This window comes from Podarcis melisellensis (genome assembly GCF_964234715.1).
Source record: "Podarcis melisellensis genome assembly, chromosome: 4".
In the NCBI taxonomy this organism is placed as follows: domain Eukaryota; kingdom Metazoa; phylum Chordata; class Lepidosauria; order Squamata; family Lacertidae; genus Podarcis; species Podarcis melisellensis.
In genome coordinates, this window is record NC_138531.1 from 48,807,491 (window position 1) to 48,912,383 (window position 104,893).

At 41.0% G+C, this 104,893-nt stretch overlaps 4 protein-coding genes across 7 annotated transcripts; 1 reads left to right on the forward strand and 3 right to left on the reverse strand.

Annotated features, from left to right (window-relative positions):
* Window positions 1-1,280: 1,280 nt before the first annotated feature.
* Window positions 1,281-21,296, forward strand: ICOSLG (inducible T cell costimulator ligand). 3 transcript variants are annotated; one of them, XM_081908070.1, is made up of 9 exons: window positions 1,281-1,650; window positions 4,931-4,968; window positions 5,921-6,280; window positions 6,998-7,264; window positions 8,012-8,173; window positions 10,809-12,186; window positions 14,662-14,824; window positions 18,504-18,586; window positions 21,156-21,296. In XM_081908070.1, exons 1-6 carry the CDS (start codon window positions 1,637-1,639, stop codon window positions 10,850-10,852), a joined length of 885 nt encoding a protein of 294 aa, XP_081764196.1. In that variant the 5' UTR covers window positions 1,281-1,636; the 3' UTR covers window positions 10,853-12,186; window positions 14,662-14,824; window positions 18,504-18,586; window positions 21,156-21,296. The 3 variants fall into 3 exon arrangements, with proteins under 3 accessions (XP_081764196.1, XP_081764194.1, XP_081764195.1); XM_081908068.1 differs by lacking the exons at window positions 1,281-1,650; window positions 4,931-4,968 and having other exon boundaries at window positions 5,827-6,280; XM_081908069.1 differs by lacking the exons at window positions 1,281-1,650; window positions 4,931-4,968; window positions 14,662-14,824; window positions 18,504-18,586; window positions 21,156-21,296 and having other exon boundaries at window positions 5,827-6,280; window positions 10,809-13,173.
* Window positions 20,127-29,794, reverse strand: GATD3 (glutamine amidotransferase class 1 domain containing 3; the record flags this gene model as incomplete). 2 transcript variants are annotated; one of them, XM_081908072.1, is made up of 7 exons in its annotated part: window positions 29,593-29,780; window positions 28,399-28,451; window positions 28,055-28,168; window positions 27,546-27,665; window positions 25,398-25,490; window positions 24,091-24,241; window positions 20,127-21,525 (listed from the first exon to the last, which is right to left on the reverse strand). In XM_081908072.1, exons 1-7 carry the CDS (start codon window positions 29,704-29,706, stop codon window positions 21,400-21,402), a joined length of 771 nt encoding a protein of 256 aa, XP_081764198.1. In that variant the 5' UTR covers window positions 29,707-29,780. The 2 variants fall into 2 exon arrangements, with proteins under 2 accessions (XP_081764198.1, XP_081764197.1); XM_081908071.1 differs by lacking the exons at window positions 20,127-21,525; window positions 24,091-24,241 and adding an exon at window positions 24,495-24,726 and having other exon boundaries at window positions 29,593-29,794.
* A 2,119-nt stretch (window positions 29,795-31,913) lies between these two features.
* PWP2 (PWP2 small subunit processome component) lies at window positions 31,914-50,479 on the reverse strand. The gene is made up of 21 exons (XM_081908065.1): window positions 50,320-50,479; window positions 49,243-49,355; window positions 48,725-48,819; window positions 48,372-48,471; window positions 47,829-47,972; window positions 46,558-46,693; window positions 44,477-44,706; window positions 43,616-43,759; window positions 43,295-43,365; window positions 42,066-42,202; window positions 41,406-41,554; window positions 40,862-41,009; window positions 39,904-40,054; window positions 38,772-38,952; window positions 37,449-37,596; window positions 36,936-37,044; window positions 35,619-35,684; window positions 34,494-34,712; window positions 33,861-34,011; window positions 33,321-33,395; window positions 31,914-32,356 (listed from the first exon to the last, which is right to left on the reverse strand). The coding sequence occupies exons 1-21, from the start codon at window positions 50,335-50,337 to the stop codon at window positions 32,209-32,211; spliced, it is 2,733 nt and encodes a 910-aa protein (XP_081764191.1). The 5' UTR covers window positions 50,338-50,479; the 3' UTR covers window positions 31,914-32,208.
* A 2,578-nt stretch (window positions 50,480-53,057) lies between these two features.
* Window positions 53,058-102,488, reverse strand: TRAPPC10 (trafficking protein particle complex subunit 10). The gene is made up of 23 exons (XM_081909239.1): window positions 102,205-102,488; window positions 81,769-81,850; window positions 81,073-81,208; window positions 80,523-80,719; window positions 77,345-77,540; window positions 76,805-76,916; window positions 76,311-76,558; window positions 75,706-75,852; window positions 74,686-74,791; window positions 73,771-73,847; window positions 72,985-73,076; window positions 70,822-70,962; window positions 69,181-69,293; window positions 67,033-67,547; window positions 64,128-64,269; window positions 62,109-62,267; window positions 60,730-60,956; window positions 60,120-60,220; window positions 59,417-59,543; window positions 58,210-58,380; window positions 57,271-57,448; window positions 56,730-56,924; window positions 53,058-55,682 (listed from the first exon to the last, which is right to left on the reverse strand). Exons 1-23 carry the CDS (start codon window positions 102,347-102,349, stop codon window positions 55,444-55,446), a joined length of 3,846 nt encoding a protein of 1,281 aa, XP_081765365.1. The 5' UTR covers window positions 102,350-102,488; the 3' UTR covers window positions 53,058-55,443.
* Between the last annotated feature and the right edge of the window lie 2,405 nt (window positions 102,489-104,893).

The window sequence follows — 104,893 nt, forward strand, 5'->3', positions numbered from 1 at the left end:
TTTTGGGAAACTGGTTGTTGACATAGATCGAGGGAAATGTCTGGTGTGTGCTTGTGAAAAATGTTTGCAGTTTTGATTAAAAAGGCATTGTTGTGGCCAGTGTTAACCAATGGGAATTCATAAGGGTGTTGTGTACACATGCTCTATATGAACCTGCTGCAAGGGAAGATTCAGTAGAGGTTTAACTGAACCCAGCGACTGAGTTGTAGTTTTTCAGTTGGATGGAATGCCAACATCAGCAACTCCCTGCTCAGTGAGCAAAGGTGGCCAAGAGTTGGGGGAAGGCAGAGAATGAAAATTAGAATCGGTATCGTTGGCAGCCACCATCTTCCCCACTGAAGACATTTTTGCTAGTTTTTCAATATATATATGATGTGTACTCAGCATGGTGTTGAGTGTTGGACTATGTCCTGAGAGGTCAGGGTTCAAATTTCCACAGGACCAGCCACTGCCTGCTAGTCTCAACCTTTACCTCACAGCGTTGCATACCCTTCAACATTTCTCCGATGAAAATAGGGACGTTCTAAGGAAAAGCAGGACATTCCAGGATCAAATCTGAAACCAGGGCAGCTTCTATAAATCTGGGACTGTCCCTGGAAAATAGGGACACTTAGAGGGTCTGGCTTTGTTGTGATGATGGGGAAAGGGTCATATACAGTGGAACCTTGGTTCTCGAACAGCTTAGTTGACGAACAAATTGGTTCCTGAACACCGAAAACCTGGAAGTGTTCTGTTTCTGGAAGCTCCTGCAGCCAATTGGAAGCCACGCCTTGGTTTTTGAACACTTTCAGGAGTTGAACGGATTAAGTTCGAGAACTAAGGTTCCACTGTACACCACCTTGAGCTCCTGGGAAGAAACGTGGGGTACAAATGTCATAATAAATAAAACAGTAATATTTTACTACTCTCTCTCTTTTGAACGCATTTTGTTTTCACCCAACGATGATTATTCGCATTTATTGAAAGGCTGGATACAAATCCCTCACAATGCAACCCTGCATGTAAAGTAAAAGGTACGTCTACTGATAGCTGGGTCTGTAGAGAATGAGACTCTTTAATATCAGCTTGGTTGCGTTCAAGCCCCACGTTGGGCAAGAAGATTCCTCCTGCTTCCTTCCTTCCCACTCTTCAATTCTGCTGTCCCGGGTGTCCCACTGAATATACGGAACTGGCTCCATTCATGCAGATGGGAGCGAAGGGACCGAGGCCTCGAGGCTGAGCCAATGGCGCGCCCACAGTATAGGAAGGCGCGGCGTCACGGCACGTCACGCGCCGCCTGAGCGCCTATTTCAAGCGGGCGAGAGGGACGGAGGCGCCTCCTCCTGGGTGCCAGGCCTCGGGAATCCCCGCTTTCTTCCCTTCCTTTCCCTCCGCGGGAGGGAGAAGCCTCGGCGCGAGCTTTGCGGCCGGGAGTTTCCTCAAGGAAGCGGCTGCTCCGGAGAGCCACTGTGCCGCGCCCCTCGGGAGGCGTAGGCGGCCAGCCGCAGCGCGCCACCGCCGGCTCTCCATTTGCGGCTGCAAGGCGTCTCCGCGGGGGAATTTCGGGGGGTCCGGAGATGGCGGCGCGAGGGGCGCCCCGCCGGCGGGTTTAGTTGCCCTCGCGCACTTTGCAGCTGAGGCCGCCGCCGCCGACACGATGGTGCCGAAAAGGTGAGTGGAGTCTCTAAGCAAAGTCTCGCACTTTGCACGCTCCTTCCTGGAGCTTCTCTCTCAGCTAGTTGTTGCTTTGCTTGCAGGCCAGGTGGAATAAATTTGCTTGCATACGATATTTAAACGCCGAGGCGATTTCCTACACATGGGTGTTGCGCTATTCTGTATGCGGATCGTTGCTGCTGCTATTGTTATTATTAAAATGTTGCTTGCATTGATATGCTTTTAACAGCAATCAGGCACCTTTGCTGAAACTTAAGTATTACTAAATTGAATGGAAACAACCCTACTGCAAGCTGGGGTGATCCAGGCTTTATTGATTAAATTGTTTTCGCCTAGGGTAGCAAACGCATCAAGAGTAATGCAACCAAAAGTAAAGGCATGTTAACATTACTTTCTGAATATTTTATTGAATGGCTGCTAGTCAGGACAGGGAAATTAAGCTGATACGCTAGTAGACAGAACTGATTTTTGACTACTTTGTAAGCCAGGCTTTTTTTTGAGAGAGAGACGGGTCCTGCTCAACTATCAGCTTAAACAACTGAAAAACATAACACATGGCTCATCTTTATTGATACTATGGCATTTTTGTAATATAGTTACAGTTAGCTTGTTGGGATTCTTCTTTGTAAGTTTTGAAAGGTGACAAATAGAAACGTCACAATTGAATTTGTGACTCAAAACACTCTGGCAGTGTTAGCCCAGTGCTGTGGAAGTGGTCAGTGAAACTAACCACAACACAAGCAAACCTGAATACCAAGAGAATGAGACAGGAATAAATAGAACATGAATTGAGTAAACAAACACTTTGAAACAAATTCTGAATGCTTTTATTTCTCAGTGGTTGGAAACCAGCTGTTCCTGACCATTGTGAAAGAGCAGGTATACTTCCTGATTCAGAACCAGTGCTTCAAATAAATATAATGCAATCGTGTTAGAAACAATTGAATAATCTTGATTATCTTGGCAAAATAAGTGCTTAGGGTGGTGCTTTCTTGGCTAAATCTGCTTAACATATGCTTCTGGAACACATTAATTTTGCAACAGCATTGTCCCAGCATCACAATGCTGAAACAAATGTTTAGGATCACACACTAACAATAATCTATACAGTGGTACCTCGGGTTACATACGCTTCAGGTTACATATGCTTCAGGTTACAGACTCCGCTAACCCAGAAATAGTACCTCGGGTTAAGAACTTTGCTTCAGGATGAGAACAGAAATCATGCTCCAGTGGCGCAGCAGCAGCAGGAGGCCCCATTAGCTAAAGCGGTGCTTCAGGTTAAGAACAGTTTCAGGTTAAGTACAGACCTCCGGAACGAATTAAGTACTTAATCCGAGGTACCACTGTACTTCATTGTAGCTATGGCAGGGATGTTTCTGATGCTGATTGACTTGAGTTGGTGTAAATTGGTTGACTGCAGCTCCCCATATGACTAATTGTCTGTCAGGGATTGAGGTGTGTAACCACCAGGGAAAGGCACCCTGGATAGTTAGTTATTTTATTTTAAAAAAATAAATCTGTACAACTATTTCATAAAATATATCAAAGTGGTAATTTTTTTTTAAAAAAAAGATAAACATGAGACATCAATTAACCATTGTGGAAAGGTGTATTCTTAATTGCCTGCATAGAAAAGTTTCCATCAGGCATTTAAAAGTTGAAACAGAAGTCAGTTACTGAATCTCTATTGGCAGAGTCTTCCACAATGCAGGGATATAAGGACTATTGCCTCATTTGTAATGAAAAAGACGGAGCTATTTTGATAGTAGGCTTATTTTGAATGAAGTTTAGCAGGCACATCTATTAATACTGAAGAATCTGTGCATGCACACAAAAGCTCATATCAATAACAAACTTAGTTGGTCTCTAGTCTAAGGTGCTACTGGAAGGATTTTTTTAATTTTGTTTCAACTACGGCAGACCAACACAGCTACCAACCTGTAGCTAGATCTATTAATACTGCTATGTATATAGGTCTGTGTCACATGTAAAAAAACGAGGTTCCAGCATTCATATATTAAAAGTGCCATGGGCAGCAAGGAATAGAGGTGATGCTGCTCCATACCAGTGAGTAAAATCACACAAAAAGCATTGGTTCTAAAATGGATTAATTCCCCCCCCCCGAACCTTCAAGTCATAGGCGGAGCTAGCTGCTCCAGCACCCAGAGCGGCATACATGTTGTGCACCCAGGGGGCGACATGTTGTGCACCCAGGGCATCCAAGGCGGGGGGGGGGGTGTGCCGCGGCGAGCATCTCAGGGGGTGAGCCGCCCATGGCGGGCTGCTTCCTGGGGGGGGAGGAAGCTGCACTGCTTTGCCAACAGCCTTCCTCCCTTCCCTCTTCCTTTTGACAGCTCAGGGGAGGCTTCCCTCCCCCCAGGAAGAAGCCCAGGAGTGGGGGGGGGGCAACGGCGCAGCATCCGCCCATGACTCCCAAGCCTCCCCCAAGCTGTCAAAAACAAAGGGGGGAAAGGGGAAGGCCATCGGCAAGGCAGTGCAGCTCCGCCCCTTTCCCCGACGGCTTGGGGTAGGCTTGGGGGTTGCAGGCAGGCGGCATGCCGTTTGTCACCCCCCTCCCCCCCCAGTAATTACACCCGGGGTGGACCACCCCCTTCCTCTGCCCCTGCTTCAAGGACAGCAAATTAATAAATATAAATACAGTCACAAAAGCACAAACACACATGAGAGTTGGTGTAATGATTCAAAACATAGTCTGGACTGAAGTGAAACCATAGTCTGAACTGAAGAGAGCCACAATCTCCTGGCTTCAGGCCTTTCCCATAAGCAACACAGAGATAAAAATATTGACCTGCCTTCTTAGAATCATATAGTTGGAAGGGAAGTCAAAATGCTGTCTAGTTCAACCCCCAGGCACTACAGCAAATGTGCCAAAAATATATATATATAAAATACAAAGGAGTCTTTCACCATCTAAGCAGCCTGTTCCCAACAACTCATACCAACAGGGAATCCTTGTTGATGTTCAGTTAGCATTCCCTTTCTTGTAACTTGAACCTTTTGGTTCTGGTCCTATCCTTTGGAGCAACATAAAACAAATTTCCATTACAGTTATTGGGTTGTTGTGTACAAAAAGAAGAAATTCTGAAATAATATGGGAATACACGTGAGGACTGCAGAGAAAAATTCTGAAGTTGCTATTATACAATCTTTGTATCAATATTTGTTGTTTAGTTGTGTCTTACAAATTCTGAATAATATGTATTTAGTAGTTTATAAAATTCTTGCGTCATAATCTGTTTTTATTTTGTTTCAGCTTTGGATTTATGATGTTCCTTTGGGTTCAGACAGCTGGTAAGTTATGAATGTATTGTTTGCTATGCTCAAATATAAAGCAAACCTTTAAATATGCTGATAATGCGGATGATCAGTCCTGTCTTTTCCCTAAAGTTCAGGATGGACTGCAGAAATGCAAAGCCACTTTAAAATATACAGATGACTAAATTAACATTTCAGGTAATAATCATACTCTTAATACAATTCCCATAATGCTTTCTCTTACCCAGGAGAGCTGCCATGCTAGAATCTCCTGTTGATGTTTCCCCCTCAGATAGGTTCTGTGTTTTAGTATGTGCACTGCTGGAAGATAATCAACATACGCATTGCCACATTTGCATGTTAGGAAGAGCTGTATCTGTTCAATGCCTTGTGGCATGGAAGATGTGGCCATGGACTCTTGGAGAAGAGTCTGAGAAGACCCTGAGACTCAATTAAGTTTCACTTGGACTCAGTTGCTGTGACATAGGTAGAAGGTAATCAAGAAGAAATCAGTAATAATAAAGAGGAGTAGATGCCATGAGGGCGTTCCCCATTAGGCCGAGGTCACCTTTCCATTAGAGTGAATTCATCAAGTGAACTCAGACTAGTGAATTACCGTATTTTTCGTTCTATAAGACACACCAGACCATAAGATGCACCTAGTTTTTGGAGGAGGAAAAAAAACCAAAAAATAATATTCTGAATTTGAGAAGCCAGAACAGCAAGAGGTATCACTGCGCAGTGAAAGCAGCAATCCCTCTTGCTGTTCTGGCTTCTGGGATAGCTGCGCAGCCTGCATTCGCTCCATAAGATGCACACACATTTTCCCTTACTTTTTAGGAGGGAAAAAGTGAGTCTTACAGAGCAAAAAAATACGATAAGTTATTCTCTTCAGTGGGAATGAAAAGAAATGTGGCCCCAGTAAAACTGGATTTTATGGAGACATTTGTAAAAAGCATACGTTTAATTTCCCATTTTGTCTTTATAGCTAACATATCAGTCACTGGCATAATAGGAAGTACTGTTGAACTGAGATGCGATGAGTTAAATGGCACGTTCATCTTAAATAACTTTCGAGTAACATGGCGAAAAGAAGGGGAAATAAAGTGCTTTGTAGAAACCTATTATTCTGATGAAGATCTTACTTCATACCGCGAGAAAAACCAGTGTGCAGACTTCAGAGACAGGACTCGGTTTACTGAGGAACCGAAGGAGGGCAAGTTTACTCTGCAACTGTTAAGGATCAGTCCTAAAGATGAGTTCACATATACCTGTGTGGTACTGAAGAAGAATGAAGAAGGAAAATTTGAAGTACATAGAGAAGTAAAAACAAACCTCAAAGTGGCAGGTAAAGCAAATGTTTATAAACCATCAGTGATAAATTCCTGTTCTTTTGCCAAACTTTGTCTATGTCAGAGAATGGCATAGAAGAAAGGCGTGTTCAAGTGTGTTTCTGAGTTAACATGGGGCACGGAGGACCAATGGTGTTTTAAACAAGAAAATGTGCTTGGCACACCAGGGGCAATCCCGTCCATTGCCACGTCCTTTTTCTCCCATTCTGCATGACTCCCTGAGCAAGGGTTGTAGGAAACTGCCTTGGTCCATCCAACTCAGTGTTGCCTACACTGGCTGGCAGCAGCTCTCCAGGGTTTCAAATAGGAATCTCTCACAACCCTACCTTGGAGATGCCTAGGACCTTCTATATGTTGCAAAGCAGATGCTCTACCATGGAAGTAGGGCCTTTCCCCTAGCACTGCCCTGTCAGCACCCCTCCTGTTCATGGAGAGCTTTTCGCAGAGGAGAGCTGAAGGTGTGTAGACCGAAACCTCATTCACCCCAACAGCCCATGAGGTCACAGTCTATACTACAACGCTACTTCCAATATTTCTGGTTCAACAGTAAGGCATCAACCTGGCAGTACAAGTTACTTGTGTGTGCAAACAGGACCCTACTCCCACTGCATGTGTTAGTGTAATCCGAGGACTGAAAATCCTTCTCTCAGCCTTTTATACTGACAGCAGCTCCAGACTGTGTTAAAATATGTCGCCCTTACTTTCCCCCCCAGCAAATTACAGCGCGCCAGTTCTAACTCACATGGTATCTGGAGAAGAAACGATATTTAATTGCACTTCTAGCCACGGGTACCCACAACCAAACGTTTATTGGGTAAATCATACTGACATCAGCCTCTTGAACTCAACTCAACAGTATACTAGAGCGCCTGATGGGACGATCAGTGTTTTCAGTACGTTAACAGTTAAAGCAGCTACTGCTATCAAGTTAGAGTGTACAATTGAGAATGAGCAGCTGCACCAAAATCTAACTGCCACCAGTAAGTTGATGTTCTTCATTTTATCTCCTCTCAAATATTTTTCATGCATGGTGAAATATTTATAGCGAAGAACAAATTTGTCAAGTAAGCTAAAAAAACAACTACAGTGTAATTCATGTGATCATTTGTCAGCTAGAACAAAAGCCTTTCGCCTCTTAAATAGAGAGGAAAGCTTCAAATTTAATTTCAGATGCAATAATAAATCATATAGGTTCCAGGACATGCTACTTAAAGCCTTCGCACAAATTATTGGCAGGTTAGCTCATATCAGAAGGTGACATTTGGCCCACCTACTCCTGCTGCATCTTGGCTGTTAAACAGACCTACCTTAAATCACAACAACTTTTGTTTCAATTCTGCTAGCTGAAATGCCGTTTTCAAAACTCAGCAGTTGTGAAGTCTGTTATCTGGCTGACCTTTAGGGAAATGGGAGCTGGATGAAAGGCTATAACTCAGCTGGGAGTGTATGTAACTTATTGACTTAGATATGCTTAAGGAAAATCTCTGGGTTATGACCAAAGTTTTCCATCCTTTTACATGCAGTGTGCAAATTATTAGGATAAAAGTTCCTTTTGCTAAAAGGTGATTCTTAAGTTTCATTGTATTTTAGTAAAATCCAGTTTTTGTGCATGTGTTGTAAAGCATAAAAACAGTTAAGATGTGCAGTTTATGTTGTTTGCAGACCTGTTCTGTCTGAGCCTTTTTAAAAAACCTCCTCCTTCTCCCCTTGGCGTTGTTTCTATTTAGTTGACACGAGCAGTCCTGAAAATAGCCCCTCGGTTGATAACAACCCAAGTAAGACAAAAGGTGCGGTTCTGGCTTCTGTTGCAGCTGTCTCAATAGTCATTCTACTTATTTTGTACATCGGGTGGAAGAAAAGGAGGACTTCTGTTCTAATGACTTACACTGGTAAGTGAACAGTAAACCCAGTTTAACAAGCCCTAAGTAGTAGGAGTAGAGAGGCAGTGGTTCATTTCTCTCCCCCCCCCAAGACTTCCAGAATGGTTAAACTAGCATTTCTAAGGCAGCAATACAGCTGATACTTTGTGTAGACAACCAGAGTAGCTTGTCATGTAGAGTATACATCTTCACCCAAGGGAATCTCTTCCCATGATTACCAGTAAGGTTTGCCACAGTCCACATTTCAAGCACACACAAGGTTTAGCAAGGCTGAAGTGGACCCGCTGTTGAGATCACTGGAAGGGTATGTAGCATTATCTCCTTGTATGGAGGAAGAAAGCTAGTTGATGGTGTTAGACTTTCTAATGAAGCGGGATCTATTTTAAGATCTGTTAGCATGCACCCTAGGCCCACTTTCCACTTTCACTCCCACCTACTCTCCATTTGCATGCCTGCTTGTGAAAACTGAAATGACAGTGGCCCATCCTACAGCCACAAACTTAGGAAAACAGGCATGTGGAAGGGGAAACTGGAGAGATTAAAAGAAAGACATGTTGTGCTGCACTTATTGTAGTCCATTCTCAAAATATGGCGATACTTCAGAGTCGGCCTTCTCAAAGGAAGCCTTCAACATCTTATTTGTTGTCTCGGTTCATCCTGGCTTCCTCTGGTTGCTAGAACATGTAGGTTTCCTTTTTACAAATAGCCCTTGCTACAATAGGAGCTGAAGAACAAAGTTCTAACTTTGGACAACCTGTGGACAACGTATGGCAAATCTCCCAAGAAGAGGGCCAGTTGTGTAATATGCACTTATCATGAAAAGCTACTGGCTAGAAATGCCTTTAGGCCAGTGTTTCCCAACCTTGTGCCTCCAGCTGTTTTTGAACTACAATTCCCATCATCCCTGACCACTGGTCTTGCTAGCTAGGGATGATGGGAGTTGTAGGCCAAAAACATCTGGAGGCACAAGGTTGGGAAACACTGCTTTAGGCTTCCTTCTGTAAACTTGGTTGCTGGTGTAGAGCAGAGGTTGGGGAAACTAATGTCTTCCAGATGGTGATGGACTCCCATCAGCTCGAGCCAACGTGACCAGTGGTTAAGGATGTTGTAGTCCAACAGCCACTGGAGGGGTCTTGGCCCTCATCCCTGGTGTAGTCACTCTGCTTCTAACTCAGGATTCTATTAATGCATAATTCAGGGTTCCCATTGGGTCAAAGACAATATGCTCCCCTCCCAAAAAGACTCTAGCCACACTTGTACTAAAGAGAACTAATAATGTCAATAAAGAGAGCCAATAATGTCACCATGGCCAAGTATTCTTGGCTCCCATGTCATTCTTATTGATGTTTATGGCTCAGCTGTATTTATTTGTTTCACTGGAAGAATGGCTTCTGGCTCCAAAACATCATCTGGGTCTACCATATGCTAATTGTTACTTAAAACAATGTTGTCATATCAAAGCAATCAGAACAACATTGGCCATAGCAACTTACTCAAATAAGAAAACCACAAAATAAACGAAGCATAGAATCAGTCCCACATCTGCAGAGCATCTGATTAATCATAGATGCCTTCCAGGTCATATCCATCCGTAAATTCCTAAACTTGCTTGCCAACAAATGTTGGCAAGGGTAATGAGACACTCAGTGTTTGTAGACAGTAAACCTTCCATTCATCATGTTCGGGTTTTTCATCTTGTGGACTTTCATGTAATCCTGGCTCAACAGACAGTTCCTTCTCTTGGTGCCAACTCAAATTAGACTAGCTGTCTCTCTAATTCCTATTTAAAATATGACATTGAACTTCCTTCCCTTTGTGATGTCTTGAGTCCTTGTGTGCCATCTTGAAAGCAGTTTCAATGGTCCTCATTCTATTTAGAATACACAACCACGTGTAATACACCTCAGTCCAAAAGTTCTACGAATCTTTTTTTCCCTATCAATTGGTGTTCATAAAAATGAAGAATCAAACAACACAGTAGTCATGGTTCACTTAGCCCAGTAGTGTTTTCCTGAAGAATGCATACGTATTTCGGACCCCTAAACTGAAATTTTGTACTGATAAGAACATACATTTTAGCTTGATGCAGAGCTCTGAGCATCTTGTAACTCCCTTTACAATATTTTTGACATAAGAACTTGACATTTTTGACATGCTTTTCTGAGCTTGCTCATTTCTTTCTCTTACAAATAAATGTCTAGCCAATGATTCCTCTTATAAGGATATTGTCCCTTGGCTTCCCACATTTTGGGAGCTCCATTGCTCTGACCATTCAGGGTGCTTGGATGCGGTCATGTCCCAAAGAAAATAAATTTAGGGTGGGTCCTAACCAGGGCTATTTTCAGCCAGAACTCAGTTCCAGCACCTCTCAGGTGGACACCGTTGCCATTATAAGAGAACAAGGGTGTTCATGGTGCATTCCAGCACTGGTCCTAACAAACCAGACACCATTACCTTGATTTGTTAGCCCTTGTTGCTGTGACAGCTGTAGATGGGCAAGACAAGAGGTCTTGGGGGGGGGCGGAAATGGAAATTCTCTGGCAGCACCATGGTTTGATGTTTTATTCCTGTCCTACTACATAACATTTCTGTAATCTGACCCATATAACATTTGTATATTCTGTTGTGTGTGTGTTTTTTAAAGCTCCTGCTGAAATAGGAAACAGAAATTTTGGACTACCAGAATAATGTTGCCTGGAAACATTCCCACAGAGACTGATGGTTGTGAGTTATCTGTCTGCAGCAGAGCATGGACTGGAGCAGAACACTTATGTACTGCCAGCAGCTTGCCGTGTTTACCCTTCTACTGGTGAAAGGCAGAATGCTACCTGGCCCACATCTGATAGATAAAGGCTATGCTATAAAGTTAGTCCACCAAATGAAACCCAGAAGGGGCACACTTCTTGGGCACAGCTCAGAACTGATTCTGTGGGGGGAGTCAACATACATCTTTGAGCTTTCCAAGGACTGCTTCACTTGTTAATGACATTTTGGTACTGAAGAAATTCACGGAGGACCATTTTGTCAATGGCTTAATGGAGCATCTTTGTTCTACAGCAACATATGCCACTGACTAGTACTTTCATGCCTTGTTTTTCGGCCTCCTCAAAGCCAACGATTGGCCTCTTTTGGAAGTAGACTGCTGGACTAGATGGACCTGATCCAGCAAAGGTGGTCATCTTCTGAAGTGTGGCGGCACTTCTGAGCCCAGTCTTCCGGTGGTGGTATAGAACGGAAGATTGACATGGAATCAGTCCCCCAACATTAGACCCAGAGGTCTGGTTGTATAGGACAGACACACGAGGACAGCTGTCTTTTTGGGGGGTATATGCCATGGACACCACCTCCAGGTAGGTGGGCAGGTCTGTTAAATCTGTTGGGAATATGATCCTCTACACCAGACATCACTTTGGGACCAAGTTAGGCCAGAGTTCTTATCTCATTTTAATGGCTTCATCACAATCTGAACATATACGTCTTACGTACGTGGGAACCATATTAATTGCAAGCTCTGCCACTGTTGAAGGCGAAGCAATCTTGGGCAAAAAATGAAAAGGCCTTGGGCTAATTATGATTGCTTTTCCCTGTTAGATACTTCAACCAGTTAACAGTCAGCCCAGTTGTGTAACAATAGCAAATGGAATGTTTCAAATGCTGGCATGTGAATGCATTACCATTTGCCAGAGGTTCTTCAAGAGCAGCTTTAGTGGACAGACATCTCATTTCAGTACAGCTGCAAAATCTAAACAAACAAGACTGCAAAGACAGGAACTTGTAAATCCTAGTTGTAATATTTCACCCCAAGTATTCTATGCATTTGCAGGGGAAGTGTCATGTGCATTTACAGGTTGAACATTGAAGGAGTACAGACAGCTCTGCTCTGTTCATGCTTCCTCGTGAACAGTGTATGCAGCAGAAGGAATGCAGGGCTCTGGATTTGTGCAAGTGTTCGTATGCTTTACTGAGTTGTTGGCTTCATGTTGCCAGTGTGCTAAGTCCGAACTGGAAGATATGATGGCAAGGTAGGCATGTGGAGATAGCAGCACAAAGCGAATGGTGATACATGCATTAATCTGGGGTTTTATTAGTAGATTGGAGTATTTCTCTTAACCCTTTATGCCATGCTTAGCCATCTGAGTGTTAGAAAGGGGCAGTTTCAACTTGCCCTGTTGACTAAATTACCTTAGAGGGTACATGGAGCTTTCTGGATCTCACTTAACACTTTTCAAGTAAAATCTCAGGGTTACCATGGAAGTCCTCAGGATGTCTTTATATTAATTGATCCATACAGTTAAAATTTTGGCGTGCTAAATCAAAATCTGTTTAGCCCCGCGACATCTGTGTTGATTGGCATGATAAAGTAGACAAATCTTGGGGCACATACTTTAAACAACGTACTTTATCAATTCAATCATCATAGACACCAGAAAAGCAATGTAAATTACAGCCTTGATCAAACCAGAAGACTTGAATTGTTTATTAGAGAGCCAGTGGAATTGTGTTGATGGTCTTGTTACAACTCAGTTCTAAATACTTGGGAAAGTATTCAATTATTTCCTATGTAAGTATTGTTGAAAAACCTGCCTTAAAAGCACCATTCTGCATTTATACCCTGCAATTATTGTACATATTGTACAATAGATGAGCTGAAAATTCTTATGAAGCTAATACTTTACTTAGTTAATTTCACAGGGATATCATCTATTTGACTTTACAAAAATATATTTTTTTATTTCTTTGTTTATAAATTCTGCAATGTGAATGTGAAACTTTGGTCTGTTTCTTCCCAAACAAATCATGTCCTGGTTGTTGTTTTGTTCTAGTGCACTGTGATAAAATGGGTTTTCACACTCTTCAACACATCAGTGGAAACTTCAGGTTTTACTTATCTCAATGCAAATAACTCATTTTCTCTCATCCCACCCTTCACCTCCTATTCCCTCACCGACAAAAGTCAGATACTTCCACTGCTACCAGCAAAGGAAAAACAAATTGGAATTTTCTAGTTACAGATAGGTAGCCGTGTTGGTCTGCCATAGTCAAAACAAAACAAAATTCCTTCCAGATACTTCTTCAGGTATCTGAAGAAGTGTGCATGCACACGAAAGCTCATACCAAGAACTAACTTAGTTGGTCTTTAAGGTGCTACTGGAAGGAATTTTTTTTTGTTTTGGAATTTTCTAGTTATGAACACTTGTGCCCTGCGTGAAGCATTGTCTTTCATTTCTTTAGAAGTTTCCTGAAGACTGATCTTTTAGTGCAGGATCTACCTGATGTATAAGATTGGACCTTGTACACAGTATTTTTGCATGGCATTTTAATTCTGTTTTTATCACATTGTTTCAGTGTTTGTAAGTTTTATACTGTTGTACACTGCTTGGAGATCAAGCATGCACCTTCAATGTACTCTTTTTGGCGCCTACTAAAAACATTCTTGTTTAGACAACCCTACTCAGATCCTTAGAAAGTTGAAGTAACTTTAATCTGTTTTAGTATTTAAACTTTTGTATGTTTTGAAGTATGGCTGTGAATTTTTCTTGAACTTAATTGCTTTATCTTTTTGCAACCTGCTTTGAGGCTTTTTACAATCGTGGTGTGTAAATTTTATTAAATAAATGAATACATATTTTTTGAAAATGTTTTTAAATCAATGTAAGCTCGGTTTTCCTTTGAACAAAGAGCCAGTTCCTAGATGATGATTAAATTTTATTATCCATCCTCGTACAGATGGTCTCAGGGTTAAGTACTTAATTCGTTCCGGAGGTCCGTTCTTAACCTGAAACTGTTCTTAACCTGAAGCACCACTTTAGCTAATGGGGCCTCCTGCTGCTGCTGCGCCGCCAGAGCATGATTTCTGTTCTCATCCTGAAGCAAAGTTCTTAACCCGAGGTACTATTTCTGGGTTAGCCGAGTCTGTAACCTGAAGCGTATGTAACCTGGAGCATATATAACCTGAGGTACCACTGTATACCAATATAAAATGCAGCATTAAAAGCAGACTTAAAACACTACAATCACAACTAGCCCAAGTTATTCAGGGTTTTGGATTTGCAGTTCCTCTGTGTTCAATGCCCCTACCTCCAGTTCATTAAAAACCCATCAAATGTTTAAATGAATTACGCCTGGCGACCACCTCCATCCAGTTGCAGCCTATGCCATGGGTTACAACAGTGAAAACACAATCTTTAAAAAGCAGTTTAGAACAACTCAAAATTGCAGGAATAGGGTGGGTCCTAAAAACAATAACTAATCAACACGGACCAAATGTCAAACTATAGAAGTCCTACTTTTGCTCCCCAGGCAAACCAAGTGGCTATATCAGGAGTGGGGAATTAATTTTCCGCCTGAGGGCTTGTGGGAGTTGCATGCCTGTGGCGGGCTGTGCTAGAGGCCAGAGTAGATGGAGCAAATGGGTGTAACTTAATGCTCCATACAGACAGCAAGCAGGAGGTTTCTACACACATATACCCTGACTCTCTCCATATTTTTTCATTCAGCAAATGAAGGGGCCTGGCCACAGTTCAAAGACACATTCCAAGAGAGCATGAGCCAGCCAGATAGAGGTTGCGGCCATGGAAGAGAGTCCCCAGAGCTTGTCGGAGAGGACTAGAGGGTTCACGGACAGAAAGTTTGATATTCCTGAGTTACTTGCATACCATGGTAAGTTGCATTTTAACCAACGATCATCTGTATTCCCTTGATTTTATATTCTAATTCAGTCAACCACTTCTTTTACTGTGTTCCACCCTCGGTGGTCAGAGATTCACTGGACTTCAGGTATAGGAGGAGATTTTATAGCCACTTGCTCAGTTTATTTCCTAGTTAAATGACAAAGAACTATTCACATTTTGGATCTTTAAGTCAATGATCTCAGAATATCCTCCCCCACCCCGAATATCCCCTCAAATTCTAGGTTTATGGGCTTCCCATAGACATTTGGATGTCCCCTTTGGGAACAGAATGAACCTTGGGCCTGATGTTGTGATCTTACCAGTACAGTTAAGGAAAGGAAAGGTTTCTCAAAAGTGTTTATTTTAATATTCTGTATCTCAAAACGCTTTAAACACATTTCAGCTCCATTACTCTCAGGTGTTTGATGAATGCTAAACCTGGTACCAAGCCATTAGGTTTATAAACATTGGGGAACAAAGCAATATTAAGAAAGAGGAGGCTCTGTCCATATTTCCTTAACACATATATGGTATATTTGCATATGCTGTTGACTGGGGCTGAAAAATTGTACTTAAAACTTTTTAGGCAGATCAGAAAGGGGCTGGTTTTATTTTCAAACAGTAGTCTCTTTTATAATCACCACTTGTCCTGTTTTCTTCATAGTTCATGTAAAGTTTAATCTTGAATTCAACTAAATTTGAAGGCAAGTTCACGCAATCCACTGAAGTTGCCATACTTGAGGTTTTCTAAATGTCAATTCTTTCATCATGTGCTAATGGGTCTGCTCTCATTATTGCACATTTGTTTCACTCATGTCCAAGTCCACTTCTTCTTTTGTAGGTGACATGCTGACACAAGCAAAATAAGTACATTACATGATGGTTTCACACACAAATGCCAAGCTGTTGGTCCATTGCTTATCAGGTTTGCCCATTGATTCAGGCTATCACTTGCCTGAAACTCAATCTAGTATACGCAGCAGATTCTTGAATCTAAAGTACACATCAATAACATGAGCAATGTGGATGTTGATTATAACAGAGTGCGATTATGAGAGTCATTGTAGTCTTTGTTAAACACCCTTGGAATGTTTTGTGAATAGTTGCCTCCCATTTTTCTTTCTTGATACTTCATGAAGCCTTAGCCAGTGTGACTTTGCATATTATGCTTCAGTTGGGAAATGTTTAGAGAAGAGAAGCTATAGTGAGGAATGAATGCTAGAAGTACTAGGTAGATTTTGCACTGGCAGTGCAATTGCCTGTCCTCGTGCAGTGGATAAGGGGCATAGGTAAGCTTGCTGCAGGAAGGACAGGCTGTTAATGTTCTACCCCCTCTCTTTTAAAAACCGATCAGGATTGCACCTATGTACAAGAGGCAGGGGTCACATAGCTCTGTTCCACTAGTCCTAGTTCTCATTTTCATAATATATTTTTAAAGGTAGTGTGTTCTTGAATACATGCCTGTAACCACTGGATGAGGATGAATCAACCTGACTCAGTCCAGATAGGACAGAGTTTAGAGGGGCCTGCTGAAAATTGGCAAACTCTTACAATGTGTTACGGTGTCAGACAGGCACTCGTAGTTTGGCCTGGCTTGGCTTGCACTGCATGTGAGTTCATAATTTCTTCAGATACCAGTCTAAGAGGAGATGGTCTGCCTCAATCTGGAAACTGTGTGAAACAAAGGTTCATACTTAAGAGCTAAAAATTTATCACATGGAGTGCAGTACTGAAAGATGTTCATCAAGTTTCCATTTACCCTCCTAGGAAAGTCCCACCATGTTTCCCTACTCCTACTCTTTTGGCCCTGGTCTAAGAAGATATGAAACTATATTGTGCTGATCCTCTTTTTGATATGAAACTATATTACTGATCCTCTTTTTTAAAACTGACAGTGTGTTGAGAAAATTTGAAGCAGTTGCAAACTTTGGTTTCTGGAGGGTTAGCCATGTCAGTTTGTTATACTGAAAGCAACAGAGTCTCTTGGCACCTTGAAGACTAACAAATCTACTGTGGCCCAACCTTTCATGTGAAACCTAATCAAATACAGTGGTACCTCAGGTTACAGACGCTTCAGGTTACAGACTCTGCTAACCCAGAAATAGTACCTCGGGTTAAGAACTTTGCTTCAGGATGAGAACAGAAATGGTGCTGCGGCGGCAGGAGGCCCCATTAGCTAGTGGTGCTTCAGGTTAAGAACAGTATCAGGTAAAGAACAGACCTCCAGAATGAATTAAGTTCTTAACCCGAGGTACCACTGTACACAAAAAGGTTAAATTAAATTCTGTCTTCTGCAGAATAATTTGCTATCAATTTTCTTAAATGCTAAAGTTAATAAATCAATGAGACATTTCTTCCCTGTTCTTTTAAAGAAAGATACCATACCATTTGAGGTAGATGGTCTTATTTTTATGCAAAAGGGGAATCTTTGCAATAATGAGAAGGAAACTCCGAGGGGGAAGCAAAGGGAATTTGGAGTAGGGTGCCAAGAGAGGAACTGGTTTTACTCCCACCAGTGTAAATGACACTAAGGAAACAGAATTTGATTTCCCTTTGTAAAAGGGAACTATCATATTCCTCAGCAGAGAGGAAATCTGTGTTAAAAAAATTAGGTCATGAGATGCCAGGAGTAACCTATTATTAGCACATACGTTTAACAAAAATGTTCTGAAAATTCCACTTGCAAGTTGCAACTTGGGGAGAGTCCTGGTAGTGCACCAGGTGATATCCTTCATAGTTTAGAGTACCAGAAGCGTTTTCAATATAAAGACATTTTACAGCCCCCTCACCATCTTTTTTGCACAGACCCCCAAATGGTTGATGGGTTGTAAAGTGTACAATCAAGTGTGCAGCTTCAGTTAAAGATTTGCAGGTACTAGTGGGCATCATTTTACCTGTCATATTTCTTGGGCGCCATAACTTTCCCACAGGTTCTAATGAGGAAACATCTTTAGTATTGGTACTAACTTGCCCCTACAGCTGTGCTCCCATGCACTGACTTTACAATATTTTAGCTGTTATGGGGAGATATTTGTGTTTAGTAGTGTAGTGTTCTGTGCACTTAACCTGAGAAAAAACATAACAGATTGAACATAGTGGGACTAATTTCCAAATAAGTACACTGCTATTACCATAATGCAAGGATGGGGAGAACCTACTGTGTTTCAGATATTATTAGACTCCCATCAGCCCCAGCCCCAAAAGGCCAATGATGGTAGTCCAGCTTCACCTGGAAGGTCTCGACTCAGCCAACCCTGCAGTAACAGGGTTACGTATTTAGCAAAGATCTTTAAAGTTACATCTAAAGTTGCTCAATTTATTCAGTGGTGGCTAGCTTGATTTTATTGTTTAAGCTTATGCCAAGAAAGGCTAATAACAATAACAACATAAAACTCTTGATTTGTTAAGAAGCTCTATAGTATTTTTGGCCTTTTGCCAATTCTAATCTGCAATGTTAAGTAGGAGTAGACTATTGTCATATGGTTTGAGCTAATCAGTATGTGCTATCAAAATTGAAGCAATTGTTGTTGAAAATGAATTACAGTAAGAAAAGGGCTTTGGCTTTCCCCACCACCACCATGTAGAACCTCAGTGACATAAGCTACTTACTTGACTATGTCCAGATAATATGGAATAAGATACATTTGACTACTTACTTGTGGTGACAGGTTGTCAAGACTCCTAAACAACATCTTCGGAGAGAGGCTACTTGACAGTGCATCCCAACAGGGCAGAGTAACCTAATTTCTGAGTAAGTAAGCACCAACCTTTGGTTTTGACTTTGTAGCTAAAGATACTGTGAGTTTGGGGCAGTGGTGATTGCAGAAGAATTCTGAGTATATTTTGCTGCGGATGGTTTGGTTCATGAGAGGTGTGCACACTAGCCTTCAGACTCTCCAGGTACTTTCCCAATACCAAACTTTAATAATTTCAGGGCACTTACCGCACACCCAATCATGTTATGTTACACTGAATGAGACCATGCCTAGGCTAGATCTGATTTCTCAAGGGTTATACAGTGGAACCTTGGTTCCCAAACTTAATCCATTCCGAGAGTCTGTTCGATTCCCGAAACAGTTCAGGAACCAAGGTGTGGCTTCTGATTGGCTGCAGCAGTTTCCTGCAGCCAATCAGAAGCCCTGGAAGCAGTGCCGGGCATTCAGCTTCCAAAGAACGTTCAAAAACCGGAACAACTGCTTCTGGTTTTTGTTCATCCATGAGCTGGAATGTTCGGCTCCCAAGGCGTTTGGTTGCTGAGGTTCCACTGTAACTGGTTTGAGGAAAGAGAAATTGACCCCAGCAAGTTATGTGGTTTTTTTAAAAAAAAAAGCTGTGTAAGCTGCTCAGCATCAGTGAGAATCATATATAACCAGAGATGATTGCATTCATGTTCTTAAGATTCACAGAACCAGAGGAAGCTATTTATCCATCTAGCCCAGTATTGCCTGTTCCAACTGGCAACAGCTGCTCTAGGGTCTCAGGTTTTCCCCATCACCTGCTACCTGAGCCTTTTAAGTGGAGATGCCATGGGTGGAACTTTTCTGCCTAAGTAGCACATTGTACATGTATGTAATGGTGACTGAAAAGCCCGTTCTAACTAGGTCATGATGTAGCTGCTGCAGCCACCAACTATTTTCTAAGATGCATCACGTACGTGTATGTAAGAGGAGTTTAAACATGATATTCTACTTTGGAGATACTGGTCTCCTTGATTTGGACTCTGTCCATGTGTATATACAGTGGCACAGTGTGCAAGGTCTACCTGCTTACCAGCCAGTATCTGACTTTAAAGCATGGAAATCCCCAGAAAATTCTCTTAAGCCAGTTTGCCAAAAGTTCGTCCATGCAATGCACATGGGCAAGTCCCATTCTGTAAAAATTTCCTTTCCAGACAAATTATAATATCCTGTATGGGAACAGTGCCAAGTTGTGGCATAAGCAGCTGAACTAGTGAAGAGTTTATCCACATAAAACCAATAAATTGCTTGATTGTGGATATTTCAGAAGTATAGGATCAGGTGCCTCAGTGCAGGAAATTCCTCTATGCCACAGTGGGACTCTAGAAATCCATCCCTAGTCTAATAAGAATAATTTTCTTAGAATGGAGCCATTTGCACCATCTTGTGGATGTAATTATTGAGGGCAACTTCGCATATTATGCGAAACTGTTTGCATACCAGTGTTATCCACAACAAACTTGTCAAGTGTGGACGTTGTTCATGTCTACCATATGCACATGACACACAACCTCAGTGGGTAACACTCCCTAGATACATGAAGGAACGGAGATGTTGCCCACACATACGTTTAATACAGGAGTGGGGTAATACAGTATACAAACTTAGAGCACATTTATGCAATAATGCGTGGAACTGCTTTGATGAGTGCTTGAACTGGATATTAACAAAGGAAAGTGAGCTCACTATTTCCTGTGACATGTTTAACTATTACCTAACAGACACAGCAACAAATGTTGCTTACTTCTTCTGCAGATGAAAGATGCCAATTTGTTGAAAACACATAAAACTTAGGAGTCCTTTCCCAGCAGAGCTACTGCTGTCTTGAAATGACAGCTGGAACCTCTCCCAAATAGGAGGCTAGGACTTAACTTACTCATGAGTAAGGATAATGACCTGCCACAGAAAATAACGGTGGAATGCTTATTTAATTGTGGTCAGGGCATCATGTTTGGAGTGGGAATATTAATCGTTAATGGAACTTTATGATCAGCAAACTGATGGCTCCCACTGGTTGCTGAACTTGTTGGTGGGAATACAAAAAAGCTAAACAAATCAGAGAAATTTAAAACCATGATGTGACTGAAATCAGCTGGAAAAAATGTTTCCTTCAAGGAGAAAAAAAAAATTAAGGCAGTAGTACCACACCAGATACGATTGAGCGAGATGTTGGTTATGGCAGGGTAAAAACAAAATGTACAATAGGAGACATCTTCTGTTTCCACAGTAATCAGTCCAATTAATCATTAGACAAGATATTTGGCTGTCAAATTATGATTTACAGCTAACGTACTTGTTAACTTCATCTAGCTGTGATAAAATAAACCATGGATTCATTCCAACAAAACAGAGGACATTTATTTATTTTATATTATATAACTTAAACAAATCCTTTTTATTTTGTGGTTTCTTTAGTAGTTTTCTCCCCCAGTTTCAGAACTCAATGTTCAGGTATACATTTTCAGAAGGTAGGAATTTATTTGGAAACATATTTTATGCAATTAGAATAGTCTCTGAAAAGGCTTGATAAGCGATTGGAGAGGTTATGATGTAATTGTTTTTATTATTCCATTATGAATTCAGATTTGTTAAGCAGTGACCATCTCCAGAGTAAGTTGTCAGATACACTGTAAGACGATGTGAAGACTGTTGCTGAAATACGGAGGGGATTCATGATTCAACCGGCTTGAGCTTCTTCAGTGCTGAAAATTACACACGCCATTCCAATACAATCGTAAGCATTCTTAGAGGCATCTCCTGTGCTAGGTCGGCGTTATAAGGACCATACTTCCTAAAGTTATTGTCACTGATATTATGGGTATCCACTTCATTTGCCTGTAAGCTTCAACACATTTTTTACCATGGCTCCAATGCCATCATAAATGTGATGCAATTCTGTTTCACACATAAAGGCTGGGGTAGTTACAACCTTGTGGTTTGCGTCCACATGGGCCTCATAGAAGACAGTTAAGGAAAACACAGGGACTAAGCCAAGTGACAGAATAAACAGGAATATGCCTTTCTGCCTCACAAACCTGTATATAATTACCGTATTTTTCGCACTATAGGACGCACCGGTCCATAGGACGCACCTAGATTTGGGGGGGGGAATAAAGGGGGGGGAATTATTTCCCTCCCCCAGGCACGGGGCTGGGGTGAGCTTCCCACTCCCCCAGAATGGGACCCAGAGCCATGCCGAAGCTGCGCGCACCTTTGGCATCGCTCTGGGAGCTTGCGGGGCTGGGGGAGGAGGAAGCCCTCCGCCAGCCTCCAAACCATGTCCCGCTGCCTCTCCCGCTGTCCCCCGAGTTTGCGGGGCTGGCGATGGGGAGGAGCAGGCTTCTCCCCCCCCCCCCCGCCAGCCTTCTAACCAAGTCGGGGGACAGCGGGATGGCGGCATTCCGCCTCTCCCGAGTTTGCGGGTCTGGCGACAGGGAGGAGCAGGCTTCTCCCCCCCCACCAGCCTTCTAACCAAGTCGGGGGACAGCGGGAAGGGCGCGCTGCCCCCCGAGGTTGCGGGGCTGGTGACGGGGAGGAGCAGGCTTCTCCCCCCCGCCAGCCTTCTAACCAAGTCGGGGGATGGCGGCGTTCCGCCTCTCCCGCTGTCTCCCGAGTTTGCGGGGCTGGCGACGGGGAAGAGCAGGCTTCTCCCCCCCCCCCCCGCCACCAGCCTTCTAGCCAAGTTGGGGGACAGCGGGAAGGGCGCGCTGCGCCTCTCCCGCTGTCCCCCGAGTTTGCGGGGCTGACGACGGGGAGGAGCAGGCTTCTCCCCCCGCCAGCCTTCTAACCAAGTCGGGGGACAGCGGGATGGCGGCGTTCCTCCTCCCCGCTGTCCCCCGAGCTTGTGGGGCTGGCGGTGGGGCTCCCCTGAAGCCTGGAGAGTGAGAGGGGTCAGTGCACACCGACCCCTCTCGCTCTCCAGGCTTCAGCGAAATCCTGCATTCGCACCATAGGACGTACACACATTTCCCCTTCATTTTTGGAGGGGGAAAAGTGCGTCTTATAGTGCGAAAAATACGGTATATGTAATGACAGCAACCTAAATGTTAGGTGCCTGTCAAGAAACTAACCACACCGTTAGCAAACACCTAAAGTCAAGGAAGCGATCTCTCAACCTTGTGTGTCACTCTGACTCCACTTAATAACCTGGTAGCTAAGATGAGTCCTGCACACCATTTGGGAATCCCTGAGCTTACGATCAATTTCTGCATGAAATTCAACTACAAAGTGGCACTTTCTTATCACTTTTATGTGACTACTCATTTTGTTATTCATGTCTTGAAAAACATAGATGCAGCCATGCAAAATGTGATGACTGAAAAATAATGTTGCATTTATCATAGTTAAAATTCAAATTTACTTTGTTAGTATTGCGTGACTTTGCATAACTTTAGGATGAAGGACAGAATGATTAAAGGGACAGCAGACTCAGCTCTTTACTATAAACTTGGTGGCTTCATTCAGGAACAAACCTGGGTGAGCCATGTGGCACAGTCACAAGGAGATCAGAAGCTGCTTAGTTTTTAACTAATCACATTATGTCTGACTAGCGTTAATATTAACTAGCCCCGTTCCCAAAGTCACATGGCTCTTCCTGCCTCCTTCACATTAGGTCATAACTTTCCAAGTGGGATGCCTGCTCCATGCATGGATAGCATAGTTATTTAGAACCCAGAGAGCTTCCAAAATGTTCCTTGTAGCTGTGCCAGGGAACAGTGTGTGAGCCTGAGGCTCACTTATTTAACCCTAAGCCATAATTTAGTATTACATTGGAATGAGGCCAGTTACATTGCTAGAAAGCTTTTCCTGGGTTTACAAATTTGTTTCAAGAATTTTTTTAAAAAAAATCAAAAGACTAACACTGTAACTGAGAATGTGATCTAACATATGTTCAGGAACTGTATAGAACAGTGCTGAGCAACTTGTGGATCTCAAGATACTGTTGGGACTCCAAACAGCACTAACTGGCACAGCCAATAGTCTGGGATGGTAGGAAGTGTAGACCAGGACATCTGGTATTCACATTTAAAACAGTCTCTTATGTTAGAATTTAGATTAAAAGTTTAATGATTTTCCTAAAGCAAATGTTATCCTACTTCCAAATTGAACATACTAAGGCTGAAATCCTAACCCTACTTTCCTGGGATTAAGACCCACTAAATTCATTAAGGCTTACTTCTGAGCAGACATGGTTAGTATTGTGCTATATCATAACTAATTATCAGGGTTTTAGAAACCCAAGGAAGATGGTCATGCAGTTTATCAGCTAATCCAAATATATCACAGAATGCTTTCCCAAAAGCTCTTCAATTCTGTACAAAAATGTACACCTCTGATGTCTTATCACACTTAACCTCCTAAACCCATATACACTTAAGGAGAAAGAAAACCTTGTTACTGGTTTCAGTGCAACTTGCTTCCAAACATGTGGCTCTTTGGGAGTAGCAGGGGGTGTGGGGAGGGGAGAGGAAAAGACACTTAAATTCAGCCTTCATCCAGCAAAAAAGGATATTGTTACTTCTTTAATATGGTGTTTTCCACCCAGTGCTTTAATGGCTCCAGCAGTTCCAGCGTAAGGCCACTTACCACCTTCTTCTTCTTCATGTCCCACAGTGACTTCAGTACCAGGAAGAACCTTTGCAGCCAAAACGGGTGAAATGCAGCACAGACTGAAAAAAAGGTGGACAAAAAACCTTCACTTAGGTTCCTCCATTGAGGATTTATTGTATTTACACCTCCCTGTTCCTTTGCTTATAAACATTTGGCACACCCTCAAAAATAAAAAAGATACTAAACTGAGTAAAATCCTTATTAATCATTACACAGCAATGGTAATTTCAGTCCAACAGAACCAGGAAAAGAAGGCGAGGGTGGAAAATAATCTCAACAAAATCCTAAAAGGAATAAGGTAACTTTAGACTTCTAAAATGCAGCTTTTTTAAAAAAGGAACAGCCCTTGGGAGAGGCAATAGTCCAGGGACAGGATTGCTGAACCTTTTCACCTCTCAAAATTATGCCTTCTCCAGCTGTTTCCTCACACACAGCTGATAACAGGGGGAGGACACACTTGAGTGGAAAAACACCCAGAGGAGAAAGTGTTAGGCAGTTCCATCCCATGACGCTTTTCTGTTCCTTGTGGCAGCTGCCCAGAATGCTTCTCCATAAGAAAAGGAAAGGAAAAAAACACAGAGAGAAATCATTAGAAATTCTATGCTGGCTGTTCCTGTTCTGTAAGAGAGGTGGAAGATAAAATCTGGTTGCTGGGAAAGCTCATAGGGGGCCTTAAACTGGAAAGGTTGTGGGCTCTTAGCAGTTCAGAAAAACAGAAGAAGTGACAAGGAGTGTGAAAGGTAAGAAACACAAATTTGAAGAAGGCCTGGAGGCAGAAGGAAGGAGGACAGGAGGTGAGAACAGGGACCTCAAACAAAAGTGTGTTGCTACAATGTCTGAAGGAAAGAAGAGGTAGAGAGAAAGGATTGACACTGGACTGGGGAGCATTGGTGTGCTGTACAGGTACAGAAACCAGCACACCTTTTGAGCCATGTCCTGCTTGTGGGATTTCCAAATGCTGCCACTGTGGGAAATGGGATGCCTGGCCCATCAGGGCTCCTCATTCGGCTGATCAGCTGAATAGGCCCTGCCCAACTTGTGATCCATTAGGCCGAAAGCAGCTAACCATCACCTACTGTGTGGACTGCCAATGCTTGACAACCTTGTTGTGCCAGGCAGTCAGCCAGCCAAAACATTTGTGGCTGGTGGGCTGAAGGCAGGTCGGTAGTGTTTCATACAATATGAACAAATACTCCCATCTTATAACTTACACACCCAATGGGTTTCCCAGCTTTGTTGAAATCCTTTAGCACACGTTCAACTTCTCCATTCACTTTACAGTCTTTTCCATCCACTGCAAACGTAGACCTTAACACAAGAATGAAATTGTAATTTTACATTCCCAGAAGTACACCACGCTTAAAATAAGTAAAAGGCCCTTCCCTGTCTCTTGAAATGCAATTTAAACTACTCAAAGAAAGAGAGCACTCCCCATTTCCTTTCAACTTCTGCCCTACCTCACTGGTAGAACATCATATTTGCATGCAGGAAGCTGCAGGTGCAATCCCCAGCATCTCTAGATAAGGCTAGGAACCTCTCCATTCTTAAATTCTGGAGGTCTGCTACGAGTCAGTGTGGACAATGCTCTGACTCTATATAAGGCAGCCTCCAAGATTCCTCCCTTCAACCCTACTGAAAAAATAGGGCTGGAGACAGGAATTATTTATTCACAAAAGCAATTTATATCCTCTGCCTTATTGCCATACAGAAGCCAATACACTCCTCTGCTTCACTACTGAGGAAAGAGGGCAATAAATATGGCCACTCCCTCCTCAGGAACACTACATACAAGCTATATTTTTTGTATCTGTTTTAGTGTTGGTGTGAACCAGAGGTGGCTAACCTATGGCCCCTGGAGTGCTATTCAACTCCAGCTCCTATCAGCCCCAGCCAGCATGGTCAATAGTGAGGTATGATGGGAGCTGTAGTCCAGCAATATCGGGGGGGGGGGGGAGGAGGTTTGCCACCTTGGTATACATGCACAGCCATCATATGAAGTTTAAATCACCTGTCCTGCCGATGCATTTGCGTGCAGTGACTCACAGAGCTGACTGGGCAATTAAGTAAACACAAACTTCTTTCTATGAGTGTACATAATGGCCCACCACAGAGCAGTTTGAAATTTGGTTCTCAGATTTGTGCTGCTCAATTTCTTTGGCAGATGAACAGCTGGATAACAGCCAAGAGAAGGAAGCACTCCTTCCTTCAGACTTTATGTAGTTCCCTCCCTGGTTGCTCCTCTGAGTCTTTTATAATCATTTTGCTCCAAGGTTCCAATCAATTAGTCACAGAGCAAGTGGCAAAGTTTTTGAATACAGCTATCCTTATTGGACCTCTTTAAGATTGCCTGATAGTTTAGTATTTTAAGTCTGCGTTTTTCATCTGTGTCAACATGTATTTTTATTAATTTTATCAAGTGTAATTTTCAATTGTTAAAAAATATTTTAATAGTCTATTGACTGCTAGTAAAGAAAGTCAAGTTTAAACTCAGTGGGTGAGTTTATATACGGGGGGGGGGGGGGAGTTGGATTGCTTAAATGCAGAACAGATACAAAGATGAAGCACTAAAAAAAATTCCCAAGCAAAAGTTAAACAAGGCATCAGTACTGTTTCTGTAATACATGAGAACCATTCTAGCACCGATGCTGCCAAGCCAGCTTGAAAACATATTCCTCTCAAGCAGCAATAATGCAATAAAGCTTCCTTGTTTATTTTCTTATTCCATTAGTGATCCACAGACTCAGCCTTAAAAGACCTCTTTAAAATATTTTGACTCCCCCCCAAGGGAAAACAGGCATGCAAATAAGTAACAGATTGTTTCAGTCTTCAACAACTGCCTGCAGCTGCAATCCATCATGCAGTTCCACTGATTTCAGTGGCCCTTAAACATAAATTGCAGCATGCCAAGAAAACACCACCAGGAAGAATAATTATTACTTCTTAATAATTATTGTACTTATACCAATCTGTATATATTGTACATTTAACATAGTTATCTGAGTGGCTCACAAACATAAAATGGCACATTAAAATAGTTTATAATTTTATCTTTAATAGTTTCAGCATCAAGATTTCCATACAATGTAACATAAAACTTAAGGCATTTTTAAAAAGAAAACTCTTGATTCTGTTTTTCAACATTGGACTGGGGCTTGATTTGGCTGTAAAAATGGTATGTGTATTTTTCTGGGGCATCAACAAACACACAACAATGAAAATATTTGTCCTTAGGAAACAAGCCTGAACGAACGCATCTGGAAAATTGTATTTCTTAATGAACTATAACTTTCCTACAGCATCTCTTAAGAGTGGCTAATTATCTGGAATTTAACAATTGCAATAGCGTATAAATTCAGAACTCACAGATTTTTGGCTGCACCGAAGCCTCCAGGAAATATCACAGCATCATGATCCTTTGCAGTAAGTTTAGCCAAATCTGCAATTTTACCACGAGCGATCCTTGCCGATTCTGCTAAGACATTTCTTAAAGAAAAGTGGTATAAAGTGAAGAGCAGAAGTTGACTACATAGACATATAAGGAGCACTGCTATTAAAGGACCCCAGGAAAGAACAGCCTGAGATTGATAATTTAAAGTTACTGAACTTATTGGTAAAGTATTTAACAAAGTATAGTCATACTCAAATGGTTTGAGGGCAATATACAGAACTGTGATCCGAATACTGGGAACACTATTTACATATAACTGGGTGGGAGAGACAATCTAAAAAACTGAGGTTTAGATGAGACCAACTCAAATAGTGAGGGTAGCCAGCTTCCCACAGAGTATCAATAGATGTATGTGTATATGTGTGCACTGGATAAATATAAATCTAGATATATTCATGTAGCTTGTCTTAAAATTTGTTCTTACCTTGATTCACCCTCAGCTGGCTGTCCTTTGCTATGATCGATAACGTGCATCTGAGAAATATCTGGGGCATACATCTGAACACTGGCTCCTTCACGGCTCAAATGGACCAATATCCTACAAAATACATAGATATAGGAGATGAAGTAGCAAAATAAGCAAAACATTAAACTGAAATTTACTTCATATCTTGGTAGAAACTATTGGGGGGGGATAGGGTATGACTCTTCAAAATACTCAAGGAGAAGCTATCTAACAAAGAAATACTGCCTGCGTAATTGGACTGTTTATCAATCGATTTAACTGTTGATCATTTGGAGACCCAATGATTACACAAATACACTTACGCTGAGGCTTCATGGATTTCAGTACCATCATAAACACCACATCCTGATAAGACCTGCAAAAAGAAAATCAGCCTAGTGATTTCAACATCACATTTCTCTTCCCAGTTCACATACACAGAGGGAACAGTAGTTTCTTGTCCAACCCGGTTCATTATTTCCAGAGTGACTCTGTTCATATGCTTTCCTCACTGCAGCATAAGCTTTCATGGATGAAGTGTTACTCCTGAAGGCCCCACATAAGAACTCTTTGTTTCTATAGACTATCTAAACTCCAAGGGAACAATAGAAAATTGTATTAAGATTTCCTTCCCGAAAACCTCTTCCCCCCCCCCTCAAAATCAGTCACTGACTAAGGCAGAGAAGTTTTGCTAATGCTCAACTGTCTGCAACGTTCTCCAAATTCCCCCATATGTGCCAAATGCTTCACTTGGGACCCTTACATGAAATCATAACAGAAGTCTGAACTGTTACTCTCCACTCCACTTTTCACTGCAGCTCTAGTAAGTCTTTATGAGCCTGGATGTGGTTTTTATGAGCCTGGATATTGTTGTATATTTCAGAATGAACACGGAATGGAAGGGGGCGTGAGCTATAAAATATAACTATAAACAAAGAAAGCCATTACTGTACTTATCTGCGGCCGCAATTCTCGACACAACTGAACACAGCGAATTAATAATTTCTGAGCTGTAATAATTTTACGTGTAGGGACTAGGGAATTGAGCAGAATTACGGTAAGAGCCAAAGAAAGGCAGCAGAAAGGAAGCGAAACCAAACGAGGTATCTGTTTGGGGCAATACCAGCATTCCTGAAGCGCGCGAGAGAAGGGCTGCAGTTCTCGGAGCTGCAGCTCGACCCCGACCGACTGCCTCCCTTCCAAGGACGCCAACTTTCCCCTCCGCCATCTCTTTTTCCTTGGCGGCCTTTCCCCCGTGCCTTCATTAACAGCAATGCAGGAGGCGGCAGGGCAGCCCGTGCAGGTTTGCCCAGGGCTGCAGCTGCCGCGCTCAACCTGTTGCATTTCTGCCTGCGTGCGGCACAGCCGCCGAGGGGGTGGCAGGGAAAGGTGGCAGTAATTTTCCACGAAGCTCTCTCGCTTGTGGAGGAGCAGGAGCAGGAGAAGCCGCCGCCCCTTAGGGAGCAATGGGAAAGAAGTAGCTCATCCGCTCACGCTCGGCTGGCAGCCGGACTCACCACAGCGACTCTGGCCCCGCGGAGACGCTGCACCGAGCAATGAAACCCCGCGGCCGGGAGCCCCCTCAGCACCGAGAGGGGCGGCCTACAACCCGCTAACCTGGCGGCCAACATCCCCGCACCACTTCGCTTCGAAGGGAACGAGCCGCGGAACGAATGGGGAGGGGGTTATATACACGGCGACACCGGAGCGCTTAGCCCGTTGCACCGGCGTCAGTGCGAGCGCGGCATGGGCCCGGGAGGAGCGCAGCAGCGCCACCCTCCGGCAAGGAGGCCTCGCGCGCCGGTGACGTCAGAGGGCTGAGCTCGTTAGGAGGGTCTGACTGAGTAGGTCACTGGGCGAACTGGCTCGGGCTGGCAGGCGCGGCCGGCGCTCTCAGTCGGCCAACCAGGCTCAGGCAACGGAGGGGGCGGCAGTTTTATACAGATTAGTTAACGTTATCTGTTGTAAATTCCTCATCGTATTTTGCTTTTATATTTTGAACGCATTTCCCCAAAGCTCCAACTTAGAAAGAGAACTTGCACACACTCAAACAACGTTGCAAAAGAGTGGGTGGCTTGACAACTCTATCAACTGGACATGCCCAAGCACCAACACTTGGCCTGAAGGAATTTGGGCGACAAAATTGGCAAAGGAACCATGTTTGCGTATTGTTTAGCAAAACTATTTTACAACAATGTAGTAAAATCAACCACTAAAATGCTGGGTTTTGATTCAGGCATTGAAAAACATTTCCCTTTAAACCAAATGGCCCCTTTCAGTTAAGGGAGAGGAGGAGTGGGGAAAGATCTGCCCCCCCCCAAAAGGGGGAAAGGTGGGTATCACATAGTAATCTAAGAAAAATACATTTCAGCAAAGTCTTTCTTGGGAGCCAACAGCCTCAATGGGTACAGAAAACTCAACACCTAATAACTCATTTGTTCTTTCATTCAACAAGTCCATTTCATATGACCCTTTTAAATGTTGAGATGTGAACAACCGCTCACTAAATCTACACCCACCCAGTTGGCATTGTTGCTGCATCCTATAGTCAAGGTTAAATATGTGGTATAAGACATGTCATAGTGGAATAACTGCTCCATCATTTCCCCCAGTTCTCATCCAGTTCACCAATGTCACCTGTTTCCAAGCACGATTCCAAGTGCTGGTGCTGACATTTAACGTGCTATGTGGCTTAGGATCCAAGTAGCTAAAGAAACAACTCTGCCCACAATAACCTGCCCAGGAGAAAGGTTTGAAAAACCTACTGAAGTTAAAATATGCAGCTATTTCTATCTGCTGTTTCGTATGACTGTTCTTACTGTACTTTTTCTTTGAAAAACAATGGAATTGTTTCGTGAACGATGATATAGAGATCAATAAAAATAAATATTCCACACTCCCTACACCTAGATAAAATCCTAGCAATCAACTAATAACACCAAAATACCATTTGGAAAGAACATTGTTCACTTTATCCTGTGATACACGATTCACATTCAGGCTACAACAGCTGAGCATTTGCTGTTGTTTAACGTAGGAGACCACCTTATTACATACAACACTTTTCCACATTTGAGTCAGGGTAATTTTCTAGTACTTCATAAAAGTAACTACATGCCTTAATGCACTCCAGACAACCTGTGAAGCTATGAACATGCCTTTATTACTAAACCATATTCTCATTTTGATATCTGAGAATACATCATGGATTATGAATAGCTGGAATCACTTGTGCATGGCCGGTTTCTAGAAATTGTCAGCCAGAGTTATTTGGGACATACAATAAGCTGCTTCGTAAGAAATATTTGCCTAGATATTAATTCAGTTGATCTCACATCCCACCAGTCCTAGTATTCGTCTTTTCCCCATAGACATCTAATAGTAGAATTTTATATCAATAAAATTGTGCTAAAGGTCAATGGACCATTTGCAATATGACTGCAGCACTTTTGCACGTTTACCCTAAAGCCAGGGAAAAAGCCATGGCCATGTAATTAGGTGATATCACCATTGATGTCTTCTATTAATTTATGAGGGGAGGGCGATGTTTATGTTACAAATTTGTTGTAATGTATGATGTTGGTCTTTTGTTTTTGTTTTGCTTTGGTTCTTGTCTGTTTGGGTTTTTTTGTAAGTTTTGGCGGTTTTAAATTTGGAGGTTCAAGTACATTATGGTGGTATGGGAAACTGTTGTGTGACGGGCCAATGGCCGTAATAAAGATCAATCCAATCCAGCCATGGCTAGGATCTATCCCCACTCGCATTCCACTACTTCCATGCATGCCAGAAGTCTATGTTTTCTTCCAGTGGCACCCCATGTATTCTTGCAAGGTGTCAATGGAAGGAGGCAGCTTAAAAGTTCCTGTGCAGAAACAGAAGTCAGCTGGTGGCAGATGGATCCTGCCCCTCCTCCCAGGCATCTAAAATGTTTGATGACATTGTCTAGCTTAAGATTTAGCAGTATCAAGAATTTACATGCTAGTTTAGAAACAGTGGACAAAAAGGAATAGCCTGCTTACTCCCAATCATGTTGCTGCATCACCTGTACGAAATATGCCTCTATGAGGGCTGCTCAGTTCTCAGTGAATACCACTGTTAAAATTACTTATGTATGAAAAAGCATTCTCAAAAGTTCATGGAAGTGCAGGCAATTCTTCCATGACAGAGTCATTATTGGAGTCTTCCAAATCTTCATTTTCAGACACTTCTGCTGTACGTTTCACACCCCTCTGTTGTGAAATGGCCATAATATATTTCATGTTGTAACGGTTCCAGTCACAACTGTAGAGACAAAGACCATGGGGTGGGGGATTAGGTAGATTCAAAGCAGTGCATGTAAGAGCTTTCCTATGTTTTTAAAAAGTAGCCAATAAATAATCAGACCACTGTCAGCAACATACTACTTGCATTGGTTCACACATGCCACACTCATAGCTTAATTTCTCAAGGCAAACCTGAGAATGGCTCCATTGAAAAGTATTATGTTTGAGGCAATATGAAAGTTATATCTGTGGATTTTAATTGATGATGCTTCATTGGCACACACAACTAATTAACCACGATCTTTCTTACTAGCTGCTTCTGCAAGTAAACTCCATGTTGCAAGATGCTCTAATGTTGAAATAACAAACCATCAGATCTAACATATATGGTGACTCTCTGGCCTGCCAGACTTTCCCCAAGCCCTTTCCCTACCCCAGCTTCACTTTCTCCATGCTCTTCTGCTGATCAGTGCAGACCAGTGAGGAAGGCGCATTTTTCATCCCCACAAAGACACACTGGAAGGGTGGAATTAAGACAATGGGGGGAAAGACCTCTTCCTGAACTAATTGGAACAGGCTAGCTATCGGGGGCTGTTTGTTAAGGGTATGAGATTATGAGTCTGGTATGTACTGTGTGTTTGTGTGTGTGTGAATGGGGAAAGCATGTTCAAGGATGGAGTACAGTAGTATGCAGCCCCCAACTACCTTACCCGCCCCTGAAGGAATTTGGTGCTGGGAACAGGAGGGGTCCTTAAGGCAACAGAAAGGTCACTGAGTGAATGGCAAGGCACTTGACAGAACAAAATCACACAAAGCTAGAAGATCCCAGGTAAAATTCTCCCCAATTCAATGCGGGATGTTAGGTGGAAGGAAGGGGAAAGGGAATTTTCATTAAGAAATGCTCAATATTTTAGTCAGAGTCATCTCTTTCTACTGGGAAGAGAAATTATTTGAAAGAGAATGCAACTGGACAAAATACGTACAGTTTGGAAACGTCTTCAAAGTGACGCTGAATGCTCTTCTGAAGGAATTGGATGGTGGGCAGCAGTTTCTCTGACCTGCAAAAGCACACACAAAAATTAACTCTTGGTTTGTAAAAATCATTCTGTACATTTTAAGAATAAAAAGGGCTAAATTCAAAACTTCAAAGTGTCAAAGAACTGAGACAGCTGTGAATGGTGACTTGCAATGAAACAACTACTACTTGCAGAAGTGGTAAACTATGTCTCTCTCACACACATACACAATATTGCTACAATTTAAGTTTCTGTCCACTGTGGCAGCTACCTGGTAATTAGGAATGTAATTTTCAGTCCAATCACCTTAAAGGCATAAAATTGGTACAAATACCAATTTTGCTAATTCAGATTCACAGTCTAAAGAATATTTAATTTTCTAAAGCTAAGCAGATCTGGGCCCAACCAGTTCTGACGGGAAACCTCTCCAAATTTCTTAGGTAAGGGCAGGAGACCAGTATGTCTTATTCTCTCTCTTCCCACACCCTTATCCCCAAGGTCACTAACCTTGTTTTTAACTTGCATCCATGTAACATAAGCAACTTCTGAGTCCAGATTAGATAGAATTCCAAATGACGAGATGTCTCAAAGGAAGAGGCTAAAAATTCTAGCATTTTTTCTATATACACTTCTGGAAGCATCGAGGAGATTACTTCAACTGTGGTTTAAAAAATGGTAAGTTATTAGTTTAAATCACATGTGCAAAATCTTAAACCAAAAAAACCCAGTATATTCTATATGATTCATCACTAAGCTTTCCAGTTCCAAGTTGTTGTTTTTTAATTAAAAAAAGATATCTCCAGGCAAAGGAAATCCAAATCAATAAGTTGCCATACTGCACGATGCTATTCTTTCCCTATTTCCCCCTCTTTCTAGATTTAGGTAGGCAGCTGTGTTGGTCTGACACAGACGAAATATAAGTTTGTTCTTAGTCTCTAAGGTGCTACTGCACTCTCTCTATATATATTCGCCCCCCCTTATTCTTGCACACATGTCAAGCACCTGAGATCATTTGGGACTTTGTATACTTTCCTTCTCCCTAATATATAGGCAAACCACGTATTGGAGACGTCTTAGAACTACAGGAAATCTAGCTTTCTGCAACCACCACATTAGACTGGCAACAGAATTCCAGCTTACTTTCATTGTATGGAACAGTTTCTAGGACCTCCTGAATCAGCTTCTTCTCATTCAGTCGAAAAGACATGACAATCGCCTTGGTGTACTCCTTCTGAACCAGTACTTTACGAATACTACTAGGGGTGATGTCAATTTCTAGGTCGTATGGATCAAAGACCAGACTAGAGTCCAAAGAATAGATAAGAAGACCTTCTGTGGTTGTTGCTGCCCAGCTTCGTCCTACAAGAGAAATATTGCTTGTGTTAGTTAAAATTGTTCATGTCTGGAAGGTGTAATATTGGAAAATTATATTAGACAGCTTTTATAAACCAAGATCTTGAAGAATAAATCTACGTGTACAAACAACTTTATTCTTAAACTGTACTGGCTGGCATAAAACATGTACTTTCCACTAGTCAAATCAAAGTGCAAATAAGTGACAGATATCTAGTAATTATGATTAGTTATGCTGTTCTAGGGGTGAACTAAGACAGCCATCTCATTCCAAAGCAAGTAATGGTGGGAACTGTAGTTTAATTCAATTCCCAGTTCCTTTAACAAACTGCAGCTTCCATGACACTTTGGGGGAAGCAGTGTGCTTTAAATGTGTGGTGTGACCCTGCCACTGTCACTGCAGATCCTTGTTTCTTCAAGTTTCCTTCACTACTCCTTCCTGCTGCAAATGAAAGGCAGAGGTCTGATTAGTTGCCCCTCATTGCTGATGGCAAGAGATGGATGCACAAAACAGCATATGAGGAGTGTTAGGGAAAACACTCAAGGCAGAGGCATAGCATGATTTTGAGGGAGCACAAGCACACAGGGATCCCCACATGTTTCATATAGGCATCAATTTTGTGTGGATACCTATTTGGACATTTGGAAGGCTTATTAACCTATGTTTAATTTAAGATTTACTTACTAATGGTGGTCTATCTTTCGTATTATTTGTATATGCCAGTTATCATTATTATTTTTCTCTTCCTTCTTTCTCTTCTTTTATTTCCTCTTTTTCCTTGTTCTTCTCATTAAATTCACACGCACACAAAATAGCAATTTTTAAAAAGACAGCCACTTCATTTCTTTTAAACCACCACAACCTGATCCTAAAAGCAGCACCACTGCCAGTTCCATTCTAAAAGCACCCACCAGTAGGAGAGAAGCGGAGGCAGGTCACTCTTATTTCTGGTTTAAAGGATCGAGAACTCATGTCACCTGAAACAAAGTTGAAGACAAATTCAGTTCACTTCTTGTCTTAAATATTAATTTTACATGTACAGTGGTACCTCTGGGTGCGAACGGGATCCGTTCCAGAACCCCATTCGCATCCTGAAGTGAATGTAACACACGACTTTGTGTCTGCGCGTGTCGCGTTTCACCGCTTCTGCGCATGACGTCATTATGAGCGTCTGCACGTGCGTGAGCGGCGAAACCTGGAAGTAACGCATTCCATTGCTTCCAGGTTGCCATGTAGCGCAACCCAAAAATGCTTAACCTGAAGCGTATTCATCCCTTGGTATGATTGTACTAACCATGAGAGTCCAAGTTAATCCCATTTAGTTAGCAGTCAGTATGGCAAGCCAGTTGCACTAGCATTTGTAAAAAATAAATAAAATATTTCTAAAAAGGTTTAAAACTGTTTGCCAGAGTTTAAACAGCATAGTAAAAACTACATTTTGGGCTGTGTCCAACACTGAAAGCTTCACACAATATGCCTCCCTGCATGCAATGGAACTTCCTCTCACGTACCCCACCAGTCCCGCCGACACACTCAAAATAAGTTTTTGGAGGGTTGGGGAACCCCTGGAGCAGCTTTTGCTGATGTACCAGAAAAAGAGAGGCAATGAAAGTCCTGTTGCACAAGTGGAACTCTGCTTGCACAGTGTTGGATACAACCCATTTCCATCCCTATCATTACTGTCACTGAACAGATTGTTGCAGTAATATCTAGGAATCTGCCTATCCTTCTGATTGCAGCGTTGGATGGGGCTGATGGGAGCGAAAACAGATTAAGACAGGTAAACTGCAAGAGAACACAGGAAAGAGGCAACAGGGACAACTTCACAAAACAGGAATGGATGTGAAAATGCTGGTGGCAACCACAGTGCTGGAGGCCCTGAATCCCTTCCCTAGAACCATCACGGAATGTGAAACTGATGGCTGCATCGACCTCAGCATTTTGAAATCTTAAATTCCAAGCGCCCATTCTCACACAATGGGTTTCACTCTTCAGGAGATGTCAAAAGAAGACAAAGTGCTATTAGCTGGACTCCCAGCTTAAAAAGAAAAAGGTTTGATCACCGCTTTAGGAAGTAAAAGTGAGAAAGCATAAACAAAAGGCTTGCTTTGCATGTTCTCACCCTTTCCATTCCTCCCTGACTCAGCAAGGGAGCTTCCTAGCTCACAGAGTACCTGGCACACATGAAACAGCAGATAAGCGGAAAATTGTGAAATGGAAACAGATACCTCTTTTAACTCCCGGAAGAGGGATTGCAACATTATCATCGTCCCCAGTTCCTTCATCTATTAATGCCATGCTACCAAATTCAGTCATTTTCCTGCGATCCAAGTACTCCTGTAAAGTTGAAAAACAACAACATTGCAAAGCTTATATTCTTCAGGTAGAAGGCACATGAATTCGGGTAAACTATTTGGAATTTCTATAATGTTTCAGAATATTTAAAGGGCTACAGCATTTGCTCAATCTCTATTCCTCCAAATCTAAGATGTGCGCATGCTTTCTGGATAAAAGTCAAGCACTAGAAAGACAACATTGGTTCATAGATAGGAATGTCATAACAAAATACTTCGGAGCACAGATTTGCATCACTTGGTCCAAAGACTGAATTCATTGACAGATTACAACTCAGGTTGCCACAGGGAAACAGAAGCACAAACATACTTCTGTTTAATAGTGTCATATAGATCATACCCAAAGATACACAACAAATAAGGGGGAGGGGAGAATCAATCACTAACCTCCATTGCGTCCAAAGACAAGTTGCAAGATATTTCAAATTTCTTAATGAGCATCTGTTCCTTGACATGATAAATGCAAACAAACTTTGACTGCCCTCCTGCTAGAATACACTGCCCATCAGCCGAGTAACATAGAGTAGTAAAAGATCTGGGGAGGAAAACAAAGACATGTTGGATTTATGTTATAAGTCAGTCCCTTCCACCAAGAGAGATATTCTGGTTATGCTGCAGATAGATGTCTGTTGTGCTAAGAAATTAGGTCCTCATTTCTCTACCCAACCATTCCAACCATAGCCATCTTAAACTCATTTTTTCATGAACTAAAGAGACTCAACACATAATAGAAAAAGGTCAGGATTGAAATAAACAATGTTGTGACAGCCTGAATACCATGGGGTTATTAATTATAGTAGAGCCTTCTATTTTATTAGAGGGAGATTAAAAAAAGAGAGAAAATACTTATTTCGCCTGACATGTTCATCACTGTTTAAAAACCTACCTGCAATAAGTTCTTTCTTTGCAAAAATTATCTGAATAAGTTATCTGAATACAGTCCTTCAAAATATATGCCTGCCATTCTCTTACTGCCTTTGCCTGCTAACATGGTAAGAGGGGCGCTGAATGAGCTCTAACAAATTGCAGGATTACCTTTCGCACAGCAACAAGTAAAACCTAAGACTCTGACTACAAGTCTGACTACAAGCTCATAGTTGATGGGTGCATTAAGTCAGATGACCACATCTTAAGAAGTTATCAAAACCAGATACTAATACAATCACATATACACACCTTTATCTGCAGTAAGGAGACATATTTAATTTACAAAAAGTCAATAGGATACAGAAGAGAGCTTTCAAAGGCAGCAAGCAATGCACAAGCTTCCTACTTCTCTATTAAAACTAGTCTAATAAAACTCAAGTTCACCAGATACACAGGCAGTTAATTCCAACAACTATATTAAGTATCCCGAATTCAAAGGAAAAGAGCTAGTCCTTCTTAGAATAGGGTCACAAATGGGTTAGATGACACTGGAGATCCCTCCCAACCCTGTGATCAAATAGTCAACCTACTTATGTAACAAGCAAATAGAAAGAGAACCTATCCAGTTGACGCTGACACAAAACCCCACACATACATGATAAAAAAGAATATAAGTTTCACCACCACCCCTCCTCTCCCCCCCTGACCTTATACTGTACTCAACACTAATGTCTCATAACAAATGTAACTGATCTGTAGAAAAGACTTTACAACCTGAAAAAAAGAGACAAGGCATGTACTTCTGTAAACCAAGGGAATTATTATTTTTTAAAGTCTACCTACTTCCCCTTAGCAGATTGTTTGGCGGTTATTTTGTCCAGCTCTTTTCTGCCCATCTGAAGGTCATGTCGCCCCACAATTGATCCTGTCTGCACAGCATTTTCATAGTCCCAGAAAGTGATCTGTCCATCCAAGGAAGCAACTGCAAGCTCACTGCCATCCGGACGAAAAGCAACAGCGAGCACTGAAAAAGGTAAGGGAGCAAAACCAAAGTCACGCCTTCCTGTATGTACATTTCGGCCACATTGCCCTCAGTTGTTAAAAAACACACACAGATAAACTCAATGAAACCAGATTCAGAATTTCCAGAAATCACACATGAACACACAAGCTCAACACATAACATATCCATCGTGACAAAGACTATATATAATGCTGTGCTGTATAAAGTCGTGCTGAAACATAACCATTTATCCTGGCATTTTTTTCATTTCTGAACCTTTTGCAGTTTACATTTTGCAGTTTACATTTCAAAGCAGGTACTGCTGACATATGCTGTACTGGGTTGGTTGGTTTTTAATGCAAATGTATTGGTATTGCCAAGCTTTTATGCAATGGAGATTCAATGACTTCATTTACTCATTTTAATGAGTAATGGATTTTAATGAGTTTGGATCCAAACCTACAAGAAAGAAGATTCCACCTAAACATTAGGAAGAACTTCCTGACAGTAAGAGCTGTTCAACAGTGGAATTTGCTGCCAAGGAGTGTGGTGGAGTCTCCTTCTTTGGAGGTCTTTAAGCAGAGGCTTGACAACCATATGTCAGGAGTGCTCTGATGGTGTTTCCTGCTTGGCAGGAGGTTGGACTCGATGGCCCTTGTGGTCTCTTCCAACTCTATGATTCTATGATTCTAATATGTATCTTATAATGCTTGCTCATTGACTGTTTCTCATCTGATCCTTCAGCTTGTTATTATAGTATGTATTGCAGGGAGACAGAAATGCTTCAAGTAAATACAAGTAAACACAGATGTACTACCTGACAAATTAAGTTCCAGTTGTGAGGGGCAAGCTGCATTATATGCAAGCTTTCTTCCCAGAACCTAGGACCAATTGAAGCTTTAACCAGCCACCCAACATCACATGGAGAACATAGCTGCCTGCATTCACACAAGAGATTTCCAAGGGACTCACCATCCGAGTTCAGTCCCAGTGTTTCCTTGGTCCTCCAGCTATCCAGCATATCCCACAACCTGACTGTCTTATCCCAAGAGGCACTTGCTAGGACACACTTGACGGGATTAAAACACAGGCTACTGATGGGGCCTTCATGACCAGCTAAGACCTAATGGAGAAAAGCCAATTTGATTTCTTTTATACATGTTGGTTTATACAGGGAAAATGCAAAATTTTGTTGTCCCCGAGAGGGGGCAATGACAATAAAGATGATATTATTATTATTATTATTATTATTATTATTATTATTATTATTAAAGTTGCACATTAGAGATTTCATTACCGGGTTGTAATTCCCAACATTTAAAGTTACTATAGTATATGACTTTTGGGCCACATTTGAAATCGGCAAAGCACATGACCAGATCCTTCTAATGCACCACCAAATCAGAGCAAGGATCCAGGATCACAAGCGCTAGGACTTTCAATACAGCAACACTAGAACGGTCGCTGTATCGCCATCACAGCTGTGGATCAGCATTGCGAGACATGACTATATGGCAACAGATATCATTGCCAGATTCAGCACGGCAGCACACACAGAACAGCTAACATACATGGGATACATCCTTATACTGAATGATCATAATGGGAGTGAAAATGATAGGCAGACCTCTCCACTTGCTATACAAAGGATTCTGTTGAAGCTATGAAGACACAGGGAACACCAAGTGGGCACAGCTGTGCCAATCAATAGGGTTCGATGTTAGAAGCTGAATTTAGATGCAAAAACTGCACATTAGCTAGTAAGATAAATGAAAGATGTGCCTATTTTTAATCACGCTCAACTCACTCAAGTTCAATGATTCTTTTAAATCCTGCAAATATATACGGTCTCTGCTCTAAGGATGGAATCAGCCTCAATTAAAAGCAGTTTCAAAAGGGGTTGAGACAACCAAAACAAAATGCCTCTTACATCTAAGAGTCGCCCACTCTGCACTGACCACACAAATACTTCAAAGGAGTCCTGAGAACCAGCTGAAACAATCTCGCCACTGGAGTCCACAGCCAAGCAAGAGAACTGTGTTGGTCGTGGGGAAGTGAAGGTGCGGAAATTGCGGTACCTGTTTAAAACATGCAGAAATGTGATTTAAGGAAAAACTTTGGTGCCTGTATACTATTCTAGGTAAAAGTCCCTCAGTGATATCATAAAAAGTGAAGGAATATCCCAAGTGAACAACTGATTAGCTTTTAAAAATTATATTTCTACAACAAAAGAATAAGCTTCTCAATGGAGAAGGCTAGGCTTTGGTTGTTTCTGAAACTGGACGCAATTTTTCTATTCGATACTTTCAAATTATGAAATGCTCACATGACACAATGGCACAAGAGGAGTGTACCACATCTAACCAAACAACATTCTAGATATTAATTAGAAATATTCCCTCTAAATTCTCTGGTTTTCCACTCCAAGCTCAGGGAAGAGAGAATTTTGCTAGGGGGGTAAAAGAATAATTTACCTGTGCAGATCAAAAGCTCGAACTGTCCCATCTAAGGAAGCACTCAGAATGACATATCCTGAAGCGGTAAATGTTACGGCAGATATACTGCTTGTATGTTCTGTAAAAGTTACAAAACAGAAGCCACTGCTGGTGTTCCACACCTTCACCTGAAAATAAAACAGGAAATGCTCCAGTAAGCTTCAGAAATATTCCTTCTCTGGGACTGACACAGTATTGAGATTCAAGTCACTGAAAGAACATTCCCGTACACCACTTAGCAGAGCTAAACATCCAGGGAAGTTAAGCAAGCCATTCAAAATCACACATGCAGAAGCCCAAGGACATGAATTTATCATTTTGTCATCAGCTGGAAATATCACTGACAACATGATCTGGCCAGACATTACGAGTCACTACAGCCAACCAAGAACGTGGTCAACTTCCATGTTACACAGCTTTGCTTCTGCTCCAAATATACACTAATGTCTTTTTTCTAAAAAAATAATGCAAGCATCACCCATAGCAAACAGGAATGACAACATATCCAAAATAAATTAAGGTTCCTAGCTCCTAGGAACTTTAAGAGCTCCTTTCTTAGTATCTTTATAGTATATGTCCAGAAATTGCAGATTTTAGAGAACTACGAACTCCATGTTCAATAACATGCGGCAGACTTACTTTCCCATCATCTCCGCCAGTGACTAAGTATTGCCCATCTGGAGAATATGCAAGAGAAACCATGCTGTTGAAATGGCCTTGCTGCTTTAGCACATAGGACTCGCTCTGCCATTCCCAAACCAGAAGCTGCCCCAGACCTGTAAGGATAATGACAAGTAGTTCAGACTCAAATACAACTATTCAATCTATACATTTTCCTGCAGCACCAATACATAGAATACACCAACACACACGAAGCTATGTCTGTAAATTGCAGTTAATGAGTTCAGAAATATGGTGGGTGTAAGAACTGCACCAATCAAGACTGACCAAAGTGGATTAGCATTTCACCGCTCTCAGGGTTCCACTGAATTCTTACTTTTTACACAAGCTTGTGCTTGCCCATATTCACAAAGACAATGTGATGCATGAACTGGCAATGCAACACACAGTGCCATGACCATGCCTTATGAGGAATGGTTGAGGGAGCTGGGTATGTTTAGCCTGGAAAAGAGGAGATATGATAGCCACCTTCAAATATCTAAAAGGCTGCCACATGGAAGATGGAGGAAGCTTGTTTTCTCCTGCTCCAGAGGCTAGGGCCCAAACCAATGTATTCAAGTAACAAGAAAGGAGATTCTGACTAAGCCTGCTCTTGTTCATGATTTCATAACCCAGCTTGATAAAGAAATGGGTCCAACCTCCCAAATTTGCCTGGATGTGATAACTTTCCAAAGTCTCTAAAGGAGCGATCATATGCACAAGAAGCTGACACAAAGCAAGCTGGAGTAGGTTAAGAGAGCATGAAGTGAAACCTGATCCAAACACTGTCCAACAGTGGGGCTGCTGCTCTGCCTGAGCATAGCAAGTCTTTCAAGGTGTATTCTATGGCAGGTCATGTAGCCAAACTGAATGGGCTCAGGATCCAGCCTTAGTCGGAGGGAGGGCTCTGGTCCTACGCCTGCCATGACCTTTTTTGGGGAACTTATACCAGCTTGGCTTACCAGCTTCACCTCACCTGGCTGAACCTCGACTGAGCAAGGATAAGCAAGTTATGCTATGGTGTCTTCAACAGAGTCAGCACTGGGGACTTAACACCAGCAGAACTGAAGATTTAAGCTTCTCATCCCAGCAGCCCCCAATTTATATCTAAAGGAGTTTCCATGGATGAAGTGTGTCAAAGGGTTCTCTCAACATAACTGATTGTATAAACAGACCCTCATTCAACTGTGTGTCTCATAGTTACGCACCTGCACACCCAAAAGCAATCCAGTCACCAGTACTGTTGATAGAAATAGATGCGATCCTTTGGTCTGAAATGCTAAGTAGCAAAAAGAAAGAAAGAAACTGCTTAAAGCAAAGCGAAGCATTTGGGTGCCCATGCTAAAATTTCAGACCCATATAAAATAATGCATTATTAAGTCATAAGAACCTGTAGATGATGAAAGGAGACTAATACCAGTATCACTCTGTCCAAGCTTATAAAGCAGAAATTGCTTTTAAAGGGAAAAAAAAGATTTGTTCTTTCTCTAGAACTACATTTCTCTATAATGAGCAATATCCATACTTACCTTAAAGAATGGATGAGATTGAATTCTGGAAGTTCATGGAGGTGAAAAATTCCAGACGCGAAGCCAGTGACTAGTAGGTGAATTTTCTTGTGGTAAGCTGCAGCTGTCAAGATGTTAAAATCACCTTCTTTGTTGAAAAAGTATCTGAGAAAACAATTGAAATATGCTACTGACATGCGTTTAATGCAGGGCATATTTACCACTCAATTAATTTCATAATACACCAGCAAAAGACCAATGGTACTCTGACATTTTGGACATGAAGTAAAAACAAGTAAAGAAAGGTAGCCATCTCTTAAAAATCCAAGCAACATCCAACCCACCACTTTTTTAAAAAAACAAAAAAAAATGCTATAAAAAAAGTCAAAGGAAGAAACAATGTTGTGGTTAACACTGGATACCACCAGCAGTAGCTTCCACCTGCCCACGAACTGTCAGGCACAGTGGGGACTCGGCAGCAGAGCAATGCTTGCCCCCCACTGGTTAACCAGTGAATCAGGGGATAGAATTGCTCGGTATGGCATTTTTCTGTTCCACCTCTAACATGTCCACATTGACAGGGGAAGTCTGAGCCTGTTTCTTATTAACTGGATGCTTGTTAAGGCAGTGTTGTCCACCGCAAGGGAAAGTCTAAGTGCTTTCAGTTGAACATGCTTGGAGATTGTGGTGTGGGAGATCTTCACACTTTAGAAGGTTAGAATGCCATAATCCTAATCAAGAGTCATGCCTGCAGCACATTCATAGTGTCACAATGAGACAGTCTAATGGAACTGTTTTGTTTTCATATACACTGGCTTTGACTACATGACCAAGCTCCTGATTGCAACATATTCCTCCTTTTCTCTCTGGAAGATCACTTACTTGGCAGCACATGAGTATTTTACTCTCTTTCCCTTCTCTTTTTTCTTATGTGTGCTGGCTTTCCCATGGACCTCTTTGCCCTTCTGTTCTTCCATCAATTCTTCATCTAGGCCTTCTGCCAATTCTGCCTTATCTTCAGTTTGATCTTTTGGGGGTCGAACTTTCAAACCATCTAGTTCTGTATCGCACTGCCAGACACACAAAGCCCCATCTCTGCTGACAGTGTACAACTGGAACACCAAAACATAATGGTTAACATCATTGCACAACTGAAATGAGCCTTAAGCCTTAAGCAGATGAGCTAAACAAACATTTGATGTCACTATGCTCAACTGAGAGTCAAAAGGATACTTAGCTCAAAAGACTGCAATTCTCTAAGAGTAAAATGTTCTCTCATGAAACTGTAAAACAGAATCTTGTAAGCTACTTGACTTACAAGGGAAAAAATGACCTTTCAGCGAAAAAGCATCTCCCTTGCAACATAGTCATGCAGATCCCCAATTTAATCCCTCATGTCTCCAGATAGAGCTGTGAAAAGCTCCTGCCTAAAAGCCTGGAAACTCACTATCAGACTGAGCCCAATAGATAGATAGATAGATAGATAGATAGATAGATAGATAGATAGATGATAGAGATAGATAGATAGATGATAGATAGATAGATATAGATAGATAGATAGATGATAGATAGATAGATGATAGATAGATAGATAGATAGATAGATAGATGATAGATAGATAGATAGATAGATAGATAGATGATAGATAGATGATAGATAGATAGATAGATAGATAGATAGATGATAGATAGATAGATGATAGATAGATAGATAGATGATAGATGATAGATGATAGATAGATAGATATAGATAGATAGATAGATAGATGATAGATAGATAGATAGATGATAGAGATAGATAGATAGATGATAGATAGATATAGATAGATAGATAGATAGATAGATGATAGATAGATAGATGATAGATAGATAGATGATAGATAGATAGATGATAGATAGATAGATAGATAGATAGATAGATAGATGATAGATAGATGATAGATAGATGATAGATAGATGATAGATAGATAGATAGATAGATAGATAGATAGATAGATAGATAGATAGATGATAGATAGATAGATGATAGATAGATAGATAGATAGATAGATAGATAGATAGATGATAGATAGATAGATGATAGATAGATAGATAGATAGATAGATAGAGATAGATAGATGATAGATATAGATAGATAGATGATAGATGATAGATAGATGATAGATAGATATAGATAGATGATAGATAGATAGATAGATAGATAGATAGATAGATAGATGATAGATATAGATAGATGATAGATAGATAGATAGATAGATAGATAGATAGATAGATAGATAGATGATAGATAGATGATAGATAGATAGATAGATAGATAGATAGATAGATAGATAGATAGATAGATAGATGATAGATAGATATAGATAGATGATAGATAGATAGATAGATGATAGATAGATAGATAGATAGATAGATAGATAGATAGATGATAGATAGTTAGATTCAGTATGAGCCAGCTTCCTGTGTACCTAATTACAAAGACATTATCTTTCAATTTGAACTTATTTGAGAGAAAGCAATCTTGGATGTGAGATGTCTAATAAACTGAATTTTTAGACCAAATATAAAGCCTTGTTGGGATCCTACTTTATTGTTATCTTACGTTTATGGTACACTCTTGAGCTCCGCTGTATACATACATTCTAAATATATACATCCATTAACTGCCAATGTCCAAAATCCATAACAGGCCCTTCTGGACTTAGAAATATGGGAACATAATATATCTGAGGTGCTGATTGCTGGCTTATTTCTGGGCACCCAGGACATCAGTTCTGGGCACATTTTTAAAGAACTGCCACTGCCCCCCAGATAAGCAATCTGCAGAAGACCCCTAGAGTATATAAACACCTTGAGGAAAGTAGACTATACACGGCCTTTCATTGACTTGTGCCATGTAATTATCCAAAAGCAAAGTACACTAATCATAAAAACCAATGCAATATATATATAAGAGGTACATACATCTAGACTGTTTCCTTCAAAAAAACAGGCAACAATTGCATCCTTATGACCTCCCAAAGCATAATAAATCAGATTGGCCCATCGCTCTGCTCCAAACACCCACGTTGACATATCTTTGCTTCCTACTGCAAAACATCTAGAATAAAAGAATCGTAGTTAGAACATCTCAAAAACTACATCATAGTGGATATGTGAACAAGCAGTTTATACTGCACAATTCTATTGACAGTGAGAGGCCTTTGGAAAGATAGCAAGGAACAAAGAGACAGATTTGGATCCAAAGGTTCACTGCCACTGGAAGGAAATCATGGGATTCCAAACCACAGTTGCCAGTTCCCACCATCTGAGTGGATAGTCTCTCCAGTTTAAACTGGGAAAAGACATTTGGTCGATCCCTTACTGCTATTGGCCAATGTGTGTACATGTGGATATACAAAACAGAGGCAACTGAAATAGATCAGTGGACACTTAATGATATTAGAAACTGATTTAAGTAAACTTTTATAGACAGTGAATTTGGAGAAATACATTATATTTATTTGAAAGAGGAGAAAATTAAGGAGTCATTTTTAATATATTTCAACAACCCTTTTTTAAAGAATGGAATAATTGTATGGAACGATGGAAATGATTGCATTACAAATCTTAAGTTGGGTTCAGAGATCCATGAAAGGATTTCTGTTCAATAAATGGGATGTTTCCAGGTCTAATTCACAGAAGAGTGGGGAAGGTGATTTTCATTGGTCCTTCTCTGCACATATACACCCCAACTACTCTGGAGGGTTGGGGAACCTCTGGAACAGTGTCAGAAGTGGCAGCAGAGAGCTGTAGGAGGAACAGATTTTAAAAAAGTATGTCTCTCTTTCTGTTCAGGGAAGCTTGGGCTTGACTGCAACACCTTCTGTGTAGAGAAAGAATATTTCCATTTGCAGACAGGTTCTGCTGGACCCATCCCTCTATGCTTACTTTAATAAAAATTGTTTATTAACTCCGGAGTTAAAAAAATCTCTATTAACGAATGAAAAATGTGGACAATGGAGAATCCTGAAACAATAACCTGATCTTTTAGCATTACTGTTAAGGGAATTTATGAGACGAGGCACTGCCTAAATACACTCTCCTAAAAAGAGCAATGCAAGATTTTCTTTTCTTTTTGCAATGCAAGATTTACAAAATTATCAGCAGATACAATCAACCCAAGTCGCATTGGCTTTCAATGTATTTGCTCATTTTCTATGTTGCCTTGGTAAACTGCATATATTAAAACTTACTTAGAATCATCTGTCCAATCAATGCATGTTGTTTCGTCATATGCACCAAAGTAAGTTGTGTCAAGGACAAACGCATTAAATTCTCGCTTTTTTCCTGGGGCATGGTACATCAGAGCAACGTTCTCCTTTGTGACCACAAATTTCCTGTTTAACATAATATGAAAAATGAACTCAACATACATAATTATTCAGCAGAGAAATAAAAATGAACAAGATGACGCCAAGCGCATGTATTCAGATAATGCATTAGAATTGTGCAGGTTACCAAGGTTTATATATCTACACACATACATAAACATAAGCGAAAGTCTGTATTTACAGCTAGATAGTTATTTGTAATTATTTTGTCACCAGACACTTTTGTACAAGAAAAATATTGATTTGGGGTATATAAAGGTGATCCAGTCAAAAAGGTCACATTTCCTACTGTGTCTATTACTTCCCAACTCCTATGATAAGCAAAATTCATTTCAACAACTGGTACGACTATCACTTATACATACAAAAAAAGAAATAAACACAAAACCAGGAAGTTTCTCTTACTTTCCATTTGGAGAAAAACAGACACTGTGCACAGGTTTCTGAAAATGGAACTGATGAATCACAGATTTACTGATCAAGCTGACAAGTGAGGCAGCTCCCTCTGTTGGAAAAAGAACAAATAGATTGAGCATCATTTATATTCAGCCCAATTTCAAACTCAAATTTCTAAATGAAATAAAAGAGTCATGTTATTCAAGGGACTATAATAAAAGCAAACAACATTTTTTGCCTTGATTGTAGAACATTGTAAAAGATAGTTATACTTAAAATGAATCTAACTGTAACTTATATTTCTGTTAAAAATTCGTGATACTGACTGAATTCTTTTTTATTATATTAAAAATCTAAAATACCTTCATCAACTAATATAGCAAGATTTCCATCTGGAGAGAGTCCCACACATGCGACATTGTACTGGGTTGCCAGTGGTAATGTTTCAGACTTGTTACTGGAAGAGAAGAGGGTGAAAGAATCAATAAAACGTCCAAACAGTGACAGAACTGTATGCAAAATGCTAATCTGTTATACACCTCTGCCCAATCCAGAAAGTGTGAATTGCACATAGAAATACATTTCTGCACACAATACCATGTTTCTCAAGCCAGATTTCCTTTATGTCATCCCACATGTATGAAGGGGATTGGGGAATAGCTACATCCGTCCCAGTGTGAATGCAGTGTACCACTCATTAGCCCATTTTATAACTTTGATAATGGAGCACATTCTTTCACTATAGTGGAACAACAGAAGAGACCCAGAAACAGACCCAAGTAGCCCTTTTAGCAGTCTGTGTTATATGCAGACAAACCTCTAGTGATCATTTACTCTTTGAGAAAGCTCATTTATAAAGACAATAAAAGAAGATGCATACTTTTTCAAGTCAAAGACAGTAATTCTGTTTCCCACAGGACTAATCAGAGAATTCCCATCTGGAGTGAAATTCAGGTTTCCATGTCGGTAGACTGTACCCAGCAAGTTGGAGAACTGAAAAGAGAGAGAAGCGAAGTGAATGCAGACTTAACCAGTAGTTGGTCTCTAAGGTGCTACTGGACAATTTTTTAATTTTTTTATATAAATACCTATGAAGTTTCAAATAGTACAAACCAGTGAGGGGATAAATTAAGAGGATATAGTGCAGAAGCAGCCAACATGGGGCCCTCCAGATGTTGTTGGACTCCCATCAGCCCTTGACAACATGGTCAATGGTCAAGGATCACGAAAGCTGCAGTCCAACATCATCTGGAGATCACAGCATTGTCTACCTGAATAACGGATGGGATGAAAGAAGAGTATTTGACTTGTAGCCAACTCATTCTCCCAACCACAGGGAGGATGTGCACAGATGCGTCTATCTGTCAAGTAGGAGGAAAAGACGGGTGTTTTGCAAGGAAAAAAGGCAGCTAGGGGATAGAAAAGATGATGCAGATGGAAGTCAACATTAATGTTCAATTTCAACTATTTGTGGCATGCCAAGTACCAGAGTCAGCTAGTTAAGCAACACATAAAGATAGCAAATTTTGTGTGCGTTTGCCAGATTATGAGCAAATGCGGATAGTCGGCAGTGGCGGAGGTCGGCAGGAGAGTTCCTGGCTTCCAAGAGGATTAAAGCTGGACACGCTACTCGAGCAATTTGGCAAGATAACGATTAAAAGGAGCAACAGGAAGGGAAAAGGAGGACAGGGGTCACATACTCTCCAACATTTCTCCAGTGAAAACAGGGACATCCTAAGGAAAAGTGGGAGAGTCCGAGGTCAAATCAGAAACCTTATCTAAATCAGGGACGCCCCTGGGAAACAGGGACGCTTGGAAGGTCTGGGATCAAGCGGCCGCCCAGAGGCTGGGCCCTCAAGAAACGGGCAGCGACGGGCTCCTCTTGCCAGACCTAGGGCTGCCCAAGCTCCGAGACCCCCGGCCAGAAAGGACGAAGCCCCCCGCCCTGTAAGCGAACCTTGTAAGCGAACTTCATCCCCGCGCAGATTCCGGCACTCGGTCGGCAAACACATGGGCAGCACGAGTCGGCCGGAAGAGCCGCTTCGTTTTGCTTCCGGGTTCAGAACATTTCCAGGGCGACCTATCTGCTCTCTTTCTCTCGCTCTCTCTGCCGGCTCCTGTTGCGTCACTCAGACAGGGAACCGAAAGCTCCCGGAGACTCGCACTCCGCGTTCCGAGCAACATTCCTCCCCTCCGCTGCCGCCCCAACCCGCGTATAATTTGGGCCGGTGGGGAGCAAGCAGCGAGGTGCAGCTCATTTAAAGGCTGCTTTCTTGAGCACTCTTTCTCGAGAGCATGCCTCGAGTCATTATTTATTATGGTTATTTTTATTTAAAAAATACGTTCTTTTTCCATACAAGTAGGAGGGTCTCGTTTCCTTACGCTATTATAACGGCATGGCAGTGGAAGCAAAACCTGCGTTATGGCTGCAAGCTGTAAAAAGTAAAGTGAGCTTAAAATGCAAAAGCGCCCACGTGGCCAGGTTTACTGTTTTCCATCAGGATTGGCACGCGGTCTTTTGCTTTTATTTCAACGTGTCAGGAATGTAGCAGCTGTGGGTAGGTATGAGGTAGAGATTGGGAGGGGTGTCGTTTTGTGGCTCACAACTTAATGCACAACTTATCCGAAGGGCATAAGCTACTAAATCCGATGTCTAAAATTATCCAGCTGCCCCACTGGCGAGAGAGCCCAGATTTTGACTGCGGTTGTTAGAGCCAGACTAAGACATCTTGCTGGCTGAAGCCAAGCAGCAAATGGCACTTTCTCACCCGCAAGCACGACATCTACTACTGGCGAAGTTATTTTGGCATCTGAAACCTTGCCCTTCTCGAAACCCCACGGAGAACCTCAGCTTCCCTGTCAGTAAAAATACAAGTTTTTTAAAATAATAATAAAAAACTAGCAAATTTCTATCTTTCCGTGACATCCAAAATAAGCTGCTTCACTCTTGCCTATTAGTAAAGCCCGGAGAGGATAGCATCGCACAGTCATTGCATGGGCACCACAGCCTATTACACCCTCTCCCATAAGGAGATGATGTACACACTATTTTAGCCCTTTTTAGACACAAAGAGTAATTTTTAAAATTAATACCAATATAGAAGTGGGTCCTGTGCAGAGTGTCGTAATGGCTGATATCTACATACATAATTTTATTTGTATGCTGCCTTTTCATAGCTAAAACCATGCTCAAGTTGGCTTAACATTAAAAAAAGTATACAGTATAACGAAAATAGTAACAAAGAATAAATAAGACACATCAAAAAGTACACAACTAAAGAGAACAGTTTACACATTAAATCATTAATCTAAAAATAAAGATACAAAAAAATAGTATCAGTAACACCAACAATCCCCTGCCCCTGCCTAAATAATACCCCAACCCAATAATGATGAGCTGTGTATCAGATGGAAAACTTTTGTGGATTTCTTGAGAATGGAATCTCAATCCTGGATCAAGTACTGTTTTTAAAAGGGTGCTCTTGGCACAGGTCAGAGGTAGCTAGCAAGATTTAGTTTATGAATTCCAGATTCCTACCAGTCTGCTTTTCAATATGAACTAGCTCAACCACCTTTATACTGTCACTTTTATTTCTAGTGTACAACTAATTTTATCCAAAGTTAAAATGTAAAACTGGAAGAAAAAATATCTTTAAAGTAAATTAGTCCCCAAATGCTTATTTGGGTTAAAAGTGAATCCCAGGTAAGAAAAGGTTGGAGACTTCTATTTTAAAGAAACTGTCACACCAGTGTGAACTCTACCCCCCTCCCTGCACATTCCACTCTGCAGTACTTTTTCCAACAGTAACCATTCACAGTAGGTGGTGCTTCTGGAGAAAATCTTTCCTAGATCTGGGAGCTGAAGATCCATGTCAGGTGTAGCTCCAGAGAAACCATTCTGATGTACAATACTTCAGCAAGCAGGCATTTAGCAGGTGGCTTTCTCCAAAAAGCATTGCCTTTTGAACCAGGATGTGGTAGTGCTGCTTTGGTTTGTCACCCAGTTCACAAAAGAGACTCATCATACAGCAAGAGTCAACAACATTTAAAGTAGTTGCCAGAATAAGCTGGTGCCAAGTTTCATCTGTAGTGACTCCTTAAACTAGGAACGACAATGTTTGCTTCCCAAAGCTCTGATACATACATAAATGCTACCCTAAATATACCAAGAAACATCGGGAGAACGTGAGAAGATAAAACTTCCTGGTAGGATTAAAAAAACACAGTGAAGCTAAAGTAGCTGCATGTGTTAAGCCTTGTGCACCACCATATAATTATCTTAAGGTATATTAGTACTCTTGCGGCTCAGCCTGGTCCTGCAAAATAAATTAACTGAGAGCCAACAGATGCTACTAATAGAAAAGCTGCCTGAAAATAACTGATCAGCTCAGCTTAGAGCCACTTAATACCTAGAACTCTCAAACCAAGGAACATATAAAGGAAAGCTGAATGTCAGAACTGTAAGCAACTTTTGTTTAAAATATTCAAGATTTTTATTCATTTTCCTACTGGTTGGCTTTTCTGGGGGGTTTTATTGACAGTTTATTCCCTAAGTTTCATGGCACCATTAAAATAAGAAATAAGACTGGGTAATTGTGTTTCTGAATATCCTTTCCCTACAGTTTGCTCTTCTATGTTTATATCCTCTGTGGGGTGTAACAGTCTTACAGAACTACAAGTAGGAAGTGTCACAAATGTCATTGTTGAACTTTAATTTCCATAGTAGGAGTTAATTTTTCCAGTCACAAATAAACCTGTGAAATTCACAAAAATTATACTCCTTTAACCCATTTGATAGTATTTACAAGCTTGACAGATATCTATAAATAGCATAATCCTTAATTTTTCAGATACACATATTGCAAATTGATTATTTACATCTTTACCCAGAAACCAATCCCCTCTCCATATACACATGTAGTCTCCTGAAGTAATGATTAGACTATGGTTCTGCTGCATTTTAGTGAAGTCCACCATTTCAACGTAAGCATAAAAATGTTACGGTGCTCTAAAACCAAACCAGAGAAAACACATCAACACTAACTGCTAATAAAATCATTTCTTGTGAAAGACCCAAAATCAAGGTATCAAGTTGTTCACCACATTCGAAATGTACTTTTAACATTCAAGCTGTTGTTCACAAGTATTCAATGTAGAAGGGCCATAACAAGTTTAAATACATTTTATCATTTAGATGCAAAATTGAAGTGTGTACATATCAATATTGTGTAGTCTCATTAATTCTTATAACTGAAAGAAGGTACAGAGGCAATTTTGTTGAAAAACATTTAAGGGTTTGCATACATTTTTCCATAACTTAAAGTAAATTAAACACAAAGAGACAGTCAGCCAACCTCCCATTGTAACTTCAAGAAAAGAAGTGCCCAAATACAAGTGTATGTTTCTATTTCCAAAAAGAAAACTCAACTTACTTTAACTTTCAAAGCCAAGTACTGGCAAATTCATGAGAAACATGGGGCTTGCTTTTTGCTCCCTCTACAAATAAAACCTCATTTGCTCTTAAGACATGAGAAAAGTAAATCAAGAATTAACAGATACACACAGTGTTGGAACACACATACCACACTTTTTTCAGAATTCAAATTTGGTTTGCTACTGCCTCCTGCCTTAAAGATATTAAAAACCCATGGAAAGAACCAAGAATTATCAGTGTTCCTACAAAGCTTGTTCATACAATGAAGGCTGTTCCCCAAGAGGCTGCATATGTTGCAAGAAGAGAATTATTGTGTAAGCCAGTAACAGGAGTGAACAGCAGCTAGGATTGTAGCCACAAGTTTTAAGGAAATGTGGTATGTACAAAAATACACAGTTTGAGAGCTGGAAAAAGTTATATGCACTAGACTTATTTACAAGCTTTGATTTCCACACCAATAAAAACACATTTATTTCGTCCTTGATTCCGGGAGCAAATTATACACAGACATTATATCAGTTAAGTTTAGTCTAGATTTTTTTTTTAAATAATCATTTGTACAATAAATTTACAACTGAAAGTAATCAGTTGGAATGGTGTAACTGCAGTTTGCTGGACCAGAAGAGGTTCAATAAGTAGGACCTTAAATTTCCTCATAACCAGACTGGAAAAGCAGTCAAGTAATCCTTGGCTTTATTTGCTTCTTCTCAGATTACTTTAGAATAAGGTGCAAATATATATATAGTTATATGGCTCTGTAGTCAATAATAAGTTAACAGTAGTTGGGACAGGAGAAACAAATAAACTTTGGTTTTAAAAATATCAAGTGAAATATTGAATAAAAGCTATATAGTGAGACTCAATATCGTAACCTTAAATAATTTAAATATCAAACTTGGGGGAAAGCTTGTTCAGTGAAACTTTACTTCCAACTTAACCACTTATGTGCCACTTCATTACTTGCTTCCTGGTGTGTGTGTGTTTCCCCAGTGGGCTTAAGTAATGGCTCTCTATATGGTATGCATTCAAGAGTTTGAGTGGGCTAATAAGTTTCATATGCATCCCAAGGCACAAAAGAAGTTAAGTCCTCAAGAAAATATATACACATATTTAAAATCCTGTGGATAGCTGTAGGATTAAGAATTACTATACAGAAATTTGGATAGCTATCCTGGTCCAGGAAACCAAACAGTTGTGTGACTAGAAAGGCACACACGTCAGTCATTAACAGCTACACTGCAAGGCTTATTGTATGTCAACCTGAAATTTTCTTTGAACAGAAATTTAATTACTCCCCCCCGGAAAAAAATAGCAGTTCTGGAAGCTGCCGAAAATAAAGAGAAAACTGCAGTAAGTATCCTTTATTTCACCAGCAGGATGAGAGAGAGAGAGAGAGAGAGAGAGAGACCCCAAAATTCATTTTACACAAACACCCTAAAATAGCAATATAAACTAGCTGACACAAGCATCACTGTACATTTAAATTGATACAATTGTCTGATGCTTCCAGGGCCAGTAAGTGTTGAGTTGCCATAGGCCTCGTTAGCGTTAGAATGTTTCAAATGAAGAACAATCAGGTTATGATCCCTTAAAGTGCATTCATTTTCCAGTCTCATGTGCATGTCCATGCACATGTACAGAGAGCTGTCATGTGACATTGACCTCCAGAATGTGATCATCCTTGCTGGGAATGACAAGGATTTGCATGCCAGAGCTGGAGTTGAAGACCTGTCCGGGTGAAAACGATTGCAGCCGAGGCATTGGCAAACCTTTGTGTTCTGCACTGGCTGCTGAATGTATGCTGCCTCTGCTCTTTATGCTGCTGCTGTCAGCTTGATCATCCATATTCTTGTCCACAGAGAGATTATCGTTTTCGATCCAACTATCTGTTTAAAAAACAAAAATGCAAAACTTTATTCCATGTGCATTTATAGTATGAGCTATAATCAATTTAGGGTTCATCACCTAGAAGGAATCAGACATCCCTGCATGACTTATTTACAGAAACACTTTTTAAAATCTGTGCTAAAAAGACTGAAGAGAGCCCAAGGCTCATGCCATCAGCTCCTGAAAAAACTGTCATTGACCTGAGAGTGCTCACTCAGGGCAGTCCGTTTTCCACCTCTCCACAGGCTACAGACTTGGACGCCCAGAAGGGGAAGCAAAAAAGGCCAGACCAGGGAGTCCATTCCATCAACTCCTGGAAGGACAAAAGGTCTGAAACAATTCTGCTGTTTCGCTGTTACATCTTCTGTACCTGTTTTTGTTTCAGTGATTTACTGAGTGCCCTGGCATAAGGACACCATATAAACACAGTAAATAAAGCATTGCAGCGAATGGGGAAGCCCCAGTACATATAGATTTCTGTGCATTTACTGGAACTCCCACAAGAGCAAGAAACTGTTAAATCATACTTCAGTCCAGCGCATAAGAGCGCTGAAAGCATTCCAAGGCAATGATTGCACATAATGTGTGTCATGCCATGCCATCAAGCTACAGGAGAAATGGGACTGCAAACGTTCTCTATCAGCAGCCATCCCATTAGACGATGGGGGCAGACAGAAAAAAGGGGGTGGAAGTCCACAGCCTTTCCACTGACTGCTGAAAAACCAGCAATATGTGACTCCTCTTTCCCGTTCCAGCTGGTCATGAGAACTATAATTAAGTGTTAGTGCCTGTCTTCCTCATCTCTCCCAATACCTTTTCTTTTTGAATTGTGTCTTTTCAAATATAAGCCTGATACTACCTCATTACTGATATTCTGCAAGCCACCCTGGGAGACCCTTCTTACTGAAAATCACGTGTCTTTCCAAGTTTCTCAGCTGAAAAATTCTAGTGCATTTTAAACATTCATGTAAGCACCTAAACAAACTGTTCAAGATTATCTGTGTTTCAGGCCTTTAAACGAAGCGTTGGAAGGAATACTTTCTTACCTGCATCGAGCTGCATAGAGTGAGCAGAGTAGTGCGGGAGGTATTTAAATAGCCTAACATCAGGAAAAGGGAGGTATCCAGCAAAGAGTGGCATGACTTCCATGTGCACTTTGTGGGTTGCCCGAACTGCAATTGGCATAGATATTACCCCTGAGCTCTTCCCACAGACTGCCCAGTTACTACTATTGTCTACAACTGAAACAAAAGAGAAAACACTATTAAAAGGAAACCGTTACTGAGACCCATTTTTCATTTTGAATACTGTATAAGCCACACTTATGGGGGAACTACAGAAAATGTCTGATGTAGTCCTCATACAAGCTTCATGAGATAGTCAGTGATGCCATACAAACAAAATGATTTGAAGAAGATACATACACATATTTAAAATCCTGTTGATAGCTGTAAGATTAAGAATTACTATAGATTTAATTCAAGATAATTGGAGGGGGGTAAATTCTTTGGATATTAGAGCTACATACACTTTTGGGTGACCTGAGTGACTAAACCACACAAAATGCAGTCCAATTAGTATGCCTACCTTCATACAATAGCTTTGTTGTGCAGTAACCATCAGTTTCTGTCAATGCTTCATCTTTGTCCACATCCAGGAGGTCTGAAAGGCGGGTGATCGACACCTCCAGTGAGCACAACGAGCCTGTTTTACAATATTCTGCCCCCAATGGGGGGGAAATCTCAGCTTTCACATTATATAATGTCTGGCAGGAGCACAATGATATTCATGGTCATTATATACACAAGGTTAAACATTTCCACAATTAAACTGATTAGGAAATATAATCTATCAGCAAAATGAGATTGGCAAGGGAGGAGAAAGTCTGTCTTCTACTTTTCCATAAAAAATAGGACCAAGCCACAAAAGCTAGGGCGAAAGCCTGAAAATCAACTCTGTATCGTAAAAACAAACAAGCCCAAAATGTATTGATGCTAAACAAGTACCAAACATTACATTCAACATGTGATGGCTTCCTAAAACATCATGTGGCAACTGCGCCACATGGAGGTTGTAACATCTAGAATGGCTTCTCCCATAGGGCACTGCTGTCATGCGGAAATCTCTATGACACCACTAGCTACTATCAGAAATTCCAGCAATGGTCCAGAAATGCTATAGGGTTGTGACAATCCACAGATAATCCGCCCTAGACACTGCAGGAGCAGTAAGAGCCACTTGCCAAGGAGTGATCGAGTGCTCTCAATGTGGCAAGTGCCTGGCACAAACCAACCCTTCGAGTCTTCCAGAATTACAATATGGAATTTTTAATTTTTACTCCTGTAAACCATTTTGAGATTGTGTGATAATGGCAAGCGGTAAATGAATACTGTGAAATAAATAAACATTTGAAAGCCCCACCCCCCACCCGACAATCTTTTAATGTGGATTCCTTGAATCTGCCTGCTCTCACGCTGGAAAATCTCCAACCTGTCTGATCTAGCTGTCAGCGTGGCAAAAACTTACAAAAAAGTTTTCCAGCTGGAATTCGTAAGTGTACGGCTTCAGAGACAGTGAGTGCTCTTCAGAAGGTGCTGAACAAAAGTTCACTGAAAACTGGCATTGCAAAGATGAGGGAAGTTCTTTTGTCCACTTCAGTTCCCATACAAAGAATACTGCTTGCTTAGTGTAGATATGCTGAAAGAGAGAGTTATGAGTTTGTCAATAGGCACTCTGGTGTTAGCTAACAAAGAACAGAATATACATACTTAAAAAAAAAAAAAATTCAATAGGGGTGGACAGTGTATTCGTCAACAGCACTGCATGCAGCAACCCCTTCCCTCAAGGCTGAATAGTTTGCTCAGAACCCTGGATCCCTCACATTGGTTTGACTTAAAACAAATGTCTAGCTCTTGTGGTTAGCTATGACAGCTAACTACACACAAGCAAAACTGTGTCTGTTTCAGCCCGAGAGAAAGCAAACCACGAGGCTTGGCTTAGTGTTACAGCCAAACCCGAGACTGTGCTTTGTTTTGCTCCCAAATCATTATGTGTGGCCAACATTTGTTCTTGGATTATTGATTGTGGATTGCTGGAACCAAACAAACCATGATCCATGGTTCTGACATATTGCTAAGTCGCAGGCTGTGATTTGTTTTCTCTCAGCATGAGCTGGAAGGAGCAAGGAGGAGGGAAGCAGCATAATTTGGGTTGTGAACAGCAAAATTGGGGTTTATGCTGTGAGAATTCTGTGCATGACCCTCCATCAATATGGCTGCAACCAACTGCTATTCAGCTTTCCTCTCGCAAAACTATCTCCAGTAATTGCTATTCCACAACTTGAAACCTGACTCCATTTTCTTTTCTCCTTTTTCTTTTGTATGGTGTTGAATATGAAAAACCCCAGCTAACCAAAAATGGAAGAGAGTGTTTCTAACTCCTTCTCCTGGCCGTGCAGGAGCAAAATATGGGAGCAAAGTAGCATGTGAGCTAGGGAGGAAGCTAGGTTCATTTATGTTTTCGTAACAGTTTAGTGTGGCATTCAAACACAGTCAATGAGTTCCAATTAGCTGAGGTTCATAATGCTTTTTCTATATACTTTTGAGGTCGGGGGGGGAGAGACAGATGTGAGAAACAGATGTGATGTTTGTATATTCGTAACGTGTGTGTATTAATGTTGAATTATCTTAATAATAAAAATTGATTTATTAAAAAAGCAAGAAAGAAAGCCTACCTGTTCAGCTTTGGAGTTTAGAGGATCAAGACTTAAATCTGTGCAGACGCCAGAACTTTTAAGACTACTGTCAGATAACTTAAAAGAGATATCTGACATGTTCTGGACGCAAACCTGTATGTATTTCCTAAAAATAAAAAGGAAAACATATTTTTTAATATTGTAAAGAGCCTACTTTGTTATGTATTGTATTGTTAAATCTATCTATCTATCATCTATCTATCTATCTATCTATCATCTATCTATCTATCTATCTATCTATCTATCTATCTATCTATCTATCATCTATCTATCATCTATCTATCTATCTATCTATCTATCATCTATCTATCTATCTATCTATCTATCTATCTATCATCTGCTAAAGGCTTAAATAATAGAGAAAAAGAGCTCTACATATTCATAGCACTGTTTTATCATGCTAAAATTACATTTAAATTAAACAAACCACTGTACTCAAAGTCTAGATTCTGTTTTTATGTTGGTCTCCCATTGGAAAAGGTGAAATTAAAAATACTCTACCATATTACTATGTATTTATACTCTCAAGTAAGCAGGTATGGCATTGATTTATGAAGCATAAAAGGAGGGAGAAAACAGGCCAAGCGTTCAAAACTCCTTGCCCATTCATATTGTTGTAAACTGTAGCTGTAATATGACATATCTTTATGATGAATTAAGAGAGAGACCTTGAGAAAGTTACCTTTTGCCTGCTGATAACAAGGAATGTTTGGCTGTAAAGGGTATACTGAATGTAAGTGCAATAATGGTGGAGTAAATTGACCATGGACAATCAATGGTTACCTGCAGGCAAGACAGAATAAAGTTATTCAGGTTATTACTGAAATTTTAATTTTTCTAATTTCAAATACTTGCAATATTTCTTAAGAAGTGTACCCTTTATTGGGAGGGGAAATAAGAACATAAAGCAAAATCAGAGTATTTTTTATACATTATTATTTTCTTGTATTTCTACAGTCACTGCACACCAGGCACATTTAATTTGCTTTAGAGCAAGGTAGCGAAAACAGGAACGAAGTTACAAAGAATCAGCTTCTTTTCAGGAGGTGCTGTTTTGTGTATTTCAAGAACAAAAAGATGTGGTTAAAATGTTGTGTTTTGTGGTGTAGCTTTTGTTCACAGAGGAAAATATCTTTACATTTTACAATATTTTACTGCGCAGCTTTCTTTTGTGGTCCCAAAGAACACAGCATTCCTCTAATATTCTGGGTGTAATAAATCAATTTGCCATCTCAAAGGAAGTAACTACTTTAACAGGGCTATAAAGTATTACATTATTCACGCCAACTTACTTTTTGGTCAATTGTAGCCATACGATTGCAAGACATCTCCTCTTTGCTTTTTTTCTGAAGCTCTTTGCTGACCAGGTTCTCATTCTCCAGCACACTTACTGAGGTTGATGGTAAATACAAGACTTCGAGTTCAAAGGCAATCACGTGATAAGCAGGAGCCACTGGTAAGCTGATGCTTGTGATTTTCTCAGACGACTGGATCATTAGAGATGCTTCCGATGCCTTTTCTACAATTGCATAAAATATAAATTAAGCTATAATTAAGAATAATCACTTCACTCCAAACACACGGTATTCCTCAAAATAAAGTGTGGCATTTCCTCTAAACCAACAAACCACACTGGGTTTTACTGCGTGAGGTAACTTTTGGGGACTCTCACTAGGGATGAAGGGGAAAAAAGGAAACCACACAAGCCATGGTTTACCTTATACAGTTAACACAAATCATGGCTTGAATTTGTCTGAATTAACCCACTAGGTAACTTTTTGCAGGTGTTATAACATATTCATCTAATGCCCTTTCTTTCAGACAAGCATGATCTCAAGACTTTGGCCACTGTACCAAAGTCATTATGCAATCCAGAGACTTACATGGACAGAACACAACAGTTTGTGTAGTGGCTTTTCTTAAGCAGTTCTCTATAGCAGCATCTGCAACTTGGTGCTCTTCAGATGTTTTGGACTACAAGTCCTATCATATCTAGCCATTAGGCCATGCTGGCTGAGGATGATGGGAGCTGCAGTTCAGGAACATTCAGAAGACCAAAGGTTTCCCAGTCCTGCACCACAAGAACTCCACTTGCACAGAGTTGGATGTATGCCAGAATATTTGAAGTACTTTACCTATTTGGAAGCTCTCATAACAAATTTCCTTTCTTAAACACTGATGTTTATGCCATGGAACAGAAAGCTGCTAATAAAGAAGTGCTTAGAATGGTTTTGATGCACACTTCTGAATCATGGCTATGACTGTGAACAAAAAATTAGTTAGCAGGGAGGGTGCTGAGATAGAGAAAGTTAATTTATATGGTAACCCTTGGGATAACAACTCTGCTCGGAATTGATAAAAGATTAAACAGCTTCCAAATATATTTTTCCTGCCATATGTTTTCAGACTGTTGTGCAGAGAATCAGAGAACTAAAATATCAGAAGCAGCTACTCTACATACTACACTGTATCAGGTTTCTTGAGGTTGTGATCAACAAAAGCTTAAACCTATTATAGTAAAACAGATTTAAGAAGTAAATATAAAATTGGAGGCTAAGTTCGTACACCTACAATTACCACGCAGCTCCTATGACATTTCTATATCCTGGCTGCAGGAAGCCCTCTTTTATCAAAATACTAATATTAGTATAATAATACCGAAACTACATACCCTTTGTGTTTGAGTAAATCACAGCTTTACTCTCCGGATGGTACAAAATTGGCATGGCATCAGCATTACTTAGCTGGAGTGCATCTCCATTCTTTATGGTATAATGGCCAGTAGTCACTGTAAATTTTACCTTCTGAGGAATCCCAGCCAAAAGGCTGTCTGGAAAAAAAATGAAGTAGCGGTGAAGAGAAACAATTAATTCTGCTGTCTCAGAACAACCACAATGGCTACATATGGATGATTAAATTTTAGTTTATACACCCCAAGATTGCTCCTGCTTTGCCCTTCCTATTGTCCAAACAAAGGAAACGTGTGCTAGCCATTATGTCCAAACTGAGAATCTGTGGTTGATAGCTAGCCAGAAAACCAAAATATGAAACCATGGTTGAAACTTGGCTTCCAAATCTTGGCTTGCGTCCATGTGTCCTGTTTACATGCATAGATAAACAGTCAGATAGGGAAAATCTGCAGTGTTATAATAAAAGAAAAATAATAATGTCCTTACAACAAGGCCTGGGAGCCACGTTCTCTCTCTAACATTCTCCAGCTGCTTGGAGCAGCTAGTAACTAAACCACAGCATGCTCAGTTGTGTTGTTGGACACATGCTCAGTTGTAAATTGTGGACCAACCCACAAATCGGTATGCTGAACCATGTATGGCTCTGAGGGGCAGGGGAAAGGGTAGCTTCACTCCCAGAGGAAACAGGAATCCTCCAGCAACCCTCTTTTTTGCATATTAATGATCAAAATAATTACCGCATTTTTCGCCCTATAGGACGCATTTTTCCCCTCCAAAAATGAAGGGGAAATGTGTCTGCGTCCTATGGGGCGAATGAAGGCTTTCGCTGAAGCCTGGAGAGCGAGAGGTGTCAGTGTGGACTGACCCCTCTCGCTCTCCAAGGTTCAGGAGAGCCCCACCGCCAGCCCACAAGCTTGGGGGACAGCGGGGAGGCGCAGCGTGCTATCCCGCTGTCTCCCGACGTGGTTTGGAGGCCCCAGCTTCGGCATCGCTCTGGCTCCCGTTCTGTCTTGGGCTTCCCCCTCCCCCAGCCGGCTCCCATTCTGTCTTGGGCTTCTGTCTTGGGCCCGCAGCTTCGGCATCGCTCTGGGACCCGTTCTGGGGGCTGGGGTTGGGGGAAGCTTGGGCTTCCCCCACCCCAGCCCCGCGCCTGGGGAAAAAAAATATTTTCCCCCCTTTATTCCCCCCCCCAAAAAAATATCTAGGTGCATCCTATGGGCCAGTGCGTCCTATAGGGCGAAAAATACGGTATGTGAAATGCAAATTTCACTTCCTCTAAGTAGGGAAAACCCTACACAGAATTTTCAAGTTGGTGGATTCAGCTGTGGAACATGTTCCACAGCAAGAGCCTTCACAGCTAAGGCTATATTTCAGCATCTTCCTTGATTGAGAAGCTCTTCTAAGTAAATGAGAAGTTCAATAGTTTCCTGCATTGGAAACAGCCAAAGAAAACTGCCCAAAACTGAGGAAAGCCAGGCAAGACAAGGCATGTGTCTCACAATTTTTCACAACCTAGAATGTACTCAGATATTGCAACAGATATTGTAGGAAGTTACTTGGCAAGAACAGTGGCTCCAGCAACAAAATCAGTTAAAAGTTTCCCTTGGCCTCATTAAGTTAAACGATGTAATGTACATTTATTTCCAAAGCACCAGGTGCATGAATGTCTAATTACTCAAGATTTATCTAGCTGTTCTGCAAGGTTACGAGCAAACCATTTCCAATGGCAGCTAGCTGACAAACTTTATCAAAAAGCCATCTAGGACTGCCCTTCAATAAAACTATCAAGGCAATGCAAAAACACATTACACTGAAATTAGATAGTGTATTTAAAAATGTTAAGCATTTGTATATTTGACTCTTGTTGCAAGCTAGTTACTGAGAATTTAGTCCTCCAAATTAGTTCATAAGTTGCAGAACATATTTCAAATTGGAAAGTAGCTAATTTAGACACGTAGCAAGAGAAATTAACATGCATAGTTTCAAACAAATTTACCTACCAGTACATGGCTCCACTTTTAGCTGTGGCTCCTGAGAGTAAACATCATACTGCACTATTGGGTAAATATGAGGAAGGGCAAACTGCATTTTGCCCACTGAAATGCATAACTGCCTGAGTGTGTATGTTCCAGGATCCTTGCCCTAGAAGAAAATAAAAAACAATATTCTTTAGGGATCCCAGTTTTACCAGGTGATCATGCAAAACAGGCTACATTTCAATAATAAAAGTTTAGGGCTGCATAGTTGCATGAGCATGTGGCCGTTCGTATATCCAGATTTTGTATGTATAGAACAGCAAGTGTCCGAATAGCTTGAGGTGTGTTGAGGTGTCTCCCTACAGGGGAGACATTAATTTAATAACAACACACCACATGACTGCACCACACATGGACTCTTGCGTAATAAACACACAGTCTTAAAATAGCAGGCTGAAAATCAAATTAGGGTATGTGAGAAAGAAACCATGTAACTTCAAGGTTATTCAACTGTAGCTTTATTTTTTTACTGGCACCCATTTATATAAAATGGGAGTGGGTTGATTATTTAATAACTTCAAAAATATTGAAGTGCGGTTTATTTAAGGATGCTGGTAAGCAGTCTGCTTTGTGGCACAAATTCATATTTGTATTTTATTTATTTTTTACATAAAATGTGACATAACTTCTAAAGCAACAATTGTTCTCAGCTATGCTGTTAAGCGATGTTTGCTTGTGGTATTTTCAGAACATCAGCCAACATTTGTGTTTACGGTTGCTGTAGAGCACTCTGCAGAAATACCACTTAAAACGTGTTCATGAACTTTGTGGTAATATATTAATACAGAACTCATTTATTTGCAATTCCTGTCTGCAGCCAGAAGGTGGCTAGCCTGTAATTGAATGGTACTGCTGTTCAAATTACTGAAAGGTGTACCACTTGACCTACTACTGCCAAAGGCTATATACATTTTGTCCCTTGGCCAAAAACTTTGGCTTGCTAGCACTGGCCTCTGATACGCGCAGTACATTTAGTCAATCTCGCTTGCAGAGAAGTTCTGAAACAGAAGAAGGGAACAACAAAGACCTGCACTTTGCGCTCCACAATGCTTGAAGAAAGGTTTCTGATACATCATGGACATTGCTTGAGGATAGCGGAGCAGAGATTTCAGCTAATTGCACTCTTTCAAAATGAAGTTGCATGAACTCACAATAAAGCTAAAGAAGCACAATGCTTAAGCATTTCAAACCAGTCTAGTCTATTATGGGAGGCATCTACCCACTTTTAATCCAACTCCAGTTGCTTTGCCATTGTTCCCTACTCTGCTTTGAGCATGAATGGCAGTGGCTTCAGGGCAACCAAGTATACTCTACTACACCGGCTGTAGAAAGCACATGTAGGCCATACATAGCCCAGTTCTATTTTAGACAAATTGGCTAATATTATAGCAAGTGACTGACAAAAAGTGAGCAATCCACTACTCTTTCCTACCAAAAAAAGCATGTACCTATGAAATTCAAGACACTGCAGTAATGAAACATTTGAACAGGCCCCTGATATTATTAAAATATTTGCATGCCGCTATGTCATTTAAAAATACGTATCAAAGTGGTTTACAGCACTGAAACAAAACTGTGTAATAAAAACCACACAACCAAAGTTCAAAACAGACATCAATTAACCATTGTGGAAGGATGTGTTCATAACCGCCTGCATAGTCCTGGTGGGACAGAACAATTTTCAGCAGGTCTTTCAAAGATGGCACAGAAGGTGCCGGCTGAATCTCTATCGGCAGAATATTCCACAGGACTGGGCTCATGACACTAAAGACTTGAATTCTTGTTGCAGTCTAATGAGCCTCACCAACTTGAGGAATGGCCAACATTCCTACAGATGATCTCAGTGATGGAGCTGGGATATAAAGGTTCAGGTGATCCCTGGACCTAACTTGTTCAGGGCTTTGTAAATTATGATGACAACTTTGAACCAGGCTCAGTAGCAGATGGGCAGCCAGTGCAATGGTTTTAACAACCATGTAACATGTTCTCGACCAGAAGCTCCCATCAGAAGTTGGGCTACTGCATTCTGCACCAACTGGAATTTCTGAACCAGACCCAAGGCCAGTCACCACATGGTGTGCATTACAGTTATCCAGCCTTGAGGTCAGCAATGCATGGACTACAGTGGTACAGTACAGTACTATCTCTGTACAGTACAGTGGTACCTCGGGTTACATACGCTTCAGGTTACATACACTTCAGGTTACAGACTCCACTAACCCAGAAATATTAACCTCAGGTTAAGAACTTTGCTTCAGGATGAGAACAGAAATTGCGTGGTGGCGTGGCAGCAGCAGGAGGCCCCATTAGCTAAAGTGGTGCTTCAGGTTAAGAACAGTTTCAGGTTAAGAACAGATCCCCAGAATGAATTAAGTTCTTAACCCGAGGTACCACTGTATTGACCGTAGCTGGCAAACCGGACAAAGCTGAAGTGCAGGGTTTTTTGTGCTATTAAAAGTTTTAAAGGTACAAACTATTGTATGATCAAGAGACCGCTTATCACTTTAAACATCTTGCAAATTAATTCTCAGCAAGCTTGACTAAAACAATTTTCTGCACACTGTTTTGACAATGAGCACGGTAGATTGAATGTTAATTCCAGCTAAGCAGCTCAAAGTTTTTAAACTTTAGAGAAGTGACAAGAACTGAAAATAATGTGTTAAAAGATATTTGGCTAAGGGTAATCCTGATTTTCTACAGATATATGTCACAGAACCAGCCAGACATCCTGGCACAGCTAGAAGCCTTTCTTCTAAGTAAGTCAAGGCCAGCCAGGCTTGAGAGGGGCTAAAAGCAAGAAGTAGCAGAGTTGCAAATTTCAGGCAAGGGAGCAATACCAGGTTACCGCTTGCCTTCCGTAAGAACATACCTGGGTTCTGAAAGTTATGTTATTGACCCCTGGTTCCAGTATTAAGTTGCTACATTTTAAAACGTGGGCACCATCCTCCAGAGTTAGCCCCGTGGGTATTTCCAGAGAAGAGCTGCTCTCCTGCCTTCGCAACAGCATGTGCACATTTTTGCAGATGATGCCTGTTGTGTTCAAGGAATTATCCGAGGGGCTCCTTTCATACATCTCATACAACTCCAACATCGGCAAGCTACTTCTTGATAGAGAGAGACCTACAACCTCATTTGGAAAGCTGATAATACCATTGGAAGTCTTGTGTTTTGTGAGCCACTCAGCTGTCTTCCGGTAGCTATTTTTCTCAATGCTGAAATGGATATTAATAGCAATCTGATCCACTTTCACCGCGATGGGCATCTGATTTGCCAACGTCAGTTCAATAGACAGTGTTCCACCCACATGGACCACCGCATTAGGAGGGTCAAAATGCAGATTCTTCAGCTGTGCAAAGGAATGCATGGACAGTATCACTTTCTGATCTGCAAACAAACATAAAATAAGATACATGTGAAACTCTATTGACCGTATGAGTGCAATCAAAGCAAAGATAAAAGGTAAAGGTAAAGGTACCCCTGCCCGTACGGGCCAGTCTTGCCAGACTCTGGGGTTGTGCGCCCATCTCACTTAAGAGGCCAGGGGCCAGCGCTGTCCGAAGACACTTCCGGGTCACGTGGCCAGCGTGACATCGCTGCTCTGGCGAGCCAGAGCCGCACACGGAAACGCCGTTTACCTTCCCGCTGGTAAGCGGTCCCTATTTATCTACTTGCACCCGGAGGTGCTTTCGAACTGCTAGGTTGGCAGGCGAAAGCAAAGATACCATTCAGCTAATACCTAGTAACTCTTAAGGAAGAGCATGAACCCTTGGTTTGTGAATCACAGCACAACTTTAGGGGCACAGATTCATAAGCCTCAATGTATTTCCAGACTCAGAGTGGAAACATTTCTGGAGGTTTTGCAATCATGGAATAATAGCATTGCAGACTTGGAAGGGAACCCCAAGTCACCTAGTCTAACCTCCTGCAATGCAGGGATAATATAAGTCTTTGGGCTCATCAAAAGTACTTTGAATTCCAGCTGTAGTATATATATTGTGTTGTAACACACTAAGTTATACTCGGAATAAATGCACTGAAATTAATAGATCTAAGTTGGCCATGTCCATGAATTTCAATGGGTCTACTCTGACTATCACTAATGCTGGATACAGCACATCAGTTTTGCTTAATTGTGTCAAAAAGACCAAATTCCGCAACCTAAACAACATTTGGACGATATATTCTGCATAATATGCTATCTATATGCTTTGCATAATTTATTCTAATTGGCCTAATCCTGGGGAGAGACAAATAACTATGTAGAGTACTATGTAAACCCCATCTCCGAACTACTAGAAATCTAATTCAGCCACTCTCTCAGCTACATTTTTAGCACACTTTTCAATTACATCTTCCCTACCATATGGGCTAGAAACTTGTGCAATAAAAATGAAAGCTGAGATTTTCAGGAAACTAAACTCTGCAACCTAATTCTGCAAATGTTATGAGCTCTGTATAATCACACAATACCTAAAGCCACAGCATTTTTAGTAAATTTCTGAAGCTGTTAGTTGAACAAAATAGTAGACAAAAGAGGGCAGCATGTAATAAAAAAAGAAATGGAATCACCTATAGAATGTTATTCCTTCAAAAAGGAGCAAGATGAAACTAATTTTGCTTTAAAAGCCATTCAAAACGAAAAGCCACTGGCACAGGAGTGGTGAATCTTTCTCAGACATTCCCTTCAGGGCAATACTCTGGGTAATGCCCATGGTGGGTAAAGACAGAGGCAAAAGATCACAGAGCAACGAATATAATTTGTACAATAGGCTAGTTTTATACTTTCACACACCATGCTAGCCTCCGGCAAGGCAAGGCAAGGGGCACTATCAGAGTCCAAATACATATTCCAGCCAGGGAAAAACAAAACCTCAAGAAGGATCCAAGTTAGGTCTGGTGATCTGGGCAGAGTCCTGACAGCCAGACAGGGAGGCCTAAAGTTCCCCACTCTGCCCTAACTTCTTAAGAAAGATAGCCTAGTTGAAGTTTCACAATAAGTCTCTCTTGAAAGTCTTACCTTCACCTTCTGAGGGCTGTTTGGCAAAATTTAGTATTTCTTGGCAATAGTGTTTGCGCTCTTCTTCCGTTAAGTGATTATCAGCAGCTAAAAGACTGCTTGTTTGAAGATAGCTGGCACGAAGTTAAGGAAGTGTGGAGAAAGGAGTATACATACACACAAATAATATGCCACCTTGATGCAACGACAAATACTTCATTCATGTTAAAGTTTTTTTAAAAAACAACAACAGATAATCTCCACACCTAATTCTACATTTAAAAACAAACCTGCTTAGTAATTATTTAATAGTAGTAATTATATCAACGATGACATCACACCCCCTCTGCCAACTGGAACTCAGGAGTGTTTACTTAAAACTGGGACGCTCATAAGGATTCCTCAAACTGTGAGGGAACTGAAGAGTCAGACATTTCATAGGGGAATTGTTCCAGCCCTGACCAGTTTGGCTGCCCTTTCCTGAACTCTACAATATCCTTCTTGACTTGAGGTGAAGCAACCAGAATTATTCCTAACATGGAATTTGTCTTTTTAGCCGCTAGTACACACTGGGTCAACACTTTCACCAAGCTACCAACCACGACCCCAAGTTCTCTTCCCTGGAGAGTCATTGCCAGTTCAGATCCTATTAGCATATATGTGACATTGTTGTTGTTGTTGTTTAGTCATTGAGTCGTGTCCGACTCTTCATGACCCCATGGACCAGAGCATGCCAGGCACTCCTATCTTCCACTGCCTCCCGCAGTTTGGTCAGACTCATGTTTGTAGCTTCAAGAACAGTGTCCAACCATCTCGTCCTCTGTCGTCCCCTTCTCCTTGTGCCCTCAATCTTCCCCAACATCAGGGTCTTTTCCAGAGATTCTTCTCTTCTCATGAGGTGGCCAAAGTATTGGAGCCTCAGCTTCACGATCTGTCCTTCCAGTGAGCACTCAGAGAATGGATACGTTTGATAGTAAAAGCCATGGGACTCTCAAGAGTCTCCTCCAGCACCATAATTCAAAAGCATCAATTCTTCGGCAATCAGCCTTCTTTATGGTCCAGCTCTCACTTCCATAAATCACTACTGGGAAAACCATGGCTTTTACTATACGGACCTTTGTTGGCAAGGTGATGTCTCTGCTTTTTAAGATGCTGTCTAGGTTTGCCATCACCTTTCTCCCAAGGAGCAGGCGTCTTTTAAGTTCGTGGCTGCTGATATGTGACATTAGCGGTGTAATTTGACATGGCGCTAAGTGGGTTGTGTGCAAGCAGAACAAAATCTGCTCACGCAATAGGACTTCCTCCCCTCTAAACCTTATGGAAGTTCACCTAACTCTCCAGAGCAGATTTAGGGAGTGCAGGGAGAGAAGACCGGCTGAGTCAGTGGACCACTTCCAAGGTAGTCTACTATCAAGTAGTATATAAGTACTAAGAAATAAATAATAAATAAAAGCGATGCCAGGCCTTTATGGCGGTTATGTGCAAAGCCCAGCAGCTCCAACAGCTAACCTCTGACGAAAAATGCAAGATTGATTTTGAAGAGTTTCCAGGGTTATTGGTGCAATCCTTGGGTAACAATACTGTGCACCTTCTGCTATACTACCCACCCTCCCCAACGAAGCACATATGTACCTAAGACATACCCTTTGTTTTGAAGGATACTTTTCCACTTGTCCAAGGTGTTTCTGGCATTCTGCTAGCTGCTTCCGTGTATGTGTAATAAGCAGTGCCCATCCCTCTGCAAGGTAGGTTTTCAATGCTCCTTGAAGGTAGACTTCAGCCTTTTGAGGACTCTTCTTTTTCCTTGGGAAATGAGTCACAGACAGGGAGAGGGATAGCAGTTTACATATTTTTAAAAAATGGAAACCTTTCCTCCGCTACAAACATGAACTATAGATTAGGTAACTATAGAGCAGGTGCCTTCACTGTACTCTTTTCGGCACCTGCTGAAAACATTCTTGCTTAGACAAGCCTACCCAGATGCTTAGAAAGCCAAGATGATTTTAATCAATTTTAGTATAACTTTTATATGTTTTAAAGTATGGCTGTGAATTTTTCTCGATTTTATTGTTCTATCTTTTTGCAAACAGCATTGATTTTTATTACAATCTAGCAGCATGTAAATTTTATGCTGTAATAATGATAAATATATAGTAATAAAATAACTAATACCCTATTCAATATGCTTAACATTCATTGTCCGTGGAATGGATTGTTAGAATACCTTGAAAGCTTTTCAGGTCCCAGAGTTCTTGATAATATTAAGCTGTGTGCATATCTTGATAAAAACTACAGAGCATTTACCCCTTCCTTGTCTTAGATTCCATATCACTGTACACACACATAAAGGAATGGTGGTTAGGGATCTAATTATTAGGATAGCTAATACAATTTTGAGCACATATTTTTGCTGTTGCAGCATAGAGAAGTTAACTGGTTAACCTAGCCATTTATTTATTTTTTGTTTCCAATTATTTTTCAGAACATGTGCCTAAAACGTCTCTTAATTTCTAAGTGCATTATTTATTATTTATTTTATTAAATATATTTTCAACCTGCTCTTTATCCGAAGATCTCAGAGTGATTTATATCTCCATTAAAACCGCAGTCAATAAAGCAAGCAGATAAAAGTCCATAAAATCAACATCAAACCCCAGAGATGGTTCTTATTGTAGAGAATGACTAGAATCCCCGAAAGGCTCAGGCAAACAGGAAATGTTTTCACTTGGCACAAAAATGTTAACAAGGTCAGTGCCAATCACACTTTGAGAGAGAAGGCATTCCACTATCCGGGAACCACCAATGATGAGGCCGAATCACTTATCACCCCATAATGCATCTCTCCTAATAGTGAGACTCTGAGATGGGCCTCCCCTCCAGATCAAAGAGCCTGGGCAAGCTGGTAACAGCAGAAGCAATCCTTCACATACTTGGATCCCAAGTCATTTATGACTTTAAATTCAGCCTGGGAAAATATAGCCAGACACTGAAAATCTTCTTGGGTTGGTTTTAATGCGATTCCCCATGGCTCCCCCAGACAATACTCTGGCAGCTGCCTTCTGGCACTAATTGGAGTTTCTGGATCATTTGCATAGGCAGCCCCATGTAAACTGTATTACAGTAGTTCAGATAGTAGGTTAGCTGAGCATGAGTCACTGCAGTTGAGTTACCTCTATGCGGAAACAGATGTAGCTGACAAAATAGATGGAGTGGGAAAGAGTACTTCAAAACGCAGAATCCATCTCTGTTTCTGTGGCAGTGTTGAATCAAAGAACACTTCCAACTATATACCTGCTACTTCAAAGGGAATGCAACCCTATCCAAATCAGGGAACCTATCTAGTACCCAGGCCAAATATCTGCCTGCCCATACAGCTTCTGTCTTCTAGATGCAGTCTTATTATAGTGGCCCTCATCCAGCCTGCTGCTGCTGCTGTTTATTGCCCACCCTTCCCCCTACAGCCTCCAGACACCTTCCAGTCTCACCTTATTCCAGCAAGAAGTACTGCTGGATTTGTCAACAGCCTACACTGCTGACACCTTGCTTCCCTGATGTCCTCACCCAGCAGCTTCATATAGATACTGAAGAGCATGAGGGCGAAATGGAACCCTACAGGACCCCACAGCAGGCATGCCAAGTGGGACCTGTACATAGGAGTGGAATAACTAACAACGTATCAGAGACAATCCAGGAGGACACCATGGTTAACGGTATGAAAAGCCGAGATATCAAGGAGAATCAACAAGGATGCACTGCCACAGTCCCTCTCCCTTTCAGATTAAAAGTTTTGTTCCTTAAAAGGCAACCATTTAAAGTTTTCCTTACATATAAAATTCTGCCAGATCCTTTCCAACAAGCTTTGCTGAGCGAGATCTTCCAATGTTTTTGTACATTTCAATGGTGGCATGGGAAAGATCCTACATAAGATAAAAGAAAAGACAAGGGGCTTTAGGACAAGCTATCTTACAACAGTTCTTTCTTCCAAAACTTTATGTTTAATATATTCAGAAGCATATATCCAATGGATTGAGCACAAAGATATTTTCCAAAGTTCCTTTGGGTTTTTTGTTTTTGCACTGTTGTAAGTTGTTGATTACTTATTGAAAGTTTAGAGGAAATCTGGCAAATATTTTAAAAAGCTAATTACACATACAAGAATTCCACCATTGTATTTAGATACTGACTTTATAATCACTCAGCATCAAAATATGCAGGGCAAGAGACTATGTAAAAAGCTATATAAACAAACATTTAACCAGCCTCCATATATTCAAATATGTTATGCTCGTTATCTTCATCAGCTATGTATTTTTGAAAGTCTATCCGTTTGTTCTCTATAGGTTTGGACACCTATTGAGATATCACTATTAAACTCGCCACAAGGATTCCCAAGGTGGGATAGTAGTTTTTGCCAACTTTTGGGTGCCAACTTTTGAATCAAGACTTTGAAGATCCCTCCCGACACTGATGGTGAGCCTATACTATTTCTTAAACTAGTATAGTATTCTGCTGCAAATATTGACTGAAGACTGCACCCAATATATTATACACTCTATAAAATTTTGTTCTCTTATTTAAAGTCTACATGCAGAATATATATAGCATACTTACTAAGTAGTGATTTTCAAAAGCTTCTACAGATGATAAGGCCTCTTTCAGTTTCTTATAAGGAGATTGTGCTGTATTGGCTTCGAAAATAAAATAGGACAGATGTAAGACTTCCGTTTTCAAAAGGCAACTAAAATTAATGCAGGAAGACACCACACTGCACTTTATCCTGTGCTATATTTAAAAGAACCAAGATATTAACATTAGGCAAGTCTGGGGTTTTCTATCTATGATTCAAACTCAAACGTGGGCTTTGATTTGCTCTTATTTTAGCACATCTAGCTGATATATCAAATATTCTGTCAGTGCAAAAAAATTAGTTCTGTTGGTTAGATCATGGTGCTGATAACACCAAGATTGCAGGTTCGATCCCTATATGGGATAGCTGTCTATTTCTGCATTGCAGGGGATTGGACTAGATGTGCCTCGGGGTCCCTTCCAACTCTACAATTGTATTATTATTTATGTTAACAGGAACACAGTTCTACTCTTTATTTTCAAAGGAAATGGTGATCTTTTAAATTTTCACTGTACAGCAAGACTAAAAGTGTCATTTAAAAAACAAGCAGCGGCTACACACAGTTATCCGAAGGGATAGTACATCAAACACATAACGAGAAACTCTAATTACCAGCATCATTATGCTATTTGACTACAGAGTTACAAACTTCCTGTCCACCACTCCAGTAAGTATAGAATAAAAGAATTTCTGTGGTATTCAAAAATGGTCCAGCTACATGCATTGTGGAGAATATTAATCCCTTTTCAGTATGAACATTTTAGTAGCCAACTGTCTCTGAACATGGATAACTTTGGCAAATACTGAAGCAAACAATAGTTGTCCATCAAAAGCATGACGGACATCAAGAGAACTTATTGGGCCTTCACATAGTTTCATAAAACATTTTCTGTAAATACCTGTTTCAGGGCGTTCAGCTCCAAGTCCCGCTAGAAGATCAACTGTTCGATTAAGATCTTCTGAGTTGGGCCCATTTTCTGACACAAGACCACATAGGGACTTCAACTGCAGAAATATAAAGTTCTGACACTGTACTTCATGACAAGAGAAATGTGAAAACACTGGCTACATTTTTAACTCCCAAGTCACACAAAGAGTCTTGCAACACCTTACAAATTTATTTTGACAATCATAACGCCTCAAGAGCTGCTAAGTTTCAGTCTTTCCAGCGAATAACATCTATATTTCCAGAAAATAAATGTGAGCAACTGGTAAGAGTGGGATACCAGATGAAAGAAACCGTCTTAAACCTGACAGATTCATTTCAAACAATGTTATAAGTCACATGTATGCATCGCTGCCCCAACACCATACTGAGTTAGTCTGTTAGTTCTGCATTCTTTCTGAAACAGTAACCAACCAAATGCTTCACAGTATTTGCCTAATCTGCATAATCATGTAAAAACCCATTCCCCTGTTTGCAACCAGTCATATCCCAACATGGAGTTTATCACATGAAGGATCCAACTGCATTGTGTATCTTATAGGTCCTACACACATTGGACTGCAGACATGTACACCCCTATGCAAATACAATTGTCCAGTGTACGATGTGGAGAATAGACTGCCATGCTGAGCAGGTGGGCTAATCCCCTCACCCAATGTACCCATGAAAAACTACATTTGTATGCACATGCCAGGGTCTTGGGGGGGGGGCGGAGAGATTGTCAGCTAGACTGATGCAAGAAGTACAAAAGTTCATTATCTGGGAATGTAGCTAGTCAAATGTATCCTGGTACAGTGTTTGGTTAAGAAGTAAAATGAGTGCACTGACCTTGCAAACATTTGTCTGATCCGTTAGAAGCAGAACTTCAGTATCATATTGGCCTATCTCCCATTAAACAAAAGTTGTACTGTGATTGTAACTACAAAACTTTACCACTGACAGTTTGGCAACATGCATAACTCCCTTTATTTACCTTTTCAGTGGCGTAACTCCATAAGCCGACTGTGTGGGAGACATTGGCATCAATCTGAGACCGATCACAGCAACCTTCTATTCTCTGCAAAACCTCCAAGCAGCTCAAGAAGACCCAACAGTCCAGAGCACCAGGAGGAACAGAGACCTAAAGATAAGAACAACAAAGACATAGTTCAGACCCAACGTTTATTCTTATAAGGCAAAAAATGTATAGATTAGTACTAACGGCTTTTAACGGCGGGTTGCATGCAACACAAAGCCAGGTCTTGAGGATAATCTATCATCTCCTGCCAGACACCACAAACTTCCACACAAACTAACTAATCGCTTTCCCACCTCTACCAGCATTTCTCATCATAATAGACTTTAAATTTAAATAATAATAGCAATAATAAATATCTTTTGGTTGTAGCTATTGTTAAACGACCAGGAGTGTGAATCCTTGCTGACATACTTCAAATCACCCAGAAATCTACCCGCAGACCCCAATCTCTCTTTTGCCCACCCCGGTTTTTGGTCACTCTATAATCCAGAGCAAAACAAGGAGCTAGGGAAGAAATTTAAGCATTAAATCACTTGATGGATTAATTTACATAAACTTACTTCAAGGAGCTTTAGCTCTTGCACACAGTTGTGGAGAAGTTCTAGCGCTCGCTGAGATACCTCCCACGGTCTCTGGAGAAAGATCAACAATGTGCACTGGCGAGAAAAGAGGTAACTGCGCAGGTCTAACAGAGTGGCTTCCTGGTTCTGAATCAGTTCTCTTTTCTCCATATCTATTGGCTTACGAAGAACCAGCCCGTTCCAGCTTCGCACCGGTTGGCAGAAAAAAGTCAGCCAGTTTGCGCCATCTATGCAAAACACACACAAGTGAGAGGTAACGACACCTGGCACATTGAAGTAATGTGAATTAAGCTACACACATCCGTATGAAAGTTTTCTGTTGAATACACTTCTTATTACGGGGAAATAAAAAGTTTACACAATCAAGTGGATTATTTGTCACCCTTGGATTGCTCGAATTTAATTTTGCAAAGCCAAAGTCATCAGATCTCTTCATGGAAATGCTCAATTACACTTCTGATTTAACTACTTACCACCAGCTCCAAAGTTGACAACATACTGGGAGAACAGGGCATCCAGCTCATCATATTGCACAAGGGCATCCTCAAATTGCTGCAGCATTTCAAAGACAAAGGCCAATTCTTCCTTTTAATATATGAAGAAAAAATATGTTAATAGTTAGGGTGCAACAAAATGGAAGCAACAAAACTGTAGCAACAAAAAATGTACAGTACTTAGTATCTCCCCCGCCCCGGCAAAAATAACCGAAGACTACTCTTAGGAAATCAAGGGCCAATTTTTAAGAAAAGTCTTCACTCTTGAAAATGTGTTAATCTTGGTGGTACAAAGTGGGCACTGGTTTGCATCTTTAGATCCCTTTCCTATAAGCTCTGTGCAAGGTAACTAAAATGACTCATGCAAGAAAAATGAAACACTGAAACAAAAACTTTTTCTCATGATTTTAGCTCTATGCAACTTAAAGGAAACAGTTTAATGCAAACACACTGTTTGATGCAAGCAGTACAAGGCTAGTTTTAAAAAGGTTTATTTTTCCATAGATTGCTTTACTATACCTGGACCATAAAATATTCACAAAAACTCCATCCTGGCTCCGTCCTCTTCTCCCTCAAAGTTCTCATGTCATCCTCAAATTTGCCAAGGTTTTTGGTAAAAGACATGAGAAGCAGGGTCCTGAGTTTTGTCAAGAAGGCATTCCAGGACTCCTGAGAGCGGGAAGAGTCTTTCAAGGGGTCAGATAGCACTACACATCTGTAAGGAGGAAAGAATCATAAAATCGTACAATCATACGAGTTGGAAGGGACCCCAAGGATCATCTAGTCCAACCCCCTGCAATACAGGAATATGCAGCTGTCCCTTATGGGGGGTCGAACCTGCGACCTTGGTGTTATCAGCACCATGCTCTAACCAACTGAGCTAGATTAATTAATATTTTGGTCAAGAATGGACAAATGAAATGGGATACCAGACTTGCTAGGAGGTTACTTTCTTTTTAGCAAGAATAATGGGGAAATGGTTTTATCACTTCAGACCACCAGAGTCTCAAGGTGTTTTAAAACAATACCCTAAAAAAATAAATAAAACAAAACAAATTTAAAAGATTAAAAAGTGCTCCTCCTAAGACAAAGTGGAGGGGCCAACAAGCGACAACCCCTCTGCAGGGGAGAACCACCCAGTTTCAAGGTTTCAGTGTTGAAGGTTTTTCACAAGCAAAAACCCAAGACAGATCACTTGCACTGAAGTGTTATAAAGTAAAGAAGTAAAGAAAAAGGACACAGAGTGCTTAGAAGAGGTTTGGTCAAAAGGAACTCCTCAGAGGTACCTAAATAATATCCACATGCGGCATGATATGTGTGTGTGTGTACATACAACCTCTGTCCTCCTTCCAAAAATATCCCAATATCAGTAAAATAGGCCAGCCTGTTATCCAGGGTATCCAACTTTCCATTCTGATTAAGCCAATAAGAGAGCAGGCAGCAAAGGGATATCCAAAAACAGTGCCGCCTAAGGACACAACTTCAGCAATGGAGAGTGCAAATACGAGCTGCTTTGGTGCATCATTATTTCCTATCTAAGTGCCAAAGTGTGAGGAGAAAGACAAGGCTGAGAAAATGGCAAGACCCAAGCAAACCTGGCCTCTATTGGCAGCTCAAAAGGGGCCCTGTTAATATTAGCAATCCCACCCTCACCTGCATAGTAGCATTAGGACAAAAATAAATTTGAACAGTGCTGTATTGACATGCCCCATGGTGCAAGGATGTTCACTTGAACAACAGGACCTACCCTCCCACCTTCCCATGCACCATCCCTAAATCTGCTCTGGAGGGTTGGGAGAGCGCCAGAACAGGAATCACTGCACTGGCCAAATGTTCTCCTTAGCACTATATTGGATTCCATCCCCTGCTTCCCATCAAAAGGCAGAAGCCTCTTGGGTGGACATTTCTTGCTGGCCCAGCTTTCTTCCAGAGGAGGAATCACAGAATTCAAGTCCAACCCCCCGCAATGCAGGAATCTTTTGCCCCCTGTGGGGCTCAAACCCGTGACCCTGAGATTCTTTAAGAGTCTCATGCACTGCCAACTGAGCTCGACTTAAATCTTTGCCACTTTGCTCTTTTCCCGGTTGAACAAGAATGTGAATTTTCATTTGGAAAGTTTTATGAAAGTGGTCAAACTGGAAGAAAGCCAATAGACTTATTTTTTGTTTCAAAATATTCTGAAATATTTTCTTTCACCAGCCAATTTTGCAACACTCACCAGTTACAAAACCCTGTGGTTTCTTCCTATCAAATGATTTCTAAGCATGGACTCCATGGAACTTCAACTTTGTGACCAATGACTTACACCCTAAGAAACTATGTGATTTGTTAGAGAGTAACAACAAGAGCTATTTCCACTGCAGGTTAAGTGTATGTTTTAAAGGTAAGGTAAAGGGACCTCTGACCATGAGATCCAGTTGCGGACGACTCTGTGCTTGCGGCGCTCATCTCGCTCTATAGGCCAAGGGAGCCAACGTTTGTCCGCAGACAGCTTCCGGGTCATGTGGCGAGCATGACTGTATGTTTTATCCAAGTGCTAATTGGTCTGAGTTTTAAAGACAGGCTAGAGTACAAATGTACATATATAAATATAAAAGTGAGCTGCCTCTGCCTTATTTCCACCAATTCCCCACTTCCTCTTGTCCTACATGTCAGGCCTTTCCTGAGTGCCCCCTCAGGGAGCACTGAGGCTGCAGTAGCATAGTAGAAGCCATTTTGGCATATAAACAACATAGGAATGAATGGATGAAGGAAGGAACAAACAAACAAAAAAACAAAAAAACAAACAAACAACAGTGCAGGGAACTGTTTTGAGCGTTCTTGTGCAACTGCAGCACTGAATAATGCCTAGTATGGAATCCTCTCAACTAATGTGGTATGTCCAGGTTTCTAATAAGCCCTTGTATACATATTCACACACTATATCGTTCTATAGCATGTGTTCCAAGTTACAAAATAAGTACAAACTAAAGGACTACTTCACATGTATTAGAATCATTCTTAAAATAAGCAAGCAATTTTAAATCAGAGGTGTGGAACCTGTGGAGAGCCCAACATTGCTTGATTACAATTTCAATCATCCCCAGCCACTTACTGAGGCTGACAGGAGTTGGAGCCCATGAATACCTGAATAAGTATCAGATCACTTGCAGAACAAGGTTATCTTTTACCCTCTCATAACTTACTAGGAAAAGTTGGTTTGTTGATAAATTCTAGATGATATCATTTAGAAGAGACTCAGAGTAATAACAAATATTCTTTCTAAGAGCTGCCACAAAGATACAAAATTTAAGCCATGTTTGACAGTATAACAATCTTAGTTATCTAGGATCCAAATTGTTTTTATAAGCATGCTGACAAGCACTAGACTTCTATGATGTTGGCAACATGCAAACATAGTATCTGAAGCAGTCTCCCAGCATCTCTAATGGCAGGAACGGATCGAGCTCTGAAGCTTCTCTTCCCCACTACTTTTGGATATAACAAGTGTCCAAGCTTACATTGCTAAGATACATTGTGGATCCCAACTCTCACCAGCCCCAAATAGTACACCCAATGGTCAGAATGATGGGAGCTGCACTCCTGCAACATGAAGAGGGCCCAAGATGCCCCACCCTTTCCTCAGATGAAAGACTATCAAAAGTTGTCCAGCTACAAATACAATAAATAAAAATTCTTAAGCTCCAGAATTACTTACCTGTCACTCTGCTTGTTACAGAAGTCGTTTCTTATTTTATCTACTATAGATGTTCGGGGAAGGATGTTTGTTTTGTTTTTTTTCTTGGCATCACACTCTACCACTACAATTAACCAATCCATAGAGCTGTGAACTTTCAGAACATTCTGCCACTTGGTGATGTCATCTTTTACTGTAGCTTTGTAGACTTCTGTGTCCTAAGGATATAAAAGATTAAACACAACATCAGGTTTACTGAAACATACTTGAAATGCTTTTTCCTGGAACGCCAGAGGGTGGGGAGTTCTAAAACTATCAAACTGAATTGGGGTGGGGGGCTCTAGTATTTTCACTTGACAGATCTCTCTGTAAAAGTGTTTTCAACAGTTTACTTTAAATACACACTGTTAACACTAGTTTTGCTAACTAGATGAGGCATAATTCTAGTTGGCACAGAGTTCCCCTTGCCCATGAGTTTAATAAGTTCACCCACAAACTATAAGAGAATGAAAAGCTAACTACAAATTACCTAGCTGTTAGTTCATGTTTTAAAACACACACCCGTACTTACACAGCATTCTGTCCAATATATATGGAGAAAGGGAAATGTCAGAAGAGCTTTGTTCCCTTCTTTAGGTAGTAGCTCTTCTTTAAATTGTACAAAATTAGATTCCAGATGAATCATCTTAGGAGCACGCCCATAAGATCTGAATAGTATATAGAACACAGATATTACTACACACAGAGCAAAGCTGAGAAAAAGAAAGCATATATTGGCTATGGTAAGATGGCAATACTCAGTTCAGAAATCCAGATGCAGTAGTACAATGTATTTAAAAATTGTGTAAACTTATCTTCTCTTACAAAAAGCAAATCTGAACTTACACAAGTTTTTAATGGAAGACATTTCATTTTTTGTTTACCATGAACCTTTTGAACAGTTAGAATAGGTAAATCCCTCATTTTCAAGTGATTTCTATTTACATTCTTCTATTATCTTAACACATATTCTATTCTGAAACAGGAATTATGTTTGCAGCATCCACCCAAAACTTTTAGCCAGAATAGTTATACTTTTAAGACAATGAGACAGGACAAAGTAAAAGGTGTAACAATTAATTGCGAGCTACTTCAAACCTCTGAAAACTTGCAATGTCTATTCCTTCTAAGTTTCTAAACTCATCTCAAGTCTTGTTAAGAGACTGCTAGAGGGCATCATTGCACTGATTCCTTGCCCAACGCATATAATGAAGAAAAGTGGAACTACCTTCTCCATTCCATGGGCTCTCTTGGGAGTTGCTGGGAAAGTGTTGGATACAGAGAACTGAAGAGATTCTGATCACCAGCACCTGAGAAACAAAAATATAAAATTCTGATTATTGTGACTATTATCCATTTAAGTTTCAATTATTAGACATTTTTTACAATATACCTTAGCTATTGCCAGGTGTTGAACAAGAATCTAAAGACAACATATACACATTAGGGGTTGTATTCAACATAGTTCTAAGGTGAACGTCCCATCAAGGTAAGGATTTCTCGTTGCGTAATAGAACATTATCCCCTTCTCCTCCCACTGCGCCGCCTAAAATCTGTTCTGGGTGTCTCCCAATACCTCAGAGCAGATTTGGGGATGGCATTGAGGGCACGGGGAATCCCACTGTGCCAATGCTGATTCCTGCAACACCGCAACTAAGTTCACATAGAAGAAACATCTCAATATTGGATAGGTCACTTCCTAGCTCAGAGAATGGTTCTGACTAATATATATATATATATATATATATATATATATATATATATATATATTTGCTTTCGTAGATTTTCACGGGTACAGGAATGCAGGTTTTGGTGTCCTCGGGTGTCTTCCCGTGTAAAAGTTGGGGTGTCTAGGCGACGTTTCAACGAGGTCTGAAGATGACGAGTGAGACCTCGTCGAAACGTCGCCTAGACACCCCAACTTTTACACGGGAAGACACCCGAGGACACCAAAACCTGCATATATATATATATATATATATATATATATATATATATATATATATATATATATATATGCTTTCGTAGATTTTCACGGGTACAGGAATGCAGGTTTTGGTGTCCTCGGGTGTCTTCCCGTGTAAAAGTTGGGGTGTCTAGGCGACGTTTCGACGAGGTCTCACTCGTCATCTTCAGGCTGGTGCTTTCGGCTTCTTGTTACTGGAACAGAGCAGGATCTCAGTGTTTGAGTTCCTATAAATACTGTTGAGGGGGTGTGGTGTATAGCCTCCAATGTTCTGGGCAGAGAGGAAGTTCTCAGGTTAGTGTGCCTTTTCTTCTTTTGTTCCTTAATTACTTGAGGGATATCTTGAGTGATTTCTTGAGTGATATCCTGAGTACCACTTAGGTGGGTCATTAGGTGTGGATTAGTTGCTAAAGTCTTTGTGTCTTGACCTCTTGAACTTTGTGAAGAGTTTTTCTGAGAAGATGGCTGTACTGCACTTAGTTGTGCTCTGGCTTGGCTTCGTGTATAGGGGCGAGCTGTGGTTTTGTGGCCTGTGTCAGCCAGATCTGTGTAGGGATTGCAGGGGGGTGCAGCATCCGGAGGTGCCACCATGGTTTGGCTACTGGATGGTGTCTGTAATTTATCTGTGGAGAGGGTCTGGGTTTGGGTCTGGTGTGGTTGATTGGTGATGGCGTTCTGTGTGCCTCTGGATCTGGTGTCAGTTTTTGTGGGGAGGGCTAATTTCCAGATGTCTGGCAAGCGGGATGTGTCGTCACGCTTGTTCATGTTGTGAGGGTGTTTCTCTATCTCGATGGCTTCCATGATTATTCTCTTGTGGTGATGTTCCATGTTAAAGAGCAATTTGGAATCTGCAAAATTAATTTCGTGTCCTGTTTCTTTCATGTGTTGGAAAAGAGAGGAAGTTTTTTCTTCTTTTTTGACGGCATTCTTGTGTTCTGCGATACGTGCATTTATTCGTCTGTTTGTTTGTCCAATGTACGTGACTCTCATCTCCAGAACCAAACGCCTGGCTGACAAAGACCACTTGACAACTGAGTTACAGAATCTCTCAAATGTGTTAATTGCCAATGGATACCAGCAAAACAGGGTTACGAAGCTAATCCAAAAAGAAACACCCCCCAAAAACCAAGACACAGAAGAAAACAATGGCATGGCCCTCCTTCCTTATATCAAGGGCACTACAGATAAAATTAGCAAAATCCTCCATAAACACAATATCAAAACAGCCTTTTGCACCAACCAAAAATAGCCAATATCCTCAGAAACCCCAAGGATAAAATCCAGTTGGAAAACCAAGGGGTCTATGAAATACCCTGCAAAGTCTGCCCAGCCACGTACATTGGACAAACAAACAGACGAATAAATGCACGTATCGCAGAACACAAGAATGCCGTCAAAAAAGAAGAAAAAACTTCCTCTCTTTTCCAACACATGAAAGAAACAGGACACGAAATTAATTTTGCAGATTCCAAATTGCTCTTTAACATGGAACATCACCACAAGAGAATAATCATGGAAGCCATCGAGATAGAGAAACACCCTCACAACATGAACAAGCGTGACGACACATCCCGCTTGCCAGACATCTGGAAATTAGCCCTCCCCACAAAAACTGACACCAGATCCAGAGGCACACAGAACGCCATCACCAATCAACCACACCAGACCCAAACCCAGACCCTCTCCACAGATAAATTACAGACACCATCCAGTAGCCAAACCATGGTGGCACCTCCGGATGCTGCACGCCCCCTGCAATCCCTACACAGATCTGGCTGACACAGGCCACAAAACCACAGCTCGCCCCTATACACGAAGCCAAGCCAGAGCACAACTAAGTGCAGTACAGCCATCTTCTCAGAAAAACTCTTCACAAAGTTCAAGAGGTCAAGACACAAAGACTTTAGCAACTAATCCACACCTAATGACCCACCTAAGTGGTACTCAGGATATCACTCAAGAAATCACTCAAGATATCCCTCAAGTAATTAAGGAACAAAAGAAGAAAAGGCACACTAACCTGAGAACTTCCTCTCTGCCCAGAACATTGGAGGCTATACACCACACCCCCTCAACAGTATTTATAGGAACTCAAACACTGAGATCCTGCTCTGTTCCAGTAACAAGAAGCCGAAAGCACCAGCCTGAAGATGACGAGTGAGACCTCGTCGAAACGTCGCCTAGACACCCCAACTTTTACACGGGAAGACACCCGAGGACACCAAAACCTGCATATATATATATATATATATTTGCTTTCGTAGATTTTCACGGGTACAGGAATGCAGGTTTTGGTGTCCTCGGGTGTCTTCCCGTGTAAAAGTTGGGGTGTCTAGGCGACGTTTCGACGAGGTCTCACTCGTCATCTTCAGGCTGGTGCTTTCGGCTTCTTGTTACTGGAACAGAGGCTCTGTTCCAGTAACAAGAAGCCGAAAGCACCAGCCTGAAGATGACGAGTGAGACCTCGTCGAAACGTCGCCTAGACACCCCAACTTTTACACGGGAAGACACCCGAGGACACCAAAACCTGCATATATATATATATATCTACGATCTATAATGTCTTTGTCCACATGTTCCAAGCACTCCATTCTCTCTCTCTCTCTTCCACCAGGTTGTCAGGGTTTGCCTCCTCTCAGCACTCCACAAAACTGAGTTTTTGTGGAGATGTTCAGGGGCTCTTTTACCCCTTAGGGCTTTTTCCCTGCATAATTTTTGTACTTGGGTGTAACTCTGAATTATTCCAAGCCTGTACTTCTCTCTTGCATGTAGATGGCGTGATTTTGTCTACAAAAGCCTGAACACAGGAAGAGTCAGTATTAATATATGAAGTAAAATCATAATCAGTTGATAACTGATATTTAATTGGCTGCACTAAAAGTTTTCTAAATCCTACCATGCCTATCATTTCAGAACATGCTAGATTTTGGCACAGGAAAAAATTACTGCAGCTTTGAGCTCTAATGGTGCAATTTGAATGTTTTTATTACCGTATTTAAAAAATCTGGGAAAAGTAATGGTAGAAAATGATCAGCTCTGTAATTTTTCATTAGAAACTGTCCTTCCAACTACATTTTGCAGAGTACTTAAAACTGTAATAGCTTTTAAAACTTTGATTTGGAGGAAATGGATGCTGAATAGGAAAACTGTTTCTCATACCACATCATTTATGCTCTCCTTTTCCATCAGACTATGAGTCCAATGAAAATAAAATGCATGTGCAATAATCATCTCCCTATTTCTTCAAATAAGTTTCTGTCAGGAGCAGCGATATTCAGCTTACTATTATCTTTGCAATTATCAAGTAAGAGCCATTGCCAACATGTTAGAGATTCTCCAAATCAGTGTACTTCAGACTCTCTGCCAATAAAAGATTCACGTTATGCCAGAATAATATTCTGCTCTGGCAATCCCTTGGATTTTAAAGAGACTAGTCATTGTCCTTCTGCAAACAGTTGAGAATGCTGGGGCTGTCCTGCCACCAGGTCTTTTAAATCAGCTACTGCACAGGGTGTTTTAAATCTCTTTTAGCTCTTAATTGTTTTACTCTCTGCTACCTGGGTTTTCAGCTACATCATATTATATTGTTTTCGTTATTAATTTTTAATTTGGCTTATTCCCCGAAGTAAACTGCCCCAAGAATTCTGTTATAAGTACGCCTATAAATAGTGAACAATAATGAAGTCAGCTATTACAATAGTGCTCCAATACTGTAGTCTTTTTCACAGGTAGGGGAGGGAAGGAGTAAAATACAGGGTTATGATGAGAAAACAAGGAAGAAAGCACAGAGTGGCTGTGTATCAGTTAAAGGGCAGATAGGATTACAAAGTTATTTTGCAAGGCTGGCAGATTAGGCTTTGGGAACAGAGGTTCATTAATGTTAAGTAAGGATTAACATAAAAGTTGTGGTCTTCCTGTAATAGTGGGAATGAGCACAAAGAGATATCTGAGTGATCAGTGGGATGTTCTAAACAAGGCAACCACAAAGCTGGAAAAGCAGGCAGTGGCACTTAGCATTTTGTCGGAAAAGAAGTGTAGCAATGTCGCCTAAGGCTGGGTTTGAAAACATCCTCTGTGTGAAACAAACCTCCAAAATTATGCATATAGAAAAAGCTACATAATTTATTCTATTGGCAGAGGCCAAGAAGGAGCTATGGGCTGGAAGGTTACAACTACACAACTTGGAGAACTAACTGCACAAACAGTTTTACACTAAATCCAAATGCCGTAGCAAAGAACACCAAGATGGATGGAAAACTTAAGAAAGACTGAACATCAGGTGCTGCATGTTTGACAACTGCTCCTACATTTTCTGCTAAAAGTCCCGTAAAAAAAACACAAGTCAAAGATTGGCACTTTGACACCACCTTTTGTTTACTTTTGTTTTTTTCAGCTAAAATAATCCCTAAATCATCTTGTAATAAATTAATGCATCTCAAATTTTCAAATAATGCACAATTTCCATTTTGGACTTTCTCACCAGCTATTTGCAGATAATGGACGAAACTGTCAACTAAGGTTTTAAAATTATGTCCCGACAATTTCTATGGGAGTCTTTAAAACCATCTCGTTTAAAAAACATTACTAAAAAGCATTAGACATATTCCCCGAGTGCATGGGGGACTTTTCCACAGAGTAATAAACTGCTGCATGTTCCCAATATGGGTTTGGAGGTCACCATGTGACACTTAAGGACACTTAAGGTCTTATGCAATCAAAGCTAGTTCCCTTTTGCTGTGAAGCAGCAAAGTGCTGGTATACAACCTATCAGTGTAACACACGTATGTGAGCGGTTCCTTACTGGAACACATTACCTCAGGCTTCTCAACATTTCCCTTAGACCCAGTTGCTATAGCCATCACCACTTACTGACAGGAGAGGATGTGAGATGCCTGATTAGTTTCTTATTCTTGCTTTGAGATGGTATCACTCCACCAACCCCGCCCCTCTTAAACCCAGGGCAAACTTTGGCAAATGCCAGTTCTCTAGCTGGGCCCACCATCATTATTCCTACCACCATCAATATAGCTCAGTTCAGTAGTAGAGGGTACTGGAAGGGGTGCATGGTATAAATAAATTCACTAGCATTCCCATCTGAATTACACTCATTGAAAGCAGTGTTTGAAATCAGTCCGAAACCACTTTAAACCCAGTGAAGATGCCTGGGCATCAGGAGGTGCATGCCTGGAGACTGTTTCCACACATTAATAACCCATCCTGTAGAATTCTATCAGATATATTTTATCTGCACAATCAGAATGAATTTCTAAAACTCTTTTTCTGAGCAGCCTGAGCAGCAGTAATCAGCATTAAGAAAAAAGGCAGGAATAGGCCAATATATATATATGGACTGTTCCTGGATCAAGTGACTTTTCTCCTTTAAGTTCTCAAAATTCTTAACCTAGCTCATGGTTGGCATCTGAACTAACCCAATGTTAAACTGATAATTACAGTCAGTAAATCATTTGAAGAATACGACTTTATAGAGCTGTCTTGCCGAGAAATGGCAACTAGGCATTCCGTTTTGGCAACTGTAACCGTGGTTTAACCATTTTGGCGCCTAGCTTATATATCCGAGTTTCTAACACTGGCATGCACAACAGGAGCAAAGAACCCTGTGGTGTAGCTGCCTGGTTATTGCAGGGCTGATATGGAGAGAGCAATACAAATCTAGGAATCAACACTCAGCTGCTGCTGCTTCCCCACCTTAATTCCTTCTCCCTCCTTATTTTCAGACATCATGATATATTGCTATATTGCTATAGCAATATTGCTATATAGCTGGTGATATATCATGATGTTGAAATCCTGATATTGCCAAGCCCTGGTGAGAATCAAAATGCTGGCAAGATGGTCTGATCCAGCAGGACTCTTAAAGCTGTTATGATACATCAAGTGTACTTTGCTCACGGTGCATACACTGGGAATCGGCTATAAATGTCAAGAAAACGGACATTTGCCCTACATTTTGCTATGAGGACAAGACAATAACGAAACACACAAATTACTGTTCCGCAAACAGAAAAGTTTATTGCAGAAGGGAATGCAATCCAACGGATGCTCCCCATGGAGGAAAGGGAGGCAATTTTCTCCAATTCCCCCTATCAATCCCCCACATTATCTGACATAGAGGGGATCCCCAAATCTCCAGAGCAGATTTTCAGGGGGCAAGGAGAAGGAGGAATCAGCAAAAAAAAATCAGCTCCCCACCCACTTCCTCTAGCAGTAGGTTCCTGTAAGCAAATTACATTCACAGGAACTCTGGACTCAGGCCACTATGTGTTAGTCACCAGAGGAGGAGGGGAGGAGAAATCAGCAGTCAAATATATTTACATTTGCAATAGAACAGAAACAAGTAATAATATATAGCATAGTAGACAACTCCAGATGTTGCTGAACTCCATCAGCCAATGGTCAGCAATAATGGAAGCTGGAGTCCAACAGCACCTGGAGGGAACCACACTGTGCTAGCCGTCTTCTTATAGTTCAACCAGCAAGCCCTGGAAGCTCTCACCCTAGCAGGGAGCACTGCAATTGCTGCCGCCACCAGCAAGCCACACATGCACTTCTTTGTTGTGTCTCAGGACTCAGGTGTGCCTGGGTTTGCAAGGCCTTCAACACAGCAGGTTTGAAACAGGTACGTAGAGTAGAAGTTTTGTGGTGAAGTGGTAGCTAGGTCATATGTTATTTGAAATTTGGTCATAATCAGGCTTGAGGATCAAGTCCCTAGCCTGTACAACCATGGTACAGGGGCATTCATTAGTTTTGCTGCCCCAAAACTCTCCAAAACGTAGGCATCATAATCCTTCTGAACACACCAGGCTTTAGTGACCGGATTAAATTAGTACAGTATTTGATAGCTCTACACTGATATTTTAAATGTGTACTATTTTTGTATTTGGTTCTAGTGGGATTTTATTTTATTCTGCTGCTTTTTGTGTTATATGACTGATTTTACCACTGCTTTTTATGAAAACTGTGTTGATGTTTCATCTTAATGCTCTGTTAAGAAAAATGTTAGTCTGCAGACTAGCTTTAGGTTTCTTGTACTATTTTTATGAAAAGTTTGTGCTACTAGTGTTTTCAATGATAAGATTAGATTTTCTTAAATTGACTGTATTATGTTTCAGGGCTGCAAGTTGCTTTAGATGCTCTTTGGCAGAGATATGATTCATGAACGAATACATAAAACAGTACTGTCTGACCAAAATACCTGAAACAGAACTGGCTAGAAATCTAAAAAAGATTTTGAGACTTCCGGGATAGCGCGATCCGGTAATGGCGGATTCCCTCCGAGCTCCGGAGGGAATCGGCTCCGCTGAGGACGGGTCTTGCCGTGCCGGCGACACGGGGACCCTTAAAAACCGCAGGCGCTGAAGCCTGCGGACTTGGTGACTCGGTGGGCACCTTAAACGCCCTCCCCGACCCGCGAAGAGCCTTTTTAAAGGCTGCGGAGTGGACTGGGGTGCGGCGCGGTGCTGAGAGTCCATCGCTACCTCGGCGGAGCGAAGCCGCGAGCCATGGCCGGAGAGCGCTGTCTTCCTTCCTGAAATTTGGACTGAAATAAAGAACCCGTGAGTAAAATGGAAATTTGATACTAAAATTTTACCTTTGATCGGAGTACGACCGGGGGATGTGCTAAAAGGAAGTCCACACTCCCCCCCCCCACAAAAAGATTTAAGCAAGGAGAGAAGCACTGAGGTGGAAAGACTTTTGTGCTTAGAAAGATAACTCGCACGAATTGGATTAAAAAGCTATTGTGCTGGAGAGGAGAGAGGAACATTAGAAGTTTTTATGTAATTCCCCCCCCCCCATTCTGGACCCGGGAGGGTCCTGCGTGTGAGCCTGAGGAAAAGGAGAAGAAAGTTTGACAGCTGTCAAAAGAGCTGTCAAACGGGCGATTAAAGGCTGGAATTGAGATACTTAGAAAATCTTTTTTGGATTAAAGGCGACATATTGTATCTGAACTGACTGGAAACAAAGTATTTGTGAATAACAAAGTAACGAACTGTTGGAAAAAGAACTATTGGACTGGTAATCCCCCTGGAGGGAACTAAAGATATTGCAATGGCAGCAGAAGGAAAATTACTGGCAGAGATTGAAAGGATGTTCTTTCTCGTGGGAATTCTACAAGAAAAGACTGCAGATATGAGCAAACAACTCGTGACCTTGAATCTGAAATTGTGCAACTCTGCTGACGACAAAAAGTTGGGAAACAACCCGGCAGCCGAAATAGAAGAGACAGCTTTGGAAATAGGGGGAGAGGACGAAGAAGAAGGAGAGGACGTTCAGAGGGAAAGTACCAACCAAAAGCCTACAGCTTCAGAAAATAAAGGACTTGATGAACAGGACCAGTGTACCGTAAATTTGCAAAAGGAGAGAAGGACAAAGGAAGAAGCCCCTGGAACATTTGAAATACTGGAACATAGAAGAATAAACAAACATGATTGGGACTTCTTCCTCAAGTTTGAGTATGGTAGACTGGCAGACCCTTGGTGGCAATTGCTATGGACTGACTCGGTGGAAGGAAAGAACAAGTATGATTGGGACCCCTTCTTTAAGTTTGAGCATGGGAGACTGGCAGATCCTTGGCAGCAAATGCTATTGACTTTGGCGGAAGGAAAGAAGAAGGAGCTTGGGACACAACTCCTTCGAGAATTGAAGGCCAATAAGCAACAAAATAGACGGGGAAAGACTAACTGGGGCTTGAGAGCCTCGGATGTGAGAAATCCGGGCTGAGACTGTTTTTTTAGAATAGTAATGTGGAAAGGGACAGAAACTGGGCCAGGGAGGGAGGGGGAGAGTAGAATAGTAAGAATTTTTGATTTATGATTTTTTAATTTAGATATGTTTTGTTTAATATAAAAAGGGAGGATTCGTGTGAGAGAAGATAGGTCGACCTTAGAGAAAGGAGTTATTGTGTAAAAATTTATAAGTAAATTTGAGTCTAACAAGAGATGCTAAATATAAAGAACAGAGGATAACAATATAATAGAGAGAAGAGGAAATAACTTGCTGAATTAACTATAGAAATTGGAATGTGGGAAGGAGAGATGTGGGGAAGTCAAGGAAAGAGGGTAATGAAAATTATATATGTATTGTTCTGTGTTTGGTGTCTGTGTGTGTGTGTTTGTCTATAAAAATTTGAAAACTCAATAAAAATTTATATAAAAAAAAGAAATCTAAAAAAGATTTAACATTACTTTTAGGTGTTTTCTCTTTATTTGAAAGCATTAAAGGAGGACATACATCATCAATTTCATTCTTGCACATTTGTAAAACCGATCACTGAGCAAGTGATTGTGAAGGCAATGTTGCAACACTACATGCAAAATACCTACATACTGAGAATAATAAAAAGGGCACAAAGACTAGTTTACAGAAGAACAGACAGGAGCACTCCAAATGCAAAAATAAAAGCACTCAGTATCTATTACATTCCAAGAAATAGATATTTTCTGTTGATTTCAACTATTGACATTATTGGTAGCAATAGATAAAAATAGAATTTTTAGCATTCCCCTGAAGAATTTCACAGCTCAACCTAAGAAGTTTACAACAACTTGGTATTTCACCTTTTCTGAACAGTCTGCAGAAGTGCAGCACACAGAGGAGTAGCATTCCTCCACAGTCTCTTCTTATCACCCCTGTATACTTGAGTGTTCTATATTTGGCGCTTTATATGTGCAATGTGAAAATCTCAAATGGGAATTTTGGTTTAGAGAGGCCGTTCCAATTTCAATGTTAAGTCTATGGTTCCTGGACCGACCTTCTCTCATATAGTAGCTTAACAGCTAATTGTTGTCCCACATCAGATTTAATTGCTGAAATACAGGTTTGTAGGGTACACAGTCAACAAGATTAATAAGAGAAATGTATATTATCAGTTTCTAGGGACAAGATGTCTAACTGGAGGCAATGGAGAAAAATCTTACACCGAACACGTGGGATACTCACCGGTATTCTTGCACCAAATTCATTTCTCATAAGAAGAGCTCCTGAAAAGGTGGCACACAGTAAGCCTGCAACTTATGCACATAAAACTTGTGTGCATTCAGCTCTATGTGTTTGGAAGAATTAAAAGGGGGTTGGATGGGAGTGGGTATCTGGGGGGAAAGACTTTGGCAATTATACCTGCCACTACATCCAATGTGTTTCAATTATACACAATTTTGGCTTTAGGCATGAATCGCAGAATATACCCCCTGTGTAAGCTGAGGCTTACTGCACTGACACTGTAAAATAAATAGACTACCAGTAGTGTCATCTGTTACACAGGGGCAAGCCGGGATATGTGCCTAGCAGCCACTCTCCTGCCTCCTCCTGCTTACTGTAACTGGTCCTTTCAGAACAAATGATCTTATAATAAGTGTGATGAGTGATGATGAAGAAGCAGCACCCCTACAAAATAGGAGTGCTGGATGTTCTTCCTCCAGTATTCTGCACTGCTGGCATGTTCTGCCAGCAGTGCTCTGCTTCTGTTCATGGTATACTATCATTGCACGTGGCTTCTGTCTTTAAATATAAAATTTACCTATTTAGTATCAACTTTACTCCACTGGTGTAGTGAAGGCTGAGGATTGAAATTTTCAATTTAAAAATCCAGAGCACTCTAGGAGAAGCTAGGAACTGCCTATGGGATAACTTGTTTACAACACAGCAAGAGGCTTCTAGCATGAGCCCAACCATGGTTTAAAGGTTTTTATGAATGAACCAAACATACAGTTTCGTTCTATTCACGTCCCCAAGCAAAGCAAATTCCAAAGAAACAGTCTGTTCCTTTTGGATGATTACTGGAAACTTACATCTGTACAATTCGATTTATGTACATGGGAACAACTGAGCAGGTATTACAAGGCTGGAGAAGCAAGAAAAACAGCAGGAAATACTTGCCTCTGAGCTGCCACACCCTAAATCCCCCGAACTGATTTGCCAACCAGTGATCTCTTTTCAGCCTTTCAACTGGATCCAAAACTCAAAATGTCTGAGTTTTCAGATTTACTGCTCCACACAAGCTCACATTCAGTTGGCAAGTCAGTTTCATAGTCTCTTTACACTGTGAAAGTGGGCATGTGAACTTACCAAGCCAATGTTACGTGCTGACAATTAACTTTCATGGAAAGTCGTCAAATCATGCCAAATGTAAAGGAACAATGTGAACAACAGAACAGCATGGATCATCATCCCATTAACATTTAACCAAGCATTCCATTCCAGAGGGAATGTGCAAAATTAATGGATTCTTGTTCAGGTCTGCCGAAGATTCCATGAGTTGCCATGCCCATCTCTTGGAGCAGCTGAGGTGGTTGACTATTGCTGCTAAGCTTTGTAAGTGATTTCAGTTCTGTATTGTTTTATTCAATGTATTGCTATATACCTTTATGTCGTTAGTCACCCTGTGCTCCTGTTTGGAGGAGGATCATGATACAAAAACAGCGTAATAAATTATAAATTAAGAAAGATGCATTTTAAAAAAATATTCTGTTTTACTAGCAGGCGCTAAACTGACACACAGAAAATAACTCAGATAAATTTTCTCATAGGACACAACAAAGTTAATAAGACAAATCCAGCAGACACAGCATGGCTGTAACAGAATCAACATCCTGGGGTGCTCAAAAAGAATCCACTCTATGAGTTTACGTAATCAGAAATCAATGTTTTCGTGTCTGTAATTTTCCAACATCTAATATCTAAACAGGCCCACTAGGACAAATCTCTGCCTTTGCCAGCTTGCACAACTTGCTGAAAATCTGAGTTTTAAACTTTTGAACAGTACACTAAGAGTAGAATCTAAGATTTTCTTCCAAGGGAGTGTTTTTGGAAAGACTCTCATGTGCAAACCCACAGGGAAGTAAAAGGCCACATAGATTTTTCCAGCAAAGACTCACATGCAAGAAACAGCATTCCAGAAGCACTCCCAGTGAGAAAACATTACACTAGGTTCACACCAAACCGAAGAATTCAAATAGGCTAAAAATAATGTTGAGCTCGTACCATTTAGTAGTAGCATCTAGGAATTTGAAATATTTCTTCTGAATATGTACTCAAAAATTACTGCTATAGTGGGTGGTAAATGAGCCTACCTACATTTAAAGCCAGCATTATGCCTCTTTGTTTGGTCCTAACTTTCATTCATTTCAAAGCTGCCACATTTTAAGTTTCAGCCGCAGCTCTTCCAGTTCAGATACAGGACCGTGTTTGGTAGAACTGTTCATGACCCCATTGCTATCGTATAACCCCTTGACTGGAATTTCAAAAGGGTTTCATTTATTTCTACTTTACCTTCAGTGCTAATCTGAGCTCGTACAATAAATTAACTTTCTGGACACCAATGGTTCATCTAATTAGTGAATGGCAAATAGCTTTGAACATAATTAAGAGATGAACCAATGGCCCAAAACCCCAAACAGAGCTAAAGTTTCTTCTCCTTAGTACAGGCAACTCCCACTTTGTGTGTGTTCAAGGCACGTGCAACTGCTGATGTGCACACCATTTTCAGTCCTGAGAGTGGGTGGAGGCGGAAGGTACATGCACTATAACCCAGAATGCAACACCCATGAAAACGAGGATGCAATAATCTGATTACTTGTGTCTTCCCTCCCCATTTTTTTTTTCTTTTTACGTTACAATATATAAGGTTGCACATCTTCAAGCACAGACTATACAGTGGTACCTCGGGTTAAGTACTTAATTCGTTCCGGAGGTCCGTTCTTAACCTGAAACTGTTCTTAACCTGAAGCACCACTTTAGCTAATGGGGCCTCCCGCTGCCGCCACGCTGCAGCACGATTTCTGTTTTCATCCTGAAGCAAAGTTTTTAACCCGAGGTACTATTACTGGGTTAGCGGAGTCTGTAACCTGAAGCGTATGTAACCCGACGTACCACTGTATTGTTGTTTAACCTTAAGATTAAATAACAGAAATACATTCCTTCAGTTACAAGCTGGACTACAGCACACATGTCACTCTCTAGTGGCTTTCAAGCATTTTTGCTTCAGGTAACATTTTCCATGCCAAAATGTCTGCCAGACTGCCACACAACCCCCTACACCAGGACAGCAGTCTCCTAGTGCAAGGGAAGAATTCCTGGCAAGGGCACTCGACAATTCTCTCCAAACTTCAGAGAACATGAATTTCCAAGGAACACAATATCTTATGGGACCAAACATGCCCCAGTCCTCACGGAAATTTAATACACACACCTGAATGACTTATAACTCATAAACCTACAACAGAAGCAAACTGAAAAAACACTAGACTTAGACCCAGGGAAAACATACATCAGCCAACCTGTGGAGTTGACTGAACACTTTTGTACTTTCAAATTACCCACAACAACCCTAGAAAATATTTGCATTCCACTTAGTTATATTTCCACCTTCTCAAATTGTTGTTTCTCCCATTTGTGCATAAACATGAGTTACAGTTGTATTCCATTTCTCAATAAGTTTCATTCTCAGAAACTAACTGCATTCAGACACAATGCTGGCCACTGTTAACAAATTAACTAATGCACACAGTTCAAGCATTTCTCCTTTCCTTCAACAGAGAAACAAATCACAGAATGGCTGGCTTAGTGTTTTGTCCAAACCAACACTTGTGGTTTATTTCTCTTGATCTGAAGCCAAGGTTTGTTCTTAGCTTCCCAATTGTGGTTTATTTGAGAGAAACAAACCACAAGTGCTGGTTGAGACTTGGCTGGTCACTGTGTGGTTTGTTCCCCCTCTTAACTAAGTGTGGAGCAAGATAACACCAACATGCTGCCACCACACACACACAATCTAATCTGCCTAACTTCAACTAGTGTCAGCCCATCAAATTTATTTGCTAAAAACTATATAAAAACACAAACTATACTCATGCATGTTTTAGCATAGGTAGCTTTGCCTTACATGCAAATGAAACCACTGACTCTTGACTATGAATGTTCACAAACAGTCACCAATGCTTATTTTCTCTTTTATCGCAAAATTAACATAGTTGCTCTTCTGGAATTTGTCGCTGTACACACTGTATTTGGAATTCACAATAACTAAACTGTTATCACTCAAAATTCACCAGAACATGCCACACTGTAGCAAACTTATTTACAGAGTTCAGCATGCAACAGAAAAACATTAACTCCACTTACACAGCCAAACTAATGTTCTGATGGATCTAAACGGTTTTTGGTTACCAATTTTAGAACTTTTCAAATAATAAAATGCTACAAATGCAGAACCTCTTTCTATAAAAAATTATATCCAAGATGTTTGGTTTTATCAAACTAGCCGAAAGAGAACTGCAGTATTTCTAACTTACATTTATCAGTTTAAACAATGGGATAGCATGGACACAATCTAGAGCATGATATTAAAACAAGACAAATTTAGTTTAGCTCTTGCCATAGGTACTCAGGAAAAAATATCACAGCATTGCACTTCCAACATGTATTTGTAATTCAGAGATTACTTATAGTGAGAAACTTCACAAATCAAATAATTTTAATATTCTCAACAGATTAACAGTGTAACCTAGTCCTTGAGTTATAATGCCTACATGACAATGGAATTAATATGAAATCTCTTGTGCTGGCATTACTCCAAGTTACACCACCACTGTAAAGTTGTGATAGCATAAATGACATTCTGTGTTAGAAACTCAGTTATATAAGCTAAGTGCCAAATGGCACCTTGAACCTAGGTTACGGTCGCCACAATGGAATGTCTATTTGCCAGGGGATTGGATGACCCTTGTGGTCTCTTCCAACGCTACAATTCTATGATCTAAACTACATTGCTTGACTGTAGCTTGCTCTTACAAACAATTCACCTGTTCAAGTATGCAAGAAGGAGAAACACACACAGTGGAAATGGAAATGATATTACCTACAGACTAAGGCAGAGATTTTTTAACTATGGTTTGTGAGTTCCATTTGGGTGGTCTGTGGAAAGTCAGCAGCACATTGAAATATATCTGTAGTCAGCCCTGCACTTACTTTCCTTGATGTGATTACGGAGGGCTGTGTACGAGTCAGCTGGCTTGATAGAGATATCAGTTGCCAACCTGGCATCTAGAGATCTCCATGTAGTCGCAATTGGACCCACTCCAGTAGCAAAACATGCCTGGCAAACTTCGAACACTGGTGACATTACAATACTGTTAAGTCAGCACAGATTATGTGTCATAGTATAACAGGTAAAGATGAAGACATACTGGAGGAGGATCAGAGTAGTGGCCAGCTTAATCCTGAAGCTCAGGCACTGTTCCTGCATCCTCGTCTAGCATAGTTAGACCTACAAAGCTAGTATAAATAAAAGCATTCTCACTGGAGTGAATGGAGAGCCACATTATACTATCCTCTCTCACAATGTGAGTACTGTATAGGATACTCTTGGAATGGTCTATAGCCACAAGCAATAAATATTTAAATGCTAGAGTAAACAAAGGTATACATCCCAACCTATTAAGATGAGTGGCATGGGCTATGTCTATGGATTTCAGAACTGTTAGCATACAAGAGGCTAAGGGAAACTTGGTGATGGGAACAGTGGTGTAATGACACTATACAAAGAAAGTACTTTAGACAAAATAACAAACAGCCAAGGCTGACACCCAAGCATCCAGGAAAGAGCAAATGGATAACACTTATGATCTCAGACCTCTTACAGTTACTCCACTTCAGAACAAAAACAAACACTCACCAAAAACTCCAAGTTGCAACTAGAACTCCAAAGCAAAGCATGCTCACAGGTAAGAAACAGACTGCCAAAACCTTAGCCATAGTCCTTCAGTTCCCATAGTCAGCCCAAGGAATGCAGAGAATTCCTATAGCCACAGATCACCTACTAATCCCCTTGCAATATGGAAAAATTGGGGTATACTAGCTAAAGAATCCCTGTCCTGTCTTAATCAACACAGCTCTGGCTCTCATTTGCATCTGCTGGTCCCAGGGAAGCAGTATAAGGTGTCTGGAAGTGTGATGGATGAGAGCAAGCTGCGATTAGACAGAGGAACTGTGGGAATATAAATCTTCTGATCTAGGTGAAGTACAGGCAACTCCCCATTTGAACAGGAGATGTGTTCCAAGTCAATGCACAAGTCAGCCGTTGCGTTTAAGTCTGTTCTGCCCCCGCCCCATTCCGGGGTCGAAAGCAGCACAGACATCAGCAGTCTCATGCAAAATGGTTGTTCCCTAAACATAACTAATAATGGATGGTATTGCACTCCTGCTGAAGGCCAAGCATACAGCTTGGGAGTTCCTCTCAAATTCTATATTATCTATGGCAGTGCAGGTTGCATTGTTCCTAGGACAGCCTTTACTAGTTTCGTCTGATTTGGCAGTTGCACCTCTTCTGGTGGTTATTCCCTTTAAAGCCTAAATGGTTTGAGACCAGATTGTTTGAAGGACTACATATACAACCTCTAAAACTGGCCACAGAGCCCTTTATTGCAGACCCACAGTCAAGATTAAACTTCACTGCTGTGAAACGCCACCTCATGGAATGAACCAACCCCTATTTGCCAGCTTCTTCAGCCTCTTTTAAATGGGCCATAAATACCTTTTTTATTTCAGTCTGCCTTCCACTGTTGATGTTGGTCTGAAGTTTTAAAACTGTTACTGCTCTGTGTTTTACTTTTGCTGACAGGTTCAAAGTTCACATCCCCTTCCCCCTTCAGTCTTATCTGAATATAGTAACTATGGCAATTTGGAAAGATGAAAACTCTGGATGGAGTTATATTTGAGTACCCCTCTCTTGCCAACAATTGACTTTCTTATAAAATGAATCATAAACTCTGGTGCCAAGAGTTAAAACATGATGAGATTTGAGAAGTATCCTGCTGGTCCAGGAAGTTACCCAAGTTCTGAAGCTGCGTTCTTCTACGCTTATGTAAAAAGTAGTTATAGCACAATCCTGTGCTCACTTAATTGGGAGTAAGCCCTATTAGACTCAATGTTCAATTAAAATCTCAAATTAAATGAGACATATGAAAAACATTTTCAGAACCAAAGAACAAAGTGGTTAATACTTACTTCACAGAAAGCAGTGAAGTCCGATTTTCAATGTAATCGTATGCATGTTTACTCAGAAGTAAGTCCCAGTGACTTCAACAGAGCTTACATCTACAGAAGTGTGCATAAGATTGCAGCTCCAACTATCAGTTTTACTATTATTAGTATACACCAGAAATGTGAAAAAAGCAACATTTTTAAAAGTGCTAAAATATATATTTATTAAAAGGTGATCTGCAATACAGTGGAGTGTAGATTAGCGAGTATCTGACAGAAACATAGATGTTGAACCTTATATCCATACTCAAGAAAACAATGCTTGCATGACATCATAAGAAATTACAACTGACAGTTGAATCCACAATCCATATAAACTTAAGAATGATCTGAGAGCTGGGGAAGTGAGCAGGGACATCCCTAAGATTACATGTTTCTAAGCCATACATTTCCCCGTTGGCATCAGGAACATGAATATAAAGACACACAATCTTCAATATGGGCACAATAATATCCTTACTTACCTTTCAGGGTCATTGCACAAAATGTTGAAATAGCACATATGTAGTGTTTTGAACACCCTCGAATGTTTTATAAATGCTGATTTTATATATGCAAATTTATTTTGTACATGCACATACAGTGGTACCTCGGGTTACATACACTTCAGGTTACAGACTCCACTAACCCAGAAATAGTACCTCGGGTTAAGAACTTTGCTTCAAGATGAGAACAGAAATTGTGCTCCAGCAGCGTGGTGGCAGCAGGAGGCCCCATTAGCTAAAGTGGTGCTTCAGGTTAAGAACAGTTTCAGGTTAAGAACGGACCTGCAGAACAAATTAAGTACTTAACCTGAGGTACCACTGTAATGCTAATGTATCTATAATAAATAACTAGATTGCTCTCTGCTAATAATTATATATTTATGTCAACTTCAACTGAACTAAAAAGGTAAAGGGACCCCTGACCATTAAGTCCAGTCATGACCAACTCTGGGGTTGATCACCTTTAATCTAATCTACTTTTCCCATAACAATCTGGTTCAACTCTTGAGTTATGCTAATGTATCTATAATAAATAACTAGATTGCTCTCTGCTAATAATTATATATTTATGTCAACTTCAACTGAACTAAAAAGGTAAAGGGACCCCTGACCATTAAGTCCAGTCATGACCAACTCTGGGGTTGATCACCTTTAATCTAATCTACTTTTCCCATAACAATCTGGTTCAACTCTTGAGTTAGATAATCTGGGGTTTGTATTCAACTAAGTTATGTTCAGAGTAGAACCACTGAAATTATTTAACATGACTAAGTTAGGCCATTCATTTCAGTGGGGTTACTCTGAATAAACTTAGCTGAAGCCCCCCTGTAGATGTTAACTGTTCAGTTGTTTTATGGAATTATTGTGTTTTTTTAAAGGGGAAAAAACACCACTATGTTTTTAGTACTGCAAAACATATGGGTTAAGAGAGACATCACAGTACTAAAAAAAAACTTCTGCATGATCTTAAACACATCTACCAGAAAGTCAGTCACTTACTGGCCCATACCCAAATAGATCAGTACTCCTCCCAATACACCCTGCACACATTATCACCACTCTTCTTATTTAACATAAGCAATATACTGTACAACTTAACTGCATATACCCTCAAACACATCATGTGAAGGAGAATACTGCTATCTTCCTCTTTATATTTGCAAAACTGAGGCTGAAGAACTGTGGCTTGATCAAAGGCCGCATCACATGTCCACATAGCCATGCTTTCATTGTTGTTTACTCTGAAGCATGTCCCCAAAGACACAGGCCTATTAACATCTCCTTACAACAATTTAACTTTTGGATGTTTTTTTTTAAATCAGGCTGAAAGGAAACAGGATAAATTTTCTTTAACATACAATTTACATTGTTTATGGTATTTATTGCTACTTCTTTAACTATGCCACAGAGCAACCTGGTTAATTAGACACTTTAGACAGCTTCAAGCATTTCGCAGGGCTCCACCTAATTCATTAGGAGAGCAAGGACAATTAAGCCACTGGCTAATATGTAACAGAAGACTATATACGAAATGTTTGTAGCTCCAGGCTCTCCACACCAAACAACTAAGACACACTACTTGCACCTGAAGTTTGAAAACCCAGCTTAATCACAGACACAGCAACTTGGGTTTACCCCCTTTCTCTCTCCTTACATTTGGGAGAATGGGGAGGGGAGAATAACCACCTAGTGTAAGGTGTGAAAGAAGCATAAAAATGCACGAGGGGTCCCTGCACATCCATCCTGTCAACCGTCTGCACATACATTAAAACATGTGCAAACACCGCACATCCCAGATCATATCGGGGATTGGGGGGAGAGTGGCCTGTCTCTTGGCTATCCAGTCCACATACGCTAAAGCTTCCCGTGGCCAGCAGGACCCTCGGGTGCTCCAAGGTCTTCGAGACACACGTGCAATCTCAGAACACATGGGGGGAGGTGGGGTGTTGGGTTTTTTTTGGGGGGGTAAAGGATTTCCCTCTCCCAACTGCCGGCGTTTGCAGGTCTTCCAGAAGCGGAGTTAAGAGAAAGGGCCCGCCAGAGGCGAAACCCACCGAGCCCAGCAGGGAAGCATCAGTCCTCCCTCCCGGGGGTTTCGTTGTGGGGGGCGACCCCCCGCCCACCTGCCTGCCTTCCCCTCCTCGACTCCCGGGTCACTCACAGGTGACGATGGGCTTGTTCTCCATGGTGTAGATGACCGGCGGCGCCTCCACCTCCTCGTCGTCCTCCGCCAACACGCCTTCGCCGGCTGCTGCCGGTGCTGCTTCTGCTGCTGCTGCCGCCGCCGCCGCCGGGGCGGGTTCCATGGGCGGGCAGGGCGCTCAGCCCCGGCTCCGGCTCCCCCGCCCGCGCCGCGCCATGGACCCGCCGCCGCTACCGCCACACCTTCCTGGCGCGCCCTCTCCCGCCGCCCCTGCTGCTGCTCTTCCTCGCCGCCGCCTCAAAAAGGGGGGCTCCCTCCTTCTGCCCCTCCCCCCTCCCAAACCCCCAACTGGCCCTCCCTCGCGCGCAGCCCCCACGGATGGAAGGCAAGTGCCAGGCTCATCCGCTTCCTGTATCGCCGGGACCCAGCATGACCGCTTCCGGCGGAGGAAGGGGAGGCTCGAGGTGGCGCGAATGGCCTCCGAGAGGAATCGGAAGCTTTAAAGGGGAGGACAGAACAAGGCGGAAGGAAGGAAGTGGCGGGTCGTGGGAGAAGCAGGCAGCGCTCTGAAGAGGGGCCGGGGGGGGGACAGCAAACAGGGCTGTCCCGAGAAGAAAAAGTTGCCACTGTGCGGGTTTATTTGTGCAGTCGTTCTCCCCAGTTAATATAAATGTGAACATAGGGCGTAGTGGCACAACAATAAAAGAAAATATTAAAACATTATTATTATTATTATTATTATTATTATTATTATTATTATTATTATTATTAATATTAATATATTTAATCGCAATGACCATTTACTTAGATTTAACTGTTCTTGTAATATCACACAAAACAAAGTTGCATGTACATCATTCTTTACTGTTTTGTTGCTGCCGCCTTGCATATCTCTTCTTGACCTTCCAGATCCAGAAGACGGGGCCAGGCTCCTCCCTCCATCGACTGTCAGCTGGCATCAGCCTGCAGCAAAGGGAGAAAGAGAAGGGATGCAGAGCCGCTCAATTTGTACTCCTAAAAGGCTATGAACTTCAGGTGCCTCCTGTCCTGGAGCTATTCTGTCCCAACTTGTCTTTTGAACCTGTAACTAAGAACATTAGCCAGCGTCCATGTATTTTCTCTTTCCACCCCGGTCCATTTTGCTTTTGTACCATGCCCTTCTAGATGAAGCTCAAGGGCAGGGACTGCCTCTTCTTTAGTGATTTGTAAGCTCTTCTGGGAGCCTCGTTTGAAGAACAGGATTAAAATTAAAATTCAGAACCTGCAATTTATAGTACATATTAGTTCATTCATATGGTCAAGAGGAACGTGTCTTCTGGCTCAGATGCATTCTCTTAAGTGTTTGGGACAAAAAATGTTCCCCTGTATTCATTCATCGGCTGCAGTTCATAGAATTGTAGAATCCTATGCAATGCAGGAATCTCAGTTAAAGGATCCATGACAGATAGCCATCCAGCCACTGCTTTAAAACCTTAAAGGAAGGAGAGAGAGTCCACCATCTTCTGAGGGAGTTAAAGGGTTGCCTGTGAGTTATCCAAAGATCCATTTGACTGCTTCGCTGAGTTCAACATATATGATTACAGTAAGGTTACCAGATTTTTTTCAGTGAATCCGGGGACACTTTTCTATTTCAATGGATCTTGTATGGGGACTGATTTGTAAATCCAGGGACAGTCCCCGAGATTACAGCTGAGACCTAAAGATAGAGTGCTTGGATTTAAGTAAGTTCCAGCATCCATGCTGCAATCCTATGCACAAAATTAATTACCTGGAAAAAAGGTGCATTGAATTTCCTCAGAAGTAAATACTGTATATATGTGTAGGATGAGACTGCATGGGCGATTATATTCAAGCACTCTGATCCAGTTGTTTTGCAGAACAAACTAAAGACTACTGTTCTTTAAAAACTTATTCTCCTGTAGCTGCTGAACTAAACGAGATACTTTCAGAGTTTGTGTAAATATGCTGTTGATTACTGCCCAATTTATCAAGTAGTATGGCAGTGCTTACGACTTGTAAGATCATAGCTCTGCTTAGTGTATGTTACCACTTCAAATAATCCTATTGGAGCTGTGCCTGATTAATTCAGAGCTGCTTCTATAAGAGGCATTTGAGAGTGTCTCTAGCAAACACGAGTAAATCAAAACAGAATAAACACACTACAGTTTCATTTTAATTCAAAGCACTAAGCATAATTACAAATATAATTTCATCACTTTACACGCTGAAAGCAATTTTTCAATTACAGGACAGTTTGTGAATGGACAATTGGGAAGGTAGTCTACTATTATATGTTACATTGATAGTGTTATATAAATAATGACTTGCTATGTAATTCCATTTACTGCTTTGTGTATGTAAACAATAATTTGCTTACATTGTGCATCATTCTTATTATGCTAACATATATAGCTTAATAAATATATTTGCTTGAAGTTTATTGACCATAAGGTAAAACATTCCATTATGCAAAATGAGAATTCAAATAGAATACTTAGAATCATTCAGATGTAGGGACAGAAAGATCAAAGGGTATCTACCACCAGCAAGATTAAAGCATAGCAGATGGTCATCAGTCCAAGAAATAGCAACTAAATGCTATAATTTATAGCATCTTTTATAAGTTACAACAGCAAATAAAGACTAGACCAAGGCCTTTTCAGCACTGGCCCCGACCTGGTGGAGCGCTCTGTCGCGGGAGACCAGG

Bases quoted from the DNA above. Each gene is read 5' to 3' on its own strand.
- ICOSLG (XM_081908068.1), top strand. From the start codon at position 5,833: ATGAAAAGAAATGTGGCCCCAGTAAAACTGGATTTTATGGAGACATTT. The intron at 7,265-8,011 runs GTAAGTTGATGT...GTTTCTATTTAG, and splicing joins CCAAAATCTAACTGCCACCA to TTGACACGAGCAGTCCTGAA. The intron at 8,174-10,808 runs GTAAGTGAACAG...TGTTTTTTAAAG, and splicing joins TGTTCTAATGACTTACACTG to CTCCTGCTGAAATAGGAAAC.
- PWP2 (XM_081908065.1), bottom strand. The intron at 47,973-48,371 runs GTAAGAGAAACT...TATGTTAAACAG, and splicing joins TGTTTTTCTCCAAATGGAAA to GAAATTTGTGGTCACAAAGG. The intron at 42,203-43,294 runs GTGCGTAACTAT...TTATCCTTACAG, and splicing joins GATTGCTTTTGGGTGTGCAG to GTCTGGGGCAGCTTCTGGTT.
- TRAPPC10 (XM_081909239.1), bottom strand. From the start codon at position 102,349: ATGGAACCCGCCCCGGCGGCGGCGGCGGCAGCAGCAGCAGAAGCAGCA. The intron at 76,559-76,804 runs GTAAGTAGTTAA...TGTTTTGCATAG, and splicing joins TGTCAACTTTGGAGCTGGTG to ATGGCGCAAACTGGCTGACT. The intron at 62,268-64,127 runs GTAGGTAAATTT...TTTTTTTTCCAG, and splicing joins AAAAGTGGAGCCATGTACTG to ACAGCCTTTTGGCTGGGATT.